At 36.0% G+C, this 144179-nt stretch overlaps 5 protein-coding genes across 6 annotated transcripts in view; 4 read left to right on the top strand and 1 right to left on the bottom strand.

Annotated features, from left to right (window-relative positions):
• The window catches only part of LOC131162159 (L-ascorbate oxidase homolog), an 8580-nt gene extending 5234 nt beyond the window's left edge, over positions 1-3346 (top strand). Inside the window, exons 5-8 of the mRNA XM_058118348.1 lie at positions 1430-1775; positions 2026-2391; positions 2528-2606; positions 2869-3346. Of these exons, the coding sequence (XP_057974331.1) occupies positions 1430-1775; positions 2026-2391; positions 2528-2606; positions 2869-3081 (1004 nt within the window). The 3' untranslated portion in view covers positions 3082-3346. The remainder of the gene's footprint in view (positions 1-1429; positions 1776-2025; positions 2392-2527; positions 2607-2868) is intronic.
• Positions 3347-31306: 27960 nt separating this feature from the next.
• LOC131162158 (T-complex protein 1 subunit beta) lies at positions 31307-70296 on the top strand. The gene is made up of 12 exons (XM_058118347.1): positions 31307-31685; positions 35698-35754; positions 35842-35898; positions 52247-52312; positions 52429-52540; positions 53901-54029; positions 60661-60732; positions 61052-61167; positions 65873-65949; positions 66415-66900; positions 67794-68109; positions 69784-70296. Exons 2-12 carry the CDS (start codon positions 35749-35751, stop codon positions 69928-69930), a joined length of 1584 nt encoding a protein of 527 aa, XP_057974330.1. The 5' UTR covers positions 31307-31685; positions 35698-35748; the 3' UTR covers positions 69931-70296.
• A 1838-nt stretch (positions 70297-72134) lies between these two features.
• LOC131162157 (enoyl-CoA hydratase 2, peroxisomal) lies at positions 72135-85894 on the top strand. 2 transcript variants are annotated; one of them, XM_058118345.1, is made up of 12 exons: positions 72135-72225; positions 72319-72443; positions 72906-72928; positions 73093-73198; positions 73580-73650; positions 74013-74079; positions 75228-75267; positions 84044-84116; positions 84188-84338; positions 85126-85196; positions 85328-85501; positions 85589-85894. In XM_058118345.1, the coding sequence occupies exons 2-12, from the start codon at positions 72387-72389 to the stop codon at positions 85674-85676; spliced, it is 921 nt and encodes a 306-aa protein (XP_057974328.1). In that variant the 5' UTR covers positions 72135-72225; positions 72319-72386; the 3' UTR covers positions 85677-85894. The 2 variants fall into 2 exon arrangements, with proteins under 2 accessions (XP_057974328.1, XP_057974329.1); XM_058118346.1 differs by having other exon boundaries at positions 72158-72225; positions 72351-72443.
• Positions 85895-88960: 3066 nt separating this feature from the next.
• LOC131162156 (uncharacterized) lies at positions 88961-123824 on the top strand. Its single transcript, XM_058118344.1, has 15 exons — positions 88961-89309; positions 93013-93404; positions 93913-94033; positions 94264-94381; positions 94826-94911; positions 95170-95241; positions 113089-113157; positions 113256-113336; positions 113426-113545; positions 113691-113765; positions 113887-113967; positions 122268-122341; positions 122441-122501; positions 122708-122763; positions 123205-123824. Exons 1-15 carry the CDS (start codon positions 89157-89159, stop codon positions 123287-123289), a joined length of 1644 nt encoding a protein of 547 aa, XP_057974327.1. The 5' UTR covers positions 88961-89156; the 3' UTR covers positions 123290-123824.
• Positions 123825-124129: 305 nt separating this feature from the next.
• LOC131162155 (uncharacterized) lies at positions 124130-132735 on the bottom strand. The gene is made up of 12 exons (XM_058118343.1): positions 132284-132735; positions 131939-132158; positions 131638-131838; positions 131202-131272; positions 129850-130012; positions 128412-129005; positions 127790-128170; positions 127617-127692; positions 127477-127540; positions 125839-125986; positions 124601-124714; positions 124130-124423 (listed from the first exon to the last, which is right to left on the bottom strand). Exons 1-12 carry the CDS (start codon positions 132559-132561, stop codon positions 124358-124360), a joined length of 2376 nt encoding a protein of 791 aa, XP_057974326.1. The 5' UTR covers positions 132562-132735; the 3' UTR covers positions 124130-124357.
• Between the last annotated feature and the right edge of the window lie 11444 nt (positions 132736-144179).

The raw sequence follows: 144179 nt of genomic DNA, 5'->3' as shown, positions 1-144179 counted from the left end.
TCTTTTCAATGTTCTGTATAAGCCTTAACAGCTAGGCATTGATGTAATATTAGGCTCCAGGAATTGAATTGGTGAGGATGAAATAAAAGAAAAAATTTAAATAACTAACAAATTCAATTCCATTTCATTCCTTTTCTTTGCAGCAAACATGCGTCGAATGTGTTTAATTAAAACCATCTTTAGCTGCATGCCTGTGGGAAGTGTAAAATTACTTCCAAGATAAATTATGACACTTATGGAAATGATATCGTCCTTTCAACTTTAAATTGGCTTCCCATCTAATTGGAAAGTCGAAAACCACCCCATATTGGATTTACTTTTCCATAATTTGGGGGGAATGCCTTCTTGAAAAATTGGACTTTTTTCTTTTGGACAAAAACAAAAACTAGAGGCCCACCTGGCCTGGACTACCAACTAGGGTAGCCCATTCTGCATTTCAAACCCCTTCCACCCACTTTCAAGGTTTGGATGCAAAACTTCCAGTATGGATGCCCTATGCTCACGTGAGCTGTCCTTGAAAGAGTTATCTGTCTTCTGGTTAAAAATAAAAAATAAATTGGTCAATGAAAAGAGTTGATCAACTCTCCCATTATACTTGGAAAAATGGGCTTTTAGTTTTCCTTTCTTTTTAAATAGTGGATAATTAATTTTTCTTTCTTATTATTGATTAATAGCTTGCATTTTGCGTCTCCTCTCTAATATGATTTAGCAAAAAATAGCACAGTTAAGATTGGTCAAAAGGAGAGTTCATCAATTTTCCCATCTTACTTTCTGTAAAAAAGAAGAGCCCCTTATATTGAGTGGAGAGTTAGTTTTCCTTTATCTTTATTAAAAAGCTAGCTCAAATAGAAAGGGAATTTTGTTGGGCTTTTGTGGAGCCTAACTGTGTTTTAATTTGGATGACGATCCGATCTCTATTTAATTAGAGATTTCTATCCTATGGCTTAGTCCATGAGCGCTGCGGCTTGGGCTGTAAGCTGTACTTGTGGCGTTGCCCCCGGGAAAATTTTGGAGCCCATTCGGAACGGAACCCTAGACACAACATATAAAAAGGATTGCTTTCAGGTGATTAGGGTTGGCGTGGTTGTACCTGCGAGAGAGGGAGAGCATTGTATCACCGCACTCTTTGTGTTTTCTTCCTGATAATATTGAAATCCTTTCAACTCTGTGGACGTAGGCAAAATTGTCGAACCACGTAAATATTATCTTGTGCGTGTGAATGATTTTTCTTTGGCGTTATTTTTCTCTATTTTGTTTCTCACAGGTTTCGGGAATTTGTTCTTTATTCCCAACAAATTTCTCACTTTACACTTAATTTAAGTTCGATTTTTTTCTTTTTAAAATGTGCTCGTAGTGCTTGGAGGGTAAATTAATTGCTTTTAGATAGCCATTCAAGTTCTAAATCTATTGTGTACTATCTCTATTGCAGGAAAAACTTACAGGCTTAGGATATCAAATGTTGGACTGCAACATTCCCTCAATTTCCGCATCCAAAACCACAAGATGGTATTAGCAGAAGTAGAGGGAACACATACTCTCCAGACCACCTACTCTTCCCTGGATGTGCATGTTGGCCAGTCCTACTCCGTTCTAGTAACAGCTGATCAACCTGCTGAGGACTACTTCATTGTGGTCTCTAGCCGCTTCACCTCTAAAGTCCTAACCACCACAGCATTTCTTCGCTACAGCAACTCTGCAGGCATAGCTTCAGGCCCTCTTCCAGGAGGACCTACCATCCAAGTCGACTGGTCCTTGAACCAGGCCCGCTCTATCAGGTACCTTTGTATACAAAAACACACATTTTTTGGGTGGGTTAAATTGCATCATAAGTACCTGAAATTTCATTGAATTGCACAGTTTTCATTATGAGAATGAGATCCGTTCGAAGTTCCATATTCAGACTTTTTCAAGTCCATGTTCAGGGATGTCATAAAAGCTGAAGTTTATAAGCCAGCTTACTTTTTTGTATGCTTAGGCAGCATTATAATGATTAGATGAAGGATATGTTTGTGTTGCATATTTCAGGACTAACCTTACAGCAAGTGGACCAAGGCCTAACCCCCAGGGTTCATACCACTATGGTCTTATAAACACCACCAGAACCATCAGGCTTGCTAGTTCAGCTGGTCAAATTAATGGCAAGCAGAGATATGCAATTAACAGTGTATCCTTTGTCCCAGCAGACACCCCACTAAAGCTTGCCGACTACTTCAAGATTGGAGGAGTTTTCCGTGTAGGAAGCATATCTGACAAACCCACTGGTGGTGGAATGTTTCTCGACACATCAGTTATGGGTGCTGACTACAGAGCATTCATTGAAATTGTGTTTGAAAACCCTGAGGATATCATACATAGCTATCATCTTGATGGCTACTCTTTCTTCGTCGTTGGGTAAGAAACATAATTTGTACGCATACTTCCCATTGCCTACATGCTCTTGCTGATTGTTAATAGTGGCATCGTTTTGTTCTTGCTATTGTGGTTTTTAATTATTTTCCAATACTTGGTTTCTGACATTAAAATGCAGCATGGATGGTGGGACATGGTCGGCAGCCAGTAGGAACCAGTACAATCTCCGAGATGCAATTTCAAGATGCACCACTCAGGTTAGATGAAAAAAATTAGCCCAATCCAGTGTGGTTTAATTTAGCAGCCTAGCTGCCTGCATTAGAGAACTGAGCTGTGTATTTTGCAGTATGGAAGATATGAACTTGTTTGAAATTCGTTCAATTGATCATTTCACACTCCATAAATGAACCAGAACTTAATATTTTTCAGAATGGAGATATAAGCTAAAACCTAAAAGAAAATATATATTTGAATTTGTTGGAGATCATTTAAATGATCATACATGGTCTGTGAATGTAGGTATATCCGAAGTCATGGACTGCTATCTATGTAGCCCTTGATAATGTGGGAATGTGGAACTTGAGGTCCGAGTTTTGGGCAAGGCAATATCTTGGACAACAGTTTTATCTGCGAGTTTATACACCAGGGCAGTCGATTAGGGACGAATTCCCCATTCCGAAGAATGCTCTTCTTTGTGGTAGGGCAAGTGGCAAACGAACACGGCCACTTTGAGGATCTCCAAATTGAGCATTCAAGATCTGCAGGAAGCCTGCTCGGCTTTGGTAGATTAAATTAAAAAGTAGAATCCATCTTATGAATTGATTTGTTCTTGGGTGTTTTGTTTGCAAAATTGCACAATGGGGTGCCTCTATGACTAGAGTTTCAAATGACCTCAGCTCGAGGTCACATTCTTTCTAAACTTAAGATTGTATTTCTTTTGTTCAGTTGCTATTTAAGAAGGAACCATACCTATATATGAGATAGCATAGTTTGAAGATGAGGAGAAGTTTTCTTAAATAGAGCATTTCTATATACTCGACTAGTCTGCGCAGCTCACTTGCACAACTACTCGAATGTCTGCCACCCATGTTGGTGAATGATTATGCAAATGGGTTGTGCAATGGAGCCTTGTCATGTTTATTTGCATTTCAAATATCATAATCGGTGTGGTTGAAGATGATAGTTGCTATTTGGTGAAATGAGCAATGAACATGGACTTCAATATTCATGTGTATGGTCGAATTATGTGTTTCCTTTTTAGCGTCAAGTAACCAAAAAAAAAAAGGTTAATTGTTCAATTTACCACCACACCTAAGATGGTGCCTTTTATTTGTACCTTAATAAGCAACCTCTTGTTGTCACCAAGAGAGTGCTCATGGGTGGCTTAAACGCATGGATGAAGACATTCAGGTTTTGAACCCAACCATAGCTACAAGCAGTTTATACATGGATGAATACTTATTTAACCTAAAAGCTTAAGTCATTAAGTGATGGGCAATCATATCCTCCACTTTATTCTCTTAATGTGGGACAAATTGAAAAGTAGATTTCTCAACAATAAGCCTAAGCTATGTAATGGGGAGGCTCTACATCTCCACTCCCATAACTCTTTTCACTATTTTCCAGGAGTTGAACCATACTTGTACTATGAAAATTCAAAACCAAAGATGTCCAAGAATCACACTTTGTAGCAGTGGTTATTATCAAAGAAAATTTATTATATAATGATGTCATTAATTTGGACCTTTGTTTGCAAAAAGGATACAACACAATGACTAATGATAGATAAGTAAACATGGTCTACGGTATTAAATGTTATTGATTATGATACCGTAAAACTCATCTTACCCACACATTGATATAATCTCTTTTATTTACTGAGTTTCGTCTCACCTCAATTATTATCATACATTACAGATACTTTAAGAAGCATCTCGAAAATCAGAGTAGCATAGCGGAAGCATGGGTGGGATTAGAAAGAGCTATTTAGGATAAATATTAAATTAGTTATGTTTTTAATGTTTTGGAATTTTTAAGGACGAGTTTTAATATTTGAGGTACATTTGTAATGAGATTTTTAGTACTCTAGTATAAATATATTTGAGGTTTTATTTACTTCCGCTGTATAATAATTATAGAAAATAACACCCTAGATCCCATCGGGTTCGGGGCATTATATTTAGTATCAAAGCCCATGATATAGATTCTGTAAATTTTAAGAATAATTTTTATCGGAATATAGGTATGAATCATGATGAAGGTAAGAATGGGTAGGTTATGATATTTTTAAACTTATTATTTTGTTATGCTTTAAAAAATATATTTTAATTAGAATTATATTTAACAAATTTCGATGACAAAATTTTCATAAGTAGGGAAGAATGTAATGAACAAAAAAATAAAAATTATTAAATAAATAATAATAATAATAGTAAAATAATAATATAAATAAATAATAAATGTAATAGATAATAATATTATAATAATATATAAATATATAATATATATTATAATTTAATAATATTATTTATATAAATATAAGGATAGGCATGAATGGATTGAATTGAAAGATTCAATTCAATAGACACGCCCCCCATTCTTTCCTTGCATATCCCTCTCTCCCCCCCTCCTTTTCTTTTCTTAATTTTTAAAAAATTCCTAAAATTATGAGAATGCCCCTCCCTCAATTCCCTACAAATAGGAGAATTTTCAATTCATTTATCATAAAAAATTTTAAAGAATGAATTGAAGGAAAAGTGAGAAAAAAGATTTAGTGGTGGGCAGAGAATTTTTATACATCTCTCTCCTCTTTTCTTAATCCTTAAGAAATTCCTGAAATTACAAAAATGCCACTCACTCAATTCCCTATAAATAGGAGGGTTCTCAGTCATTTTTCATAGAAAATTTCAAATAAGGAATTGAAGGAAAAGTGAGAAAAAATATTTTGTGGTGGACGGATAATTTTTATATACTTAAAATTCTCACTCCTCCACTCTTTTGAAACTTACTTTAGGAATTCATCTTAAACCGTATTAAGTATATCAATGTAAGTAAGTTTGATTATGTCAATTTTTTATTAAAATGTTCTCAAGTTTATTTTTAAATAAATATTTATCTTGGGATAATTTACAACATTATTATATTTTGTTAAAAATAAATAAATATTTTTAGCATGAAAATCGTATGACATGAGCTTATTTTTATTCAATATCGTTGCATGTTTTATGGAATAATTAAATCTGGTTAAATTTTATGATGTTGTTTTAATTGCATATTAAGGATATTTTTAAATTAAATTTTGTGGTATCAAGGTAAAGGGAGACGGCGATACGTAATGTCTCAATCTCAGTGAATACTTTGATATGTACCAGATGTTGTCACAAAAAAGATAGGTTTTTATATAAGTAAACATGGCATACAAAATTAAAAATTATTGATTATGATATTGTAAAACTCATCTTAGTCACACATTGATATAATCTCTCTTACTTACCGAGCATCGTCTCACCCCAATTATTATCATACATTACAGATACCTTAAGGAGTATACCAGAAAAATCAGAGTAGGGAAGTAGAAGTGGGTGAGATTAGAAATAGCTATTTAGGATAAATATTAAATTAGTTATGTTTTTAATGTTTTGGAATTTTTAAGGATGAATTTTAATATTTGACATACATTTGTAACAAGGTTTTTAGTACTCTTGTATAAATATATTTGAGGTTTTATTTACTTCCATTGTATAACAATTATAGAAAATAACACCTTAGACCCTGTCAAATTCGGGGCATTACTGATATGATGAAAAAAATCAAGATTTTGCACTTGATCTTTCAAGAGATGGTGGAAAAGAAAAGCCAATGGAAGATGATTGGGATAATGTGAGGAAGATGATGCAATTTGTAGGATGTTTCTATGGCTTCACTTTGCGTGTTTGTGGTTTTAATTATGTGACTTCTATTTTTTTTTTTTTTTCCATGAAATTTGCATGGTTAGTGTTTTTTTGTAAAATTGGTGCAATTGTGATGATTTTGAATTAAGTGAAATGACATTCAAAATGAAACATAAATATGATGATTATTGGGGGAATCCAAGAAAATTGAACATGATGATGTTTGTCGCCACCATTTTTTATCCTTATACAAGTTAGAGTATGTGGATTGGGACCATTCTCAACTGTTTTCTCCTCCTACATCTTCAATTTTGAGTAAAAAAGTGAAGGATGTTATTTTTTTAGTATTTGATGAGTACAAAAATGGGGGAAGACAAATCCAATGCAGTGGACCTAGTGGTAAAATTGCCGAAATTGGCTCTAGTTCTTTTAGAGGTATGGACTATATATGGTGGATGTTGACCAACCAGCAATGAAGATAAGGATGCTTATGGTAAATAAATTCAAAAGGCATAGGTCAAAAAATAAGGTGGGGAAGGCAAGAGTGATCTTGATGAGTATCTTTTCGAGGCACTTGAAGAGGGTAGTCATGAATTTGATATTTTAGGATGGTTGAAGATAAATAATCTCAGGTTTCCTATCCTTCCATAGTTAGCACGTGATGTATTGCCTATCCTCATAGCTACTATTGCCTCTAATCTACATTTAGTATGAGAGGTCTTGTTCTTGATTCTTTCAAGACATCATTGACTCCTAAGATTGTGGAGGCTCTTATATGTTCTCAAGATTGGTTACAAAATTCATCATTACCAGTTAACTGTAAACAAAACCTTAAAGAACTTAATAAACTTGAGAAAGGTACAACATAATGTCTTACGACATTTTTTCACATTTCCTAGTTGTTTTATTCTAATTATTGTTTTGTATTTATTTTCTCTCATCCATTGACATTTTTTTTTTCATTCAATTCAAAATTTGATCCGATTGGCATAAATTCTTTTACAATTGACACTGTCAATGATATATTGGTAAGATTATGTTTTCATCTCTTTTTATGAACAATTGAACATCGATCGTCAATTTAATTTTATCTTGTTATAACTTTCATATTGTTTCATTTTATTACGAACCATAAATGATGTGATTACGGGTCAAAACTGCGTAATTGGGCGTGTTAACCCGGGCTTTACGGCTTATATTTTTAATTAAAATGTCCAATTAAGTCTAATATTTTAATAAAGTGTCGAATTTAGTATTCTTGAGTTTCATTGCACAATTTATGAATTTTTGATAATTTTTTGTCGCAGGAAAAATCCCGGGAAACAAAACCGACACCTGTTCGTATTTCATGCATAACTTTTTCGTCCGAGCTCCGATTGAGACGATTCAAATTTTTGGAAAAAGAGGAAAGGATCATCTACAACTTTCGTGTTTTGAGTTTTATGAGATACGGGCCCCAGAAGAGCAGAATTTGCGATGAACAGATAGCAAATAAAATGAAAAAAATGAAATATATATATATGAAAGGGAATTTGATGTGACCCGGCCATGCATGGCCGGGTCGGGTTGGCAAAATTTGGGTAGGGTTTTTTTTATTTTTAAACTTCCCCAGCGCTGCTTCTAAGGAGGCTGGACGGCTCCCCTGTTCTCCTCTCCTCTCCTCTCTTCATTCCTCATCTTCTTCTTCTTCTTCTATTATTTTAGTTTTTTTTTCTTGTCTTGCTCTCCCCCTCTTCTCCCCAACCTTTCTTCATGTTTTTTTTTCCAGCCAACCAGCCGTGAGCCAGCAGCCACGACCCCCCCCTGCGGCACCATTCTTCTCTTTCCCCTGTTTTATCCTTTCCCGTCCCTTTGGCCTCCTCTCCAGCAGGTACACAGCAGAGCACAGTAGCGCTGAAACTCCTCAGGCTCCCTCTGCTGCAACTCCTACCCGCAGCCCCCTCTGCAACTTCATCACTGCCAGCCGAGCACACCCCCTGCCCAGCTCCTCTGCAAGCCCAAAGTCCCTCCTGCACGGCTGTTCACTTCATACCAGCATCTCCAGCGGCAGCAGACTCCACGGCTGTCCACAGAGTTACAAACGGCCAGCTGTGACTCCTCCCTCTGTTTTTCTTTTTTCTCTTTTCCTTCTCTATCTCTCTCTCCCTTTGTTTTTTTTCTTTTATGTCTTCTTTTATTATTAAAGTGGTTATGATCAATGTTTTTATTTAGTGAAGTTAATTGAAAAAAAAAATTGATTTTGAATGTTATTGTATTTCAATTATTTATTTGAATTCTCAAGTAATATTAGCAGTGAATTTTATTCGTTTTAAATTAATTATTTTTGTTCGTAATTTTTGCTAAAGGTTCGGTTTTTATTGTCTACGTATGTGTTTCATTGAGTTTTTATTGGTGCGTGGTTTAATTTCGTGTTCAAAGTTAGTGTCTTTAGTTAGCGTGAATTCTGATACTTACTTGATTAGACGTAGGATTTCCATTTTTTTTATTGCAAGCATGAGTGGCTAAGTTCGGTAACTCGGGGTGTGGGTCGATGTCGTTTGTGTTCCATGGTTTATTAGTTATCCTATGATATCATTGTTAAACTTTTATTTAGTTAAAACCGAAAATTGAAGGGATCGTTGATAAATCGCTAGCTCTTGCTTCTTGTTTTGTTGTTGACGTTAGGCACATCAAAACCTTGATTTAATCTAGGATTTTCATCAACTAATTTATACGACATTCGGTTGATGTGTAATAAGAGTTTTTATTTTCTTCCGTTTGGATGTGGCCAATTTACTCGATCTTTAGTGACAAAATTTCATCTTATTAATGCCTTGATTGGATTAACAAGAAGAGGAGTAAGGCCTAGGAAATTAATAAACGATGGAAGCAAGTAGACATTGACCCGTAACCCGAGTATTTGGTAAATTGTTTCAGTTAATCCGTTTAATTTGGTTGCGTTATTAGATTTACAGTTTTGGAAAATTGATAAAATTTTAGTTTCATTTTGATAGTTTACTCAACATTTTCTCACTTTGTTTACTGTTTTCAAAATCATAAAAGACCAAAAAGATTTTCAAACCCCATTTTTCAGCAACAGGATTTCACTAAACTTGCGTAAATACTTTGATACTCAATGGTTCCTGTGGAATACGATCCTGGACTCATCCTTGATACAACTTGACACTTCTGCACTTGGAAGCATAACTCAGAACGAGTCATGATGAATGATGCTTGCTTGGGGATTGGAGAATTGAAACTACAATCTTGAAGATTGAAGAATGTGAATGGCTTCAATTCCTTTAAATTTTAAACCATTGATTTTCTCTTTTGATGAACAATTTGAATGTGTGTTTTTATTTGTAATTTGGGATATTTTATATTTTTTTTTTGTTTATTGTGAATGTTTGCTTACTTGTTTTGTGAAATTAGGGATAGAGAGATTTAATTATTAAAGTGCCCAAGGATTAGGGCATTGTGGTTAATTGATAATTCGCATTTTGATGGTTTGTAGGAGCTAATAAGCTACTAAACTAGTAGGAGTTAGGAACAAAGAGAAAAATGTCCTACAAGACTAACACGTTTTAACTGTCTAAATAATTTAATAAGTTTAATCTTGTTAAAATTATGAAACATTATAAAAAATAAAAATGCCCAATAGACTTTCAACAATCCTTATGAAAAATAAATGTTAAATATTTTTAAAATCAATTAAAAACCAAAAAACTGTAACGAAATTGCCGAATGTTCAATTTTCCATGGAAGAACACATTCGGTTTGGTTACAGTTTCAGTTATGAAATTTAAAAAATCGATATATTCGATTTGATTTTTGGTTTTGGCCATAACCGAATAGCACTAAATGGAGTACACCCCTAGTCCTTATTCAAAAAGAAAGCAGACAACACAAACCTATATACTACACTAGCAAGATGTTACGAGGGGCAGAGATCAATTACTCATCAGCAAAGAATGCTGCCTTTGCAGTCATTTGTGCAGCTAGGAAACTGAGGCATTACTTCCAGGCGCACAAAGTCACTGTATTAACCAACATGCCTTTAAGACAAACCCTCCAGCGACTAAAGATATCAAGAAGGATGATGAAGTGGTCAGTTGAATTGGGAGAATTTTATATCCATTATAAAAATAAAAATAAAGACCCATAATCAAGGCCCAAGTTGTGACAACCCGAATAATAATGGGATTTAAATAATAAAGAGGAAGGGAAATGAAAATAGTAACCAAAGGACTCGTCGACGAGATGACGTGGCTCGTCAACGAGATGACGTGGCTCGTCAACGAATTCAGTCCTATAAATATCAAAAACCCGGATTTAAACGTTAAAAATTAGCAAAATTTCACTCTCTCTCTCCCCCTTTGGCTCCCTCCTCTTCTCCCTTCGATTTCGGGCTAGATTTTCGTCGTTTTGACAATCTAAAGCCACCACGACGCTCCTGGGGAAGTTCTCTCCAAATCTGCCGGAGCGGATCGTTGGTAAAAGCAAGTTGGAATTCATCCCTGAGTTGAAGTAAGACTTTTATGCCGAATTTGATCTTACTGTAGTTATAGGAAATGATATACACATAAAAATATTGAAATTTAGTACTGGAAGTTTTCATTTTCAGGGTATTAATCAGGAAGTCCTACGGCTGTGAGTCCAGGAATACATAGGGGCTTTTAGTTGTCAGATAAAGGAATAAACTAAAATAGTTATTTTCCATGCAAATTATTATTATGTATAAGTAAATTTACTTTCAGAAAAGCATGTATTATATCTGTATATTACAAAGGAAACTGTACATTTGGGAAAAATACTGCTAATATGTTGAAATGAATCTGTATGTATGAGATATCAAAAACTATGATTTTAGAATACAATGTATGGTTTTATACAGCAAATGTGTGGCATGAATATTATTTTACGTGGAAAAATATCATGATATGATAATAATATGAATGAAATATGTTTTGAGAAATTATAAAAGAATACAATACATCATGATGTTGAAAATACATGATAAATTGATTATTTTCAAAATGAAATACATATATGCAATGATTTCGGCGCGAGGCCATATATGTATTTATGAAATGTTCGGCGCGAGGCCGTAATTATGAAATGTTCGGCATGAGGCCGTATTTATGAAATGTTCGGCGCGAGGCCGTATTTATAAAATGATTAAAAATGCTATAATATCATGTATCATATATGTTATAGAAAATGAATTGAAGCTTATCAATACGCCTGTGGTGAAAGAATTTACGAATGTGTTCCCAAATGAATTACCAGGTCTACCACCTGATCGTGAAGTAGATTTCCCTATTGATCTACTTCTAGGTACAACACCGATCTCTAAAGCACCATACCGAATGGCACCAACAAAGTTGGTAGAATTGAAAGATCAGTTACAGGATTTGTTTGATAAGAGCTTCATACGACCTAGTGTATCTCCGTGGGGAGCTCTAGTGCTGTTTGTGAAGAAGAATGACGGGTCTATGAGGATGTGTATAGATTACAGAGAGATTAATAAAGTGACAATCAAGAACAAGTATCCTCTACCCTGTATCGATTATTTATTCGATCAGTTCCAAGGTACATGGGTATATTCTAAAATTGACCTCAGATCAGGCTACCATTAGGTAAAGGTGAGAGCAGAGGATATATCAAAGACAGCTTTTAGGACCAGATATGGGCATTATGAGTTTCTTGTTATGTCATTTGGTATGACGAATGCTCCTGCGATATTTATGGATTTGATGAATAGGATCTTTCATCCATATTTAGATCAGTTTGCGGTTGTTTTTATTGATGATGTATTGGTCTATTTGAGGAGCTATGAGCAGCACGAGATACATTTGAGCCAGGTTTTGCAGATGCTCAGGGAAAAGAAGTTGTATGTCAAGTTCAGCAAATGTAACTTCTGACTCGAGAAAGTTGTGTTTTTGGGGCATGTAATCTTAGGAGACGGAATTTTTGTAGATCCTAGTAAGATTGAGGTAATAGTGAATTGGGTTAGACCGAGGAACGTCCAGGAGATTAGGAGTTTCTTGGGGTTAGCTAGTTATTATCGTCGTTTCGTTGAGTGGTTCTCAGCTTTATCAGGGCCTTTGACACAACTGACTAGGAAGAATGTCAGATTTGAATGGGACGACAACTATGAGCAGAGTTTTCAAGAACTAAAGCAGAGGTTAGTCATAGTGCCAGTATTGATCATCCCATTTGGGGGTGAGGGTTATACTATTTACAGTGATGCATCCTTGAAGGGACTTGGATGTGTGTTGATGCAAGATGGTAGGGTGGTGGCATATGCATCTAGACAGTTGAAAGAATACGAAAAGAACTACCCTACCCATGATCTTGAATTAGCTGCAGTGGTACACGCATTGAAAATTTGGAGGCATTATCTATACGGTGAGCAATGCGAGATTTTCTCTGACCACAAAAGTTGATGCACTGAGTAGGAAATCTAGGGAATTAGCGTTGGCAACTATGAAGATCCAGTGTCCGATCATGATGGATCTAGAGAGACTCGGTATTGAATGGATAGAGAGTAATACTCTAGTATGTATCGCCAGCCTGGTGGTACAGCCTACTATGCAGGAAAGAATTAAAGTCGCCCAGAAAGAAAATCCAGAATTAGTAGAGGTAATGGACATAGTGCAGAGTGGTCAGGGAGAGGAATTCAGCATTTCAGACGATGGAGTTTTACAGTTCTATTCCAGACTGTGTGTTCTTGTTGATGCTGACATTAGGAAGACTATTTTGGAGGCAACTCATCCCGGCAGTACGAAAATGTACAAAGATATGCGAGAGTTTTACTAGTGGAGTGGTATGAAGAGAGATATTGCCGAGTATGTAGCCCAGTGCTTGACGTGCCAGCAGGTAAAAGCTGAGTACCAGAGGCCAATGGGTCAGTTGCAGCCGTTATTTATCCCAGAGTGGAAGTGAGATCATATATCCATGGATTTCGTTTCAGGGATGCCGTCGACATCACATGGCCAGAATGCGATTTGGGTGATAGTAGACCGGTTGACTAAGTCCGCCCATTTTCTCCCTATCAAGATCAGCTATCCCCTTAGTCAATTAACAGAGATTTATATCCAATAGATAGTTAGTTCTCATGGAGTGTCAGTATTCATAGTGTCAGATCAAGACCCACGTTTCACGTCACAGTTTTGGAGAAGCTTGCAGGAAGCTTTAGGGTCTTAGCTATCGTTTAGCACGACATTCCATCCTCAGTCAAATACTAGAAGATATGCTCCGAGCATGTGTGTTTGATTTTGGGGGTAGTTGGACTCAGTTCATGTCGCTGGTAGAGTTCGCATATAATAATAGTTACCAGTCCAATATTGGCATGGCACCGTTTGAGACACTATATGGTAGGAGATGTCGATCTCCTTTGTATTAGGACAAGATGGGTAAGCGGAGAGTTGTGGGGCCAGAGCTGGTACAGCAGTTGTATGATAAAGTTTGACTTATTAGAGATAAAATCAGTGCAGCTCAGAGCCGACAGAAGAGTTATGCCGACAATTGCAGCAGGAATTTGGAGTTTGATGTGGGTGATCACGTATTTTTGAAGATAACTCAGTTAAAAGGAGTTATAAGGTTTGGTAGGAAGGGTAAACTTAGCCCTAGGTTTATCGGTCCGTTTAAGATTTTAGAGAAAGTGGGGCCGATGGTGTAATAATTGGAAAAAATAATTTTTTAAAAAATAATAATAATAATAATAAAATAATAATATAAAATAAATTATTTAAATTAACAAGTAAAATGAATAGTATGATAAGGAAAATATATATATATATATATATATATAAATTTGTACAAGCTTCTCCAAGAAGTTTTGCTTTAATTAGTAGTTATAATGATATTAATATATATATAATTGTACAAGCTTCTCCAGGAAGCTTGCTTTAATTTTGGACAATCCAATTGGAATTGGATTTCATGCGCCAGTGCTCTCTCTCTCTCCTCTCTCTCTCTCTCTCTCTTTGATTCTGGGCCAGTTTTATTCCGGATCGACAAACCGAAGCCACCACGTCGCTCCTGGCGAAGTTCTCTGCAAATCTGCCGAAGTGGATCGTTGGAAAAAGCAATTTAGAAATCATCCCTAAGTTGAGGTAAGGCTTTTTAAGCCAAATTTGAAGTTGTGATAGTTGAGAAAAGTGTTATACGCATTGAAATATTAAAGTTTAATACTGGGAGTTTGCGTTTCCAGGGGTGTTGATTGGGAATATTGGGAATCATCCCTAAGTTGAGGTAAAGCTTTTTAAGCCAAATTTGACTTTGTGGCTGTTATAGAAAATGTTGTATGTACAAAAATACTGAAATTTAATGCTGAAAATTTTCGATTTCAAGGTATTGGTCAGGAAAATCTTACGGAGGTTAGACTAGATTGTTTTGGGGGCTTTCTCAGTAGTCAGGTAAGGGGATAAACTAAGCTAGTTTGTTTTGAGAAAATACTTGTATATATATATATATATATATATATATTTAGCATATGATTTATGGAAAATAAATATATTTATATATATATAGATGTTATATTTGCAAAATACTGTGAAAATGATCGTATGATTGAATATGTGAAAATCCGTTTGTATGGCATGAGTAAAAATGTTGTGAAATATTGTTTTTTAGGAATGTGGATGATATGAATTTTTATGATGGAAAACCGGCATATAGGCCAAGATTTTTATATGATTTGCTGGCGTACGGGCTGTGCTATGTGACTGTGATTTGCCGACGTACGGGCCGTGCTATGTGGATGTGATTTGCCAGCGTACGGGCTGTGCTATGATTTACCAGCGTACGGGCCGAGTTATGATAAAATGTGTAATTCCGGCGTACGAGCCGATGATTTTCATGAAATGTGTATATGTGAAAAATGATATGATTGATTTGATAATTATTGATATGAGATATCCATATATCATGATTTTAGTATATGTATATGACATCAGAACTTGGTTGGCTTGATCTAGGCTAGCACTTGCACGGTACCGTTGCTATGTATCCATGGTCTTCGTGATCATGATATTTGTGTTAACGCCACTATACGGAGTGGTGTGAGATTGGATAATCGATGTGGTTTATAAGAAGTGTGCTGATCACCACTGGTGTACAGACCAGGTCTGGCAGACCCATCGGACCTACAGACTACTGTTTGACTTGACAGTGGTCGGCCAACCATTGTCAGGTCCTGCCTTCGGGCCACATAACCCAGTCATGTGGGGTAATACATGACAACAGTCAGCTAGCCTACCAGGAATGTTTTATTATGAGATGAAATATGATTATGAAAAATGCAGTATGTTCTACCATGTTTTGATGGTATATGTATGTTTTCCAAGATTGGATAAACAGTACTGAACATGTTATGTATGATATATGTTGAACACAAAATACTCATGTTGCCACACACTAGTATTAGTTTATTTCCCTTACTGAGAGGTGTCTCACTCCTAAATCTTATTAACTTTTCAGGAACCCCAGATAAGAGAGTGAGAAAAGCCCCGCTGAACTAGTGCTGTGTGTCTGCCCTTTTAAAGGGTAAGTTTTGGAGGGAAGGTTAGTTTTCTTGGGAAATGTCCCTAGGTTTTATTTTTGAGATGTATATATGGAAATACGGTAGTTGTAGTGGTTCTGGTATTTGTCGTAAAATGATGGATGTTTTGTATTTACAATATTGTGAATATATATATTTCCTGCTGCTTGGGCTTCCAATTGTGTTATGATGTATCCCTGGTACCCACGGGTCTAGGTGGATTATGATTGGTTGAGTTAGGTTTTGAGATATATGATATTGATTTTATTTAAAAAAGAAAAAAAGAAAAATAAGCAGGTCGTGACAGGTGGCCTACAGGCTAGCTTTGCCACCTACACTATCCAAGATGCACGACGTATTCCACGTATCTATGTTGAGGAAATACGTCCCAAATCCTTCTCATATTATCAGCTATGGTGAGTTAGAGCTTAGTGATTCGCTAGTCTATGAGGAGGTACTGGTGCAGATTTTGGACATAAAGGAACAGGAACTACGTAATAAGAAGATTCCTCTGGTAAAAGTTCTATAGAGGGAGGAATCACGCAGTAGAAGAGACTTCTTGGGAACTCGAGGAACAGATCAGACAGAAATACCCACAATTATTCCAAGAAGTCCATATGTGATTAAGGAATGTGTGTAATTAAGTAATGTTTCTTTTGCAGGTACATGTAATATACTAGTAGTAAGTGGTATTTTAGTTTTAGGGAAAATTTCCTTTTGGTTTATGTAATCTTCTAAGACTTACAATGTAACCACGGTATTCCTCTGCCATAAGTGAGGATAAGTAATAAAATAAGTAGACCATTTTGCCTACTAAGGAATGATGAATTATGTGAATAGTAAATTTCGAGAACGAAATTTTATAAGGAGGGAAAATGTGATAACCCAAATAATAATGAGATTTAAATAATGATTAAGAGGGTGAAAAATGGAAACAGTAACAAAAGAAGGAAGTTGACTTCGTCGACGAACGCGAACAACATTGCACTTTGGAAGTAATAACCGAGGAAAATTATTAGAGCCTTATCGACGAACACAGGGGATTCGTCAACGAGGGTATAATAGGACCTTGTCAACGAAGACAGGATTCGTCAACGAGAAAATACCGAGAGAGGTTTTGAGCAGTCTAAATTTCTTCTACGAGGAGTGGGCTTGTCAACGAAATTATTAAAGGACTCGTCGACGAGGTGACGTGTCTCATCGACGAATCCAGTCATAAAAATATCAAAAATCCAGATTTTAACTTCAAAATTAAGAAATTTCTCACCCTCTCTCTCTCCCTTCGGCTCCCTCCTCTTCTCCCTTCTATTTTAGGCCGAATTTCCGCCGGTTCGAGGATCTGAAGCCACCACGACGCTCCTAGGGAAGTTCTCTCCAAATTTGCCGGAGCGGATCGTTAGTGGGACTCCTTTGAAAATCATTCATAAGTTGAGGTAAGGCTTTTTATATCGAATTTGGTCTTAGCATAGTTGTAGGAAATGATATTTATGAAGAAATATTGATGTTTAATTCTGGGGGTTGTCATTTTTAGGGCATTGATCAGGAAACCCTACGGGTGTTAGACTAAGATTTTTAGGGGTTTTCTCAGTAGCCAGGTAAAGGAATAAACTAAACCAGTTATTTTTCACGCAAATTACTATTATTTATGAGCAAATTGATTTTCTGAAAAATATGTACGATATTTGAATATTATGGAATAAATGCATATTTGAGAAAATACTGCTGTTGTACGGGAATTAAAATTTTCGAATGAAATGTATGATTTACCCAGCTTTGTGTGGCAAGAATGTTATTTTTCATAAAAAGTATTATGTCATGGAAGATTTTACGAGTAAAACATGTTTTCAGGAATTATGAAATAATGCAGTACAATATAGTTTTGAAAACACATGATAATTGATTTATTTTCAAAATGTTATATATGAGATATTCAGCGCGAGGCCGTATTTATGAAATGTTCGGCGCGATGCCATATTTATGAAATGATTTCGGCACGAGGCCGTATTTATGAAAAGATGAAAAATGCTATAATATCATGTATTATATGTTATCAGAACCCAGATGTTAGTTTAGTTCAGTTCAGGAGCACAGTATCGTAGCTTATAGATCAGATATCTATTATTAGATTGGTGCTAACCACCCCACGAGGGGGTGGGAGATGGATAGTCGATGTGACTTTCAGTAGAGTGTGGACGTCCACCTGGAAGTCCGGACCAGGGTGTGGCGGACTCATCGTACTTACAGACATTTTTGACTCGGTAGTGGTCGGCCAACCACTGTCGGGTCCCGCCTTTGGGGTGCACAACCCGTTATAGGGGGTAATACATGACATCAGCTAGCTATTCATCCTGGGTATGTTTTCAGTATTATCAAATATAACAAATAATTTATGAATGATATGAGTTACTGGAAAAATATTAAAGTATATGATGATTCAATATGTTATGACGAATGTTTACAGATATATGAAATGTATTGTATATATATAACTGCATTATATATTCATGTTACCATACAGCTGCATTTAGTTTATTTTCCTTTACTGAGATGTGTCTCACCCCCCGAACTTAATTAATTTTTCAGGAGACCCTAAGAGACCGGCGGGTCGTGGCCGCCATTGAGCTTATTGAGTTACCCCATTATGAGGGTAAGATTTTGATCTAGGATTAGGAGATTTTTGTTGTATGATCCTAGGGTTATTTTGATATTATGGAGGTTGTATAATAATACAGTATTTTGATGATGTAGTAAACTCTGATATTATGTTTTATGATTGGATGATTGAGATTTTATACTTACCGTTGCTTAGGTTTTCGCTGTGATTGACAAGCTATCCTCGCCACCCACGGGTTCGGGTTGATGTTATTATTATTTATGTTTATTATGTGACAAGTGAAGCAGGACGTTACAGATAACTAATCGTGCAATTGTAGTCCTTAATCAACTCAAGCCACCGTCTCTGCCTTATATCCAACTCCTTCTTCGTAAAAAAATACCTAAGGCTTTTATGGTCCGTATAAATCTCGCACTGCACACCATACAAATAGCGTCTCCAGATCTTTAGTACATATACAATAGCAGCCAACTCCAGATCATGAGTAGGGTAATTCTTCTCATACTCTTTCAATTGCCGAGAAGCATACGTTACTACCTTACCCTACTGCATAAGTACACATCTCAGACCTTTTAGAGATGCATCGTTATAAATGACAAACTCACCATCCCCCGAAAGAATTGTCAAAACCGGAGCAGTAACTAGCCGGTACTTCAACTCCTAAAAGCACTGCTCGCAATTACTGGTCCATTCAAACTGTACTCCTTTCATGGTCAATCGAGTTAGAGGCTTAGACAGTTTAGAGAACCCCTCCACGAATCGACGATAATAACCCGCCAGTCCTAGAAAACTCCAAACCTCCTGCACATTCTTCGGCCTCACCCAGTCAACCACAGCTTCAATCTTGCTATGATCAACTGATATACCATCACTAGTCACCACATGGCCTAAAAAGGTAATCTGACTCAACTAGAATTCACACTTCTTCAGTTTAGCACACAACTTCTTCTCCCGCAGAGTCTGTAATACTAACCTCAAATGTACCACGTGCTCTTCCATACTCCTCGAGTATACCAGAATGTCGTCAATGAACACCACCATGAACCGGTCCAGGTACTTATGGAAAACTTTGTTCATTAAATCCATAAACACCTCTAGAGCATTCGTCAACCCAAAAGGCATGACCAAAAACTCGTAGTGGTCATATCTAGTTCGGAAAGCAGTCTTCGCTACATTCTCAAATCTGACTCTCACCTGATGATATCCTAACCGCAAGTCGATCTTTGAAAAGACTCGCGTCCCCTGCAACTGGTCAAAGAGATCATCTATACAAGGTAAATGATAGCAATTCTTCACAGTTACCTTGTTAATCTCACGGTAATCAATGCACAGCCGCATTGATCTATCCTTTTTCTTCACAAACAATATTGGAGCTCCCTAGGGCAAAACACTAGGTCGAATGAATCCCCTGTCCAGTAATTCCTGCAACTGCTCCTTCAACTCTCGAAGTTTTGCTGGAGCCATTCGATATGGAGCTTTAGAGATCGGTGTCTTACTAGGCAGCAACTCTATCGCAAACTCCACCTAACGATCCGGAGGTAAACCGTGTAAATCATCTGGAAACATATTCGGGAACTTGCTAACTACTCGAATGTCCTTGAGCCTCAACTCATCCCACGGGGGTTCCTCCACACAAGCTAGGTACCCCTGACATCCGTCCAAGAGCAACCTCCTCGCCTGTAATGCCGACAGAATCTGTGGCGCTGGACGTACACACGATCCCACAAATTCATACTCTTGCTCCCCAGGAGGTCTGAAAACTACCACCTTCCTATGACAGTCGATCATAGCATAACTGGAGAACAACCATTCCATCCCCAAAATGACATCGAACCCCGACATGTCGTATACCACAAGATTCGTCGGTAGAAGCTTCCCCTGAATTACCACTAGGCAATTTACTAACATCTTCCTATAGAAAGATACACTCCCAGATGGTGTAGTCACCGATAACACCTCGTCCATGACTTGGGTCTCAACCCTACACCGTTCAACAAAATTCATAGATATGAAAGAATGGATTGCACCCGAATCAAACAAAACAGAAGCCTTATTTGAAAGCAATAATAAGGTACCTGTTACTATGTTCCCTGCATGCTTAATGTCCGCTGGAGTAAGAGAATATACTCTGGCCGAAGCTGTATTCGTCTGAACGGTTCCCTAAGGTATCTGATCGCTCCCTCGGTTCACACTAGTTGAAGGCACATCTCGTTTCGGTGCACAACAATCACGAAATATGTGACCTAGCTGGCCACAATTGTAGTAGTTACCCCCAAATGACCGGCACTCACCCTCGTGCCATCTGTGGCATCCGATACAACGATCCCTAGTCTGGCTCCCCTAAGAACCCTGGCGCTCGGTATTTAGATGGTAACCCGAGCCCTTGCTCCTCTTCTTCCACGATCTCTGACGAGATCCTAACTAAGAACCAGAAGGTACTGTCCTTGTCCTCAATTCCTGATCCACCTCGTCCTCTTGGATATCGGTCTCAATCACTGTAGCCTTATTCACCAACACCGAGAACTCATGGATCTGAAGCATACCCACTAGTCTGCGGATATCTTTCCTCAAACCCTTCTCGAACCTCTGAGTCTTCTCATACTCACTCGAGATCAAACACGACACAAACCAGGACAGCTTTATGTATCGAGCCGCATATCCCTGCACTATTAAACTCCCCTAAGTCAGAGCAGAAAACTCATCCGCCTTCGCATCACGTACAGAAGCTAGGAAGTATCTGACGAAGAAAACCTCTTTGAAACGGCTCCATGTCATCTCCTCTGGACCGGCTCTTTACTTCTCCAGCAGACTCACCGTCGTCCACCATCAACCCGCCTCCCTAGATAGCTGGAAGGTAGCATAGAGGACTCGCTGCCTATCTGTGCAGTGTAGGACCTCCAAGATCTTCTCAGTCTTCTCCACCCAATCCTCTACTATTGTCGGGTCAGGTTCTCCATATAGAACGTCGGAGGATGCATGTGTGTGAACCTCTCAATGGTGCACCCTGCAACAATAAGAGAGTGCTCGCCTCTCCTCACACTCCGCCCGATCTCCCGTAACACCTGCCTCATCAAACCTTGAGGCACAGAAGGGGACTCATCACTTGTAGCCTCCTCGGAGCCACTTTCTAGGGCATTATCCTTGGGCTCCATTCTGCATCACAATAGAAATCTATCAGTATCCCTACAACACGTATAGTTAACACATTGATTTACACTAATCGTGTTAACTACTCCCTACCAGGTCTAGGTCTGTCCTATCACACCAATGCAAAAGTCATCAATGATCTACCCTACTTTTACTGGAATTGTCATCCTTGGAAAAACACAAAATACCACCGACAAATCCCGGTCTAGCAACTGAACAACCCTCAACCAACTCTACCCATATCCAACATCCTATACTCTGGTATGTACTTATAGCTAAGCCTAACCAAGTCTACAAGACCTAACAACCTAGTCAGCCCTGATACCAAGCTGTCATGCCCGAACTCGGAAATGGGGCCCAGGGGTGAAAATGTAATCTACCAGTACTTATATCATACAAGACATCCAGAGATACAGTACAAAGGATGAGGGTCCGACCCCCATGGGGTTCTCAGGCACCCTATACACATCCAAACACAACAGAATATACGCAGCGAAAAATGGTTATACTATATACATATGTAGTACCATACCAGAGTCTATACAAGAGTAGAAATGAGCTCTAACATATAATGTACAAATGGGTGCCCAAATACATCCCAACATGGCAACCCACCAAAATACAGTCCTAGCACTTACCCAAGCGCTAATCGCAGTACACCGGCCACTACGCTCCCTACACCAGGACGCTAGTTCCTGTTACTTGAAGGACCTGTAAAAATGTACATACAGTAGGGGTGAGACACCTCTCAGTAAGGAATAACATAGGTTATATCGGTGTGTGGCATTCGAGTTTTATCATGATGCAACATATACGTAGTTAAATGCAGTTCTAGTACTAATTCTACGCAATGCATACATGCACATATACATATGATCAACAATCCTGGTGTCATCACACCCATCGGCCTGAAGCCAGCCCACGACATACAACGTTGGCTCGTAGTCAACCCGCGTAACACGGCACCACCGGCATATGGCTAGTCCCCAAATCCCATGGCATCGTACCGACGCTAACTGGTGGATCCATACCATTCGGTCTGATATGGCAGAATATGCTCATGCCCTTAGATATAGAGTCGGACACTCTCAGTACCTGGGACAATTTCGGAACGGCGTTCCTATTAGCATTTTAACATATCACACATACACACACATGCATGCTCATATAACCAAACAAACCATACCCATTTGGTAATCTAAAATCATGGTTTTCCAAACAATATAGTTTAAAACAAGTCAAGGCACGACCATCCCAATAACATAGTATAAATCAACATATATGCTCGGTTTTCAACAAAACCAGGGATGTAGCCTGTTGCCCCTTTTTTTCCAAAACTGTAATCATGAAAAACCCATAGTTTTCCCTAATAGATTCCTCCAAATGAGTAGCCAAAGCACACACAAGACTGTGGATCAACGTTTCACCGAGTCTGATTTAAAAAATAACTAATATAAACACAATTCCCCTTACCTTTTCCCTGAATAGCAAATCCCGAACTCTAAGGTCCCTAAACAATGACCCGAGTTCCAAAACCTACAATCAATAGTATAGAATATACTCATAACACTATTCTTTACTAAACTACCGGATTAGAATTGAAAACTGAGTCTTACCTCGATTTTTCATCGAAACCCGAAAATCTCCGAAACGGGATTTCGATCCGTAGAACTTGTAGAGAATCCTTCCATGATCCTCGTGGTAACTTTAGATTCACGATTATAACGACTAACGGTGAAGAAATCTAGAGAGATAGAGAGTAGGGAGAGTTATAGAGAGAGAGAGAGAAAAAGAGAGAGAGAGAGAGAGAGAGAGAGAGAGAGAGAGAGAGAGATTTGAGTTTTCTTAGTTGATAAGTAAAGAGAATTCTATTTATAGCCCCTTTGACTCTGGGGTCTTCGTCGACGAGATGGTGTACTCGTCAATGAGGTCATATAGATAACTCATCGACGAGATGGTGGATTTGTCGATGAATTCTGATATCCCCGATTTCCTGAAACTCCTTGGCTTCTCCTCGTTGACGAGCCTCTGAACTTTGTCGACGAGACTTACATGGACTTTGTCGACGAACTCTGGCTTCTTCAACAAATCCTGCTAAATCCCCAATTTGCCCCTCTCTTTATCTATTTAAACCCATATATCACGATTCGGGTTCTTACAAAGGTATTATGACAAAATCACGAGATTGAGGAAGCTTCTTGGGAATTGGAAGCGGAGATACGCCGAAAGTATCCACAGTTGTTCTGAGTATGTGTGTGCATTACTCTACTTTGTATTGGAATATGTGGTTAGTCTTGGGGAGTGTGTGTATTGGGAGCTCCTGAGATGGTTTATGTATGCAACTACGGTGTTCCTCCACCATAAGTAAGGGTATGTATATATTGGGATGGGGCTGCGTTGTAGTGGTCGCCGGTTCTTTCTAGAGTCGTGTGTGTGTTTGATTGTGTGAATGAGTTCGTGAATGAAAGATTACAAATTTCGAGGACGAAATTTTTGTAAGGAGTGGAGGTTGTGAGAACCCAAACCATGATATATGAAATAAATTAATAAGAGAAGGGTAAAATGGTAAACTGAGTAGGCTTTGTCGACGAAGTCATAATTCATCAACAAAGTCCTTATAATGTTCGGCGACGAAATGCAGGAGCTCGTTGACAAGGGGAGGTCAAGAGGTTTCGAGAAATCGGGAATCCCAAGCTCGTTGACGAGGCCACCGTCTCGTTGATGAACTGTCTTCATAGACTCGTCGACGAAAACGCCATCTCGTCGATGAGGTTGGCCGAGTCAAAGGGCTATAAATATCTGTTTCATTACTTCTCAACTAAGAAATCAAAATATCCTCTCTCTCTCTCTCTCTCTCTCTCTCTCTATGAACTCGAAAATCACACTCTCTCTCTAAATTTCTTCGTCGTACATTGCTGGAGTTGTAGATACGACGTTACCACGAGGATCAAGGAAGGATTCTCTACAAGATTTACAGATCGGATCTTTGTTTCGGGCATTTTTGGGTTTTGGCTTGAAATCGAGGTAAGGCTCGGTCTTCAATTTTGTTCCTATAGTTATGTAGGGAATAGAATTGTGAGTATATTTTGTATTGTGGTTTATAAGTTTTGGGAACTCGGTTCACTGTTTAGGGGTCGTAGAGTTTGGGATTGGATTTTCGAGGAAAGGTAAGGGAATTTTGTTTATGTCGATTATTTTCGAAATCGGACTCGGTAGAACTGTGGTTCACGGTCCTGTATGTGTTTTGATTACTCATTTGGAGAAATCTAACGGGTAAAATTATGGGTGTTTCATGTTACAGTTTTGGGAAAAAGGGGGCATTGGGTTGCATCTCTGATTTTGTTGGAAAATCGTGAATATATTGTGATATATATATATTGTGTTATGAGGATGACCGTGCCTTGACTTGTTTAAATTGTATTTATTTGGAAAATCATGATTTTAGATTACCAAATGGGTGTGGAATTGTTTGGTTATATGAATATGCATGACTTGTGTTTTGATGAAATGAAATAGGAACGGGGTTCCAAATTGTTCCATGTTTTGAATTTCGGCTTTTACCGAAGAGTGCGCAATACCACTAGATCAGCCGGCTTTTGCCGAAGGGTGTGAAAACACCAGACCTGCGCCGGTTCAACACTGTGGGCTGATGCTATGCTAGGTTACCGGGGGCACCAACGTTTGCCAAATGGTGTGAAATATCACCAGATTGCCTGCTTCTGCTGAAGGGTGTAAAACATCACCGGATCGTTGGTTTTTACCGAAGGGTGTGAAATATCACCAGACAGTCCGACTTCGGCCGAAGGGTATGACGACACCAGATTGTATTGTTTGTTTTGTTAAAATACTATAACTGTTTTAACTGTGTATGTTTTATATCATAATAACACTCATATGCCACACACCGATATAATTTGGATCTTCCTTACTAAGAGGTGTCTCACCCTTATTGTATGTACATGTTTTTCAAGTCCTTCGAGTAACCGGAACTAGCGTCCTTGTGTTGGGAGCATAGTGGTCGGCGTACTGCGGGAAGTACTTGTGCAAGTACTAGGGCCTTATCGGGTTGTCTTTTTGGGTTTGCTAGACACCCGGGTTATGTATTATATTATGGAGCCTAGATTCCTTTTGTATAGCCTAGATTCCTTTTGTACTGCGGGAACCCCACGGGGTCGGACCCTCATTCATTGTGCTGTGTCATTGATGATTTGTATGATACAGGGATAGGTTAGATTACTTATTCACCCCTGGGTCCCATTATCGGGTTCGGGGTGTGACATTATGAGATTTGGGAAGAAAGGTAAGTTAAGCCCCAGACACATCGGACCCTTTAAGATATTTGAGAGAATTGGTTCAGTCGCTTACAGAATATCACTACCGCTAGCATTATCCAAAATTTATGATGTATTCCACATTTCAATGCTAAAAAAAGTACATTTCAGATCCTTCTCATGTGATAAGTTACGATTTGTTGAAAATCAATGATACTCTGACATATGAGGAAGTACCAAACCAGATTCTAAATAAAAATGATCGGGAATTACGTACCAAAAAGATTCCACTGGTAAAGGTACTCTGGCATAACTATGCTATTGAGGAAACATTATAGGAACTAGAGGATGAAATACGCCAGAAATACCCACACATTTTCAACAATGAGAGGCTAGATTAAAAACCTGACACTAAATCAAGTACACATTTAAATAATTTAATAGATTTCCATTAAGTTTATAGTTAGCAAATTTCGAAAACGAAATTGTTATAAGGATGGGAGGGTATAAGAATCCAAATAAAATATATATATATATATATATATATAGTAGTATATATAATATAATAATAATATTTTATATATATAAATATATGTATGATGATGGATGCATTTGTTGCATGCATCCCATGTACCCCCATCTCTCCTTACAATATTACAATTTTACCCCTCTCCAATTGTCTATAAATAGGAGAGTTCTTAGTTCATTTTTCATATAATAAATTTTAAAGAAGAAGTGAATGAAAAAGTGAGAAAAATATTTAGTGGTGGACGAAAAATTTTTATACACTTAAAATTCTTACTTTATCACTATTTCCAAACTCATTTTAAAAAATTTATCTTTAATCATTCTAGATGAATATATCAGGGTAAGTGAGTTGAATTATATCAGTTTTATTTAATATAATTGATTTAAATTAAAGTACGAGGATTGAATTATATCAACTTTTATTTAATATACCTGATTTAAATTAAAGTATGAGGATTGAATTATATTGGCTTTTATTTAATATACCTTATTTAAATTAAAGTACAAGGATTCAATTATATCAGCTTTAACTTAATATACATGATTTAAATTAAAGCACGGGAATTGAATTATATCAGTTTTTATTAAATACACCCAAGTTAAATTAAAATACGTGGATTTAACTATATCAGTTTTTTAATTAAATATAACTGAGTTTATTGTTTTAAAGGAAGTATTTTATTCCATTCGAGTAATTTGCAACGTTTTAATATTCTATTAAAAATAAGTAATTATTAACACGCAAATCGTATGACATGAGCTTATTTTAGTACATATTAAATAAATGAGCAAAGACGAGATTTCTATGATGTTATATTTATTATATGTTTTATAATGATGAGATTTTTATAATGCTATTTTATTACACGTTTTATAACGAAAAATGATGGTATTTTTATGATGTTATTTTATTGCATAAATTATAATGACATGTTTTAAGAGCCCTAATGGCTCAGAAATTACGAATGTTCGGTACTGTATCTTACATGTTACAGTTTATAAAGTGCACTCACATTGTTTACAAAGTGGTTCCACATAGCAGTGAATTTCTCCTAAATGCACACCTGATTTTGGACGAAAACTTAATAGGAAAAATCTCACTTACAGATGATGTTACAGTTTGATTTAGTTTGTTTGATCAGCCAGTTAAGTCCAGTTTTTGGACTGCACAATTCAGTTATGGAGGTAAACATGACTTACAGTTAATATATCAAAATGAGTTTTTTTTTTATACACATTAATATATTTATGTGAACAGGACCGTTTAGTAGACTTAAATGATGATTTACAGAAAAAAAAAAAAAAAAAAAAGCATAAAGGGAAGTATATATGTAAAGACCCAAAAATTTAAAAGGATTAAAATAATTTTTAAAAAAATAAATAAATAAAAGGAATGGCGTGGGAAAAAATAAAAAAAATAATTAAGAAAAAAATTAAATTAAATTAAGATAAATTAAATAATTAAATAGTTAGTAATTAAATTAAACATTATTATATTGGATTTAAAAAAAAAACTAAAAACTAATTGAAATAAGATATGTATATAGGTAAGTTGTTATATATAATATATATATGTTAGAAATTTTCTGAATCTTTAGGAGATCCAGAGGAGCACCAACCCCCTCCCGAACTTTATTTCCTGCGGCCAGTCACCATCCATCTCCGTCTGTCTCTCTCTCTCTCTCTCTCAACTTATCGGCGAATTTGCAACGGATCGGGAAACGGAAGGTGCCGTTGGATTCCTGACTCCGCCATCGACATTTCTACTAAAGCAGATTTGTTGTGAAAACGGCTTAGACACTGCTATTGGGGAAAGGTAACTTTTCTCTATTTTCTCTATTTTTCTGTAAATATGTGGTTAAATTGACGATCGGGTACCACCACGTGGTCTTAATCATGGTTGTCATCATTTTGGCGTAGGTAAACTTCCAATTGGGGTTTTCTAGACCCTACTCCAAAACGAGAGTGAGATTTGGGAAATTTGGCAAATTAGTTAAATTTGCGGGTATAACTGTTAATTTAAAAATTATAGCCCTATAAAATATTTAAATAATATTTTATTTAGGAATAATTTACATGGAACTAATATTTTTAATTAGGGTCCAGGTGAGCGCCGCGGACATCTGTGTGGGATTCCTGTCGGTGTAGTTCGAGAATTCAAGTAAGAGGGAAATTTATATATTAAATCAAGTTTTTATGAATTAAAAATGATTATGTGTTATTTATGTATATATGTTTTTATGTGGGTTTAAAATGTCAGCCATGAAATTTATGTTTTCTGAGTCTAGGATTGTTAATATAGTTATATATATGTGAAAGTAAACGAATGAAAGTGAAAAGAATTTTCTGATGAATTAAATAAGAAATGAAATGTATTTATAATGTATAAATAATAATTGTGGGTTGGCTTATTTTGTAAGGAATGTATATGAATTTTATTGTTAAATTGTGAAATGCAGGTTAAATAAGTAAAATAGTATGAATAAAATATGATATGGATTACGTTGCCTGTGTATGTTAAATGCAACCATGTAAATGTAAGACAGTTGAAAGATAGTCATGTTAGCAGATTCTAGCGCATTCTATGTGGACTAACAAATGATGGCTAAAAAGCAGTTGTAGTACGAATGAAATAAATGAAAATGTTATGCAATGAAATAACAATGGAATGACAATGTAATGAAATGAAATGTGAAACGTGAATGATATAAATGGGAAAGAGTCACTTAAAGTGAAATGTAATGTAATGTTAAACTATGAATGTGAGCATATGTGTATGATTTAATAATGATAGAAATAATGATGTATTATGATATTAGAAGTATGTATGTACAGAGAACATGCTACGATTGGGCGAGGCGTACCTTTCGCCTGAGAGCTTGTTGAGTAAGGCGAGTGCACTAGTAGCTACAGATGTGGTAGTAGCCGCATAACGTACTAGGGCAGAGGGAACCTACTTGTATGGGTGGGTAGATTTCCCTATCCTTAGAACTTTTGCCGGTAAACTATTGTTGAACTGTGTGAGTACGAGATTAATCTATCACTTGAGAGCTTACTGAGTAAGGTGAGTGCTCTGGTATATTTTAATTGTGACCTTAGCGTTACCTAAGTAACATGGCAGAGGGGTGTTACTTATATGAGCGGGTAATCACCCTTATCATTGGGTAATCTCATGGGTTAAATATTTGCATGTGATTGTTTAGGTTCAGAAAACGATTTCAATGTTATATGATGATTTGCAAATGAAATAAAAATGATATTTATTCACCTCATGTTGGTCACACGCTGTTTTAATATGTATGTTTCTTCTTTTACTGAGATGTGTCTCATCCGAATATGAATTTATCTTTTTAAGGATTTTTTCGAGATCGAACTTTGAGAGCTCGAGAGTTTTTAACCTTTTGAGGATTGTATAAAAAAATAGTATATTCCTATGTTAGTTTTGAAGAATGTAAATGTTTATGTTTTACGTCCTTATGTTTTAAGTATGTGGAGAAAAGAATGTTTGTGAATATACTGAAATGTTTTAGAGATATATGTAATTATGGAAATACAGGTGTTGAAAGATATTATGGTCTATGGATAGAATTAGGAAACTTTGGTATTATTTGAATGATTGAGGTTCATAGTTGTGTTTTCCGCTGCATATGTATGGTTTAATTATGGAATATTAGAGATTTTATCAGGTATAACACACCGGACTTGGGTTTAAGGGTTGGGGGCGTTACAATATACATATTATTCATATGGTTATTTAGATGAAAATAATTTATAAATGTTTATAGTTGTTCAAATGCGGTTTTTAACCGTTACAATATTAAATATTAATTATTAAATGAATTTTGATATTGTAAAACTCATATTAAGCTACACACTGATAACAATCATTCCTACTTACTGAGCATCGTCTCATCCCAATTATTATTTTAAATTATAGATAGCTTTGCAGAATGTGCTGGGAATCAGGTATATAAAACACTTGGATGGGATTAGAGAATACAATTTGGAATAAATATTTGTATAGCATTAGTTGAATATATTTTTATATTTCACACAATGTAAATGTTGTTATTGGAGATACGCCAGTATATGTAGTTGTTTAGTACTTTGGTATAAAAATATTCAAGGTTTTAATTACTTCCGTTGCTTTTTATATATTGTGTCATTTATATTTATTAGTTATGGGAAATCGCACCTCAGACCCTATTGGTTTCGGGGCGCGACACAAGTACTTTCGTAATGCAGAATTATTGGGATGTCATCTGATTACTTCAACTTATTCTATTTACTCAAGTGTTCCATTTGTTAAGTTTACTTAGTCTGTCTTGATAAGACAAATGATCTTTTGGTACGTAAGAATGGAATGGAATGGAATTGACCTTTTGTAATTTTACATTTTTGCCATATAATTAATTATTCCATTCCATTTTCCCTGTCATTCCCTTTCATTATTGCATACCAAAAACTTGTTACAATAAATGATAGAAGTCTTCAAAATAGGTGTTATAATGAGAGATGATTAAGATGAAAAGTGAAAGACCATCAAACAACTAAATAGTTTTATTTATTGTCATAACTTAATTAGTCTCTCATTTATTGACATTGTACTTAACATGAGCTAGGACAACGGTTTGGACTTACATGTTGCACTCATCCCACTAACTCTTCCATTAAGAATAAGACTTTTGCATAAGGCATTGATAGAATGTTGTAAAAGTTGAGGTGTGTCTTGATCCATTTTTGAGGCTATGACACCTAGTGGTATACAAAATTACCAAAACAGAGAAAATAGATCGAAATCGTACTAAAATCACAAGCGGTCCAATTTTTTTGTATTAAGTTTCGATTTCGGTATAAAGGATATGGTCTAACAAAAAAACTGAATATAAATTATATATATTAATAAATAAATATGTGTCAAAATATCATTGGTCCACGGTCCTAGCTTTAGTAGGATGCGACACATTGGAATATGAACCACACAGGTTTGAGTTTTTCTTTTTCAAATCTGAATTGCGATTTAGGGTTTCTCACTTTCTTGAGTGCGATTGTGTGACTGTGCGAGTGGTCGAGTGTGATCTGCGATCGACCTTCTGCCTCTGCCTCCAGACCGGCCGCAGCGCTGCAATCTGATCGCCTCCTCTGAGTCCTCTTCAATTCCCCGAGTCCAGACCCGCCATAGCACTGTCGTGAACCCTTGCGAGTTGTGTGCATAGCAGTTCCGCAACCCTCGATCGCTTCCTCTGAGTCCTCTCCCATTTTCCGAGTCCAGACCGGCCGCAGCACCTTCGTGAACTCTTGCGAGTTGCGAGCGTAGCCGCCTTACTGCGTGGGCTGCACCGTAGTCGCCTCGCCTCAAGGTCATTGTCTTCTTCTTCTTCCTCGTTTTTATGAATAAGTGTGCTGCTCATTGCTGAAGGTCTAGTTTGCTCATTCACTTTGATGCACTGCTGTATATTAAAAAAATTGGTTAACAGCTGAAAAAATTGTAACCTAACCGCCCATTATTCAGTTCTCCATGGAATGGCTAGTTCGGTTCGGTTTCAGTTTGGGTTCGACTGAGTTTAAAACCGCATTTTTCGGTTTTCACCCCTAAGACATCCAAACGCAATGAAGACATAATCTGAAATGATCAAATCCTAGCCCAAAAAGGCAGTTGGAGGGTTCATTTATGAAAAATTGAACTCTGAGTTTCTGTTTGCTGTTTCCCAACAAGCTGCTGTTTCTTTGTTTTTTTTTTCCCTCCTTTCCATAATGAAGGGATGAACTTTGAACTGCTGTTTTCTTCATTGATCTCAGCTGTTCCTTTGTTTCCCCACCTTGGATTTTCCATAATGAAAGGCTGAACTTTGAGCTGCTGTTTCCCTGCAATTTGCTCCACTGTTTCTTGTCCTTCTTCTAATTTTTTCCAAAGTGAAAGGAGGGTTTCAAAAAATTAGCTCGTTTTTATGCTTGGGAAATCAACTTTAGAATATTTCTATCTATTATGAAGATCAATGAAAAAGTTTAGGCAAAAGAAGACTCACTTGCACATGAGAACGCCCAAGATAGGTACCTAAGGAAGTTCTATGATGAGTTTTAGATAAAAAGGAGTATGTAGTAGGTACTAATGTCATTAGAGATATATGCGATGATAGTAATGATTAGTCTTAGGATTACAATTTATGCATAATAGGTGTGCTTCTAGGGTCTGATTCAAGTTCATGTCTTTTTGTATGAGTAATGAATGAAATCCCATGATATATATTGTTTGTAAATGATATTGTCTTAATTGATGAATCTAAAGGTGGAATAGTGGAACTATGGAGAGAAGTTTAAGAATATAGAGGTTTTAAGATATGGTTGTATTCGAGTCAAGTCGAGTTGATATAGTGGGATACTTGAACTTAATGCAAAACTCCACTTGAACTCAGTTGGTCCCTAAATTGTTGAGTCGAACTTGACTTGGTTGCAAGTCCTTGAAACTTGAGCTTGACTTGATTAAGCTCTTTAATAAAAAAATAATTTTAAATACATCTATAAATATATATAATATTAAATGTATGTATAAAATGTATACCACAATAATTATGCAATATAAAAATAATAAAAGCACAAAAGCTTGATTAAGCTTGTGATTAGTATTACAAAACTTGAACTCGATTTGTTAAGCTACTTGAGTAGCTCTAACTTGATATGAACTTGAGTAGAATTAGGTCAAGCTACTCAAATTTGAGTCAAGTTATTGTGGGAGTCCAGCATGAAGTAGTTTGCAAGCCGGCTTAACTTTACCTACGCCCTATTTATTTTAACATAAGCAGAAAGAAGACATGACATGTGGTTGGGGGAATATTTGATAAATGATTAGACTTGATGGTCAAAAAACTAACACTAGTGGATTTCAATTACATGGATCCATCATGCAAACTGTAGGCAAGGTCTTAAATTTCCACGAAATTATCAAAATTTTTGTCGAAATTTCCAGTTTCCATCACCTTCGAAATCGAAATGACAGTCGATTTCCATGTTGGATAATTTCCATCGAAATCTTAGCGAATCATTTGAAATTTATCGAAGTCTTGAAATTTTAGCAAAGCTATTTGAAATTTTAACTATGCAATGAAATTTACTTGAAATTCAAATGAGAGATTTAGGAGTGAAGTGAAATTTCTCTCTTAATTTATTTTGCTTATTTTTCTTGAACAAAATATTATTATGAGTGTTTTTGAAATTATATGAAAAAAAACTTGAAACAACATTTTTTTTAACCAATCATGTCTAAATTATCATTATTTGTATAATAAATAATATTTAAATGATTTATGAATTTCATTTGTATTAACTAAATATGTTTAATACACATTATCTTACACATACGCTTGAGACACATACTACATTACAACTTTTCCACCTCATACAAACATATATGTGTTTAAACTTACATTATTATGTTTGTTAACCATTTCTAAAGTTTCACCAAGAATTCCATGCTTTTGTGCTCATTTCCATTATTTTTTCAAATTGAATTCGAAATTGACATTGAAGTCGAAATTTCTGTACTTTTGGAGCCTCAAAATTTGAATCAAAGCTGAAATTTAAGGCCTTGGCTGTAGGAGAGATTGAAGAAGATATGAACATAGAGTTGAAGCAGGTTGAGTAAAATGGTGAAATGCTTCGATGTGTTGTGTGATCATAGAATACCCTTAATATTAAAAAAGAGTTTGGATAACTATAGGACTGGCTATGGTATATGGATTAGAATGCTAGGCAGAATGTTGGGAAACTAAGAAACAACAAATCTAAAAAGTAAAAGTTTTGGAAATGAGATTGCTAAGGTGGATGAGTGGTATAACTGTAAAAGCTAAGTTAAAGAATGGACATTCTTGTTGCAAGTTAGACATAGCACATATAGAACATAAGATTAGGGAGGTGTAGATAAGATGATTTGTGCGGGTGCAGCATAGGCCAAATGATGCATAGGAGTGAGTTAGCAAATGTTAGTTGTAGTAGAAGGAGTCGCGATGGACTTAGAATAACTCGGAATGAGATAGTGCGTTAGGATTTAGCAGCCCTTCATTTGTCAGAGAATATTGCCCAAAATCGTGCATATTGACGAAAAAGGATTCATGTAGCTGACCTTACCTAGTGAGACTTAAGGCTTGCTTGTTGTTTCCATAAAGAAAATCTGAACTTTGAGCTACTGTTTTTGTGCAATGAGCTCTGCTTATTATCTTATGACATGCTTTATTTGAGTATGTGAGCTAAACATGACCTACATGTGATTTAAGAATTGTTTATTATTTTTTCTTTATTATTTTAAATTTTTTTACGCTGAATTTAAATTTTTATGTTTTTTTTTTTAATTTAATAAAATACAGTCCCTGAAGCCTATGCTTGGCTACAGTCGCATTCAGAAGAAGCCCTTTTAAATAAGTGCTGAAATTATGTGGTAAAGGATATGGGTCCAAAGGCTAAGGCTATATGTAGCCTAGAGGCCGCAAGGCTGGTAGCTTGAAGGTTATAAAGAACCTAAAGGGAACAACTAGTGGGTTTGGAAACTGTAGCTCAAGGCCATAGGTAGCCTAGAGGCTCTGAGTAGCTTGAAGGGGAGTCTATAGATTGCCAAAAAAAAAGGAGGGATCACAAGTAGCACGGTGATCATAGGGGCTAGGAAGTTTGAATGCTGCAAAAAAGATTGGAGGCCACAGGTAGGCCTGGAGGGGGTTGTAATTTAGGCCTTGTAGCTCTAGCATGTTTCAAATGATTATACCTGACAAGCTTGGACATTATTTGGACTTAGTTCATTTTGAATGGGTGGGCCAACGTGAGGCCTATATGACTCTATTGGCTTGCAAATATTTCGTTAGGCATCTACATGTTGTCATCATTTCCAGACATCAACAAACTCCTCTCCTTCCTTTTCCACAAAAAAAGCATGTTCTCTACCTTTTTGTGCATCTGTGTGTTATCAAACCTTGACATTTGCTACTCATGTTTCTAAGCTTATATATGCTGAATCAATTGCAAAACCCTAGTAAACATGAGGATTGTTTTAGCGTCTGATAGATCTTAGATGATTTAAGGGCTTATTGGACATTTTCCTGTGAAGTACTTCAACAATGTTGAAATTAATCAACAAAATTGTGATGTTTCTTACCACATGAAAAGAGATTAGTACAGGTTATGACAATAAAATAATTAATTTTATCTGCTCAGTTGTTGATAAAGTGTTGAAAATAGTAGTGGGTAGAAATTCTTGTAGAAACTGATAACCACTCAACAAAATTACTCACTGTAACATCTCCTTTTGATGCTGATGTTGCGAATATAGTTGGCTCTTCTATTGGCATAAAATATTTTGTTATTACTTACTGTTTGAATATTTTATTGCAGACACTTTATTTGGTTCCAACGCTTACGCTAGCTGTTTTCTAGCTCTCCTTCATGGCGGTATGTTGGACACTAATAGTCCTAGAGTCCCAGTATATTGAGATACTTCTGTTCATTTTTAGTGGGATGACTGGGTACATGTTGTAGGTTGAGAAACTTCTAAAAGATGAAGCAACTGAAGAAAAGGGGGAGCGTGCTAGAATGGTAAGTCTTCTTTCACTTCTTCGATGCCCCTCTTGGTGATAGAAATCTTATATGTGAAATGTTTGAGGCATATTTTTATGGTTTTCTTTTGAGCATGCATGGATTGAAAATGTGATTTTGGTAAAATATTTTAATAAAATCTGGAAAGGCTTGCATAAGATGCTGCTACTTCGGGTTCTGTATGGTCCTGCAGTTTGAAGTATTTTTTTTGAGAGTAAAGAACCAGAAAGCCAGTAAAAATGAAACTGCTTCCATGTTTTTGTTTGATTAGACTTTTACATTATTATTATTTTTTTGTTTTTTTCTATTCTGTTTTGTTTTGTTTTGTTTTTGTTTTTTCTTTTTGGGTATTTTGTGTCTGTTTGTTTTTGTTGTTTTTGTGTTTTTGGTGGGTTGGGTGGATGTTTGAAAATAATGTCCCAAGGAAACAAGCTTTTAAAGACTAAACAAGTAGGCATGAAATGGTACCAAATTAATCATTGATTATGATCAACGTTTTAATAGGCGAAGGCATAATTCCAGGGCATTTTAACCCTCATAAGGTGAAATGTAAGGCCCATGGCATTAAGGTGTAAGTCTTTTGGAAAATTTTAAATGAATGAATAAATAGATATTCTACGTATATCTTGAAAAAATGGAAAAATAAAAATGGAAAAATCAAATATGATTTGTAAATTCAAAAAAAAAAAAACTAAGTAAACTACTTTCTCTTCATTCTAAGCATATAGACTTAAAATCATTTAAATATACCATGCTAAGAGATATGATAACATTGCAAAGTTCAAATTGTGTTCATGATTCAAGCTGCAACTTTCAATTGTTTTGAAAAGATTTAGGTTCAAGAGTTTTAGGGATTAATCCGAATAAGAGCATTCCTTATTCCTTTTGTGCATGCCTATGGTTATATTTTGTTACATAATTTAAAGCCAAATTTGATTTAAATGCACAAGATCAACATGCGTAAGCCTCAATAAAAAAAGTGTGGAAGGTGCACTTTCTATGCAAATGCATAAGCCTCGCTGTACTTTGCCTTTGCCTCTAGAGAGTTTGGTACTTCGGATTATGTCTTAGTGGTCATTTGGTTTGTGGCATAAAAAATATTCCCATGGAATGACATTCCTGGAATGGGATGCCCATCTAATGGGAATATTTTTGTTTGTTTCACGTTGTAACATTCTGAGGAATGAACAAAAGATCCCTATATCAACGTTTGGTTCAACATGGTAATTCTGGCTAGCATTTCAAGAGGACGACCATTATACCCTTGACATGTGCATAACTAACATATAAATAATAATTATACTTTCAACATAAAAACCTACTACATTTACATAATTAAATTCATGTTGTAAAATTTTTAAAAATCATAAATTTTTGAAAAATAAACAATTAAATAATTAGATAATCGAAATAATTGAGGGCAATATACAATAATATTATTTTTTAATACTTTATTATTTTAATAATAATAATAGAGTGAGATAATATTATACTATAGGGTCATTGTTGTCCAACCTGCTTAAATAGTGAGGGCAATTTGATCCAAAAAGTAAGATTCCCATAGGGATGGGATTCCCATGAAACTTACCCATGGGGGGAGTATTCTCATGTTCTGTGGGAATCTTTGCATTCCCAAGAAAGTGAACTTTGCAGCCTCATGAAATTCCCATGCTTAAACAAATGTGGGAAGGAGATGCTATGGACATTACATTTTTAGGAATCTTAAAAATGCCATGAACCAAACATCCTCCTGGGGTGTTTTATTTGTTTGTTTTGAGGCAAGCTTCAGTTGTTACCAGTGTTTTGAAAGGCGTAATTGAGGCGTTTTAGGCCAAAAACGCACCAAGGCATAATTTAAAAAGCGTAACTCCATAAAAGCGCCTCAGGCGAGAAGGCGTACGCATTAGGCAAAAAAACTCCCCTTTTTACGCCTTAGGTTCAAGGCATACGCCTTTTGGTATTCCTGGTTTAAAACACATTTTTAAAAGGCCAGAACCTAGAACACATGGAAACCCTATCCTCCCTCCCTCTCCTGCAAAGCTTCTTCTCCTCTGCTTTGTCGACGAAGCTTTGCTTTCTCTTCGAAGCCTCGTCGAAGCTCGACGAAGCTCGACGAAGCCTGTGCTCTCTCTCAAAGCCTCGATGAGGCCTCTGTTCTCTCTTTCGAAGCCTCAACGAAGCTCAATGAAGCCTTTGCTCTCTCTTGAAGCCTCGACGAAGGCTCTGCTCTCTCTTTGAAGCCTCGAAAAAGCTTTTGCTCTCTTGACTCTTCCTCTCTAGACGAAGCTTCTTCTCCCTCTCCGACGACTCGACGACTTCCTCCTATGATTCGGCCAAGCTTCTTGCCCATCTCCGAAGATTCCTTCATGCTTCTCGTCTCTGTCCGACGGGTTTGAGGTTCTCATCTCTTGTCTCTGAGGTTTTTGTTTCTGATTTTAATTGCTTAAATCTTGCTGCACCTGCTGAAACATGCCTATATGATACTTAAGAATTATGTTTTTATTTGTTTCTCCACTATTCTAACATATTTCTCATTTTTATACTATATATAAATTTTTTTATTAATTATTTTAAAAAATACAGTCCCAAAATGCTTATGCCTCGCCTCACCGAACGGTTCACCTTTTAAAACACTGGTTGTTACTTTTAAAACATTCTTTGTCATCAAATGCTATTTGTGAGAAGAGAACCATAGGTTTGGGCATGGGGCTTTACTTTGATTCTAAAAAATAGTGAAGTGTTTGTTCAAAAAAATAGTCACCATGTCATTTGTTTTAGGAGGGGGGGGGGGGGTGGGAATATTGTATTTGAAAATGATTTGAAAAAATAAGGTGGAGTTCAATTTTAATGTAAGAAAGGGACTCAAAAATTCTTCGTTAGAGGACTAGGTTATGACATGGGAAGGTGTGAGGCATCCATCTCATGCTACAAGGGTCTCACATTATTTGGTTCAACTTTGTAAGTTAGCTAAATGCAATTCAGTTATTGTAAAAAGAAAGGCATTGGGATTTGGATGGGTTGGGTTTGGACTTGGGTTTTGGATCTCAGGCCAATTGCTTGCCTTTGTTGAATAAGGCATCCAAGTCCATGTAGTTTGCTTGCTGGGAAGTAATTGTAGGGTTTAAAGAACATTTCTTTTTGTGATCCTTATAAAAAAAAAAAATAAGCCCAATTTTTTTAGCAATATAACAGCATTGTTGAGTGAAGATTTTCTTTGAATGCCTTGAAGAGATGGATAAGGACTTAGAAAAATGATTTTGATGATAAAGAGGGTTTTTCAAAAAAAAAGAGGTCATACTGAACTCTGTTAATTAAACCTAAGTGAAACGGAAGAAGATGCTCACCATGATGCAACCATATGTAAGTTCCAAGATTGAGAAGTCCTTTGCTGAGGGTTTACTTGCAAAGGGAGATGTCCATTAAGGGGGTGAGTGGTAGTTTTATAAGTTAGGTGACCAGATACTCCTTTAGCAAGGTCCCTGTTGAGGAGAGGTTCTACAAAGGAGGATATTATTTTTTAAAATAAACCTTCTTAATTGTATGCCATGTAGAGGTGGTGGTAATCCAAAAAAAAAAAAAATGGAAAAAGAAAAAGAGCTGAATGGACCCTTAAGGGAAGGGTTTCATCCAGAATGTGGACAAAGAACTTTAGGGAGCTTGCTTTGCAAGCCTCATTCTTTATATGCTTGATACCGTCAACTAGTAGTTGTTGATGATGGTTTTAAAAATTCATCGCTACTGTTACTTAACGATGCCTTCTGAAATAGACGATATCTCTCTAGTGTCCAAATGCACATGCGTATCATCTGCGACAGTCCACTATGGTGCTGTAACAGCATTTATGATCTGTTACACTTGTTATGTTCCCAGACTGGTTGAAAATTGTTTTGGCAAAATTTTGCCTCTAAGTTATATTTTTTTAAAATATTTCAAGCTTTTAAAACTTGAAATGGAATTATAAACTATATTCATCATAGATACTATCAAATATTGAATAATTAAACTCAAATTAATTGAAGAAAACAAGTCATCTGTTACATGGGTGGGCAAAAACAATATTTAAAGTTTTTTCTTCTATTGGTTGGAAATTATATTTGTACATACATCTACATCCTTTTATTGCTTAAAAAAAATTGGACTAAAACTTCAATTGAAGCCAGCTTGTCTCCACTCTTCGCACCGTACTGCTTATCCTTTGATTAGATGTGTATGTTTTTATATGATTATGCTATGAAATATGAAATATGGTTTCTTAGTTTATATTGGATTTATGCTCAATATAATAGTCAATAGTAAAAGTCAGGATTTTCTCCATTTAGCAACAAAAGTTCCAATATAAAATTCAAAATGTTTAGCATGTTATGTGTGACTTGATTTAAAAATTTGGTAAAAATCATTTAAGACATTATAATGTAAAATTTTGGAGTCACAACATGTGAATCTGTAAGTTTATACTAGTTAGATAATGTGATAAAATGAATTCTTGGATGCGGCATTCATTATGCATTAACATCTGAAATGATGGCAACTGCTAAACCGCGACCATTATTGTTACCTGCATTGCCATCGTTGTCTAAAACTATGCTTGGGAAGTTCTCTAAAACTATGTAGTATGAATGAAAAACTACTTTTTGAAAGTGAAAAATTGCGTCACGTGCTACTCAACAGAAAATCGAGGTGCAACTGCATGGCAAATCTCATTGATCATCCTAGCTCTGGGGTAGGCAACTAGGTTCACCACCTCAGTCAGGGGTGGAGGTTTTGATTTTTATTTTTTTAATAGAAAAGAAAAAATTTCAGAAAATGAGAGAAAAAGTACAATAAGGAGCATAATAGATAGATCCTCCTTTAAAGAAAAAAGGAAAAGAATAAAGCATTATAATAAAAATAGTAAGCCAGCCAATCTTGCTGTAAGTCCAAAAATATGCCCCTTTAAAGCAACCAGCTGCAACAGCCCAAAGCGAAGCCAAATAAGGAATCTGATCCAATAGCATAGAATGCGTAATCTTCTTTCCTGTAAAGATATGGGCATTCTGTACCTACCGAATAACCTGCAAGACAGTGAAAATCCCACACTTTCATAAGGCTAAGGCATCTGTACTGCTTCGAGAACCAGTAAAGGAAATTGCTAGCAAGCCCTCCACCAAATATTCTTTATCCAATTTTTTATTTGATTCCTTTTGTGTTTTGTTTCTGAAATTTCACTCAAACACCATCTTAAGGGGGACTATTAGAAATATATTTGCATTCGCATTTGTCTTCAGCAGTGCATATAAGTACCTGCTGCTCATGCATTTTGAAACACACAGATAATATAAGAAAATTTTCTCTCGCTCTCACACAATCTCTCTCTCTGCCTCTGTCTCGGAGATAACAGATCTTCTTAGTAGAATTTACTTTTTCACATAATAGGTGTATAATCAGGGGATGGATTGGAAATGATTTAGAATTTATTTTTTCACATAACATGCTGCTGAAAGGGTTCTCTTCTCAAGAAAAGAAAAATAGGGGAGCAAAGACAGCTGGGAAAGGAATTAGAGACTAGGAAATAGCAGTACCGAAAGAAGTTAGAAAAGAGAGAGAAGTTCAAGGCTGATGCTGGGGAAGCAGTTGGACTTGGAAAGTTGGTAGCTGCTTGTTGGGAAACCTGTGCCATGGGGGAGTGGGGGTGTGCAAAGACTCATGGTGTTGAGTGGATCTAAAGACTAGGAAACACCATTACTGAATGAAGTTAGGAAAGCTGGGAGTTGCTTGTTTGGGAATTTGGTGTTTGGGGGAAGGAAACTGCACGGAAGGTGGAGGGGCAAAAGTCTTAAAATGCTATAGGCAAAATCTTAGGCATTTACTAGCTCCAGTAGAAAGCTACTTGGGCATAAATACTACTAATGAGGTCATCTTCTCTTTCAACCTACACTACCACATTAATTAAAAAAAAGTTCATATCATGGGGTGCTTTCAAAATTTTTCTTGCTTTTGGTGCAACCATTTACACTTTCTGATATTGCATTCTCAAGTGCTTACTTGCTCATCATTCTCTTTCTCGAACTCCTCACTCAATGAATTCTTCTTCCACCGGTGCACGTCTATTATGTCATCATGAAGAGGGTGTCGGTTTGCTACAATTCAGCTAGTTGTTTGAGATTGATAGTGAGGTGTATGTTTTTTCAATGCGGTGTGATGGGCTTTACAGATCAAATACTGTGTCTTTGAAGGAAGGGGTTAATTGCTGCACATGGGACGGTGTCACCTACGGGTCCTATCATCGCCCTAGACCTTAGTTGTGGCATGCTCTCTTTGAATGGCGCCATCTCCCTCACTTGGTTGGATCTGTCTGGGACAGGCTTTCCTAGAAATGTGCCTAGTTCCATAGGCAATCTCAAGTGCTTAAAGCATTCGGATCTCTCCAAGTGCAATTTTCATGGGGTGATTCCTACACCACTAATTGCAAACCTCACGTAGCTCATCCATTTAATGCTTCAATATAATAGTTTCATAGGTCAAATTCCTAACTAAAAAGTCACAACTCCAACTACTTGACTTCTCTTCTAATCATTTGGCTGGTCCTCTCCCATATCAAGCAGGTGGCCTTTCAAATATCATAACCCTCAACTTGTACAATAACAATATCATCAGAACAGTGCCGTTTTGGGTATTTGGCTTGCCATCCATGGAATCTTTATATCTGTCTTGAAATCAACTCTCTAGTCCCATCCATCAGTTTCGGTATTTTTCATTTTTGGGCATAAACTTTTCACTTAACCAGCTCTATGGTTGCATCCCAAATTCAATCTTCAAGCTGCATATGCTAAGCTTATCTTGATCTTTCATCAAGTAATTTAAGTGTCATCTTACAACTTCATTTTTTTTTTTTCAAACATTGAAAAGATCGAAGCTCTTTACTTTTCAAACAATCACCAGCTGTCATTATACCACGTAGAAAACACCAGTCTTTCCTCCAATTTGCTTGTGTTATCTTTGTCCTCTTGCAACATACGTGACTTTGCAAATCTAAGTGGCTCAAAGAACCTAACACATTTAGATCTATCTGCCAACAAAATCTCTGAGATTCTAAAATGGGCATTCAACAAGTGGAATTATTCCCTCTCATATTTAGATCTTTCTTTAAATTCCTTGACACGTGTGGATCAACAATTGATTCCATGGAAGTGTCTAGAAATTTTTGCACTTCAAAACAACTTGATTCATGGGCTATTGCCTATTCCACCACCACTTGTGTTAGTCTTTTCAATGCCAAAAAATAAAATGACAGGAGTGATCCCTTTAACGGTTTGCAATGTAACTTTCATATGGATTCTTGATTTGTCTAATAATAGCTCGAGTGACGTGATTTTTCATGTTTGTTAAACTTCAGTTATGACCTTGAAGTGCTGGATCTTTGAAGTACTCAATTTCATAACACCATTCTGGATAATTTTGTAGAGGGATCTAAGTCCTCACTGTGTTTAAGAAATATTGGCCTAAACAACAATCAAGTAGTTGGACTAATCAATTGCAAGATTTTGGAAGTTCTAGATCTTGGGAATAATAAGATAGTTGTTGCATTTCCCCATTGGTTGGAAGGTCTTCCACATTTGTAAGTCATTGTTTTGCCATTGAATAGATTTCATGGTCCGATGGTGAGTATTTACAAAGCGAATGCTTCTTTCCCCTAGTTGTGAGTCATCGACCTCTCTTCAAATAATTTTAATGGTCACTTGCCATCAAAATATCTTGAAAGTTGGATAAGTATGATGGACGTGGATGCATCAACATACAAACTGGAATATATTGGGACCACTTCATATTATCAATAGTTGCTAAGGATTTCGTTGAAAGGGACTGAAATTCGTATGCATCTAATCCAGACCATCTTCACAGCAATTGATTTGTTGAATGATAGTTTTGAAGGAAGGATTTCGAAGCCAATTGGGCATCTTAAGTCACTTTGAGGACTTAACCTTTCACATAATAGGCTTACAGATGGTATATTTCAGTGGAAATTTGACAATGATTGAATGCTGGATCTATCTTCAAACCAGCTTAGGGGTGTGATTCCTAAACAACTAGTAGTTTTGTCATATTTAGCAGTCTTAAACCTCTCCTAGAATCAATTTGTGGGGCGTATAAGTCGAGGAAGCCAACTTGGTACATTTTTAAACTCATCGTATTTTGGAAACTTGGGATTGTTACCCAATCCATTGTTTTCAAAAATAGAAACACCCTCCAATCCTTCTAGTGGGGCTGGATGAACATAGGTTCCAGAGTAAATTGTAGGAATTAAAAACATAACCATATTGTTCTCCTCATTGAACACAATCCCGAGTTTGTCATCACTTATGATTGAGATGACATAAGTGATCATTAATATTATTTGAAGAGAGGTCGATGACTCGCAACTTGGGGAAAGAAGCATTTGTCTTAAAAGTACTCACAATCGGACCATGAAATCAATTTGATCGCCAAATAATGACTTGCAAATGTGGAAGACCTTCCAACCAATGGGGAAATGCATCAACTATCTTATTATTCCCAAGATCTAGAACTTCCAGAATCTTGCAATTGATCAAAGATCGTAATACTGGTCCATTTACTTGATTGTTGTTTAGGTCAATATTTCTCAAACACAGCGAGGACTTGGATCCCTCTAGAAAATTATCTGGAATGGTGCCATGAAATTGACTACTTCGAAGATCCAGCACTTCAAGGTCATAATTGAAGCTTGACAAACATGAGGAATCATGCCACACGAGCTATTATTAGACAAATAAGAATCCATAGGGAAGTTGCATTGCGAACCACTAAAGGGATCTCTTCTGTCATTTTATTTTTTGACATGGAAAAGACTTGACACAAGCGGTGGTGGAATAGGCAGTGGCCCGTGAATCAAGTTGTTTTGAAGTACAAAAATTTCTAGACTCTTCCTTGGAATCAGTTGTTGATCCACATGTGTCAAGGAGTTTAAAGAAAGATCTAAATATGAGAGGGAATAATTCCACATGTTGAATGCCCATTTTGGAATCTCAGAGACTTTGTTGGCAGATAGGTTCAAATGTGTTCGGTTCTTTGAGCCTCTTAGATTTGCAAAGTCACGTATGTTGCAAGAGGACAAAGATAACACAAGCAAATTGGAGGAAGACTGGTGTTTTCTGTGTGGTATAATGACAGCTAGTGGTTATTTGAAAAGTAAAGAGCTTCGATCTTTTCAATGTTTGAAAAAAAATGAAGTTGTAAGATGACACTTAAATTACTTGATGAAAGATCAAGATAAGCTTAGCCTGTGCAGCTTGATGATTGAATTTGGGATGCAAGGTTAAGTGAAAAGTTTATGCCCAAAAATTAAAAATACTGAAACTAATGGATAGGACTAGAGAGTTGAGGTGGCAAGACAAATACCCAAGACGGTATTGTTCCGGTGATATTGTTATTGTACAAGTTGAGGGTTATGATATTTGAAAGGTCACCTGCTTGATAAGGGAGAGGACCGGCCAAATGATTAGAAGAGAAGTCAAGTAGTTGGAGTTGTTGACTCAAAATAGTTGGGAATTTGACCTGTGAAACAATTATATTGAAACATTAAACGGATGAGCTGCGTGAGGTTTGCAATTAGTGGTGTAGGAATCGCCCCATCAAAATTGCACTTGGAGAGATCCGAATGCTTCAAGCACTTGAGATTGCCTATGGAACTAGGCACATTTATAGAAAAGCCTTTCCTAGACAAATCCAACCAAGTGAGGGAGATGGCACCATTCAAAGAGAGCATGCCACAACTAAGGTCTAGGGCGATGACAGGACCTGTAGGTGACACCGTCGCATGTGCAGTAATTAACCCCTTCCTTCAAAGACACATTATTTGGTCTGTAAAGCCCATCACACTGCATTGAAAAAACATACACCTCACTATCAATTTCAAACAACTAGCTGAATTGTAGCAAACCGACACCCTCTTCATGATGACATAATAGACGTGCACCAGTGGAAGAAGAAGTCATTGAGTGAGGAGTTCGAGAAAGAGAATGATGAGCAAGTAAGCACTTGAGAATGCAATATCAGAAAGTGTAGAAATTTTTCCAACAACCCATCCATCACCGCCGAATGTCTAGAAATTTTTGCACTTCGAAACAACTTGATTCACAGCCCACTGCCAATTCCACCACCCTATGTCTCAGTCTTTTCAATGTCAAAAAATAAAGTGATAGTAGAGATCCCTTTAGTTGTTTGCAATGCAACTTCCCTAAGGATTCTTGATTTGTCTAATAACAGCTTAAGTGGCATGATCCTTCATGTTTGTTTCGGTGATATTGTTATTGTACAAATTGAGGGTTAGAAGATTTGAAAGGCCACTTGCTTGATAAGGAAGAGGACCTGCCAAATGATTAGAAGAGAAGTCAAATATTTGGAGTTGTGACTCAAAATCGTTAAAAATTTGACCTATGAAACGATTATATTGAAGCATTAGACAGATGAGCTGCGTGAGTTGGACTTGGAAAGCTGGGAGCTGCTTGTTTTGGAAACCTGTGCCTTGGGGGAGGGAGGTGTGCAAAGACTCATGGTGCTGAGAGGAATTAAAGACTAGGAAACACGAGTACTGAATGAACTTAGAAAAGTTGAAAGTTGCTTGTTTGGGAAACTAGTGCTTGGGGGAAGGAAATTGCAGGGAAGGTGGAAGGGCAAAAGACTTAAAATGCTATTGGCAAATACTTGGGCATTTACCAGCACCAGCAGGAAGCTGCTTGGGCATAAATATTACCGATGAGGTCATCTTCTCCTTCAACTTACACTACCACATTAATTAAAAAAAATTCATATTATGGGCTGCTTTTAATATTTTTCTTGCTTTTGGTGCATCCATTTATACTCTCTGATATTGCATTCTCAAGTGCTTACTTACTCATCATTCTCCTTCTCCAACTCCTCACTCAATCATTCTCCTTCTTCCACTGGTGCACATTTATTATGTCATCATGAAAAGTGTGTCTTTTTGCTCCAATTTAGCCAGTTGTTTTTGATTGATAGTGAGGTGTCTGTTTTTCCAATGCGGTGTGATGGGCATTACAGACCAAATACTATGTGTTGAAAGGAAGGGAGTAATTGTTGCACATGGGATGGTATCACTTGCGGATCATGTCATCACCCTAGATATTAATTGTGGCATTCTTTCTCTGAATGGTATCATCTTCCCAAATACTATTAGCAACGGCCTCTTCTCCCTACGCCATCTTTGCAAGCTCCATCTTACTAACGATGACTTCAACGGATCCCCCATCACACCTGAGTTTGGGCGTCAGTTACCTAGTTTGACCCATCCTAACCTCTCAACCTCGTTTTTTCAGGTCCTATTCCCTTTGAATTATCTCACTTTTCCAAACTAATTTCCTTTGATCTATCTTACAATAACCTAACTTTTGAACCTCACAGCTTCAGAAGGCTCCTTCAGAACCTAACAAAAATAAGAGATCTAAATCTTGTTGGTGTCAAAATTTTCGAACTTACACCTGGTAATTTTTGGATGAATCTATCTTCTTCTCACACATCTCTCAATTTGGATAATTGTAAGCTGCAAGGGAAATTCCCAAGTAGCAATGATATTCTCAGCCTACCAAACTTAGAGAAGTTTTACCTTTCCAAAAACCCATCCCTCACCGCCAAATGTCTAGAAATTTTTGCACTTCAAAACAACTTGATTTGCGGGCCAATGCCAATTCCACCATCCCTTGTGTTAGCCTTTTCAATGTCAAAAAATAAAATGACAGTAGAGATCCCTTTAGCGGTTTGCAATGCTACTTCCCTAAGGATTCTTGATTTTTCTAATAATAGCTTGAGTGACATGATTCCTCCATGTTTGTTCCGATGGTATTGTTATTGTACAAGTTGAGGGTTATGAAATTTGAAAGACCACTTTCTTGATAAGGAAGGGGACCTGCTAAATGATTAGAAGAGAAGTCAAGTAGTTGGAGTTGTGACTTAAAATAGCTAGGAATTTGACATGTGAAAGTATTGAAGCATTAAACGGACAAGCTGCGTGAGGTTTGCAATTAATGGTGTAGGAATTGCCCCATCAAAATTGCAACTGGAGAGATCTGGATGCTTCAAGGACTTTAGATTGCCTATTGAATTTGGCACATTTTCCAAATAACTTGTTCCAGACAAATCTAACAGAGTGAGGGTGCTGGTGTTAATGACATTAGGCGGTGAGGGATGTGTTGTTTGAAAGGTGAAACTCCTCTACGTTTGGTAGGATGAGAATATTACTGCTACTTGAGAATTTCCCTTGCAGCTTACAACTATCCAAATTGAGAGATGTGAGACAAGAAGATAGATTCATCTAGAAATTACCCGGTGTAACTTTAGAAATTTTGATACCGGCAAGATTTAATTCTCCTATTCTTGTCTGGTTTTGAAGGATCTTTTAAAGCTGTAAGGTTCAAAAGTTAGGTTATTGTAAGATAGATCAAGGGAAATCAGTTTGGAAATGTGGGATAATTCAGAGGGAATGGGACCTGAAAAAGATGAGTTTGAGAGGTCGAGATGGGTCAAAATAGGTAATTGGCGCTCAAACTCAGGTGTGATGGGGGATTCGTTGAAGTCATTGTTAGTAAGATAGAGCTTGCGAAGATGGCGGAGGGAGAAGAGGCTGTTTCTATTAGTATTGGGGAAGATGGTACCATTCAGAGAAAGAATGCCACAATTAAGGTCTAGGGCGATGACATGACACGTAGGCGACGTTGTCCCATGTGCAGCAATTACTCCCTTCCTTCCAAGACACAGTGTTTGGTCTGTAGTTCCCATCACACTGCATTGAATAAAAAAGACACCTCACTATCAATCTCAAACAATTGGCTGAATTGGAGCAAAACGACACTCTCTTCATGATGACATAATAGACGCGCACTAGTGGAAGAAGGAGAGTGATTGAGTGAGGAGTTGGAGAGGGAGAATGATGAGCAAGTAAGCACGTGAGAATGCAATATCAGAAAGTATAAATGCATGCACTAGAAGCAAGAAAAATATTGAAAGCACCCCATGATATGAACTTTTTTTTTAATTAATGTGGTAGTGCAGGTTAAAGGAGAAGATGACCTCATCAGCAGTATTTATGCCCAAGCAGCTTCCTTCTAGTGCTGGTAAATGCCTAAGTATTTGCCAGTAGCATTTTAAGTCTTTTGCCCCTCCACCTTCCCCGCAGTTTCCTTGCCCAAGCACTAGCTTCCCAAACAAGCAACTCCTAGCTTTTCTAAGTTCATTCAGTATTGCTGTTTTCGAGTTTTAATTCCTTTCAGCACCATGAGTGTTCGCACACTTCCCTCCCCCAAGGCATAGGTTTCCAAAACAAGTAGCTCGCTCATCCGTTTAATGCTTCAATATAATAGTTTTACTAGTCAAATTCCTAACTATTTTGGGTCACAACTCCAACTACATGACTTCTCTTCTAATAATTTGGTAGGTCCTCTTCCTTATCAAGCAAGTGGCCTTCCAAATCTCATAACCGTCAACTTGTACAATGACAATATCAGCAGAACAAACATGGAGGAACCATTTCACTCAAGCTATTATTAGACAAATCAAGAATACTGTAGGAAGTTGCATTGCAAACCGCTAAAGGGATCTCTAATGTTATTTTACTTTTTGACATTGAAAAGACTGAGACATGGGGTGGTGGAATTGGCAGTAGCCCTTGAATCAAGTTGTTTTGAAGTGCAAAAATTTCTAGACATTCGGCAGTGAGGGATGGGTTGTTGGAAAGGTGAAGCTTCTCTAGGTTTGGTAGGCTGAGAATATTACTGCTACTTGGGAATTTCCCTTGCAGGCTACAACTATCGAAATTAAGAGATGCGAGAGAAGAAGATAGATTCATCCAGAAATTACCATGTGTAAGTTCATAAATTTTGAGAACGGCAAGATTTAGATCTCTTATTTTTGTATGGTTGTGAAGGAGCTTTCTGAAGTTGTGAGGTTCAAAAGTTAGGTTATTGTAAGATAGATTCAGGGAAATCAATTTGGAAAGGTGGGATAATTCAGAGGGAATGGAACCTGAAAAAACGAGGTTGAGAGGTCGGGATGGGTCAAACTAGGTAATTCACGCCCAAACTCAGGTGTGATGGGGGATTCGCTAAAGTCATTGTTAGTAAGATAGAGCTTGGAAAGATGGCGAAGGGAGAAGAGGTCGTTGCTATTAGTATTGGGGAAGATGGTACCATTCGGAAGAAGCATGCCACAATTAATGTCTAGGGCGATGACATGACCCGTAGGTGACACCGTCCCATGTGCTACAATTACTCCCTTCTTTCCAAGACACATTATTTGGTTTATAATGCCCATCACACCGCATTGAAAAAACAGACACCTCACTATCAATCTCAAATAACTGGATGAATTGGAGCAAAACGACATTCTCTTCATGATGACATAATAGACGTGCACTAGTGGAATAAGAAGAAGAGTGATTGAGTGAGGAGTTGCAGAAGGAGAATGATAAGCAAGTTGCATTTGAGAATGCAATATCAGAAAGTATAAATGGATGCACTTGAAGGAAGAAAAATTTTGAAAGCACCCCATGATATGAACTTTTTTTTTAATTAATGTGGTTGTGTAGGTTGAAGGAGAAGATGACCTCATCAACAGTATTTATGCCCAAGCAACTTCCTGCTGGTGCTGGTAAATGCCTAAGTATTTGCCAGTAGCATTTTTAGTCTTTTGCCCCTCCACCTTCCTCGCAGTTTCCTTCCCCCAAGCACCAGTTTTCCAAACAAGCAACTCTTTGCTTTTCTAAGTTCATTCAGTACTGCTGTTTCCTAGTCTTTAATTCCTCTCAGCATATCATGAGTCTTCACACACCTCCCTCCCCCAAGGAACTGGTTTCCAAAACAAGCGGCTCCCAGGTTTCCAAGTCCAACTCCTTCCCCAGCACGTTCACACAAGCAGCTTCCAGCTGGAGCTGGTAAACGTGCAAGTCTTTGCTAGTTGTAAGTTCAGTATTTGCCCATCCACATTTCCTTCAGTTTCCTCCTTGGGGCAAATTTCCCAAACAAGCAGCTCCTAAATTTTCAAATTCTTAAATTACATTTCCCCGTTGAGCTCCTCTCTCTCTTTCCTTTGTCCTAACTTGTCAAATCAGAAAATGGTTCTTTTATTGTATTGCTAGTTTATGTCGATGATATAATTCTGGCTAGCACTGATTTGAATTCAGTTTCTGAACTGAAAATATTTCTGGATAATAAATTCAGAATTAAAGATTTGGAAACTTTCAAAGTATTTCCTTGGATTGGAAGTTGCTCGATCTTCCAAAGGCATTACATTGTGCCAAAGAAAATATGCTTTGGATATCTTACAAGATTCAGGTTTCTTGGCTGCCAAATCCGTGGCATTTCCTATGGAACAAATGTCAAGTTTTCTAAATCAGATGGTGATCTTCTAGAAGATCCTTTTTCCTATAGAAGATTGATTGGAAGACTTATTTACCTCACTATATCACGCCCAGATATTTCTTATTCTGTGTAAGTTTTGAGTCAATATATTTGGCAAACCAATGCAATCACATTTAGATGCAGTATATTGAGTACTTAGGTACTTGAAGGGTGCACCTGGATAGGACCTTTTCTTTCCTGCTACTTCTGATTTTCATCTCAAGGCCTTTTGTGATTCAGATTGGGCAGGGTGTGTGGATACCAGAAGATCAATTACTGGTTTTGGTGTCTTCCTTGGTGATTATTTATTTTCTTGGAAGTCAAAGAAGCAACAAACTGTCTCAAAATCCTCAGCTGAAGCAGAATATAGGGCTATGGCCCCTACTCCCGTATTCCATGAACGAATAAAGCATATTGAAATAGACTGCCATATTGTGCGGGAAAAGCTGCAATCCAATTTGATCAAAACTTTTCACATTGCTTGTCATTCTAAACTCAGTGACATCTTCACCAAAACACTTGGATCCCATCAATTTCGTTCTTTACTTAGCAAGCTGGGTGTACTAAATATATATGCTCCATCACAATGCCACATGGAGCATGCAAGATAAATGATCCTCCACTGCGGAAACACTGAGCTCGCAAGTACAGCTAATAAGGCAATTTTGAATGCAAAATTTATGCACTCGAAAAGTATTTCATCAAGATTGTCAGCTTCTTTTTTTATAATTAAAGAACTCAAAACCATAAGGCGCAGAATGGGTGTCTACGGTCACGTAGGAAAACAAGCATTCAAAATCAATGATTTTTTATGTGATAATCTAGTTTGCTTCTTGTCTTCCATACTTCTAAAAGTGATTGTGTTAGCTTGTTATGTTTCTTGTTGACATTGCCTGCTATGTTGCTTTTCCTTGATTATTTAATAGTTTTTTGTTCTTTTGCTTTAGGCATTATTTGTTGGTGCTATGGCAATTGCTGATTTGGTCAAGACTACATTAGGACCAAAGGGAATGGTAAAGTTTCTTATGACATGGGAATTTGCTAAAATCAGAAATTGCTGCTCTTTAAGCGCCCAGCCTTTGCTCTGTACTCTTGCTTAATGACTTGCTACTTTGTGCATCCTGTGCAGGATAAAATTTTACAATCAACAGGTAGAGGGCGCAGTGTAACTGTCACAAATGATGGTGCTACCATCTTAAAGTCCCTCCATATTGACAGCCCAGCTGCGAAGGTCCTTGTTGGTATCCTTCTTCTTATTATTATTATTTTTATATGCTATAGTGGTTCGCGGAGATTTTTGGAAGATGTTTTTTTCATTAAATGCTGGTTGCCGTTATGTCTGTGAGATGAATATACACATGCATCATACATGCATATGTGTGTGTATTCTTTAGATAGAGAAATAAATATTATTAGAAAGAAAGAAATAATAAAAAAATAGAATGAGACTTCCTCCAGAGCAAGAGAAAAAAAAAATAATAGAGGGGAAGCAAACTAAGACACCTATTGTGGAAGCCCCTTGCTGATAAAAAAAATCCTATTGTGGAAGCCCCTTTTTCCCTCTGTCATAAATATTGAGCTCTTAAAGCTGCTCAGCTCCATGCCAATGACTTTTTCCAGCATATCTTCGCACTGTTATCAATTCTAATATTTTGATGATCGAGATCAACAAATTCTGAACTCATCTTGTCCAACAAATCATTGATCCCATACTGTGAGTTCCATTCCCCAACTTAATCTGATATTGAACTGGGGGCTCCACTTCCAGAGAATAAAGAATGGGAAGCACATCACCTTTTCTACTCCGGCACTTGAGCTTCTCTTGAACCTGTGTGCCTCCGAACTCCTCCCTCGAGTGGCCTTGACACTGTGATTGCTTGTCCAAATTGAAGCCATCTCTTTAGCTTGGTTCAGAATTAGAACTTTGGTAGTTTTGAGTATTTGTAAATGTGCAGGAACTTGATGAGCCCTTAGAACTAATCCTTGCTCCAAGATAGCTCTAATCGTTCGTCCCTTGAGTAACTTGTCCATTTAGGTCCCACCATTATCCAAGATTGCAGCTGGTGCAAGTTAAAAATAATATTGACTGGTGGACCCACTCCGCTCTACATGCACAGTTGTGTTGGTGAGCTCATTGACACCACCCCTTACCTTCAACCCCTTTTAAACCTCGCCTGCTGAACAGGATTTGAACTTCAGTTTTCTGCTTCCCCTCTGACATTCACCTTTGAAGCAGTTACATCATCTTTGCTAGTATTTGAGCTCCGTTTCAATGAGTTCCGATATCTTACCTTTCTGACTTATCTTGTAAAATTTTTTAAGCTTCAAAACACCCACCATGACTGAACAATCTGCGACACCCCTCCCATGATCCCTTTTCATACCCTCCAGGAATGAAAAATGAATATCTTTCAACCCTTGGGCTGATTTCCACCACATAAAGAATTATTATATGATTCTAACCCTTAACTGCTATGCTAGCAGAGCACCTATAATATCAAACTACAATTAATGCTGCAGTTGTCCATCTCATAAACTACAATTATGTGAATGAAGGTGGTTATATATTTTACTTCATTGTCATCCTTAGTTTGTCGTTAGATATTTCAAAAGTGCAAGATGATGAAGTTGGTGACGGGACAACATCAGTTGTTGTTCTTGCTGGGGAGCTGTTAAGGGAGGCAGAAAAATTGGTGGCCACAAAGATTCATCCAATGACCATAATTTCAGGTTTGTTGTATGCTTCTTCTTGTATCTTATTTTATACGGCTTTTCTTGTTTTTTAGGAAGTATCATGTTTAGTACCAACTATAGATGATAGTGTTGTAATTTATTTTAGTTAAAAATTTTAATATTTTCAGTTTTCAACTTCAAACTCTCCTTATATTTGCATTCATTTTTATAAGAGGTTATAAGTCTTCAGTTGCACCAACCCCAAATAAAATGGCAGGAATTAAAAAAAAAAAGGGGGGGGGGGTGGGGGAATTGACACGATAATAATAGGAAAATAGAGGAAAAGAGAAATTAGGTGAAACATAATTAGGGTAAACAATTTTAAATAATGCAAGCTATGTCTCACATTAAACAATGGAACATTTATATTTTATTTTGTCCTAATAAAAGATTTGCTAAGAAGCAACCCATGGTTGACGCAAAGCGAATGGTGATGGTTGAGAGGAACACCTTTGACCTGGTTATTGAAAGTGAGAACATCAACATCCTCAGAATCATGGAATATCGTAGAGGATGAAGAATCTCTATTTTCTTGGAGCTTGAATAGTTCCTCAACTTCCTTGCGGCTTTGTAAGATTTTCGGGCTCACAGCGACATCATGGCTTCATTGAACAAGGAACAAGGACAAAAGTCTTGTTGCTGCAACTGAGCACGAACAAACATGACAAGTACCTTGTCCTTGTGGAGACCAATAGTGGCCGCCTGAGAATCTTAGCCTTTCTAGAGGGCTACAACTTGAAGGCAAGGTTGTTAGAATCGGGATCTTACATAGGAACACTGTGGGGGTGGGGGGTTGGTTTCCATAGGATTGGATTGTGGATTGTAAGGTTCTACTTACAATGTAAAATAAATTAAAAAATTTTATATTTGGCATTTTATGACAACTCTCAATAAAATAAGCCTAAAAACTTGGTAGTAAGTTTAATAAATTTTTTTAAAAAATCGAGGAATGTAGTTAGGTTGCTAGCTAGCACCTAGCAGGTTTTTTCTTCAACAATTTTGACCCTGAGAAATCTGAATAGCCTGAACTGAAAAATGCTCGGCAAAGGGCTGACTGTTGCTGGCTTGTTTATTCAATAATTGTAATTAAAAAGAAAAGAAAAAAACAATGAAGAGGAAAAGGAAGATGAAGTTGCTAATCTTAATTCAATGAACTGATGTAAACTTCTTTAGTTTTGTTATTTTGTCACCAAATCGTAAGAAGGAAAAAGAGAAGGAAGAGGAAGAAAAGAACAAGAGAAGCTTTTTGTTGAAGGAATAAGATTTTTTGTTAGTGAAAAAAAAGAGGAAAAAGAAAGTTATATGCTCTCTCCTTTTAGAAAAAAAAAATATGTCCTTGGCTTGTTGATAATAAGAGAAAAAAAAAAGGAGAAAAAAGGGCAGCTTGTTGCACAAAACTCTCACATATGTGGGGTTTGGGAAAGGGGCGGAACACGGTGGTTCTGTATACGAAGAAAGCAAAAAAAAAGAAACTACAAAGATAATGATAACTTCTACAAGCCTGCAACTTTATGCTCTTGACCTCACTGTGCAGCTCCCTATTTGTTGAAGCTCTTAACTAATCTCAAAACTCTCAGCTGGGGTCTACTATTGCTGGAAGGAGGAACAATTAGAGCCTTTTGATAGAAACTCAAGATCCGTCCATCAAGAACTCTAAGCTCTCAGAGAGCTTCAGATTTGAAGGAGAGAGTTTTCAAGAGATACGCAGTTGCTCTCTTGATTTGGATTGAAGAAATCCTAGAGCATTGTAATTATTTTGCCTTAATTTTGTTGCATTTGGGTCAACCAGACCAAATTTTGTGTCTATTGCAAAAGCAAGATTGCGATCCCAAGATCCTAATAACTTAGATAGGATCCTACTTGATTAAGATTCTTCTTAAGATTTGGATCCATTAGGCAAGTCTAGATAGCAGGATCATAGGATCAAATGGCCTAAATCAGGGTTTTGATAATCATGCTTGAAGGTTGGCAAAGAATCTCCTCTGCAGCAGTCAAACTGGGCTGTCGAGTGCTTCCCTCCTCGAAAGGGCAGTCCAGGGCCATTGCACACGGAAGACTGATATTGCACATCTTGTATCTTGAGAAGAAGAAGGCACCATTATCCTTGAAGCTCCACCAGCTTTGAATAGGATAGTTTTGGTGTTTTATGATCCCCAATATGGTAAATCCTCGAAGATAACCTTGAATTGATGACTAGAAGCAAGGCTTGTAGGGGTTGGGGAAGTTGATTGCAGCCACTCATTCATTCACAACTGCTGCTGTGAATAGAAGCAGCATTCTGAGTTTGAATTTCTTGGGCCAGAGCAAGACAATCCCAAACTCTTTTCTTCTTTTGTGGGTTTTGGGGTAGGCCTCGAGTTGGGCCCTTGCAACATGAGCGTGGGGGCTTATCACTTCAGCCTCTCAATCTCATAAATTAATATTCTGATCCATGGCTCTTCACTTCCTTCAAGCTTTAGGAAGGTCCAGGCAAGGTGCTGAAGAAGATGGTTAGTTTTGGGAGGCTGCTCCTCTACAGGACGCCCCCTCTTAGGCTGCAGCAGCTCGCAAATAAGATCACTGGAGCTTGAATCCTCCAACTCTTAGGCTGCTAATAAATATGTGGCTTTGGTTCCAAGCCCCAATAACTGCTTAGAGGCATTGCATGTTAGCCCCAGCCTAGAGGATTTGCCGGATAGCCCCAATTTTGAAATGGAATGGTCTAGGCCTAGAGAGCATCTAGTTTGAGGAGTAGGTCTTTGATTGGGCTCTCCGGAAGGTGAATACGGTCAACAAAGTCTTCGGTGCGTGTATTTTGATGGTTTTGAAGACATGGCTGTAAGATTGTTTGACGTGATTGAAAAGAAGAGAATATAGGAGGCACGGACTAATAATTAAAAAACCCTTGGGCAGTAATGGAAAGCTAAAGACCGACAAGGAGTTGAAACTATTGGAATATTTGAATGACGAAAAAATGGGAGAATGCCCATACATGGTGGAGGTAGGCAGCAGTAGGGTCTTATTGTTAAATCATGGTAAAGAAACTCATATCAACGCATGAGGGGGCTAAATGATAGAGATAAAAGGAGTTTAATCAAGTCATTTCTTTAAAAATGTTGGCTTGTCCCCATAAAAAAAGTGAGGGTAGTTCAGAGAATAGCTGCATGAGAAAGTTTTTGGACTTCATCAATGTGAATGCCCTCATTGGTCTTTTGCTCACGAGTGGCGCTTTCACATGGTCCGATTCCAGAGAGCTGGCTTCTTTCTCAAGGATTAACAAGTTCTTAGTTTCGACGAATTAGGAAATTCGCTTCCCCAAAGTTACTTAAAGCCTCCTTCCTAGGCCCATCTCAGATCACTTACTCATTTTTATAGGCAAAGAGGAGTTAATTAGGGGCCAACTCCTTTTCGCTTTGAAAACATGTTGCTTAGGCACGTTGGTTTCATGTACCTAGTTAAACTCTAGTGGTCAACACTTCATATCAAGGGGAACGCTAGCTTCGTGCTATCCTCAAAATTGAAGAAGCTAAGAGAAGAGTTGAAAATGTAGAATAAAAGTACCTTTGAAATGTTCATGTGAAGAAGACCATTATTCTTAATGGCACTAAAGAACTCGATGAGCAGGAGCTAGGTCAAGGGCTTGATGCTAAAGAGAGGGGGGGAAAGAGTGTTATTGACTCATTCAAGAAGGATTTGAATGAGGATATCAACCTTGAAGAAATTTCTAGAGATAGAAATCTGGAGTCTTATGGCTCAAGGAGGGTCATTGGGATACTAGATTCTTTCACCGAACCACAACTACCGCATACTTAATACATTATCCAATATTGAATTTTTTGGTTTAGGGTGGGAACATTTTGACTAGGGAAGAGTAAATTAAAAAAAGAGTATCTATGATTTTTTTAAGTCCTCCATTTTGAATCTGAAGCATAGAGACCATGGTGGATGGAATCAATTTTAGATCTCATAGCTCTTTTTCTGCGGAGTGGCCAAAGAGATCCTTGAAAGAAGTAGAAAATCCTTCAAGCCATTAGAGATTGCCATTGGGACAAAGTGCTTGGCTCGAATGGTTTTTCATTAGCATTCTTTCAGACAAACAAGGGCTTCCTCAAGTGTGACATTCTCAACACCTTTAAGGAGTTTGATAGATCAGGCATATTTGTGATTGGTATTAGTGCCACCTTGGTAATCCCTAGTTCTAAAGAAACTTGGGCTGCAAAAATCAAGGATTTTCGTCCAATTAGCTTGGTGGGACAAACTAGGGCTTTTTCAAGCATGATATTCTCAACACCTTTGATAAATTAGGTAGATTTTTGTTCGTAGTAATGCCACCTTTGTCAAAATTGGAAGAAAGTTGGGTCTACAAATACCTAGGATTTTGGCCCAATTAGCTTAGTGGGAAGCATCTATAACTATACGATCCTTGCTGAAGTCCTAGCCGCGAGGGTCGGTCATTTAGGAAGTCATTGGGCAACACTAGCACGCCTTTGTGGCTGGTAGACAGATCATAGATGCTGCCCTTATCGCAAGCGAAGTTGTGGATTCCTATTGAAAGGATGGAAAAAGGGCACGGTGTGCAAGCTTGACATGGAGAAAGCCTTTGATCACGTCACCTAGAGCTTTCTTTTGCATCTTCTTAAGAGAACGGGCTTTGGGGAGCTTTGGTATTGTTGGATTACATGATGCATCAAAACTCCAAGCTTCCTGAAGCTCTTAAATGGCTTTCCTTGTCATCCTTATTTTTTTTCTTGTTGATGAAGGTGTTGATCATGTGTTGAAGAAAGCTGTCGGAGAAGGGCTTTTTAAAGGTGTTAGAGTGGGCAAGAACGAGAGGTTCACAGAAGTTTCACACCTTCTCTTCGCAGATGATACGATCATTTTTTGTGAAGGTGACCCTCTCCATATCCTCAACCTTTGATGCATTTTAGTAGGGTTTGAGGCTACTGGGTTTGAAAGTGAATTTAGAAAAAGTGAGCTTATTTTGATTGGTGATAGCACCTTTGGGGGGGTGGGGGTGTTCTTTCCTTGCTCATCTTTTGGGTTGTAAGCTGGGAACATTCCCCATTAATTACCTCGGTCTACCTCTTGGATCCAAATCCAAAGAAAGCATAGTGCGGAACCCCATTATTGAGAAGTTTGAAAAAAAGTTGGCATGATGGAAAAGAAACTTCTTGTCAATAGGTGGTGCATTAACTCTCTTCAAGATTACCTTGACAAACCTTCTCGTCTATTTTGACCATCTCTTTTGCCGTCTTCTGGTGTGCTTGGAAGGAAAGGAGCAAGAGAGCCTTTAAATATTCAACCACGCTGCTTTAGATTAGTTGAGAGTGGTGGGTTGCTACTGTATCCAGCTGGCACAGTGGGCAACTAATCAATGATCAAATTCTTGACTTCTTTGTGACATCCTGCGGGTTGGTTGACCCATTATACAATTTGGTATGCCTAGTTAATAAAAAAAAAAAAACTAAATAAAGAAATAAATTAGAAAATGTTATAAAATATGAAGGCCCAATGGGCTTGCTTTATTTCCTACAAATAAATATAAAATTCCTAAAAACTGAAAATGACAAAATAAAATCCAACAAAGTCCTAAATTATGCCTAAACTTCCTGTAAAGACAAAAATTTCACCAAACTCGACTACCATCCCCATTAATTTCCTTGGTCTACCTATTGGAGCCAAATTTAAATAGAGCGGGACCCCATTATTGAGAAGTTTGAGAAAAAAATGGCATGATGGAACTCTTGTCAAAATGTGATAACTAACTCTAATCAAGAGTACCTTGACAAACCTTGAAGTTTTTTTTGACTTTAATCTCTTTTGCCATTTTCTGCTGTGCTTGGAAGGAAAGGAACATGAGAGCCTTTAAAGATTCAACTAAGCCAGTTTAGATTAATTGAGAGTGGTGGGTTGCTACTGTATCCAGCTGGTGCAGTAGGCAACTAAATGATCAAATTCTTGACTTTTTTGTGACTCCACTCCCTGCAGGGTGGTTGACTCATTATACACTTTGGTATGCCTAGTTAATAAAGTTATTTTTTGCTGATAAAAAAAAACTAAATAAAGAAATAAATTAGAAAACTTTATAAAATATAAAGGCCCAATGGGCTTGCTTTATTTCCTCCAAAATATAAAATCCCCAAAAACTGAAAATAAAAAAAATAGAATCCAACAAAGTCCTAAATTATGGCTAAGCTTCCAATGAACACAAAAATCTCACCAAGCTCGATTACCATCTCCCCCCCCCCCCCCCCCCCCCGGGGGGCGCGTGCGCAAAAAAAAACCTTAACAGAAAACCAAACATTCCTATTCATGCTTTCTTTCTTCTATCTTATGATGCCATTGAGTCTGAAGAGGTTTTAACCTTCTAGTCTGGCTCGTTTTCTGGCTTATTATTTGGAAGATAGTTAAACGTTATGTTTGAGGAGCATTCTAGGTTTTTAAATGTAATGTTATTTGACTAATCAACCAGTTTTTTAGTTGGTTGATTAAGCTTTTCAGTCATTTCCTCTCACACTTTTCTTAAGCTGCCTCTCTCTCTACAGTCTACCCACACTGACACATACATATTTATCTCTTGCTGTGTGAAATATGCTCCATGTTGAATGTGCAGACTGAGAGTCAATTGTGATGTGTGTTTGATGTTTAGGTTATCGGATGGCAGCTGAATGTTCTCGGAATGCTTTGTTGCAGAAGGTCATGGATAATAAAGAGGATGCAGGTGGTTTGGTTGCAACTTATAATGTTTCAGCAGTTGTTTTTCCTTGATTAGTCTTTTGTATCATTTCCTCACTGTTATCATTTAAATTATATAAAATTATTTATACCTGATTGTTTTGTTCTTGAGAAATAATTGGCATAGGCTGTTTTAGTCGTGCTGTTATTTTTAAACTAGGCTATTGTTTTACATTGCACCGTTGCACTTCAAAGTTTAAACTGAAAAGAAAATCTAGCAACTAGCAAGCTTGATCTTGCCTCTGTATCTGCTGTTTTCCCTTGCTTTATTGAGGACTGATGCATGACATTATTGGGTAATGCAGATAAGTTCAAGTCAGATTTGATGAAGATTGCAATGACCACTTTGAGCTCAAAAATTCTTTCCCAAGATAAGGAACATTTTGCAAAACTGGCTGTGGATGCTGTTATGAGGCTAAAAGTGAGTAGTGACTTTGCATTTAGTAGATTATTTGACATTGGTCTGAATTGGGCAATTTGGATTTCTGATTAGACATTGTCAATGCCATGGCATGTGTTGGGGACTCTGGAAGTTGTATTTATCATTTTCCAAACTCAGTTGAAGCAAGTAACATAGAAATGTGCCATAAAGTGCAAAGATATGAAAACAAGGGTCACACCAAATGGTATGGAATATTAATTGTTAGAAAAGAGAAAAATCAAAGAAAGATTTTAACAAGAAACACCAATGATAACTGTAATAGATGAACATTATTATTTATGAATTTTCTTTTATGATTTTGAAGGGTATGACACATTGTTTTGTACTTATGAAAGCCTTTTGTAATTTGGTTTTGTTCTATATGTGGTACTTGATGGGGTCGCTAGTGATGGATGTCTTCATAAATATATTTATATATTTTCTTTTCCAGTGGATAGAGGAATGAAACATAAACCTGATCTAAGGCCAATTAATGTGATTATGGACAATTTTCTCCCACAAATTTAGGGTTATTAAATTCTTACTTGCTATCTCATTCCAAGTTATTTTAAATCTACCCCTACCCCTTCTACTGCCCCTTGCATTGACTAGCTCACTCCTTTTCATTGGTGCACTGCTTGTTGCACATGCCCAAACCATCTGAGCACCCCTCCCTTATTTTATCTTCTAAAGGAGTTGCACCTAACTTTCCGCGAACATGTTCATTCGTTAATTTATCTTTTGGCGTTATACCGCTCATCCACCTTAGCATTCTCATCTTGACAACTTTTACAATTTGGATACGTCATTTCGTAGTTGTCCAACATTCTCATCCATACAACATATCTGGTCTTATAGCCGTCTTGTTGAAATGGTATTCTATGATCACACAACATGCTCGAAACACTTCTCCATTTTGTCCAACTTACTTTCAACTCTATGCATTTCATGTTTTTCAATTTCTCTTTCAACTTGCATAAATATAATAGATCCAATGTATCAATATCTACTAGTGCATTGATTTCTTGGCCATCAAGTTTAATATTTTTTTTTCTAGTATTCCTCCTAATATGATTGAAATTACATTTTATATATTCTCTTATTTCTACTTATCCTAAAATCTCTAGATTTTCGAGCTTCTCTCCATAATTCTAATTTAGATTCTACTCCATCCCTAGTTTCATCAATCAAGATAATATTATCTGCAAACGACATACGCCATGAAACCTCATTTTGGATACTCCCAAGTTCAACCATTATTAGGGCAAAAAGATGAAGGCTTAAAGTGAATCCTTGATATACACCTATTGTGATTGGAAATTCTTTACCCTCTCCATCTGTAGTCCTAACACTAGTCATTACTTCATCATACATATTGCTAATGACTTTAGTATACCCTACTACATACACCTTTTTGTTTTTTTTTTGTTTTCCTAAAACTTGCCATATAACTTCTTTAAGTATGCTGTCATTCGCTTTATTTAAGTCAATAAAAAACATATGCAAGTCCTCCTTTTTTTCCCTAAACTTTCGCATTAATCTTCTTAAAAGATATATAGCTTCTATAGTAAATCTTCCAGACATAAAACTAAATTGATTTTATGAGACTTTCGTTCTAACTTTAATTTTTGTTTAAGTACCCTTTCTCAAAATTTATTTTATTACTTATAAGTCTAATACTTTAATTCCATGATAGTTATTACAATTTTGAATGTCTCTATTTTTTTATATAGGCATTAAAGTGTTTTTCTTCCATTTTTTTGGCATTTTCTTAGTTTTTTTAAACTGTTTTAAACAAATTAATTAACCATATAATTCCATTATCTCCTAGGCATTTCCAAACTTCAATTGGGATGTTCTTTGGTCCTTTAGCTTTTCCATTTTTTCATCTTTTTTTTTAACATGTAAATTGACTTCATTAACTCTAATTTTGCAAATAAATTTCATACTTTTAGCTTTTCCCTTATTTGTCAATTCTAAGTTTAAGCTTTTTTATTAAAGTAACTTCGCTATCCTTTTTTTATGTCTTCTTCCTTAACGAAGACAATATCATCCTCATTTTTTATACATTTTACATTACCTACGTCCTGCTCTTTCTTGTTCTAGCTTTACCAAGTTTAAATATGTCTCTTTCCCCTTCTATTGTACCTAATCTATCATTTAAATAATTATAAAATCTGTTTAACTTTGCTGAAGGCCATTTTGCATATTTTCTTACCTCTTTATCCTTTTCCCTGCTCTTTCTTGTTCTAGCTTTACCAAGTTTAAATATGTCTCTTTCCCCTTCTATTGTACCTAATCTATCATTTAAATAATTATAAAATCTGTTTAACTTTGCTGAAGGCCATTTTGCATATTTTCTTTCCTCTTTATCCTTTTCAAAATTTTCTATGTTCCTACATTTTTGCCATGTTTTATTCCAAATTCTCTTTCTTACAGATTTTTGAACATCTTGATCTCACCACCAATTTTCTTTACTAACTGAGAATCTTTCTCTTGATTCACCAATGTTTTCAAGACCAGATCAGATAGCGAACTGGCAGCCCAACCGGACAGACCGGTCCAAGTCAACCAGATGTCAATAACATGACATCATAAATATATTATTATTAAAGAAAATAAAAAATGAAAAATTACATATATATATATATATATATATATTTTGTTTGCTTGTTGCTTAAGATTATATCTTTGTTTTTGTTGTTTGGTGTATATGTTGTTGGAAATGGCAAGCTATTGAAGGGGCTAAGGTTTTTATCCAAATTTTAAAAAATTCTGAATGACATTACTTCAAGTGGTTGCTTATACATATATATATATATATATATATATATATATATGTATTATTGATTATTGAGCAACACGGGATGGTTAATAGTTAAGAATCAAGACTAGAAAAATTAAAAGAAATGAAGGAAGAAGCCCCTGCAGATCTGATGTTTAAGTACTCATCGTGATGCCGTTACAATAAAATCAAGGTACTTATTCTCCTCCTGCTTCTTCTTCTTCCAATCATAATAAAATCAAAGTGGAATTTCTCAATGCTGCTGCCTGTTGCTGCTGCTGTAAGTTGCGATGACGGATTGAGTTGGCGTTGGAAGAAGAAGGAGAAGAAATCCATATTTGGAAGTTGCGATGGTGGTCGGAATTGATGTACTAAGACGACAGCTGGCATCGAAGATGCAGCTCAGCAAGGGTCCTCCTTGAATCGAAGAGCAAAATCCCTAACACTCCTAAATTCTCAAGAAAAATTTGAGACAATAGGATCGCTCACAGTTGGAAGTCAATGACATACAAATGACTCTGGTTCGGTCCGGTTCACCTGGGTTGCTCAGGCCACCAATTATGTCCGGTTTTCACCGAGTTATTGTTTAAATAAATATTACCATTAACCCGGGCCAGGAAGGGAGCCAGTGCCTGGTCTTACCGGTTGAAAAATCGGCCGGTCTAGTCTTGTATGGTTTTTAAAACATTGCCTAAAATCTCTTTTGCTATCTTTTGAATAGAGCTAGCTATCTTACTCCAAAGATGTTTGTGTCTACTCCATCCCCCACTGCCTGATCTCCTTCTTTGATTGATTTATCGTTGAATTTTATTATATTTCTTTCTTTAGGTTCAACGTCCTAGTTCTCTTGCATTGCTTTACATTGCCCTTCTCTTCCATGTTTTGTTACATATATCTAATGCTAAAACTCTATGTTGGTAGTTAAGCTTTCACATATGATAACCTTGCATTCTTTACATGATAAATGATCTACCCTCCTAGTTAAGAAAAAAATTATTTGACTTTTATTTTATCCACTTTTGAAGGTTGTTAAGTATTCTTCTCTCTTAAAACAAGTATTCATTGTAATAAGGCCATATGACATGGCAAAGTCTAAGCTCATATCCCTAGACATTTTTATCTCCATATCTGCGCCCTACATGTATCCTCTCACAACTTTTATTATCCTTTCCAATTTGTCCATTCAAATAAACTCCTAGGAATATTTTCTTAGTCCTTGATATCCATTGCATAATACTATCCATATCTTCCCAAGATTGTCTCTTAAGGTTTTCTTCTAAGCCTATTTGAGGAGCATAAGCACTAATGAAATTTATTATCTCTTGGCCTAAGACCATCTTGATTTTTATGTTTTTGTCCGTACTCTCTGGATATCTACAACACTATTTTTTAAGTCTTTGTCTACAATTACTCCTACTCCGTTATTATGTTTTTTCTTTTCTAGTGTATCAAAGTTTGAATCCTAATTGTTCAATTCCAGTCTGGTCCAATTTGGCTGTCTGTTTTTCAGAAGGTTCGTGTTTTGGACTCTGGTAGCCACAGTTGTTTGTTCAGTGTTTGACAAGGTCATGTGCAAGTTTCCACTTGACAATTGATCTGCATCTAGCACTGCTGTTGACAACTCCATCCTCCTTTGTTTACCACCAGAACCAAAAAGAGAACAAAAAAAAAACTTTCAAGCCAAGGCCTAAGCAGTTTGGCATCACCACTCTTTTTGTGGCCTGTGTGTGTGTGTTTGATTGCTTGTGGGGTGTGTGTGCTTGTATGTGTGCACACCTACTTCCTGATAAAAATAAAATTTTATTTTTCATATGTTATTTTGTTCCATTTGTTATGTGAATCCTCTATGCTTCTAGTTGCTTGTGCAGGTCAACATTTCTTCTTATTATCTTTTCCTCGTCTTGCTCTTGGAAATGGCAGGGCAGCACAAACCTAGAGTCCATCCAAATCATTAAGAAGCCTGGAGGATCATTGAAGGATTCATTTCTGGATGAAGGGTGGGTTTAACAATTCATAAACTGCTTGTGATGTGATTTAAAACTTGTTCTATGTGTGATTTGCACTTCTTATTACAAAATTGCAATTGCTTTTTATTCATGTATCACAGAAACAAGAATGCATTGTTATGCTCTGAAGCATCAACAGCCAACTGCCTTGCTTCAGGGCTAACACAGGCATTCTATTCACTAGAAAACCCTTGTATACCATTGGATATTCTGCTTTTTGGGGGTTTGGGATTTTTTTTGGGTGTGCTTTTGTTTGGTTTGTTTTTTAGTTGCCTTTTTATTTTGGTTGAGGGTGTAGGTAAGGTGAGGGTACTGTTGCATGAATATTGAATTGTAAATCTGATTCTAGGGATTTGACAACTTCAGGTCAAAACTCAGGGTTTTATTTTCCCATGCATTTTTTGGTCTTCATGACTTATATTTGTTTAGTTATTCACTATAGTAAACTCTTTGCAGATTTATTCTTGACAAAAAAATAGGTGTTGGCCAGCCCAAACGCATTGAGAATGCAAAGATTTTGGTGGCAAATACTGCAATGGACACAGATAAAGTCAAGATCTATGGGGCACGTGTTCGTGTTGATTCAATGTCCAGGGTTGCTGAGATTGAAGCGGCTGAGAAGGAAAAAATGAGAGAAAAAGTGCAAAAGATTATAGGCCATGGGATTAATTGTTTTGTTAACAGACAACTGATTTACAATTTCCCAGAGGAACTCTTTGCAGATGCTGGAGTACTTGCAATTGAGCATGCTGATTTTGATGGTATTGAGCGGTTGGCTCTGGTTACTGGGGGTGAAATTGCATCAACATTTGATAACCCAGAGTCTGTAAAGCTTGGACATTGCAAGGTCATCGAGGAAATCATGATTGGCGAGGACAAGTTGATTCACTTTTCCGGTGTTGAAATGGGTCAGGCTTGTACTATAGTATTGAGAGGTGCAAGGTAAATTTACATATTTCAGTTCTCTATGCTCTTTGCCTTCCAAGTTTTCTAAATAATTATTATATTATTTATTTCAATTAATGGCCACATGACCAGTGTGTGTTTTGTTTTATTTTAATTACCTGTTTGATTTTAATGCCATGAATGACAAGACATCACATTTGTTTTAAAATCTTGATTGGCCATATACATGTTTTTATTCCCTTGATTTAAACATGGAATTTAATAAACAAAGACAAGAAATAAAAATTTCAGGAAATTTCTTCCTGCAGTCAGCTTCGTTGGGTGGCCTTTTGGTTTTATAGATAAAATATTTTTCCCTTTGTATTTGAAAAGTATGAATTATGTATTCATAGGATGATCAATCAGGGAGTATTAAGTACACTGAGCATATGCCAGATGAATGGAATCCTACACGGAATTGAGTGTAAAGTTAGATTTCAATCAATTATGGATTCATGGTTGAAATTTTCAATGATTTGATTCTTATAATCAATTTTATCTGCTATTATTTAGCTAAGAGGCCTTTTGATATCATATGCTCCTATTTTTTATGGTTTTTTGGGTGGGTTTGTGTTGGGCGTTTCCTAAGTATGAACCTTCCCCCAAATCAAGGATTAGGTTTGGTGGACAGAATAGTAAATTTAATGTGAGATATTATTTGTTTGAATTTCTGAATCCTGCCCCTAATTCTAAGGACCTGCATCTATTTAGCTGGAAATGCTGCAGGTGCACATGTTTCATGCATTCCAGCAGAATTTGAGATTTGAATTGATTTTTTGATTTGATATGATCTCTCTCTCTCTCTCTCTCTCTCTCTCTCTCTCTCTTTCTCTCTCTCTCTCTCTCTCTCTACTTTTATTCATACATTTCCATTTTTTTTCTTTTGGCAGTCATCATGTTCTTGATGAGGCTGAAAGGTCTCTGCATGATGCCTTGTGTGTGCTGTCTCAGACCGTAAATGACAGTAGGGTGTTACTTGGAGGTGGGTGGCCTGAAATGGTGATGGCAAAGGAAGTAGATGAGCTGGCACGGAGGACTCCAGGAAAGAAGTCCCATGCTATTGATTCTTTCTCACGGGCTCTCATGGCCATCCCAACAGCAATTGCTGATAATGCAGGGTTGGACAGTGCTGAGTTGATTGCAAAGCTGCGTGCAGAGCACCACAAGGAAGGAAGCAATGCAGGAATTGATGTCATCTCTGGATCTGTAAGTAAATAAATCACAAGAAATTAGTATGGGTTTTCATTTCTATTTCACACTTTCCATTGCATGCTAGTGGGATTTATGGGGGTAGTTGGATAGGTGGGCAACTGATAATAATAGTTATGCTAGCTCGTCTCATCATGTGCTTCCATAACTGTTTTTACTAAGGCATTTCGAAAGTTGCTTTGCTAGATTTAGACATTCAATCTTATTTTCTCAAGAAATATTTTCATAAAAATAAGAGGAAGTCCTGATCTGTGAAAGAACATTATGCTGGCCCAGAGTCTGAAACAGAAAACAGAGCAATGAAGAGAGTTAAATGCCATTTTGGTCACTGAACTTTTGAATATTTTCTATTTTGCTCACTACAATGTATTTTTCTTTAATGTGGTCATTTTATGTTCTAAATCACTGTATTTTACATGCAAATCAAGTGTGATTATTGGTTTCAAATTCTATAATTCGGAAAGTGTAGTGACTGAATTTTTTTTTTTAATAGGCAAAGAATAGATTTCATTTATAGATGAAGAAGTTGCATAAAGAAGAATAAGACACCTCCCAATAAAATCTGGAAGAAACCAGATGGAAAATCTAAAAACAACAAATGAAAAAAAGAAAAAGAAAAAAGAATGAAAACAAACAAAACCACAGCTCCCAAATCAAAGCATCAGCTTGCTCCAATCTTGCTGAACTTCCAGAGAGCTTACTCCATTGAAATACCCAAACTCAACAACCCTACAACAATGCCATATAGTGAATCTTTTCCCAAACCAGGGACCAATTCAACTTCTTCTCCGAAAAGATCTGTGCACTGTGCTCCAACCATAAACGCCACATCATTGCAAAGAAATCACTGTTCCATAATGCAGCTTTATCCTCCCTCCCTCCAAAATGCGCAAATTAAATAGCCAAAAGTTCAACCACCGATTCTGGACAAACCCAACTTTTTCCCAAAACACCAAATATTATCCACTCTCTCCAGGCAAAATCATAATGCAGAAGAAGTTGGAATGCTGTCTCTGAATTATTATAGCAAAGCGCACAAACATTTGGAGAAAGGGCTTCAATAGTCTCCTAGTCTGCAACAAGTTATTGGGACTGAGTTGGGGTACTTTGGCCTTCCAAATAATAGAATAAAGAGGAGGAGAGGAATTGGAATGGGTTAAGAACTCATAAAACAGTTTACTAGAATATACCCCGAATGATCTAAGGACCAAAGAGCTTCCCTCCCAGAAGAAGGGTGACAATTATTCAATAAAATCAAAGAGGGCAGCTCAACCAACTCTATCATTAAGAGGTCTCCTAAAATGAAAATCCTGAGAAGCCGAAGGACTATCCGAATCAACAGCAAAGAAAGAAATGACAATTTAAGAAATGTATAGTGACTGAAATTGCAACGATTTAAAATGTATATTTATTCCATTAGGAAATTATTTTTTTGCAATGACCAAGATAGAAGATTTTAAGAACTTCTGTAAACAACATTTAACTCCCCAGAAAGGTGATGGAACAATGGGCTTTCCTAATCATTAGAGGGTTGAGTATCATATGAATACCTCATTTCTCACCAAATTTTGATGTCTATAGTTTCTTTTCAGAAATTGTCATAACCAAGCTGACTGGTTTGCTAGAGTTGCTTGTTGTCTGATTTTTAGTTCATTTGGGAGTTCTTAACAGGTGGGAGACATGGCAGAGCTGGGGATTTCTGAATCATTCAAAGTTAAGCAGGCTGTATTGCTCTCTGCAACTGAGGCTGCCGAGATGATTCTTAGAGTTGATGAAGTGATCACCTGTGCTCCCCGGAAGAGAGAAGATAGGATGTGAGGTGAAAATGAGCCAGGGGAGATTTGCTTGAACGAGTTTTCAGGCTTTCTGACGAGTGTTTGGACCTTGAAACTTGAAAAGGATAAAAGCCAAAATTGAGGAAATATTTGTAGACTCTGCGTTTTTGGTTTTTGGTTTTCCTGAAGTTGTAGTTTATATTGTAGTCTCAACAAATTTTGTGTATTCTAGTGGTTAGGAGTATTGGGTAAAAAAATGGTGTCACAAGTTGAGATTTCTTTTATTTTCTTTTGCCAGGGTTTTAAGCAAGTTCATGAATCTAGCCTCTACTTGACATACGACCAAGTTTGAGATTTGTTTTATGCAAGCAAATCTAAATTAAGTTACCAATTGAGACTTGTTTGACAACCAAGTTGTGTTGGATTGGCTTAAATCTGTCTCACGAGCTTGTAACTTAATTCTTATCAATTCAAGCATAAACTTGAAATTGATTTGTGACACCAAGCTTGGGCATTAATTCAGAAACTTAAAAAACAATTTCAAATCGGACCTTGAACGTAATAGACATGGTTAAGAAGTCAAGGCAAACCTTATGAACTTTAACTATTTATTCTAAGCTTGATTTTACTTCTCTTGGTTCTTATTAGCATGTAGCATTATGCCTTTAATACCCAGAAACAAGACATCTACCGAAGGAATTTTGTAGTGACATTGCATGATGTGTCCTATGGTTACGTGTGAGCCACCTCAAGTCATTATGTGATATGATCTTAGCAATTGTTGTAGTGAATTAGTAATAGGGGGGCGTTGAAATTGGAAGTGTCAAGGTATAGCATTCAACTTGAACACGTTTTAAAAATAAAACGAGGCATATGACTCATCTAGTAAAAACTTGTAGATGCTTTGAAGTCCGGTTGGATCAAGATTTTATGTGGAAAAAGGAAAGGCAGAGGAAATTTATTTTCTCTTATATTTTTGTTCTCTATTAATGACACATATATTTCATTATATTTTTTCTCTGTATTAAATATTATTTAAAATAAAAAAATTACTTAATATGATTAATTTTTTTTAAAAAAATAAATGATAAGGGTGTGTAAAATTAAAATTTTGTTTATTGATTCGGTATATATTTTATTTTTTTTTTATTTTTCTTGATAATCAAACATGAAAAAATGAATCTTTTTTATTTTCCTCTCCTCAATGTTTCCAAGTTCCGACGGGGGCTGAAAATATTATTAAAAATAAAAGTTTATTTTAATATAACAAAAAATTAGAAAAAAGTAAATATTAATGATATGAAAGATCAAAATTTTGTTTATAAATTTAGTATATATTTTTATTTTTTTTCTTACTTTTCTTGATAATTAAATATGAAAATGTCGATTTCAAGATATTTTTCTCTTCTTTTTATAATATTTTTTGAATTCTGAACGGGATCTTAAGCATGATTGTATTTGTTTGTACTCCTCATTTATATTCTTAGTAAATATTGACATTCATTAAAAGTGTAATGTCTTGTGTGTTGTTAGTATGTTTAATCATCGTATTTGGGTGGATGACATTGAAAATGCATCAAAATTATTTTCAAAATATGGTTGAAGAATGACAATATTTACATGGTATGCTTTTACGCTAATGTTTTATTTATAATTTATTAAATAATTAAAATAACTAACCTAAGCATGCAGTTCAAATTCTTCTACATTTATCTTGCTTCATGTTTGCCTTTAATTTTTTTATTTATTTTAAACTCTTGTATGTTTTATATAATAGATAGTGAAAAATGAAAAAAATGGTATTTGTTCATAACGTGGCACACTATATTAAGGATTTGAGGTAAAAGAATGCATTTTTTCACTGGCATTTTTCTTGTCTTTATTACTAAAATATATGTTGATTTATAAATCATCATTAAGTTACAACATTTACACATTACGGATGCATTAAAGAAATTTTTTTAAAATAATTTTAATTTTAATTTTTAAAACTTAAAATATCTCTACAACTCATAGATAGTTATATATATATAGGTATAAAACTACTTGCTTTGTTGAGTTAGTAGTTCGCAATTATTTAAAATTTTTGTCACATAGAGGGGGCTTTGGAAAGAAAAAAAAAATTGAATTAATGAAATCTTAAAATTTTTAAAAATTAATTAACATTTTAAAAAATTTATAGTGTGGGTCCACCTGGTAGGACCCGTTGCTGTCTGTTTGTCGTCATCGCGCCGGTCTTTGATAAGCACCACCGTGCTCGTTCCCTCAATAAGTATTAAATTGTCCACTCTAATGGCCTTCTTCTCCGGAGTGCATACTCATCAGACAAAACTCAGCGGTATCATCATCTCTGTGCTATTCTCTGTACTCCTATAACTTCGAAACTAGGGCTTTTAATCCCATTTCTAAAATCTTTGTGCTTTTGTGATAGCGGAACATTCTTTTCTTGGGAAAAAAATTCAGGTCTGCAGGCGAGTCATTCAATCTTGAGGAGCTTTCATGGCGGACAGTTCGGAGTTCGATCCCGAGTTGCTTCTTACTCATAAATTCCCAGAGGTATATGACAATTTTTTTTTATCGGCGAATTTTTTATTGTATGAGATTGTATTAGGTCGTTAGGTGCAGCCTATTTCCAGGAATTTGATATCCAGTAAAGGTATTGATAAATGGCATACTGTTCCCCAGAACAGAAGTCTGGGATATTTTGTCAGTCCGCTACATAGTTTATATGATTTTATTTTTCCCAAATTCCAAATGAAGCCTTAGCTAAAGTTGGTAGCAAGATGATTTATCAGGACCTTAGATGTCCATAATTCCGCCTATTAATTCTGTACACTTTTGGAAACATCTTGGTTTTTGCACTCTGTTGATCCTGTTACAGTTCATCTTATCCTTTCTGGAACTAATTTTCTAGGTAATAGAACGGATACTCGGTTATAAAATTAATTTTTAAATTAATTTTGTGAGTTTTTCTCTAATTTATTTCTCATTTTGTTGCTTATGCTGGATTGGATGCAGAGCACATACAACTATGATGAAAGGTAGACTCTCTACAAGCTCAATCTCCATTATATGTCCTGAAGTTCTGTTTCTTGTTCTAATCATTTGCATCGTTTGATACCCTTGTAGAGTCTTTTGATTAATTGCTTTATTTCTTTAATTTTCAAGTTTGAAGAGTTAGCAATATTATCTCAATTGTGAATAGAGATGCAGCACTTTATGCTCTGGGTATTGGAGTGTGTGCGAGGGATGCTTTGGATGACAATGAGCTCAAATATGTTTACCATGAGAATGGACAGCAATTCATTCAGGTATTGCAAATTGAACCAAGTTGTTTTAACATAAACTAATTTCAAGCTTATTTTAGAATAAGAAATTATATATTTTTTTGCCAAAGTCAACCAACTAAATACTCTTGTCAGTTGAAGCCATTGTCGTCTTTTCCTTCTTCTTATTCTTCTTTCATTTCTTCCTTTATTGTATTTTATTATACACATTTTATAAATTGCAAATGCATAATTTTAATTTTGGAGAGTGCTGCATTTAGTCTAAATTAGGTGTGTTCACTGACATGGGCAGTATTTTCTATCCAAAAAAATTCATATAGACAGAATTGGCTGATAAAAGTTAAATGGTCTCTTGCATGAAAGCAAAAGATGCTATAATTTACTGTCACATTTCCTGCTTTGTAGGTTTTGCCAACTTTTGCCACTCTATTTCCTTCTGGATTTATAGCAGACATTTCGCAGCTGCCAGGCCTATCGTAAGTAGTTGTCTCTGAGCAGTGACTAGGTTTTCCATTTATTATTCCTTGAAGGGGAGCCTAGGCGCAATGGTAAAGTACTACTCTTGTAAAAATGTAAGGTAAGGTTGTGTACTATAGACCCATTGTAGTCCACCCCTTCTCCAAACCTCGCGTATGTAGGAGCTTTGTGCATCGGGCTGCCCTTTTTTTGTTACGCATCTCAAAGTAATTTATTATATTGGTGTAACATACTGTTTCACTATATTTTAAAGCCACTTTTTAGTTCTGTGAGGACTGAGGACTTCTTTTTCTTATTTTCTTTTTCTGTGACAATAGGAAAATTAAAAGACTAAAACACTTATTTGGCTTCCATTGAGCAGATATGATCGTCTATTGCATGGGCAACAATATGTAGAACTCTACAAGCCGTTTCCTTCAAGTGGTTGCGTAAGGCTTCTAATCAAATTCCCTGGATGGTAGTTACTTGGGGCCTGTGTAGTTGTGCAAAACTATTCATTTTTTATTTCCTATTTTTTAAAGAATTATAAAAATGTCATCTTGTTTTTAGTTTTTTGAACATTTATGTGGAGAACTTGGATAAAATAAAAAGATGTTTCCGAGATCCTTGTGCAAATGTTGAAAAACTAGAAAAAATTAAGGTGCGCCTGAATGATCATTCATATTTGATTCTTCTGTAGCTTACTGTAGAATGCCTACTCCTACCAACAATTTAGCAGGGTTGAGAGCTCTGATTTTTCAATGATAAACTAATTCAGTAAAACTTTAAGAGACTTGAGTGAGACTATGAATGGTGGGTGCTGCATGTCCATCTTGTACCGATGTAATGAGAAATTAGCTACTTTGGTTTCTGACATTTAGCTTCATACTGTGAAAAGATTTATTGGCATAAATTGTAGTTTATTAGGTAATGATGCTGCCTAAAGCATTTAGGTTGGTAAAAGATACATGTGTGATACATATTACAGACCGAATAGCAAAAGAAAAGATCCCTTTGATTGCTTGATGTTTCTTTTTCAATTGTCTTTATTGTGTGCAGTGCAACTGACACACTATCCTGCAGAGTAGCTTACTCTGAATAATATACCACTGGAGCATTGAAATAACTTTAATTGAGAGTTGAGGCAGAAAAACATTAGTGATCCTGATGGAAATGTCAAAATATCCAGATTTATCTTGCTGTTGTTTTTTGAGTGAGAAAACTGACTAGTAGTAATGTAATAAATTAGACTCCCAACTGCTTGTCTCTCTCATAAAGGACGCTTTATAGTTAAATGTTAAGTTCGATTAGGAGGTATGAATACTTTATTCCTATGTATGAAGTAGAAGATTTTACAGTGTTGCATAAAAAGGATGGGGATGAAAATGAGCATTGGACCTTAAACCACAGGCTAAGATTTTATTTATCTGTTAATAATATTGTAACTGCTAATAGAAAAATAGATTAACTTAATTCTTTATCATAGCATTCTAGGTTGAGTAATTGTATATGAAATGTCTTTGTTTTGTCACTCATAGTTATTATTCTCAATTGTTTCTTTAAGCTGCAATAAGTCATGTGTATGTTGCTGATGCAGTTGCAAAATAAAGCAAGTATCGTGGGATTGCATGATAAAGGTTTGTGATTTTTAGATGAAACATTGTCTGTTAATACTTAACATGCAATGCCTTTATCTTCTTATGGGAAGTGTGTGTTGAGTGTGTCCAAGGTAGAATAAATGGTTGTTCTTTTTTTGAAGTCTATTTATGCATGCAATTTAGTGTGAAGGAGTTGTCAGTCTTAGAACTGCCATCTCATTCCATCAACTAGAAATATTTAAGAAGTTGCAATTTCAGCTTTGATGAAAATCATAGTAAATTTCACATCTTTTCTAAGTATTGATTATAAGTGTAGTCTATAACTTTGTAGTTAGCTTTTTGTTTATTTATTTAATTTTTTTTTGGGTAGGAATTTATTAAGGAGGAAAGAGAGGATGCAAAGATTATAGAACAATATGTCCAAGATATGAAAGAAACGTAATAATTACAAGAGCACTTCTCCAGTGTCTTTGCAAATCAATCAAAGAACACCCCCAAACCACTGTAGAAGCTAGAGCCTGAAGGGAAACAAGAAAAACTACTCTATCAAGGATAGCACAACTTGATCTTTGAAGATCTAGCATTTTCTCTATTCACAGGGTCCAATAAATAGCATTCCAAGCACAATTACACAACAGTTTGTCTTTCTTACTTTACTAAATACCTGAAACTTTTCAACCTAATTTCCTCCAGTGCATGCAAAGTCACCCACATCCAGTGGCAGATCTAGGAATTATGGCTAGGAGGGGCCAAAGTATATGCACAAAATTTATTAAGAATGCTTTGCTAAGTTATAATTATTATATTTTTTGTTGATTTTTAGCTAAATTATCCATCATATCAATGTTCATGAACTACAATATATATATTTGGTAGGGCAATTTCTTTCTCAATGTTTATAACCAATATATATATAAAAACCAGACTGCTTCTAATTAGGCAGTTATAAAGTTTGTTTGGATTAAGAATTTTATTTGAAAAACTAAAGGAAAGGGAAGAATCTTGTTTCCTCCTATATTTTCTTTCTTTATCAAATACTATTAAAAATAAATTTATTCTAAAAAAATTCAAATGCTAACTGTGTGCAAAATTAAAATTACATTCATTGATTTGGTTTTTTTTTTTTTTTTTCTCTTCTCATTTTCCTTGATAATCAAACATAAAAAATAGTGGATTCCTTCAATTTTTCTTTCCTTTTCCTAATATTTTCCTAGTTCCAAATGGGGTCATAAAAATTAGCAATAAGGAAAAAATAAAAAATAATTTAGAGATGAACTTTCAAATTAAGAATCAAATCTTAATAATAACTTTTGTTTTTTTGTTTTTGTTTTTTTTAAAGTTTATCATATTTAAACAAATTTTTATTCTTAATTATTTTTTTGAAAGGTAAAAGAGAATTTATTAAAAAAAAAAAGAATAAATGTGAAGAGGGGAATGTGCAAGGAAACCTAGGAGAGGTAGCAAAATAAAATATTTTTGTTCAGTTGTTTGTGTACTTGGGTTGAAGGAGGAGCAGAAAAAAAGGGAGATTTAACTTTTTAAAACTAAAATATAATTAAAATTATCATATAGCTCCTGGTTCTAAGTCAGAGGGAAAAAAATTAGGACTTCGGAGGAGGGAGGGAGGGAGGGAGGGAGGGGGGGGGGGGGGGGCGGAGGGGTGGAGGGGAATGACATGGGTGGGTGTGGGGCTGGGTAGGTTATTAGTGGTGAAAGAACAAAAATAAGAAGCCATACTAATAAATCTAAGGAGCTTTGGGGGGTCCAAACTTGGGTAGGGTGGGTGTTCTAGGTAGGGTGGATATGATAAAAAAAAATTAAAAAAAATTAGAAGTTTTGGGGGAGACGGCAGCCCCCTCCAGCCACCCCTTGCATCTGCCACTGCCCAAACCTCACCAGCAAAAGAAAAAAAATTGTACCAAACCTGCCTATGCACCTGACAATGAAGAAATAAGCAATCATTTCTCTCATTAGATTTTAAGCGCTTCACACTAATATTTCAACTGATTGCATTAGTCTTAATTGAGAACCAAAGCCTAGGTAAATGCCTTAATCATTAGAGGGAACCTTAGCCTTCCAAATTACAAATAGAGGGATGAAGATTTCAATGAATGCATTAGAAAAGATTTAGAAGAGAATTATTCCATATATAACACCCCAGATAAATATAAGGGGCAAAAGAAACGAAAATTGCCATCAAGTTGATGAGCTCATCAATTTCTCTTTCATTAGTATTTTGGAAGAAATGGAATTCTGATGAAAAAGAGCCACCTTGGCATAAAAAAAATCCAATAAGACCAGTTTGCAGAGAGAAAAGTCTTAAAAGACAGGAATTCTTGGCTAACATAGAAGTTTTTTTTTTAAAAAATAGCAGTGCAAGCATTTATTAAAACTTCACAACGTCATCCTCTAAGTAAAATGGTGTATTTAGCAAACTCAAGATGGCAAGCTTCCAAACTATCCTGACTAATCCTAAAAAGGCTCCCCTACCATGAGACATGACAGGCACTAAACATATCCTTAGGTTGTCCATTCACAGTCACCAACATATTCGCAAAAGATAGACAATTTAATTCTGATGAAAAAGAGCCACCTTGGCATAAAAAAAATCCAATAAGACCAGTTTGTAGAGAGAAAAGTCTTAAAAAGACGGGAATCTTAGCTAACATAGAAGTTTATTAAAAAAAAGAAGCAGTGCAAGCATTTATGAAATTTCACAACGTCATCCTCTAACTAGAATGGTGTATTTAGCAAACTCAAGATGGCAAGCTTCCAAACCATCCTGACTAATCCTTAAAAGGCTCCCCTACCATGAGACATGACAGGCACTAAACTTATCCTTAGGTTGTCCATTCACAATCACCAACATATTCGCAAAAGATAGACAATTTTAATCCATTTCCATCCAAACCAACCCAAGACCCTTCTTCTCAAGGATCCTATTCGAAAAAAATCCTGAACAAACCCTATCATAAGCTTTCTCAAAATGCAGTTTAAAAGATAAGATGCCTATTGTCTCTCTTCTTTGCATTACTATTTTATAAAATATAAAATAACAAACTCAATGCCACTAATCAATCGATCATCAATGGAAATACTTGCAACATCATGACTGGGTCACCCAAAACCTCCCCTAACCTCATAGATAGCAGAGAGTAGTAACCTAACTAATTGGCCTATGGTGTCCTTCCAGATTTTCTATTTACTTCTCTCTTAATCTTTTTTCACAAATTGAAGCCTTTCTGAGCTAAACCTGATACTCATTTCGTCAAATCTTAAAATTAACCCCAAAAAAGTGATGGGTAAGTCTCCTATTCTTAAATATAAAAGGTGCAAGGCCCCACTTAACTGGATTAAGGTGTAAGCACACCAGGAAACGGTCAGTAATAGGCCTAGGCCGAACCTCCTAAACAATATATGGAAACAAACATTTTTTGGTAAAAGAAAACCTGCAAATGCAAATGAACTTTCGCATTACACTGTCCAAGTAAATTAACTATTAGATAAAGCAATGCCCCTAAGATGACAATGCTGGATGAAAATATAAAACTAATATTCTCTCATACTTGTCGTAACTCAACACCCCCTCCCCCCACGAAAAAAAAAAAAAAATAATAATAATAATAAAAAGTTCTTCATTGGAAGTTCAAATAACAACATTGAAATCTCATGTTGACACCATCTCAAACTACAAGGACCAAAAAACAGATGGAATCCTCAAAACATCTCACCTTAAAAAGAACAGACAACTGGACAAGGAGTAGGAACCATGCACAAAATCCTGAATACTGGCAAACCTCGTGCCCCACAAATTCACAATATCTCCAATCTCCCCATAAAATGGTAGAAAATACATTCTTTAACCCTATTCTTCCAAATTCTTTTAACTTAAACGTGTTCACATAGTCCAACTTTGTTTCTTGAAGAAGCAAACATCTGGAGCAATCGTGCCGCAGCTCCTTAATCATTCTCTCCTTGTCTTGTCTGTACCCCCTAACCCATGCACACTCCAAGGAGGAATCCCTCATTTTAACACACTATTGTGGCCCATACTTCTTCCACACCCTTGTAATTTACTGACAAAGCTGGCCTAGTCAATGCCCTCCAAAACTTCTTAGCCCTCTTTTTTAAGTTCCTCATAAAGTCCTTGGAGGTTCATTTCACAGGTTAACCCTTTCTTTCTTCCTCATACAAAGTTTCATTTGGGTGAAGGCATCCGTACTCAGTTATGGGAACATGTTTGGGTGGGGAGGTTGCTTTGTATCGCTTATTTCCTTCTTTGTGTTGTCTTTCTTCTCTCCATAATAATGTGATTTTCCTCCTTATTTTTGAGAAGGATTTTTTTTCTTGGGATTTTCATTTTAGGGAGGGGTATGAATGATAGAGGGTTGGAAAAGTTTCCTTTGTTCACTTTCTTCCAGGGCTGCATTATCTCCAATATAAGTGATTCTAGAATTTGGATCTTGGATTCATCAGGGGATCATTTGTGCAAAACTTATTTTTCTTAACTAGTTAAGGTTGATGTGTCTTTTCCTCCTTTTTAGGGCATATGGGATACTAAAGTTCCTTCTAAAATAAAGACATTTGTTTAGTTGGTGGCCCTTAGAAGAGTTACCACCAACAATCTGCTATCCAATAGGAGGCTTTTTAAATCTTTGTCTTCAGATATGTATCTCATGTGTGGGAGTAGCTCTGAGAATGTCTCACATTTGCTTTTACACTTTTCATTTGCATGGGCTCTGTGGAACAAGCTATTTGAAGTTCTCGGCAAAGTATGGGTTTGCTCAAAATTGGTGGAAGAGTGTTTGAGTAACTCTTTTGTTGGTTTTGGGAAGGGTAAGGATGTGGAGTGTTTTCGGAGGTATGGTCTTGCTGTTTTATGGGGAATTTGGCTGGAGAGGATTGCTGCAGTTTTTTTGTGGAAAGAGTGTTGGAATTGGTGTGATTTCAAGAGGGGAGGGGGGGTGAATTGGATTTTAAAAACATTTTGACCAATTTAAGCATTTCACCGATTCACCACAAATTATACCCCAATCAATATAATAGCGTGTATGAAAAATGATAAAACTATACTTTCAAACATACACGTGAAACATATCTCATTTAAATAAAAGTGTGCATGCAAATAATTAGAACTATGAAAGTATAGTAATTAAATGAGATAGAGAGAGAGAGCAACACATGATATTTGTTATCGATGTTTGACCAAACCAGCCTAAGTCCCCGCCTTGGGCATGTCCCCCAAGGATTCCACTAACCCTACTCACTTAAACGGGCGGGGCAGAAGCCGTTACAACCTCACCTTACGGGGCGAGGTAAACCCCAGTTCAATTACAAGGCTTAGCCCAACTTGTTTCCTTTACGGGACGGAGACTCCCCTGTTCAATTTCCGAGCTGAACCCAACCAGTCTCACTTGCGGGGCTGAGACTCCCTAGTTCAATTTACGGGATGAACCCAACCGATACATGAAAAATCTTTTTTGTACATATAAAAATGTTTCTAAATATAAGCATGGATGTATGCACTAAAAGCTTAAATACATGCACTCTCACATGATATGAGTTATGCTCAGTAGAATAAGGGTGCTATCAAATAATTTTGTACAAATAAGATATATGAATATATAAGATGATTATTATGTTCTCCAACAAAGATTTTTACTAATAAAAATATTTGAAGAATTTGAAGTTTAAGCTCAAGAAAAATATTTGTGCAGTAAAGGATTTCTTCCAAAAATGTTTATCATGAAAAAATAATCGGAAGAAATCTTAAGGCTGCTCTCAAAAAATGATTTTCAAGATAAAACCTAAGTGAGACTAGGTGCATGTGAATATAAAAATAAATGCCCAAAATAAATATTCTCTCTTTAAGAATAATTTTGAAATGAAAGAGTAAAAAAGAGTTGGAGAGTTTTGCTTAAAAAAAATTTGCCCCAAAGGAATGATTTTAGCAATAAAACTTGATTTGGGGAAACTTTGATTAACAAAGGATTAGAGAGAAATTTGGAGTTAATCAAAGTTACCAATCTCAGCTTATGAAAGGTATATATAGAGTTTCAAAAACTTTTGACCGTTGGGGACACACTCGGTATTATTAGAAAAGTTTAATTAATTTTAAACGTGTTTTTAACATTTAAAAATGCTAGACACCGAGAGGTTTGGTTGACCAAGGCGAGGTTTAGTCAACCGTACTAGGCAAGCCGATTAACCGAGCACAGAGCCGGTTGGCTGAGCTTTCACAATGAATTTGAATTTGAAAATGGATTCGGTTGACCAAGGAAGCTAGACGGTCTACCGAACGAGAGGCGACTGGAACCCTTCGTAGGTTCGGTCGACCATGGACCATCTTTGAGGTTCGGTCGACTAAGGCCATTTTGAACTATGAGTTCGGTCGATCAAGTTGGTTAAAAGTGAAATTCTTAGGGGACGGTCGACCGAGGAAGGTTAGTTCAAAAGTGGTCGGTCGAGCAAGTCAAACGTTTGACTCAAGGCTGGTTCGGTCAACCGAACTGATTTGTACTAAAAGGGTTCGGTCAATCGAGGCTTTTGAACTAAGCCTAAAAACCCAATGTCGGTCGACCGAAGTCTTTGTAAGCCCTAATTTGACCCTAAAGCAATTTCAAAAACCTTTGTTTGATTTTAGTTTTTTTAGAAAAATGTTTTTAGTAAAATGTTAGGTGTCCTATGGTCAACCTACGGTCATCTGAGCATTTTAAACATATCATGCAGATGCATGCATTATTACAGACCAGAGACATGAAAATTAAATGCATTATAACTAAAGTAAAAAATGTTTTTTTCTTTTGCTCTTCATTTTCCATGGAGTTCGCCAGGAGTGTGTGAGCTTTATGTTCCTACTGGCTTCCATTTTTCGGTATCTTATGTTCGTGCTAAAATGAAAACTTGTTCACACACTAAATGCACATATAAGATACTTGTGGTTTGTCAGCATCAAAATGGGGATCGGACTCAAAAAGCTAACAAAAAGAATGTCAAAGGATCTCCTTTGGGATGGAGAGTGGTATTTGGCTTCTCTTTCGGCTTACAATGCAGGCTATATTAAAGGCTGCTGTTTTCAGGATGTTAATTGAGACTGAGTGGCTTTGTTAAGGTGATGCTGCTTTTTGTCTCTTCTTTTGATTGAGTCCTTCTTCTTCTCTTTTTTGTATTTTTCTCTCTTTGCTATTTTTTTTAAATAAAGCTTATTTTTCTATCAAAAAAATAAAAATAAAAAAATTCTTAGCTCTCTTTTTCTTCAATTTAGACTGCTCTTATAACCAAGCAATCTTAAGGACTAATCAGCCTAATACCTAACTCATCCATAAAGCATTGAGCATCCTGGTTGTCCCACTCATCATCTAGTGAACCAAATGTTGGGATATTTCTCTTCGCTTCAAACTCTTCATGGCATAACGGTAACTTGTTCTTCATATTAGGTAACACCAGAACAGGAAGAATACCTATCCATCCTTTTCATTGAACTCCAGATTCAACATCTCCCAACTTCTAAATAGGTATGAGAGGTATAGAACTGGTTACCAAATAAAAATCAGAGAACTTGGATGAAGCAGGTTGTTGAAGGTAACCTCTTTCCCTTTCAGTATTGCACTTTTTGCACCAGATGGCCTTGTTGAATTTGAGCTATCAGTGTGCTGTAACCTGCAAGTCTTTGGAGTTCCCTATCAATCAAGCCATCTCTAGGATGGGGGCAAAGATAGATTCTCGTTGGGCTGGGGGTGCTGAGCTTGCTGTGAACCCGTGTGATGCGAACCTGTAAAGAGATGGACTCATTTTGATGTGCAGAGTTATAACCTTTTATTAGTTATTCTGCTATCGAATGACTTATTTTATGCTCTTGGGCCTTGAAGCCAAGCCCTTGCCTGTTGATTCATGCGGAGATATGGGCCCAAAAAAATTGTTATTTCCCTATCCTATCTACCTTTGACCACCAGAAAAATTGCCATTGCCGACTGCCTGGAAATTGCAATTTTGAGGATAATGTGATGCAGCAGGAGAGGAAGAAGAAGAAGAAGAAATGCAAGGGGGAAATCAACGTTCGCTTCTTAATTCAAGTTCCGTAATAACCACCTCCTACCTAGCTTTCACCGCACTATTTATAAGAAAGCCTCTTAACAAATGAAAGTTATGCATATATCCCTAAAACTACATGAAATTACACACCCACCCCTAAATTCCACAAATTTTACAAACAAACCCCCACACATAATCGTACTACACGTAAACTAAAAACACATAAGAAACAATGAATTAACTAAGCACAATTGGGTTTAGGACCCATTAATCCTTTAACCCTCTCCTTTGACATGGGCCTTCAAATTGGGTTGAAATGATCCATCCAAATTCCGGTTTCTTGTCCTACATCATAATGTGCACCTCCCCAGGACCTAGATTGGTCAATCCACAATCCTGGCAACTGAGCATGAAACCCCCCCACCCCCCCCCCCCCCCCCCGCCCCCCCAACAAAAACCAGGGGAGGGAAAATAAACTCCCTTCACCCAAGTCTGAATTCAACTTCCCCAGAGACAACCACCAACCTGAATCCTTTTTGCCATACAGAACAAAATCGACTGCGTAGGTGCCTTTCTCACCCTGTGGTTAGCAGTGTTGTATAGGAAAATACGCAACGGCAATGCCACCCATTGCATCACTAATGCCATCCTCACCCGGACCACAAAAAAAAGCACACAACCCAGTTGTTAGTTTTTGTGTCTTTTTTGCCTTCTAAACACAAAGAAGTTTTCATTAGCAATGATATAGGCACTTGTTTTTGTTTCATTATAATCTTGTTTCCAGGCAAAGCATCTATTGTTGAAGTTGAAGTTGCCAGTTATGAGAAAGATTCTGGTGAACTGTTATGCAAAAATCGGTCAGTTCTCTACTTCTGTTTTGTTCCAATCTAATGCTATCATACAATGGACTTACAAAGATACTCGGCAGGATGACACTCTATTTTGGAGGTATCGGTGGCTTCTCAAAATCATCTAGGCCCTTTTCCTACTCGAAGTATCCAATCGACCACATTTCAACAGATAAAATTCCACAGGATCAACCTTTTGCAGTATATGAGGATCAGGTCCAACCATCACAGGCACGTATATTGGTCAATTATTCATATGAATGGTGCTGCCTTGTTGTAGATAAAAAAAAAATATGTAATTTTCCAGGGCAATAATTATGTGAAATTGCCTTGTCATTGCCATACCATAGTTTAAAAACCAGGACCTGCCTTTTTATATATATACATATAATATAATATAATATAATATACACACACAAAATGTATGTATGTATATATGTGCCTATGTGGTGTGCAATCTGAAACTAAATAGTTTTACGTTTCATAAAGTCCACTGGGGACGGCAAAATTAGATTGCTGTTCAAGTGGAAGTTTAATAGCGCAGGTCAATCAAATTTGGATCCAATGCAATCTTAAATTAATCTGTATCAAAGCAAAGTCACAGATTCTTTGGTCCAACTAATATGTTTTTGTGGTCTGATGGCATGGACCAGACAAAAATTGATGTAAAACTACTTAATTTTACAGCATTTAATTTAAAACCTCCTCACTCTCTCTCTCTCTAGACCCTTGACCATACACACATTGGTTGGATAGACTGTTTCATAGTAGGTCAACGACTGGTCTGGGCTTTAAAAAATTGTTCATTATCATGTACCTCTCATATTTCATGCTGATCAGTTATAAGGATTTAGCTTTTTGTATTTACGTTTTAGTTGTCAACTTCTCATATTTGATCAATTTAATAGATTTTTCTGGAATCAGATTTAAAAAAAAATAAAACTAAAAAATATTTGATCATGTACATTACACAATCTCCCTCATAAATACTGAGCACCCCTTGCATGCTGTTTTGCAGGCACTGTTGTATAGGCTATCTGGTGACTACAATCCTTTGCATGTAGATCCCAATTTTGCAAAAAATGCTGGGTTGGTGCATCAGCTTGTTACAAATTATGTTTTTTGGTTTGATATCTTACTTGATCAAAGTTGTTTTTTGATAGTGTAGACAAGTAGTAAAGATTATGACATGCTATTATATTTACGTGCGCTTTGTCAAGATTCCCTCGCCCTATAGTGCATGGACTTTGCACCTTTGGGTTTGCAGTTAGGGCAATCATCAGATGTATCTGCAGAGGGGACCCAAACATGGTCAGAAGCATATCAGGCAGATTCCTTTTGCATGTCTTTCTTGGAGAAACTCTTATCACTGAAATGTGGCTAGAGGGTTCAAGGTAGAATTATTCTATCTTGCTAGTGGTGTGAGCATAATGTGGATGCTAAGCTTTTGGCTGTTCTAATTATTTGTTTGTAACTTGCAGAGTGATATATCAGTCAAAGGTGAAAGAAAGAAACAAGGCAGTTCTTTGCGGCTATGTAGATCTCAATCATTTAGCTTCGTCGCTGTGAGTTAGATTGATGCAGATGTCAGAAAAGATGTTTTTGTGAACTGTGATTGTTTTTTTATTTCTGATTTAAAGAATTATCTTGACCAACTTATATCTTTTTCCCCTGCTGGATCTTGGACTAGGTTGGGTGATGAGTGCTGTAGTTAATGAACCTTGCTTTATAACATGAAACTTAGTAGGAAGAGAAGGAAAGAGAGGAAGGGCAGTGTTTAAAAATAATTTTATCCTCGTTTGGTGCAGTAGAAAACTAATCAAAGCAAAATGACTTTTCTTCCCCCTGTAAAGCAATCTCAAGGTTCATTTGGAACTTACGAAGCAGGACAGAAATGAACAGAAATATGGACTTTTCTTTGATCATATTTTCATAAATCTAATTGTTATAGTATTTAGATAGAAAGTGAGGTGAAATCTCGACTTCTTTTGTAGTTTCTTTTTAATTTTCATTTTTCTCTTCGAAGGTTTAATCCAAGCAGACTAAAAAGATGAAAGGAAAGAAACCTATATTGACTTGGTTGATTAAAATTTCCGCTTATTAAAAAATGTTTCCTTTTTCCGAGCACTTATTTCTCTTCCTTTTTCCTTTCCTTGTTTTTCCTTCCTACCAAACACAATGTTATCCTTCTGTTTTAGTGCCTCTGCCTCTCCTTACATCCCTTTGTCAACGCAACAATCTTGTAGCAGTTGAGGGCTTGCCCCAAGCTCACTCCCTGTACCCAAGATGTGCAGATGGGAGTTGATATAGGATTACCCTTGAGCTACATGTAATGATCCTATTCTAATGTGGTCAGGAAGAGTGACCCAAAAGGTTGAGCAATTCCAAACAGTGCTCTAGATTAAAAAGTTAGTAGTCAGGGACCAGTTGATCATCTGGAAGCTACAAGTTTTAAGAAAATGCACTAATCTTATCTTATGTTTGAAGTATTTTTAGATTTAGATTTATATTAAATTTGAATAAGATGTAATATTAAATTATAGTAAAATTTATTTAAATTCTTTTAAATTCAAATCTAAAGTTTAAATTTATACTCATATTTGTTGAACTCTTGAGGCAACTCTCAAGCTTCTGTCAATATGGACAAACTTGGTGGTGGCTTTCTCTCATTTGGGCGTGCACAAGTATATTGGGTGGGACACTTGTGCATAAGGTAGTACCAAAAAAGAATAGGGCCTCTAACTTGAGAAAAAAATTAGGTCTTTTTGAAAAACCGACACGATTTTGATGTGAGTCATTTTTGTTCGATAAAGTCATGCCAAGTAGTGGCATGTGAGTTTTACATCTGGGTTCTAGTTTTTTTTAACTTTTTACAAATTTTATGAAATATTCAATTTATTTTTTTTAGTTTTTCAGGATTAGTGTAAAAAGGTTAAGAAATAAAGAATTTGTTTTGTTGTACATTTTAATTTTTTTCCTAGAAAAAATTAAAATAATTACAAAAATTATAGCTTTATTTTTTAAAAATAAAATTTTTTAAAGTTAGTATTAAATATATATGAATCTTGGGGATTGAATTTGAAATTGTGTGGGTTTATAAAATATTCAATGAAATTTTATGCTATATTGAGTTATAATCTAGACAAATCAAAGTGTATGATTCGAGGTCCACACTCCAAATGCATGGTAAGAAATCAAATATCAATATAATAATAAAAAATAATTTCCAACTCTTGTATTCAAAACTTTAGAAAATTAAAAAGCATTATGTGCTATTTTTGCATCATTTTAAAAATTAAAAATAGAAAATAAATTTTTTTTCACAAGCAAATAATGACTAAACTTTTTATTATTATTTGTTTTTATATGAATATTGTAAAATAGAAAAATTAGCTAATTTCTTCATAAACCTTTGAAAATTATAATGAAAGTAAAAAAATAAGTTGCACAACTAAATTGATCTTCATATTGTAATTTTTTTTTTTATTTGGGAAAAAAATTGCTATGATGTGAGTACTATACAATTTGTGTGTTAAAAATGAATCCTAGTGGTGAAACAACATGAATATAATATGGTAAATCTTAAAATGTAAAATGTGACAACATGGATGCACGAAACGCATTAAGAGTGTGCAAAACATGTGTTCAAAAGCTTTTGATGTAAAAATATATAGTATGTTTTATAAAATATCAAATACATCTATAATAGGTATGACATATTATACATGTAAAAAGATTGGAACTATATGAATACAACATAATGATTCAACATATCGAATTTAATAGACTTTTGTCATATTTAAACTTATTTATTAAATTTTAAATTAAATTCAAATTTAATTAAGTTTCAACTGATCTTTAATATTCTTATTTAAACTTGTTTTATACAAATGAATGAATTGACGAGCTCTTAGGAACCAAAATAATTAGATTTTTGCGAACTGTTTGATTTTTCTAATACCTTTTACTATGAGAGGCAAGAGGGTGTTAGGATTTTGTCTCGTTATATCAGCCTATTAGTCTCGCGCATTGACCCACTCATTGTATTTATGTTGCGAAGTTTAAGTTAATCAAGCCTACGCCCAAATAATGTTTACTTTTAGACCTATTACAATCTAACAAGTTTATTAAACGAGTTCTAAACGAGTCTAATCTAATCCTATTGAATGAACTTAAATCAAGTATATAATTAAACTATTTACAGGTCAAGATAAGTTTAAACTTATTTACATTTAAATTTAAATAATTTATTAAATAAAAATTCATAACTGGAGTTGAAAGTTATTTATTATTTAAATGAATGAGTTTGAACCATTAATTATCGAAATGAGTTCTCAACCCTCTCACGACCAAAACTAGGGTTGTGCAACCGATTGGTGCAGTGAATTAACCAAATTCATCGAAAAATTTTAATAAATCATATCAATTAATAGAACCAAATCAAATTAAAATAGTATACTCAAATATTTACCCAACCAAATTTTAATTCAGCTAAATCTGTAAACTGAAATTATCCGAAGGTATGATTCATTTCAAATTTACGTATATATATATATATAATATAAATAAATATATTATATTTATACATAGTACAAGTAAATATATTATATTTATATATAATATAAATATATAAACATTTATAATATATACTTAGTTATTTATAAATATATATTTATAATTTATATGTTAATGTTTATACCGGTTAATTTGGTAAATCGAAAAAAAATTCTTAAATCAAACCGAACACCAAACACCAAATTTTTTTTAAAATTAAACTAAATCTATTGAAATTAAAATTTTAATCAAGCCGATTTAACAGAGTTTCTTCATTGGTGAATTCGGTTTTAACGTGTGATGAGCTCGTGAAAATGGATCAAGCGGTTCTGATCATGGAATAGTGCATGCGAGGACGCGAATTCCCATGTTCTACGGAAACACCATGTATTTTCTTACACCAGCACTCGTCTGTACTCTGAAACATAGAAACACACTAGTGCTGCAAAGTGTCCGAACTGCCGCCGTCGGGGGTCGCCACAGCTGGGGTTCCAGATGCCGAGCGAGGCCGTAGCTGCGCAATTTAGCGGCAGTGCCGAGAAGAAGGCGCATGCTTTCTCCGCCGCCCGCAACGAGGAGGCGCAGGTTCTCCGTGACGTCGTCCGCTCGTTGCCGTCGCACGCAGTGACAGACTTGTTGTCTGTTGGGGTTCGTTCTTTTATCCAATCCTCACGCTTTGTCATGATTCTTAGGTTCTTACGTTGCGTTGGTTACGAAACATCTATTTGGAAATAGAATGACGGTAATATAGGAATTTAATCGTCTTGTCATTTAAATCGATATAAAGAATGATTGTTTTCCATTTTTGTTGTACAATTACTCATTTTCACCTTATTTTATTTTGCAAAGCAATCCTAATTTTAGGGTTTGGTTTTAATGTATCTCGTCGCCACTGTTTGGATGTTCAGCTGCGCATTTCGTATTGAAAAAAAAAAAACTGGAATGATGGGACTCTGTTACGAGCTGAGGACAACGACATTTAGTCAGCTGATATCGTTTAATTGGTTGTGTATTGTGATTGATTCAGTTATTTGTCATTGTTATTTGAATTGGTTAGTTTTGTTGCTAATTCTGTTAATTTAGTTTTTTCTTTTGGTTCACTTGGGGAATTATAAGCAAGATGAAGGGGAAAACAATGAATTCAGGAAGTTGTGAATTGACTTTAACATTCTTCATCTCTCATATCTCCTTCCTCTCATTTTTTCTTCTCCTACATCCTCCCCTCTTTTTTATTTTCTCTATTCTTCGTCCTGTTGATTTTTCTTAAAGTATCAAATTCTTTTCGGGTTGTAATCTGATCCTCCTGATTGGATTATGACTACCATTTGCTTTCTCTCTCTCTCTCTCTCTCTCTCTCTCTCTCTCTCTCAAGACTTCCCAATAATCAGTCAAGAGTTAGGGTTCCAATGATTGTAAACACGTCTTCCGGTTTAATTTTATTATTTTACAGTTCTTTTATGTGTGACGAATGCTAGGAGTAGTTGCTTCTCAGAGACTCCCCCTATGATTGGGTCATTTGGCATTATGTTCAAAAAAAGAAAAAAAAAAATCAGTTCCATGCTTAACTCTTAACCTTAATTTATGAAATAAATGTGAAAATAGGTCACATTGATAATCTAAATCCATCTAAAATGGTTATCCCTTATCATGGTTGAAGAAAATGGCTAAATGGTCCAACCATAAGGAGTGTGTCTAAGGAGACTTCGTGGAACAACTATGTTAGTATTCCTCTTTATGTATTGGGATTCCACAAGACAATTTTAGAAGCAAATGCAAGCATGGAGTCTCTTGTAGGAAAAAATATGCAGTACACTGGGACCAATCATATTCTGCCCTGTGTTTGCATTTTAGTTAAATTAGAATAGCTGTTTTTAGTCTGACATAACATACACATCATGAAATCATATTGCTCTCCGTGCACCAATCAGTGTGTTGACTAGTACACTGAGTCAGTGTATAATGATTTATCCTCTTGTGGAACAAATCTTTGGAGGGAGGCCTTCGTAAATGTCTTAGCATTGGAACAACGAAAGGGAAATGGAAGTCTCCAATATCCTCTTTCCATATGACTATCATTTTTTTAATTATATATATATATATATATATATATATATATATAATGAAGAGGATCCTGCTTTATTTTTGCGGTTTGAAGTAGTCTTAGGCCTAAGTGAATTTGGGAAAAATGATCTTGTTTTTTATTGGAGCTAGTATTGAGAGGACTTCCATTGCAGGCCTTTTGCGCTGCAAGCTGGGAGCTTTCCCAATCTCCTACCTTGATCTCCCGCTCAAAGCTAATTTTTTTTTTTTTTAAAAAAAAGGAGCTTGGAACCCCATCATTGAAAGATTTGAAAGAAAGTTGGCTGGTTGTAATTTGGAAGAGGAATTATCTGTCTAAAGAAGGGAGACCTATACTTATTAAGAGCACTTTAACAGTTCTCCTAGTTTATTGTATGTCCCTCTTCCCTATCCCTTGCTTTGTTGCTAGAAGGTTAGAGGGAATTCTTAACCAACCTGTCAGACATGGAGGCTTGGGAATTACTTTCAACAAAGCCCTTCTTGGGAAATGGCTTTGGAGATTCATGAAAGAGAATGATCATCTTTGGAGGGGAATCATCGATTCAAAAACAATGGTTGGATCACTAAAGCTAGTAGAGGAGTACATGGTGTTGGGGTTTGGAAATCCATGGGGAAAGGTTGGTGTGATTCTTTCTCCCTCATCTTCTTTCAAGTGGGGAATGAGGACAACATTCTTTTTTTGGCATGAGGTGCATTCTCTCTCCTCTTTGCGTTAAATTCCCGTTCATTTTCAGCTTGGCTTGTAACAAGGATACCCTCATATCAGTAATCATCTTCAAATTTCTGACCAAGTGATTTTATGGAACTTTCCCCTAATAAAAAAATGCTTCCAAGTGAGAAATTGACCATCTTACTGATTTTGATGGCAACTTATGCAAAATCCGAGTGTGGAACCTTACTAGTGATCCCAAGTGGATCATGGACAAGAACAGAAAAATTACAATTAGATTTTATTGTAAGAAACTCACCCCGCAGGCAGAAATTGGCAGCAATTTTCCCTTGATGCCCATTTGGAAAACTTCAAACCCACAAAAGTCGCTTTCTTTGCATGGGAGGCAACTCAGAAAATTCTCCCTCTGGAAAACGTGCAGGAAAGGGAACTGCCTTTTGTTAACAGTTGTTTTTTGTGTTTGGAAATTGCAGAATCTACTGATCACATCCTCTTACACTGTTCTTGAACCAGATCCTTTGGGGCTTGGCCGCTTCTCTGACCAGACAGCTGTTAGTTACTGCCAAAACAGTGAAATAAGAGCTGTGGGCTTGGAAAGGTGTTTGTTCCAGCAAGGAGAGGAAGAAAGCTCTGTGTCCTTATTCCCCTTGCCATCTGTTAGTATGTTTGGAGGGAAAGAATTAAGAGAATTTTTTGAAGGATTGGCCATGCTCGTGCATATTACTAAATACTAATGTAATGACTAGATGGCATAGTGGTTTATTTACGGTTGACTCCTTTGCAATTCTTTCTTTATTTTTTATTTTATTTTTACTGACAACCTGTAATGCATGTAATTTTCTTTGTTTGATTGTACTTGGGTGGCATCCCCTTGATGCCCTTGAATGAAATTCTTTTCTTTTGCTGATAATGAAATGTTTGGAAATGTAATCTTGAAATCTCAAAATCTTAAGAGTTTGAGTTCTCTTTTCTTTCCTTTTTTCAAGATATAAGACAGGGAATTAGGGTTTTTCCATCATTGTTGTTATTTACTCTGGGTTTATTTTTGTGTGGCTTTTATGTTTTGGCGATTCTTTAAAAGGAGTGTTCAGGATCTTGGGTTGAACACTTTCTTGTACAAGTGTGTTGTTTTGTATTCTTTAAACAGAATATTTTTAGGAGCCGATTCTGTTAAAAATGTTAGTTCTGCATCAGAAGTCAGAATTTTGTTAGTTGAATGAATTAAATGAATAACTCACCCAAGTTATGCTCCTTCAACTATTGATCTACATTATTCATATGTTAACTTTGTTCGCAACTTCATGAATTTAGAAGTTTACTCCTAAAACTGATTACTCTATACAATCATCCATTGTAAACAACAAACGTCATATCTAATACATTCTTTTTAGTGAATGATTTTTTTTCTAGAGGAAGGTCTAGCTTGTAATGCTTGCATCTATCTTGCTGCTTAATGTTCATTGTTAATTGATTTTTATCATTTAATATGATTGGAGTTGGGTTATCTTTACATAGGCTAACCTGGTGGTATTCAATTGCCTTTTTACTGAAAATTAGTTGAAATATTTTTAGATTTAACTAGAATGTGTAGTTTTATTATAGGTATGCATCCGGTGTATCCTCCGACTATTTGGGTTTCGAGGACATATTTTTTCTTGTTCCTTTCTTTCAACATCAGTCTTGTGTTCAGTTATTGGAGAATTAACAAGTTTGGACAGAAATGTGGTGGATGGTTGTCTCAAAGCAAGTGGAGATTCAACCAGTCCACACACTTCTCATGATTCAGAGAGCAACCCAGTGTACTGCATCATTTGTTTTGGTATCCTACAGTTCACCTATCGTGATGACAGTGAAATGTTGATGTACAAGGATTGTGCTAATGGATTAGCTGCATCAATTGCTGACCTGGTAAAGCAAGAGGGTCATCAGATTGACAACTTTTCTCTTGAAGTCTCAGTACCGCCAATTGTGGTGGAAAATGAAAATGCAGTTTGGTAAGTTATTTTTCATAGATGAGCACTTTAGTTTCTTGAAGTTATTGTTGTTTGCCTTATGCACTGTGCATCATTTTGCATATAAAATAAAGCAGTATACTCATGCTGGGAAATTTCTGCCTTCATCAAACTTTATATAATTGTATCTCACAATATATGCATTAGATGTGCTCTAGTTTAATTTCTTGATTGCCATTTATATGCTCATGATATAGTGTCTGTTTAGTTGTTTTGATTCACTTTTGGGCTTTCTGGGTCATTAATTTTGAAACTGTACCAGTGTATATGAGGAGGGGAGGGAGAGAAGGAAAAAAAAATTGTTATTTTAGTAGCTTTTTTTTTTTCTTCTTCCCTTTGTTTTTGTTTCTGTAGGAGGAGTTCCTTTTCTCCACTGCTTGTACTCTTCCCTTTATCTTCATAATATCCTTCTTTTATATAATAAAAAAAGGAGAAAAAACGTCTTGACAAATTTCTGGTAAGAAATTAATTTCATTTTTAATTTGTGTAGGTTTTATATGGAAAAGAAGTATGGGTCTGAACTTTGGTTCCAAGAGAAGTTTCTTTCTGAACGGATTTCTGCAAAAGATGCCTTGAAATTATCTATAACAAATGCCCTTGAAAAGCTGTTGGTAATTTGAAAGTCTCTTCTCCTTATTGCTTTATGTTTTGCAGTGTCTGGTGTTGAAATTTCCTCCTCTTACCTTGAATCATGATGAGGAGTTCTTGTAGGAAATTATGGGCATGAAATGGAGAAATATTGTGAATTCCGACCTGATTCTTTTGAATCTTTTTGACAAAAAATAGATGTAATGATTGTAAATCTCTTTCAATTATCCTATATGAACTAGAAGTTTTGCAGGATGTTAAATCTGGCTTGGGCTCTTTGCGCATCCGTTTGACATACACCCACACTAAAGCATCAATGAAGGTCCAGAATTTTTCAGAGGCTGTACTGGGTTGCAAGAAAAAGAAAACAGGCATGTTAATTGGTTAGATCTATTTTCTATATATATATATGGTATTCACTGTTCATTGTACAGAGTCCCATACTGTAAATGTTTATTCAAACCGCCTGTGCGAGGTCAGTTTTTTGTGTATAGACCAAAGGAACACAAGGTGACCATATTGCAGTATGAGATGTCACACTTTGTTGGATTCAATATTAGAAACTCCAAGTCATGTTATATGGTTTATATAATCTGTTATGTGGATAATCTTTTTCAAGTTTAAGAGAGCACTTTTATAAGAATTTTGTTTGGCAGTTGGTAATTCTATTCCTTAGTGATAAGAACTATTTTGTGCCACTGCAAGTAATATAATATGGATATTTTCATTGCTAATTATGCGCATATTTAGCTTAGGAGATGTTACAGCTTCCTGGAGTTGACTGTAACTATTTGCTCAAATGACTGTTGGTGCAGAGTGTTCTGATTTTTCAGGCAGTGAAATAGATTCAAGATCACGGGATCATGAATTGACTAAACACCCCCATTTCCTGCCAGAGAAGGTAACTCTTTCTCCTTTCAACATACGCCTCCATTTAATTTAGTATGGTAATCCACAAGTTTTCCTGTCTATTAATCTTTCAACTTATAGTGCCATAATTTTGCTATAAATGCTGTTGATATCCACTTATCTGAACTATAATGGATTAATTTTTTATATTGAGCATCAGCATTGTTCTGATATGTTGCACCAGCCAATAGAAGCTTTTTGGCTATGATATTCTTTCTTATTCTTAAAATTTACCACCTTTTATTTTTAGGTCTGCCAAGCTTGCTGTTTGACATATCTTTGCTACCGGACTCCTACCTACATAGGGGGGAGATACGTGAAGGTGTGATAATTGTGTTATTATCTGTTATTCAGAAGTATTTAGTTGATCACAAATGCTTTTATGATTTCTATGTTTTATTTATCATCCCTTATATGCCAAGCATGCATTCATTGTCTTTATGAATCCATTGATATCCTAACGTGATTCTCAAAAGCGTTGTGAGTTGAGGTGTAATCCCAAGGGGGGGGGGGAATTGGATATTTAAAAATTTATGCAGGTGCTTAAACAATTTTTGTTACGATTTCAAACTAAGTGATCTAACTACGCAAGTGATAACAATATTATCAACAGGTATATATATATATGAATGTAAATATGATCAAATATAAAAAAGTTAAAGGAAGGAAGAATGAAACCATATTTTACAAGGTTCGGGGATTCGTGCCTATGTCCTTGCTTCAATCAACCCACTTGAAGATTCCACTATACCCTCCTTCAGTAGGTGGAGAAACCTCTCTCCTTCAGTAGGCGGAGGTGCCTCTCTTCTTCAATAGGTGGAGATGCCTTTAAAAATTCCCAAACAAAATTCCCCTTTCTCTTGACAATGATTCACTCCAGAATCGTCGAAATACAATGAACAATCAAAATGGAGGTTGTACAATAAACACACTCTGATTAGAGCAGATGAGTATACATACAAATCACTTGCTAATACATGCCCAATTGAATATTGAACAAAGCTCAATGGAGTATCAAGGGTTTTCTGGGTTTTTTTGAAAGAAATACGCTTGAATAATATTCTCAAAATAATCTCAACAATTATCTCGTTAATCTCTGTTAATCTTCGTGTTAAACACGTTTAGAGGCTAGATATTTATATGAAAATTTGAATTCTAGCCATTAGGTGTATTTAATAGGTTAATAAATGAGAATCTTAGCTGTTTTATGGCCATTGCGATACTTATTGCTCAGGCTTCAGTCGCTCGAACCAACTGGATCTGGAATTTCAAAAAAGTCAGTAGCCACTTGGTCGATTGAACTCTTAAGGTTCGATTGGCCGAACTAATTGGGTCTGGAAATTTCAAAAGTCAGTAGCCACTCAGTCGACCGAACACTTAGGTTCGGTCGTCCGAACTAACTGAATCTAGAAATTTCAAAAGTCAGTAGCCACTCGGCTGACTGAACGTTGGGGTTCAGTCGCCCAAACTACTTGGAGTCAGAGCAGTGTTCAAACAACATCAATTTGGTCAACTGAGCTCTTTGCCTCAGGCGCCCGAACATTCTGGAATTAGAGAATCATTTATTTTTCATTCCAAAAATGATTTTAGCATTTTGAAATAAGTTTTGTACTTGTATAAAAGATTTTCCAAGAATTTTGGAGTACCTAGAGTCCAACTAAGTCACCTATGAGCTTTGTCTCAATGTTCAAATGTAGTGTACTTACATAAGTTCTAATTGCAATATGCATAACAAAATTTTCCAAGTCTTCATGCTTGGTCTTTATAGTCTTCATGAACATTGCCCGATAGATTTAGATTGTACGGTTCATGGCTTCCAATTTGCATCTCTTGTTTTTTTGATAAGTAATAAGTTTATTGATAACAAAAATGAACACCAAGTACACAAGGAGTGTACATGGGGTAAAAAATCAAAAACAGAAGAAAATGATTGGTTTTGCAAAGCAGCCAACCAATCCATCAAAATTGTAAAGAAAAATAGCTTCAGGTCTGAAGTGGATCTTTCCTTATCTTCAAAACACCTACTATTTCTCTCCCTCCAAAGACACCACAATAAACAACGAGGAACTATCAACCAAATAAACCCATTTCAATAATGACCAAATCTGCCTTGCCAACATGCTAGAAGTCCCACTACAGATTGTAGCATAACCCAGCTCACTCCAAACAAACCAAACACCATAACCCACAAGTCCATTGCAACCAGACAATGAATAAGAAGATGATCAACCATCTCATTATTACACTTGCACATGTAGCACCAATCCAATATCCAAACCTTTCTTTTTCGTAAATTGTCAATTGTTAAGCATTTCCCTAAAGCAGCGGTCCAAACGAAAAAAGCTACTCTAGATGGAATTTTCTGTTTCCAAATACTTTTCCAAGGAAAGCCACAATCTTTGGAACGCACTAAAATACCATAATAACCTTTAACCAGGAAACCCTTCTCTCTATCAGATTTCCAGCACATCTTATCCTCACTGGACCCCTTCCCCAATGCACCATATATGGTATCCATAAAACCAGCCAAGGCCTCTAATTCCCAAAGATGCATACCCCTAAAGAAACTTACATCCCAAAACAAGACTCCATTATCAAATTTCATAAGCTCAGCCACACTAGCTTCTTTATCTCGGCAAAATCTATACAAATCAGGATATCTGACTGCAAGAGATGTTTCACCACACCAATGGTCTTGCCAAAATTTCACCTTAGACCCATTTCCAATATCATATAGAACGTGGCAAGAAAAAGAAGACCATCCCTGACTAATATTTTTCCACAAGCCAACACATGTGGACCATTAACAGGCCTAGTACACCAACCACCCCATTCACAGCCGTATTTCACCTCTATCACTTGCCTCCAAAGAGCAGCCTTCTCCATCCCAAATCTCCATAGCTACTTCCCAAGCAAAGCTTCATTAAACTGATTTACCTTCCTTATCCCCAAACCACCCGAAGAAATAGGAGGGCAAACAGTATCCCATTTAACCAAATGGATTTTGGTTCATCACCAATGCCACTCCATTAAAAATTCCTGTGAAGTTTCTCAATACGGTTAGCCACAGCAGCAGGAATATAGTGTGTAAAAACTTTAATTCCTGTAAACATACTTAAGAGCACAATTAGATGTCTTGGTTTGTCATTATCAAAACGGGATTAAACTTTGTTAGGCCAACAATCTTCCCATTTTTGATGATGACAAAGAAGGAGCAAAATAAGGTTGCCTTTACAAGGCCCGCCCTCACAATATGCATAAGATGAAAATAAGCAATGTGAAACAATTTTGGCATATTAGGATCAAGAATTTGACTTTTTCTAGTTGTTGTCTTTTAAGTTTTAAAAAACAAGTTATACATGCATTTTGCCGAAATGCTCCATTCAATGCTAAATTTTTCATGCATTTTCATAAAATTTCCATTTTGCTCTTTAATTCTCCCCCTTTTGAAATCATCAAAAGGCTGCATAAAAAATCTGCATAAGATCTCAATTATGGATTCTGCCCTATATGTTCCCTATTTAAAAAACCTTATATGATCATTCATGCAATTTTTTTCATCAAACATGAAGTGCATATTGCCAACAAGCGTAATGACGTCAATATAGAAATTTCAGAAACATATATCAACCAGCATAATTTCGCCAATATAGAGATATCCATCAACCAGCATGATTTTGCCAATATATAAAAATACATCAACCATCATGATTTCACCAATAGAAACATACAATAACCAGCATAACAATGATTATAATTTTATAGAAACCTAAAGTCATACATGATTAATCAGAATGTTTTCAAAACACACCATATACATAAGAAGCCTACAATAAGCTCTCCCCCTAAAATTAAGCTCTTCCTCAATCTAATTTGTATTGGTTGCATCTTCATCGGATGAGCTATCATCCTCCTCGTCATCTTCTTCGTCTTCGTCTCCTTGGCTTTCTTCCATAGGCGCTTTCCCTTTAGAAGAGGAAGCACCATCCAGTTTAGTTTCAAGTCTGTCAACCCTTTGGTTGAGTAATCGGAAGGTGGAATGAATATCCTTGCGAAGCGTGTTGAATTTGGAATCTATGTCCTGATGAAGTGTGCTGAATTTGGAATCCATGTCGTGATGAAGCTCGCTGAAAACCCCTTGGATAAGAGTTGTCATGGAAGAAAGGAGATCAGGAGGAGCATTGGTGGTACCCTCGAGAATATTAGGCTCCACATGGTGGGGATCAGCCATGCGAGCATATTCTTGCTCTTCCTCCACACGTGCATCAACATTAATGCGTTGAGGTGGACGATACTTAGGAATCCAACCATTAGGGCCTTCCAGTTGGTAGCCCATTTGCTTTAGAGTGGTGGATGTGAATATATCGGAGGATTTGCATGCAACAAACAGGATAGAGGGGCGAGTAACGCCCAGATGCGTAAAAATGAGAGTGAGAGCCCCTCCATAAGGAAGAATGACCCTTTTAGTTTCCTCTTTGGCTAACATCCACCTAATAATAAGGGAGGGAAGGTCAAGGCACCTTTCGATATAGAGGCACCACATTACGAAATAGTCCAAATAGGATAGGTGATCTCTAGACCCACCTCTAGGAAGAATATTATAGGTGACACTGTGATAGGGAGATGAATTATTTTGGCTTCTAGCGCCAATTGTTTATATAATGGAGGATTATCAAAATAGTTGCCAGCCTCCAACACAAGTGGAAGGAATTCTTGGGGAGTAAAGTCCTGATTCATGATCCAGGTATTTCCTACTTTTGGACATTCAAAGTCCCCACGGTCAATATTAAACCGTTCAGCTATAGTGTTGGCAGTGAACAGAAAGGGTTTGTCAAGTATTCAAGTGGTGTAGTGTTCACCATCCTTAACTAGATTTGCGTAAAATAGATGCACAAGGTTTGTAAAAACACCTTGGGGTTGATGGAATAGGAATCTAATGTTCGGAAAGTTTTGTTAGTAGTGAGCTAGCAAACGATGCTTTCGGTGTCATCTTGGCCCATGGATGGTGTTTTTCTTCCAATACTCTTTTGCCTTGGCATGGTGATGGAGATTTAATGAAGAAAAAATGGATTTTGATGAAAGATTTGAGGTTTGAGAGGAGGAAGAAGAAGTTTCACAGGTTCGGGTGAGGGAAGACAATCGTTTGGGTGAGTGAAAGGCCAGAAAATTAGGTTTTTACTTGAGGTTAGGGTTTTAAATCCATGCGATTCAGTTGACCGAGTTGAGGGTTCGGTCACCCGAGTCACTTGACGCTCCCCGTTAACAAAAGCAGTGATGATTAGGTTGACCGACCTTGATATTTCGGCCGCCCGAGTTACTTGGAACTCGAAGGCACCTAAGGCAGTATGTATTTGGTCGACCGGGCTAGAATATTCAGTCGCCCGAGTTTCTTGAAGTTGCCAAACTCTTAAATTTAACTTGGAATACTTATGTTAATGCCCAAATTGGCTTCAAACAACTTCCTTAGCATGTAATAAGCCTTTATTAAAATGATTTGGTCTTCTTGAAGTGGTTTCGTGAATATATTGGCCCATTGTTCATCAGTGCTCGCAAATTCAAGACTTATATCCCTTTTTTGCACATGATCACGAAGAAAATGATGTCTTATTTCTATATGCTTTGTTCTTAGAAGTGCTTATAGCGCTAGTGTTATCACATTTGATTGGTACTCAATCATAAGTCAATTTGAAATCCTTGAGTTGTTATTTCATATACAAGACTTGTGCACAACAACTACCCGCGACAACATATTCGACTTCGGCAGTATACAAGGCTACAGGGTTCTATTTCATGGAAAACCAAGAAACAAGCTATCATCCTAAGAAATGATAAGTTCCGCTTGTACTCTTGTGATCAATTTTGCACCAGGCAAAATCCGCATTGGAATAACTGATTATTTCGAAGGATGTATACTTTGGATACCATAAGCCTAAGTATATAGTGTCAATCAGATATCGTAGAATTTGTTTAACGATTATTAGATGTGACTCCTTAGGTGAAACTTGAAACCGAGCACACATATAAACGCTTAAACATAATATCCGGTCTATCCAGTCTACTAGCAGTTAAATAGAGTAGACTTCCAATCATACCTCGGTAGAGCTTAATATCTACTGGTTTCCCTTGCTCATCTTTGTCAAGCTTTGTGGAAGGGCTCATTGGTGTTCCCAACGCCTTGTCATCTTCCATGTCAAATTTTTTAAGTAAGTCCTTTACATACTTTGATTGGTTTACGAAGGTTTCATTCTTGGCTTGCTTGACTTGAAGTCCAAGAAAGAATGTGAGTTTGCCCATCATACTCATTTCAAACTCATTTTGCATACTTTTGGCAAACTCCTTGCACAAATTCTCATTTGTAGCACTGAATATGATATCATCAACATAGATTTGAACTATAAGCATATCATCTAACTTGTTTTTGATAAAGAGTGTGTTATCAATTTTTCCTCTCGAAAATTCATTTTCCAGTAGAAAGCAACTTAGTCTTTCATTCCAAGCTCGTGGAGCTTGCTTTAAACCATATAAAGCCTTAGATAGTTTAAACACATGGTTGGGAAAATGGTAACTTTCAAATCCTAGGGGTTGTTCTACATATACTTCCTCACTTATGAAGCCGTTTAGAAATGCACTCTTAACATCCATTTGATAAAGCTTTCTTATGGGATGCATAGGCAAGTAGCATGCGAATGGCTTTCATCCTAGCTATGGGTGCATAGGTTTCCTCGAAATCAATGCCTTCTTCTTGATTGAGACCTTGTGCAACTAACCTAGCTTTGTTACGGACAACCCCGTTCGCATCCCTTTTTGTTCCTATATACCCATTTAGTTTCTATAACAGTGTGATCATTTGGTCTACGAACTAAATTCCAAACTTTATTTCTTTCAAATTGATTTAACTCTTCTTGCATAGAACCCATGATTCATCATTAATTGCATCACTAATATTTTTAGGTTCCTCTTGTGATACGAAAGCAAAATGATTACACAAGTTTTTAAACGAAGAGCGAGTTGATTCCCCATGAGAAGGTTCACCAATGATTTGCTCCTTAGGGTGGTTCTTCACGAACATCCATTCCTTTGGCAATTCGTTGACTTCAACTTTATTTTGAGCATCATCATTAGATGGTTATTTAATTTCACTACTTTCCTCTTTGCTATCATGGATTGGCAAGTCTTCTAAACCTTTTCTCATTTCTAAATCATCATGGACAGTATTTTTGGAAGAAAAGGCATTTGCTTCATCAAATACTACGTGGATTGATTCAACAACAGACATTGTTCTTTTATTGTATACTCTAAACGCTTTACTATTTAGAGCGTACCCTAGAAAAATTCCCTCATTTGATTTAGCATCGAATTTTCCTAAGTTACCTTTATCATTTAAAACGAAACATTTGCATCCAAAAACATGAAATATGCAATGTTAGGTTTCTTTCATTTCCAAAGCTCATACGAGGTTTTATCAATGTTGGGCCTAATTGAAACTCTATTCATGACATAACATGTGGTATTTACCGCTTTGGCCCAAAAGTATTTAGGTAGATTATGCTCATTAAGCATAGTCCTAGCCATTTCTTGCAACGATTGGTTCATTCTCTCAACAACTCCATTTTGTTGAGGTGTTCGAGGTGCCAAATAGTTGTGTGAAATTTCATTTTCATCACAAAAATTTTCAACATCCTTGTTTTTAAACTCTCACCCCCTATCGCTCCGGATGTGTAAAATTGTATAACCTTTTTCATTTTGGATTTTTCTACATAAATTTGCAAGCATTTTACACACTTCATCCTTAGAGGCTAAATACAAAACCCAAGTGAATCTAGTGCAGTCATCTACAATGACAGACATATAGTTTTCCTCCTAGACTTTGAGTTTTTGTTGGACCAAACAAGTCTAGGTAAAGTAGTTCCAATGGCGTACTAGTGGATATAAATTGCTTCCTTTTGAAGCTAGTCTTAGCTTGCTTACCAAGTTGGCAAGCATCACAAGTTTTGTTTTTAATGAATTTAGTTTTGGGTAGACCCTTAACTAAATCCTCCTTGACTAATTTGGATAGGAGATCCCTGCTAGCATGATCTAGTCTCCTATGCCACAACCAACTAGTTTCATTCAAGGCCGTAAAGCATTTTACGTCTTGAGATACCAATTTTTCAAAGTCAATAGAATAAACATTCTCTCAACGTTTTTGCAACAAATAATACTTCATGCACTCCCAATTGAATATTGAACGAAGCTCAATGGAGTATCTAGGGTTTTCTGGGTTTTTTTTTTTTTTTTTTTTAAAGAAATATGCTCTGAATAATATTATCAAAATAATCTCAGCAATAATCTTGTTAATCTCCATGCTAAACACGTTTAGAGGCTAGGTTATATGAAAATTTGAATTCTAGCCATTGGGCATATCTAATAGCTTAATAAATGAGAATCTTAGCTGTTTTATGGTCGTTGTGATAATTTTCGCGCAAGCTTCAATTGCCCGAACCAACTGGATCTGGAAATTTTTAAAGTCAGTAGCCACTTGGTCGACTGAATGTTGAGGTTCAGTTGCCCAAACTAATTGAGTCTGGAAATTTCAAAAGTCAGTAGCCACTCGGTCGACTAAACGCTGGGGTTCGGTCGCCCAAACTACTTGGAGCCAGACCAGTGTTCAAACAACATCAATTCGGTCAACTGAGCTCTTTGTCTCCGGCGCCCGAACATCCTGGAATTACAAAATCATTTGTTTTTCATTCCAAAAATGATTTTAGCATTTTGAAATAAGCTTTGTGCTTGTATAAAAGATTTTCCAAGAATTTTGGAGTATGTAGAGTCCAACTAAGTCCTAATTGCAATATACATAACAAAATTTTCCACGTCTTCACGCTTGGTCTTTATAGTCTTCATGAACATAGCCCGATAGATTTAGCTTGTAGGGTTCATGGCTTCCAATTTGCATCTCTTTATTGTGCGTAAAAACTTTTATTCTTGTAAACATATTTAATAGCACAATTAGATGCCTCGGTTTGTCATTATCAAAACGGGATTAAACCTTATTAGGCCAACAAGCATTTGCAGCCAGGTAAAAACTCTGTTTAGGCTTTACCGCTTTAGGTTTTGGTGGCTTATTTCCTCTCATCCGTCAAGATATTTTTGAATCTGGGGTTCTATACATGATATATTTTATCATTAGTTTAAGTAAATGAGATGTAGAATGATTGAGGCAGTTAAAATCTGAGTCTTGTGGTGAGAAATTTTGCCAGAGTATTATACAAAGATATGATTTCACAATGTTCTTAGCTGGTAGCGGAGCTTAGGCTTGAGTAAGCTGTGTAAGGACCATTGAATAACTGAACTCTTATATTTTAATGGCTAGATATTCCATTAAATAATCATCACAAATGGGTGATTTGTGTTTTTTTGACATACGTGAAGCCGAAGCTCATAGAAATAATGAGTTAGACCTAAATCCCAGTTGGTCTTCTCATGAAATATGGTGTAAACATGAAAAAAAAAAAAAAAACGAGATTCTGGGTGCTTTATTACCATTGAGGTAGAAAACGGACTCAAAGAGACAAAGTAGTCCAAACCTCACTCATTGGTGTTTGAGTGCATCAACCTCTCGAATTTTTTATTTCAACTCAAATAAAGAAATTCTCCATGTGATGGCAAAAGTTTCCAGTTATTATAAATTCTTCTCATACTCCATTTTTTATATTTATCCAAGTGAAGCAAAATCCAATTAAATCATAGGTTGCAAGGTGATGCAGGACCCATAGAAAGCCTTCTCCAAGAAAACTAATTTTAGAAACCTAAATAAACTAAAATAGTAATTTCTTGAATAAAAATGTCCTAGAATTTTTAAAATTATATTACCTAAATAAACTACTCTAAATAAAGAAAATGAAAATAAAATAAAAATTGAAAAAATATAATCATCTTGCTTGCTTGCATATTGCATCATTCTCTCCAACCTTTGGCTTTCATTTTAGTAGGTATATTATTATACATTTTCCCAAGAGTTAGACAGAATTTGATGTCAAATTTCAAATGGCCAAACGATGAAGGAGAAAGGCTGCGAGTAGGCTTTAGAGACCAATGCAAGTCAGCAACAAATGAAATAAGATTATATGATGGAACACCAATGGAGTTACGAATTGACAAATTTATCTAGAATGATGAAGTCAACTTGTTGGGGCTTGGGTATCAATTTCGATTTTCAGTGCACACAAATTTTTTTGATTCTTTAATTTCTATACTGCATTCTTCCACCCTTTGTTTGGACTACCTATTTTTTTGTGGGCAAGAGGAGGGCCTTTATTCCAGTTTCCACTTCCCAGAGTATTGACTCATTCCAATTAGGACAAAGAATGGATACATGAATGCAAAGCATACAGTAAAATTTATTCATCCTATCATCGAACTTCCATTGCATAGGTGAAGGAAATTGCCATTTTCTTGCCTTGTGCTTTTATTTTATTTTATTTTATTTTTATTTTTATTTTAACTAGTCAGGATATTGGTTGGATTGAAGAAAATTGGGTTTGGTTGGGGAAGATGGTTCCCAGTGGCTCGAGTAAAGAAATTTGGTTTGGGTAAAGAAAGGCCTTGGCATGCATAAAACAAGAATAATTGGTTGGGGATGTGGGCCTGGGTCAATTTGTATGGTCGATGGGCTGCATTTATATGGGCTGAATATGGGTCTCTGACTTGATAAGAAGTAGATGGCTATTCAGGGGGCAAACTGAAATTCAGGAGAGGGCTGGTTAAGGTTTTGATCTTTGATGATGGGAGCTTACTAGCTTGGCAATGATCGTGTCAAGATGACACATAGAAAGGACTCTAGTGATAGGCTCCCCCAAAGGTTGAATTTCCAGCAACAAATGGATTCCAATTATTGCTGCTGAAATTTGGTTGGGTTTACCGGATCGATCATGACCCTGATCACCTATAAGAGAGAAGAAAGAAAAAGAGGCTTGGAGGACCCAAGGTGTACTTTGGGGGATCACTCCAATGCCTAAGTTAGGGAATCCGGATGGATTTGAAGGTTGCAATAGTATGAAAGTGGGTAAAAGTGTGATGCCTTACCCCTCCCGAGAATGCCCCTTTTATAGGTGTATAAATTCTTTCCAATTCATACCTCATTAATGTGGAATCAATGAGATATGGGGGTTATCATTGACCTAAAGGGTCTTTATTAGAGAGAATTGAATGTCACATTATCACCATGTCTCCAATTGATTGGTATCATTAATTGCCTTTGACCCTTGATATTGGTGATTTACTTTTTTGTCCATTATAAGTTAATTTTAGAATTTTTGGGCCATATTAGTTGCCCCCCTCTCTCGAGCTATAAAATAGCTTTCTTTGGCTTGGGAGTAGCATATGTTTACACTAAATTCTCATTTCATGTTTTAACATTGATCCATTGAGTTGTTTAGACAAGCTGTCGAGTCTTTTGGTAACGTAACTGAGCCTTTGAGTGGTTTATGTTCTGGATGAGCCATGGGATCATCCATCATGGCTGCTAAGCCATTTGGGAGACAACTAATGCCAATGAGCCCCTTTCCAAAGTCGATTGCCCCACAATTGGCCATTTGAGCCGCTTAAAGTAAGGGTTAAGCTAATTGTTGGCTCTACCGAGCCAAAGCCTCTTGCCAAGCCAATTTTCTTCTTCGAAGAATCAATCCGAGCCAATTTGCTAGTAAATAACTCAGAGCCGGATACCATGTTCAATGGCTCAACCAAGCTGATTTTCTTCTTCAGTGGCTCAATCAAGTTAGTTTGCTAGTAACTTGCTCAATTCGAGCTGGATACTGCATTCAATGGTTCAACTAAGCTGATTTTCTTTCAGCAGCTCAACCAAGATGGTTTGCTAGAACATGGCTCTTTTCCCGAGCCAGATAGCGCGTTCAAATGGCTCTTATCAAGCTAATTTTTTTTCTGTAGTAGCTTAACCGAGCCAGTTTGCTAGAACATGACTTTGTCTGAGCTGGATAGTGCTTTTAATGGCTCTTGTCGACTCACTTCTTCAGCGACTCAATTGAGTTGGTTTGCTACAAAATGGTTCTGTCTGAGTTGATTGGCTTCTCTTTTGGCTCAATCTGAGCCGCCTTTCTATTCCTTGAGTTTCCTACGAAGTTAAGTGCATCCATCAATGTATATTTCAGCCGAGTAACTCTTGGCTGAGCAAATGTTTGGTCACTAGTTGAGCAGATGTGATTATTGCCTTTAGCTGAGTAGGTCGTGGCCGAGCAAATTTCTGTCAAGTTATCTCTTTGACCTTTTGGCTTTGTAAATGGAGCTTATCGGAGCGGTGCTCATTAGATGGGCATTTTAGGCCTCATGAGTGGTGCTTATTAGTTGGGCCATATTTTGGTGAGCAACGCTTGCCTCTTTAGTGCCTCATGAGCGATGCTTATCATGGGCGCTTTGGGCCTCTCTTTAGTGCCTCATGAGCAATGCTTATCATGGGCGCTTTGGGCCTCATGAGCATTGCTTATCAGTTGGGCCATATTTTGTTAAGTAGGACTTACCTCTTTGGGGTCTCATGAGTAGGTTTCATTAGATGTGCTCCTTTGGCCTCATGAGTAGTGCTCATTAGTTGGGCCATGTGCTCACCTCTTTGGTGTCTCATAAGCAATGCTCATCAGATAGACACTTTTGACCTCTTTGGTGCCTCATGAGCAATGCTCATCAAATGGACACTTTTGGCCTCATGAGCAGTGCTTATCAGTTGGGTCATATTTTAGTATGAACATGTTATCCTTTTTGGGGGAATTTTCGAAGTAAATTGTGCATCCTTAAATGCCTCGCAATTTGTGCCTTTTTTAATTTCCTTCTCCACACCCTCACTCCTCTTATGAGCAACTCTTCCTTACCGCCCACCCTCTCATTCTTCACACTTGGAAGAAGGTCTCTTGTTCTTCCCTTTACTTCTCTAGTTCTTTTGAGTTTTGCTTTGAAGCATGCCTTGAATGTTTTAATTTTAATTTCTGCCCTTTACATGCTTGAATATCCATGGAGAATTTCTTGAATGTTCCCTTGAATGTTGTTTGAATATCTATGTGTTTGAATATTCTTTGAAAGTTCTTTGAGTGCTCTTTGAATGTTCCTCGAATGTTCTTTGCATCTTTGAATGTATTCTTTGAGTGATCTTTATTTTTTATTCTATTTATCGGCTCAGGATATTGATTTTGTTCTTGCTGCTCCCTCCTCCCCCCACCTTTATTTATTTGTAGATAAGCAACACATCTCTTCTCCTACAATGGAGCCTTCTGAGGCCCAGTCTTCTACTGTAATTGGTATGGTGAATGCCGAGTCCCATTTGACTCAGGAAGAGTTAAATTATCTGTACACCTAGTACTTCATCCCAGATTCCATATGGTTTTGGCTGCCCTCTAGTGCTGAATCTGCTCTCCAGCCAGGTCCGGGCGAGATATGTCTGTCTATACACCTATTATTTTGAGGCTGGACTTAGGCTGCCTTTCCATCCTTCATATCTGAGGTTCTGCAATTTTATTATCCCCTGGTCAATTAGCCCCCAATTCATATTTGACCCTATTTGCTTTGCCACTTATTCATAGAGGTTACCAGCCATCTGTTAGGTTATTAAGGGTCTGCTATCAAATGAGAAGGCATTCCACCAAAAAGGAAGTCTTCTATTTTTAACTGCCATATTGGATGTGAACTCTTCTTTTTCAGTTCCTCTACTATCAATTACTAGAAGAACATATTTTTTCTTTCGTTTCTGGAGAGCTGAAGTTTCACGGAGGTCAACTTGGTCAACACCTCTTGATGGTGATTGTCCTTTTCCCTTTCATTCTGTTTTTTTTTCTTAGTGTTGTACCTTCGTCTAACAATCTATCTTTACTATCTTTGCTCAACTCCCCAGTGCCATTTACTCCTCAACATTACGTGTGAAGAACAAACCATTATTAAGGAAATCCAACAGGGTGCTTGTTAGGGAATTATTCCCTATGCTGAGCTGTTGAAAGAACAAAACCTTGTTTCCTGTAGATTGAGTCCCGTACCCCTTGGTCCTCATCCTTTTTGTTTTGTATGGATTGGATTAAACTTATTTCCCTCTTTTTATTCTTGGTAGTGATCAGCTCTTCAAGTTCAGTCGAACCCATATTTATGTCAGAAGAGCAAAAATTAGTTGAAAGTAAGAGCCATTGAGCGCGTATCCGGATTAAGCAGAGCCATGTTTTAGCAAACCGGCTTGGTTGAGCAGTTGAAGAAGAAAATCAGACCAGTTGAGCCATTGAATGCGGTATTCGGCTTGGATTGAGCCATTTTCTAGCAAACCGGCTTGGTTGAGCTACTGATGAAGAAAATAGGCTTGGTTAGCCATTGAACACAGTATCTGGCTTGGATTGAACTGTCGCAGAAGAAAATCAACTCAGCAAGAGGCTTCGGCTCAGTAGAGCCAACAATTGGCTCAACTATTACCGTAAGTAGCTCGGATGGAACCAAGTATGGGGGAATCAGCTTGAGCAAGGGCTTTTTGGCTCGTTGCCTTTGATTGTCTCCCAAACGGCTTGGCAGCCATGACTAATGATCCCGTGGGTTGTCTAGAACATATACCACTCAAAAGCTCAGTTACGTGACCAAATGACTCGACAGCTTGTCTAAACAGCTCTCTGAATCGAATGTTAAAACATGATAAGAGAATTTAGTTTGAACATATGCTACTCCCAAGCCAAAGAAAGGTAATTCTAAGGCTCGAGAGTGGGGGTTGACAAATATGACACAAAAATTCTAGCCTTGACTTACAATGGACTGAAAATAGAATCACAAATATCAAGGTTCAAAGGCAATTAATGATATCAATTAATTGGAGAAAGGGGAATAATGCCACATTCAATTCCCCTTAATAAAGACCCTTCAGATCAATGGTAACCCCCATATCTCATTGATTCCACATTGATGAGTAAAGAGCTCACACGCCTATAAAAGGGGCATTCCTAGGAGAAGTATGACATCACACTTTTACCCACTTTCATACTGTTGCAACCTTCAAAATCCTTTTGGATTTCCTAACTTAGGCATCGGAGTACACTCCGGGTCTTCCAAGTCTCTTTTTCTTTCTTCTCTCTCACATGTGATCAAGGTCATGATTGATCCGGTTAACTCTTTGGATGCTGGAGATGACTCCAACTACAATTCTTTGGATGCTGGAGATGACACCAGTAATGGCATGATACAAATTCGAAAATCAAGAAGTGATTTTCTAGGGACTAGGGTAGGCTTGATTCAAATGCTTCTACTAATCTGGAAATCGAGATGATTCACATGTGATTTGAGTTGTTGTTGGTGCATTCAGATCTGATAAGGACTGCACAAGGTTTTTTTTTGGTGATTCTTGCCAATATGAAATATGGGGTTTTTTTTTGGTGATTCTTGCCAATATGAAATATGGTATAATTGGAGAGATGGTGGAGGCAGCAGTGGTGGTGCAAGGTGATTTAAGTGAAACCAGTGAATGCTTTAAGAGGAAACTTGCGGAGAACCCTGGCAAGTGACAACTGCAGGAATCTGAGTTAAAATTGCAAACCCTGCAATCTGGTCATTCCTTACACATATAGTTTATAAAATACATTTTATATGCATATGTATGCTCACAGTATGCTTCTCTTTACATAAACCTTGGCTTTCAACCCTCCCTCTGGTCTATCTAGGCATGACACTTTTTTTTATATTAAAAAAAAAAAATCTAATCTTCATTCCCCTCTCTATTTTCACTTCCATCTTCATCTAATTCCATCGATGTATAATTTTCTCTTCCTTTAGTTATTGTATTCTTTTGTTTGTCAGCTTTTGACCCATTAAAGTATTTGCTCATTGTACAGGACATTTAAATTGACACATGGATGTGCATACTTCCTTCTTGGCCGAACTTATTACTAGAGATGACTGACAGTTTTAGTAGTTTCTCTTCTCGAGCTACTAATCCAGATACAAGTCTTTTGAGCTGCAGTCTTCAATCCTAACTGCACAAATTATGCCCACTTTATTATTACTTGATGATTGTGTCTTTTTATTTTTTTGTTGTCAATGCATAATTACAGCCAATTATATATGCTATTGCCATCATTTTCGATATTACAGAGGTGGTTAAGAGCTAGTTGTCACTATGGGGACTTTAAGGTAGTGTTTGGGAGCATGGATTTTGAGACTTGGATTTGAATTTTTGTGGATTTGGGAGAAACTCAATACTATTTTTTATGTTTTTTCAAATTTACATGAATCAAAAACCAAGGTCCCAATGCCCTGCTCCCGAACAAAGGGTAAAGGATATGCTAGCTCACCATTTACCTCTGCAGCTGTGCATCTTGGCATGATCATTTGTAGGTAAAATCTTATCTATTCGCACGACGACCTGATCTCTTGGAGTAAAGGCTAACCATCTTAGGCCTCATACATGGATTGACCACGCTAAGCTCACACCACATCATAGTCTCTTACAGTAAGGCCTATCCAAAAGTGGGTTCACCCTAGGCTTCCACTACAATTGGATTTCATGTTGCTTATTTGACTTGGGAAATCTTGGTCTCAATGTTTTGGTTGGATCCTTCTTTGTTGTTAGGAATTGACCATGACATATGTCTTAATTATGGAAAATTGAACATTCACATACAATTAATGCTTGTTTATCATATCGCGCCCCCCCCCCCCCCCCCACAAAAACAAAAGGCACAGTAAACATGTGAATTCTTCTTGTTGCATTTTGTAAAGCATAGCACCCTCAAATACACTAAGGTGAGTGAGTTATGATTTTTCCTTCTAAAGAATACCTATACTTCATGAAGTGTGTGGTTCACCAAAAAGGTTGGTGCTAACCACTTGCTTTGTGTATGTTTGTAACGGTCGTGGCCCAATGGTGAGGTAGTATCCGCTTTGGCCCACTAGCCTCTTGGATTTATTATATAAAAGGTGCCTCTCATAGTTGGGGTTGAACCATTCTTATAAGCCCAAAATCTCCCTTGTACACATTCGATATGGGACCGCCACATGCTCACCATCTGATCTTTAATCCTTGTTAGAGTGACCCACACCTCTATGTAAGATCCACCCAGATGATAGTACCCTCAGGGTAGCTTTGATACCAAATGTAACAGTCTTGGCCCAACTTCAGTATTATATTGTCCACTTTGTCCTACTGGCCTCCAAATTTGTCCTATAGAAGGTGCCTCTTATTATTGGGGCCAAACCATCCTTATAAGCCCAAGATCTCCCTAGTTTTCATACAATGTGGAACCGTGATAGTTGACCATGATAATTTACATCCGTGTGTGATAGTGCATCCAAAGCTTAGAAATCCTTACCATACACTAGTGATCAATGGCTGTGCTAAGGACTCTCTTTACACCTCGAATAAGTAACATAGAAGAATGGAATGTTGGTTTATTTCAGTCCAAAGGCACCAATAGGGACACTGGTAGTTTTGTAATTAACGTCAAGCCATTGTGAGCAAAGGGCTATTGTACACTTGTTGGCTACTTTAGGTCCTCACTTCTTTTCAAAAGACATGCTAGGACAGGTTTGGGTTCTCCGGAGACTTTGTCCTTTGCATTGGCAGTTCTACTGATGCCACATTTTGTTCATTCAAGATCTAGATGTTTTGGCTTTTGATCAAAGTTCAAGGTGATCTAATAATAGGATTTGTTGTTCTAAATTTGAATTTTCGATGTAGCAATTTAGTTTGTTTGATTTTGGATTAGAAATTTGTGTATACAAGAAGTGCGTTCTAGGGAATTGATGCAGTATGGGCACATGAAATTTCTTTTCAATTTCTTATCTTTTTGGTGTTGAGGTATATTACCATCCAATTTATGGTTTTCCACTCATGTGCCCACAAATTATTGTTGTAGATTTACTATAATGGATACACTAAATGAAAGATATGCAATGCGATTTTTTGCAATCAAAATTCGTAGGTACTTGAAATAATATTATTTAATTCACTATTGAATTTTTCATGTGTATGTTCTCTGGTTTTTAGGCGGCGTATAATGTTTTTCCAGCAAGTAGATCTAGCATGATGTATTCACAATACATATGTTGTGGAACTGTGTATGGTATAGTGAAGCTAATTTTGTTAGCTCTAACTGATAGTTAAAGAGGAAGTATGCAAGTGTAACTTTGTGCAGGTGCAACTTTTAATTCATTGCTGCAACTCTTACTGCAGTACTCAAGAAATGTGAGTCAGACACGTTGGGTCATTGAAGATGAAAGAATGGGTGAAGCATCTGTTGAAGTACGGTCTAATCTTTTTAGTCTGTTGATGTTTTTATTCTAATTGTGGGTCAAGAATGATGGGTGAAAATTTAATGGTTTAACATGCTTACTTTGCAGGAGATAATTGGGAGCAATATTCTTCCTATGTGTCGTGGTGATAATTACAAGTTTCATGCTGCTGGTAGAGAAGATATTGATGTACTATCAACATGGTTTCTGACTGCAAGTCTGGATTTTAGCCTGGATTTAATAAATGCTATTTTGATTGATGGAACTACTGATTTTAGGTTAGAATGCTGGGCCCTGGTCGACCATTCCTACTAGAGATACAAAACGCACGAGACATCCCATCTGAGGTGTTCATAAAAGATATGGAAAGGAAAATAAACAATTTGGAGAATAAATTAGTAAGTCTAAATGGAGAAGTTAATTGTTTTGTTGATTTTTCATCATGATAAAAAATTAGTAAGTCTAAATGGAGAAGTTAATTGTTTTGTTGCTTTTTCATTGTGACTTTGAATGATCATGATTTGCTGCACGAACACTCTGCAGGTTAAGGTAAAACATCTGAGGGTCATGGGCAGCGAAGGTTGGAGCCTGATGCATGAAGGAGAAGCAGAGAAGCAGGTGAATTTTGTTATCTGTTTAAATTGCCATCTGAATTTTGCAGTTGCTATATTTTTCTGGTTTTCTTTGAGAGAACTTATTGAATGTTAGTCCTCTATATCATCTTATATTTTTCACGCAGAAGCAATATGCTGCAGTAGTGTGGATTTCTCGCCCGCTTAAGGATGAAGATTTGCGGACTATATCCTCATTGAAGGACATGGTGATTATTTCCTCTTTCTTATTACCCTTGGTTGAGTTTTGTGCTCAATCCTATGCTTTAGGAAAGTTCTATTATTGAATTAAGAAAGAATACATCCATCACTCACAGGGTCCTAAATTTCGATTTCAACTACTTGGAGCTCCAAAAGTATGGAACTTTCAACAGAAATTTTAATTTCGATATCAATTTTCATTTTGATCATAAAAATCAATGATAATTGGTAGTAAAGCATGAAATATATATATATATATATATATATATATATATATATATATATATATATATAGACATAACAATGTAAGTTCTAGGGCTAATATTTTACAAATTAAATATTTATATATATATACACACACACACACACATGTTGTGTATGAGGTGTAATAGTTGTAATATAATATTTGCATTTAACATATTCTTTTATGAAACTTGTTAGATAACAATGTAAATTCTAGAGCTGATATATTATAAATTAAATATGTCCATGTTGTGTATGTGGTGCAATAGTTGTAATATTATGTGTGTATTGAACATCTTCCTAATAAAATACATGCATTAAAAATACATGTAATAAACATATTTGGTTAATATACCAGTCTTTTCAGGCCCCTTCTACCCTTATCAGCTTCAATTGTTATTTGCTAGGAGATTGGAGGGAATATAGAGAAGATTTCTTTGGGAAATCTTAGGGAAGAGTTTAAATATCACCTTGTTAAATAGGGAGTGGTTAAATAACTCATATGTTCAGAAGGTCTAGGTCTGAAACCCCTCCTTGGGAAATGGTTGTGGAGGTTCATGAAAGAGAGAGACAACTTTTGGTGGGAAACCATAGCTTCTAAATATGGGCTCGTGCATAGTGGATGGATAACACATACTAGTAGAGGACCCTATGGAGAGGGAATTTTGGAAAATATCAGGAAAGGAAAGGATGGGATAATTTTTTCCAATATGTTAGATTTCAAGTGGGAATGGGGCCAATGTTTATTTTTGGCGTGACGATAGGAACCTTAGACTTGCCTTTCCTTCCATCTGCAGTTTGACTTGTTACAAAGATGCCCTCATCAATCATCATCTCCAAATCTCTTATCAAGGAATTTTTTGGAATACCCCTTCTACTATTGTTGACGCCAAATTCTACTCAAGATGCTGATGAAGGGAGGGATGGAAGGCAATCACCGAACATGAAAACTAGGGGTAAAAAAAACAAATCACAAAACACAGAGTCACCACCTTTTTTTTCAAGAAAAGGAAAATAAATAAAAACCTTAAATGTAAAAAACAATCAGAGATTGAGTTTAGGAGTACAATTGTGCCTAGGGAAGGTGATTGATTGACCATCTCAATGATGGTTAGCCAACTAGCACCCTTATCGGCACATGTCTATGGAATAGTTACTGCAATTATGTGTATGTGTCTTTTGAAAAAAAGTGAAGTACAGCAACAACAATAACAACAAACCAAGCCTTAAGTCCCACTAGGTGGGGTGGGCTACATGAATCCTTTACTGTCAATTTATGTGATCATGGGCAATTTCTTTCAACAGATTTAGGACTATTAAATCCTTACTCACTATCTCATTCCAAGTTATTTTAAGTCTACCCCTACCCCTTCCATTGCCCTTCAAAGTAACTAATTCACTCTTCCTCACTAGCGCACTATTTGGCCTACGTTGCGGGTGCCCAAACCACCTAAGCGGCCCTCCCTTATCTTAGCTTGTGCCGGAGTTATGTTTGACTTACTGCGAATATAATCATTCCTTAATTTATCTTTTGATGTTATACCACTCTTCCATCTTAGCATTTACTTTTTGAATATGTTGTTTCTTAGTTGCATAACATTCAGATCCATATAGCATAACTAGACTTACAACTGTCCTATAGAACTTCTCTTTTAATTTTAACGGTATTCTACAATCACATAGCACACTCGAAGTACTTCTCCATTTTATTCAACTTGCTTTAACTCTATGCATTACATCTTCAATTTCTATTTTAGCTTGCATAATAAATCCAAGGTATTGAAATCTACGAGTGCTATTGATTTCTTCATCATCAAGTTTAACTTTGTTTCCAATACTTTGCCTACTATGACTGAAATTACATTTCATATATTTTTTCTTATTTGTACTTATCCTAAAGCTTCCAAATTCTAAAGTTTCTCTCTATAATTCTAACTTAGATTTTACTCCACTCATAGTTTCATCAATCAAGATAATATCATCTGCAAACAACATACACCATGAAACTTCATTTTGGATATCCCTAATAAATTCATCCATAACTAAAGCAAAAAGATAAGAGCCCAAAGACATCCTTGATGTACACCTATTGTGATTGGAAATTCCCTAGTCTCTCCACTTGTAGTCCTTGTTAATGGTTATTTAGTCTTTTAGCATTATTATTATTATTATTATTATTATTATGTTAGAGTTTTTTTAGTAATAAGTGTGAGTTAGTAAGAGTATTATGGTCATTCCTATTATACTTAAATATATTATAAATAGAGGGAGAAACCTATCATTGAGCTAGTCTTCCATTTTACCCAATTACTCAACATGGTCTCCTCAGCTGTCGCAGGAGAACACCATTCCTGAGGCTGTCCTTCCTAGATTCACCTCCATCCCATATTATTTTCACAAAACTAACCACACACCCACAAATAGAACCCCCCCCCCCCCCCCCCTGCGGGATGGCTCACCCCAAAAAAGCCCATCTCTGGAGGAGCCCCCATGTGCCGGCCAAATGCCCGAAGGGCCGGCCCCACGTGCCAGCACGTGAGTGAATTTCCAGCCATCTTTTTTTTTCCCCTCCCTCTGCCATGCTCTAATTCCTTCTCTAGACTATATAATCAAGCTGTTAGATCAGTTTTTTTGCTAAAAAATTCAACCTTTTCCAACTATGCACTCGCAACATTCCGTTAATGTTTGTTCAAGGCTTGTGAAAGCTTCTTTGTGAATTTTCGGAGGCATGGCAGCATTCATATGTTCAGTTGTGAGGCTATGGCAGTGCTATATCCATCAGTGAGTTGGTCACCTCGTCCGTGGCAGTTCGTGAAGCTGTTTATCAATTGTTAATGAGTTTATTGGGTCTGAAACAGTTGGATTTGCTGTGTTTTTTTATTCACTATTCTAATTCCTTCCATATACCAAAATATCAAGCTGTTGGGCATGTGTTTTTGCTCCAAGATCCAATCTTTGTTGTGACAATGCACTCATAGTAATTCGTTAGTTGTTTTTCGGTGTTAGCAACGGTCATTGGTGACCTTCTTGGGGCAGTGGGAGTGCTCATAAGATGTTTTTCTTTTTTCTTTTTTCTTTTTGTGAGGCTGTGGAAGTGTTGCTTTCTTGGGGCTCCATCTGAGGTTGTTGGTGATTTGTTCATGGTAGTTTTAGTGGTTGTTCCAATTGTTCCAACAATTAATCTTATGATCATTGGTCTAAGTTTGTGAATGTTGGGTTGGCATTTGCAAATCCCAAAGTATGATTCCTTCATTAGTCACTTGTTTGAGTGAATTGCATACTGTGACTATATCAGAGGAGTATTCGAGGTTTCTATAGTATCAATTGTCTCAACAAGCATCTTATCACATTGCTTCCTTTACCCAGAAAGATAATTCTACAGTCTGCATGTCATCTGGTATCATTCCTACTAGTCCTTGGATTATCAATTTTGCTGCCACTGATCATATAACAGGAGCAACCAACTTCTTTTCTTATCTCCAATATCCTAAAAATCTCCCTCAAGTTACCCTTGCTAATGGATCCACTATTTTGTTAAGGAGATAGGAACAGTAAATCCTACTCCTTCTATCTCTCTTTTCTTCTGCTTTATACGTTCCTAAATCTCCTTTCAATCTTATGTCAGTAAGCTTACAAAGTCACTAAATTGTTCTATCACATTCCTTCCTGATTCTATGGTTATTCAGGATCTGAAGACGGGAAAGACAATTGGCACAGGACTTGAGGCTCGTGGACTCTACTAATTTGAGTCGCCTTCTCCGCCCATTGCCTGCACAGTCACAGCTATACCACATCAAATCGATTGTCATCTTGGTCACCCGTCCTCGGACAAGTTGAAATAGCTAATTCCTACATTGAGAATCTGTGTCTAATCTTGTGTGTGTGTCTTGTTAATTGGGCAAGCATCATCGTGTTCCTTTTGCTCCCTAGGTCGACAAACGGGTGGTTAGTCCTTTCATGCTTGTTCATTCTAATATTTGGGGTACTAGTCGTGTGACATCGAAGTTGGGGTTTTGGTACTTTGTTACATTTGTTGATGACTGCTCTAGGATGACTTGGTTATATTTAATGAAAGATTGTTCTGAGTTGTTTGATATCTTTTGTGCTTTTGTTTTCAAATAAAGACTCAATTTGACATGTGGTAATGCTAGTACTTCAATACCCAATTTAGTACTTTATACGACAAACTTTGGTATGATCCATCAATCCTCTTGCAGAGCAAAAAAATAGACATATTCTTGAAGTCATTCGTACCCTATTGTATCAAATGAATGTCCCCAAAGTCTTTTGGAGTGATGTTGTACTCATAGTTTGCTCCCTCATCAATAAAATGCCATCCTCTGTTCTTGGTGGTAAAATTCCATATTTAGTCATCTTTCATAAGGCTCCTTTGTTCTCGCTTCCTCCTTGTATATTTGGTTGCGTGTCCTTTGTCCATCAGTTATCTCCAAGAATGGATAAGTTGGATCCTTGTGCTATCAAATGTATTTTTTGGGGCTATTCCTATACTCAAAAGGGATAGAGATGTTGTAGTCCTACTTTACATCGATTCTTTGTGTCTGTCGCTGCTGATGTCACCTTTTTTTAGTCTACACCATACTACTCTGATTCCTTGAGTTTTGTTGATCTTGATGAGTCCCTTCCTCTGCCTTGCCTTCCACATCCAAACCTAGTATCTATGCCCAATCCTCCTACATCTTCATCCAATTTGAGTCCTTCTCATCACTTGGATCATCCCAATTTGTAGGTATACACATGGTGACTCAAGGGGGAAGTTCCTCCTCCAGCTTCTATTATTGTGCCTCTAGTTCCCTCGTCGGATGATCTTATTTCTCGTGATGTTGGTCTTCCAATAGTTGTTCGAAAAGGTAAATGCACTTGTAGCCAACATCCTATCTCTAATTTTGTTTTTTATGATTTCTTGTCACCCTTTTATTACTGTTTTGTTAGTACTCTATTTTCTATTGCTCTTACAAGATTTATTTCTGAAGCCCTATCCCATTCTAGGTGGAGGACGACAATGGTTGAAGAGATGAGTGCACTACATGATAATGATACTTGGAATTTGGTACCTCTTTCTCTTGATAAATCTGTGGTTGGTTGTCACTGGGTTTACAATGCGAAAGTCAATCCTAATGGTACTGTGGCTCGTCTGAAGGCCCGCTTTGTTGCTAAGGGTTATACTCAGGTGTATGGTTTGGATTATTCAGCTACATTCTCCCTAGTTGCTAAACTTGCCTCAGTATATTTGTTCATTTCTTTAGCCACCACTTGTCATTGGCCTCTACATTAGCTAGATGTGAAGAATGTTTTCCTACATGGTGATCTTCATAAGGAGGTATGTATGGAGCAACCCCTTGGGTTTGTTGCTCAGGGGGAGTCAGGCTTAGTTTGTTGGCTCAAGAGGTCATTGTATGGATTAAAACAATCTCCAAGAGCATGTTTTGGTCGTTTTAGTGTTGTAGTACTTGAGTTTGGCCTTCATCGGTGTGCAATAGATCACTTTGTATTTTATCATCATACTCCATCGAGCAGTATTTTGCTTATAGTATATGTGGATGACATTGTGATTACTGGTGATGATGATCATGGCATCTAGAACCTAAAGCTTTTTCTACGAAGTAAGTTTTAGACCAAAGACTTAGGACAATTGAAGTACTTCTTGGGTATAATAGAAGTATCGAGATCTTGTATGGAAATTGTCTTGTCACAGAGCAAGTATGTTCTTGATCTTTTAGATGTGACAGGGCTGTTGGGATCCAAATCATTTGATACACCTATGGTTCCCAATAGCAAGTTAATGTTATATATGGGTGATTTTTTGCCTAACCCAGGTTGGAACCGGAGACTTTTTGGAAAGTTGAATTATCTCAGTCACTCAATTAGATATATCCTTCGCAACAATTGTTGTGAGTTAGTTTTTCGATTCCCCGAAAACAAATCATTGGGATGCAGTAATTCACATTTTGAGATATCTCAAAGGTGCACTAGGGAGAGGTCTCTTATATCAGGATAGGGTGACACTCATATTCAAGGATATATAGATGCAAATTGGGTTGGATCACCATCCGATTGAAGATCCACAACCGAGTATTGTATCTTTGTTGATGGTAATTTGGTGTCTTGGAAAAGTAAGAAACAAACTATGGTTGCTAGGTCGAGTGCTGAGTCAGGGTCTAGGGCTATGGTGCACACTACATGTGAACTTGTTTGGCTGAAGAACATGTTGAAAGAACTAGGTTTTCCACATTCTCAGCCTATGGAGTTGATGTCTGATAATCGAGTTGCTATTCATAGCCTCCAACCCTGTCTTCCATGAACGGACAAAACACATTGAAGTTAATTGTGACTTTATTTGAGAGAAACTTGTACAAAAGTTCATTACGACCACTCATATGGAGTCTTGAGTTTCAACTTGCTGATTTGTTCACTAAATCCTTGGGAGGTGTTGGTGTGAAATTCTTTTGCAACAAGCTAGAATCATATGATATATATATATGCTTTAGCTTGAGGGGGTGTTAATGGTTTTAGAAAGTTAGTAAGGGTATTATGGTCATTCCCATTATACTTACATATATTATAAATAGAGGGAGAGACCTATCTTTGAGTTTAGGTCATCCATTTTACCTAATTACTCAACAGCCTGAATGCTAGTCATTACTCCACCATACATATATCCTTAATGAAATCAATATACCTACTACATATACCTTTTTTTTTTCTCTCTAAAACCTATGATAAAACTTCTTTAGGTACCCTACCATACATTTTTTCAAAGTCAATAAATATTGTATACAAGTTCCTCTTCTTTTCCTTAAACATTCTTATTAATCTTCTTAAAAGATATATAACTTCAATAGTAGATCTTTTAGGCATAAAACGAAATTTATTTTTTGAGGTCTGCAATTCTAACCTTAATCTTTGTTCAACCATCCTTGCCCAGTTGCCAATAGTTTCATTGTATGATTTAAAAGTTTAATTCTACGATAGTTATTATAATTTTGAATATCTCTTTTATTTTTGTATTTAGTTATTAAAGTGCTTTTACTCCATTTGTTTGGTAATTTTTCTTAGTTTTTATAATTGTATTAAATAAATTTGTTAACCTTATAATTCCATTATTAGGCATTTCCAAACTTAAATTGGGATTTTATCTGGTCCTATAGTTTTCCCATTTTTCATCTTTTATAATGCAAGCTGAACTTTATTAACTTTAATTTTGCGGATAGATCTCATATTTTTAGCTCTTTCCTTATTTGTCATTTATCAATTCTAAGTTTAAGTCTTTTATTTGGTTTTCATGAAATAGCGTAGTAAAGTTATTCGCCATTTTTCTTTTATGTTTTCTTCCTTAACCAAGATAATATCATCCTCACTTTTTATATATTTTACATGACCTAAGTCCTTACTCTTTCTTTTTCTAGCTCTAGCAAGTTTAAATATGTTTCTTTTCCTGTCTTTTGTATCAAATCTAGTATAAAAATTATTAGATGATCTATGTTTAGCTTCACAAACGGCCTTTTCTGCATATGTTCAGTCTCTTTAAACTTTTCAAAGTTTTTCATATTTCTGCTTGTCTTGTCTTTACAACTTTTTGGACATTTTAATCCCACCACCAACTTTCTTTATCCGAGAATCTTCCTCTTGTGAACCATCTCTCTTGTTTTATAAATCAAGCTTCCTAAGAAATCAAATTTGCAATATAAATCATTAAGAGACTGAGGGCAATAGAATGGTGCGGGAGTTGGAGGCCCTCGGAAAATGTACGTGGATTCAGACTCCTTTACAGGATCATCAATCAAAAGTTCCTTTAGCCTTTTGTGGAGTGAGAACTTCCTCATTTTTTTTTTGCATAAGCATCACATCTGTCCAGCACAATATCTTGAAAGACTTAGTTGTTCTGTTGAGTTTTTACAGGAGAAGTTTCTGAGCAGTTTTTATTTCTAGTATTAGTGTTCACACTAAATTTGTTTATAACAGAAATAGATGTTTATAACAGAAATAAATTTGGCCATTTCTCATTTCCTGGATGAAATTCTACATGACTCTTTTCTGTTTTGCACAGGGAATTTTGCAGAGAACCCCCATAAGGGTGCTACACCGTCGAAGTCCGTTAGAACGTCAAAAGATCATACATTGGTTGGTGTGCTTGCCTTCGTGTAGCATGACATTATTTTAGCTCCATTCTTATTTTTATGCTTTTGAATGTCTGATCAGATTTGTGTTCAAATTTTTTAGGATGAAAATTGAGAGGATTGCTGGAAGTTCTCAATATTTTCTCTTGCATCTATGCACTCAGGTAAAACACTAACAATAAAAAACAATTGAAAGTGGCATAGCATATGTATGCAATTGTATTAGTGCTACCTTCCTGTTATGTGCAAGTGGTATGCAATGAAGGAATGGTTGCTTGATCTGTTCACGAATCTTATCGAAGTGTAAGTTTTTTTATTTTGCTTAATGATGTGAATGATAAAAATTTTAATGATGATCTTTGAAACGCAGGCTGGAACTTATATCAAGGAATTTGTTCATGGGGATCTTGGGCGCACTCATCCCAAGTATGGAACAGTTCTTTCATTCAGTAGATTCTGGGGCATTTCTGTTCCAACTTCTCTACCTTCTTTTGGTTACATATTCCTTTTTCAACGAGATATAGGAAGAGACTACATTCAAAATTTGAGAGAGAGATGGGAAGAGAACAGTTTTATGAGTCATTGGTTAGGTCTCAATAGCCTGTTTTCTTCTAGGGGTTTAATTTCCTATATTGAAACATCCATGTTCTGGGTGTTTGGTATTTAGGTAGCTCTGTTCAATTTCAATAGCTCGGCTAGGAAGTTGTCATATTGATGTAGCCATCAACAGGCCTACTATCTAAATATGCAACATATTAGTTGAGGAAAGATAGAGAGATTCAGTTCATCTCCCTGTTATCCTTTCTCCCTCTCTCTTCATGTTCTTCTTTCATTGACTGAACAGCATAATTTTTCTATTATTTGCAGCATTGGTTCAATTCTAGGATGCAGAGCAGAGATACTACAACTTGACGTTACGGATGTGAAAATGGATAGTTTTCCAGCTAAATGATGCTACCATGTGCTAAATGTGATCTTGAGTTCTGTTTGGTATGAGGTTCTACAACTTCATGCATTGCTTGTAATGCTAGCTTCTGAACAGATGCATTGGTATTTGCTTAGCTTCCTGCACTTGATCAACAGAGGACACCCCCCACCTTCCAGGTTCCAACCCTTTCTCCTTCCCATGGGGTTTTGTGGAGGTTGCAGAGGGGGAGGGTGACCTTCATGTTTCATTTTGTTTGGAGAAAAGAGAATGTTTGGAGAAAAGAGTAGGGTGGTCCCAAAAGCATATGGCAAGAATATCTTCATGATAAGTGACAATAGTGATTTTTGACTGGCTTTTGTTAGGCTACTTTCTTTTTCTTTTTTTCTTTTTTTTTAATTTAAATCGCATACTCGCCCACCCAGTCTGTATATTTGTGAATCGCAAGAAAAATACTGATATTATTTTTTTGATATAATTGTATTTTTGTAAGATGTTTTTTCAGCGAGCTAGTCACTGCCCAGTGACCTCCAACTGGTAATTATGATTGATCTTTTTCATACCCCAAAGTATTGTCAAAAACTGTTAATAAAAAAATCATATATTCTTGTTAATTAATGAAGTACAATTAACTAGGACCAAGAGAGATGAACAGGATGTATGTGCATAAAGGAAGAAATACGTAAACAAATTTGCAATTCATCAACACCTCAATTCATATAAATGGTGGTATGCTTATCAAAATCGTTTGGCCAAAATGACTAAATAAATAACTGTTTATACCAAGTTCTTTGCAGGTTAAGCTTTGGCATTTCTCTCACCTATAGCAGTACAGTAAACATGGAAGAGGAAAAAAATATCAGATTCTGTGATTGACCTAGAATTTTCACATTATTTGTGGACAAGCATCCCATTACATTGCAATACAAGTACACCAAAAGCTATAATTAATATCAGATTCTGTGATTGACCTAGAATTTTCACATTATTTGTGGACAAGCATCCCATTACATTGCAATACAAATACACCAAAAGCTATAATTCTCATTATGGTTGAGAGCGTTAGTATAATTTCCAGCCTCTCCTCAGCTCCTTTTAGCCAATCCAGGCAGCACCCAACATCTTGGCCATGAAGCTATACCTGTCTGCAGCTTCATCAATCTGTGCACCAGAACAGCCAAATCCAAAATCAAACAAATGCAGGAAAAGATTTGGATTTCAGTTTAGATGAAATCCAGTATGTAATTAATTGCCTTGTTTAAATTCATAAGTTCAAATCCAAATTAAAATTCTAAGCTCCTAAACAAAGGAAAAGATTAAATGATAAAAATAAATTACCATTTTCTGTGTTGGACGTCCAGCTCCATGTCCAGCCTTGCGTTCGATGCGACCAATGATTGGATTGGTTTGAGGGCTATTCTCCAAGCTCGTACACAGCACATATTGCAGGGTCTGTTTGTATGAATATTTAAATAAAAAATGAAAAGTGAGCAAAAATGAGATCTTAAAAACATGCAATTAACTTTAACTTCAAAGCATGTTTAGTAATTAGTATAAAGTATGACAGTTGTAGAAATAAAAAATGTAAAAAAGACAATCAGTGAAATTAACAGAGTCTATCATACTTTATATACTAAACTCGATACAAATGCTAAGATTCAGGGACAAGAACAATAATATCTTAATTAGAAATGAAGAAATAAAAGAGAGGTGGTGAAAATACTTTGATAAGCTATATATTCAAAACTAAAATGAAAGATTGACTTGGAAGTGACAAATGAGAAAAAGAGTAAAAATAGGAGATTTATTCATCAAATTAGAGTTCTTGAAGTTAATATGACATTAAAAAACTGAAAAGTGGAAAATTTATAAGACTAAATAACATACCAATTGAAGTTTCAAAATGTTTAGGAAATAAAGAAGACATTTGATTAATTAATCTTTATAACATTATTATAAAAATCAATAAAATATTGAAAGAATGGAGGAAAAATATGTTAATACCTTTATACAAAAACAAAAGCGATCTTCAAAATTGTATAACTATATATTATGAGCCATATGATGAAATTATAGGAAACGGTAATAAATAGAGAATAAGATTAGAAACGAGAATTTCAGAAAATCAATTTGGTTTTATGCCCTTAGAGATCAACAGAAGCTATTTATCTTTTCAAAAAATTAATGAAAAATTTTAGGGAAAAGAAGAGAGTTGCATATAATTTTTATTGACCTAGAAAAAAACATGTGATAGAATACCTAGGGAGATTTTTTTTTTGTGGATCTTAGAAAAAAAAAAAAGTTTGCAGTAAATATACTGAGGTCATTAAGGATATATATATATAATAGAGTAGTAACAAGCATTAGGTTTGTAGGAGAAAAATCTAAAGATTTCCCAAAACATTCTATCAAAAACATGGGATTCAGATTTTGCCTTTTCCACATAGAAACGGCCAATTTGAACAAAATTTAGGCATCTATAAAAATGCCTACAAATGGATAATAAATGTGTATGCATTCAAGAAAATTTAGAGATAACAAGAATCCAAATGGCAATTAAAAAAATGTAAACTTACAGCCAAAAACTTCAAAGAGTGCAATGGCACAACCCGGTCATCATGATCAGCAGTTAATAACATGGTAGGCGGATATTGGCAGGGTTGATCAGGAGTCTGTTCCCACGGTTGTTCCCACGGTCTTCGAACATTGTGTAGTGGTGAGTACCTAGAGAGAGAGAGAGAGAGATTAAAGATGCCAAAATTTTCAAGAACATCCACTTGCTGAGAAACCAGGAGAAGAAACATACACATGAAACCACCAAAATAAACATAAAACAAAATCTTCGAATTGCCAAAGAAAACACAATCAATTTTAATTTCTGATCCAATAAGGGATGAGAGCATACAGTTGTCAAGGAGTCTGAATAGAGTCAAATTGAGTTGACATAGTGAAATACTTGAATTCAAATTTGACTTAAAAATTTAAAGCTCAAAGCTCAACTCAAACTTTGTCATCTTATAATTGTTAAACCAAGCTTGACTTAATTAAGCTCAATTTAGTTATAAAAATAATATTATGAAACATGTTAAATTAAATATATAATATTAAATATATGTACAGAAAAAATAATACATACCTCATGTATACTAATAAAAGGACAATCAAAGAATACATGTTTCCAGATCGGGGGGTCTCATATGTGAATTTTTAAAATGAAAAGATGTGTTTTTAGAATAAGTCTCTTGCATAGACTTGCAAAGATATGTGTTGTCTGCATGCATACAGGATTACCTTTCTCCAAACATTGCCTTTTATCTTTTCAATATTTTTATTTTTTTTAAATACTCCTCTCTTCGAGGCCCCAAAAAGGGAACAATGGTTCGGTTGTGCACCATTCCTTCTTCATCTACTATAAAAGATCTACAAACATGGACAAACAAATAGTTTAGAGAGAGGGAGAGAGATCTAATGGAAGGATGAAATGTGGGTAGACGTCCAACACAAACTTGAGGTCAATCTTCACTAGCCACATGTTCCCATTGGGATAAAGACAAAGGATCCTACCCTCAAACCCTCCTACCCTGTTCCCAACCCAGGAGGATTTGAACCCCAATCTCCCCTTTTGGCAGTCGGGAGATAAGCAACAAAAGCCAAAGGTAATGTAGTAGTAATCTCAATTCCTAAAAAATGGAGGATTCCACAATATGAGAATCTCATTATCATGTTATGCCACGAGTAAGTTTCATGGGAATTACTATATTCTAGTAGATTATTTTTAGGAACTAAATTGGTCAACTATTGAGCTTTATTATATGTATAGTAAATTATTATAATGAAAATATAAATAAAAATAAATAAACCATAAAATTATTATATTATAATAATACAACATAATGGTTGAAATTTTGTGACCATAACACCCCATTATTTAGGCTTTTTTAATCTAACATTACAAGGGAGATTTAGAGTACACTGCAGCCATAACAACTTAAATGTCTTTTTAATTAAAGCTTTGAAATACTCTGCAGGACAACAAAGGTTTGAGATCCAGAGATTTTTTATCCATGAGTGAAAGGAACTTGCTATTTCTAATGCCATAAGATCCAAGAGAAACAACAAAACTCAGCTTTTAAAAAAGATGACAGCAGAACATTTGATAATAGAAAACTTGAAGCATATGCATGTAGTACTGTTAGTCATGTGAATCCACCTACTTGATTAGCCAATGGAACTCTTCTTCATTGTCCGAACAACCATAATCAGAAGTCCATGCATGACCTACAAAACAAAACTAATTGCATTGGTATAAATAATTCCAAATACAGATGGTAGAACCAATGAAATATAGACCAACCTATGGTGAACTTGTGAAACCTCAACATGTCCATTACACCAACATGAGCCAGAGCACAACCAAAAAGATCAGGACGCTGCCACCATAAGTTTTGCAGTTATTGAGGATTTCCTTGATTCAAAAAAAAAAAAAAAAAAATCAAATCAGAGGTGCAAGCACCTATTGCTGTGTACCTGATTTATGCACACCCCAACAAGAAGTCCACCATTGCTTCCCCCTTCAATGCACAACTTTTTAGACTGGGTATAACCAGTAGATACAAGATATTCTGCAGCTGAAATAAAGTCATCAAAGCAATTCTGCTTTTTTGCAAGTGAACCAGCCTTATGCCATTCTTGTCCATATTCTCCACCACCACGTAGGTTTGCTATGCAGAAGACAGCTCCTAGATGCCTACTAAGTACAATACGACTGACACTAAAGGATGGCGTAAGACTGATGTTAAATCCACCATACCCATATAATAGACACGGGTGTGATCCATTCAAAAGTATATTCTTCTTGGCCACTATGAACATTGGAATTTTTGTACCATCCTTGCTAGGCACAAATACCTGAAAATGAAAATGAAAATGAAAAAAGCATTAAAGAGAAAAACAAATACAAATAGCAGAAGCCCATACTGCAAAGATTCAACTGCTTTTGCTTGAAGTAGGCATATATTTCCCACTTCTGCTTTTGCTCGAAGGATACAAGCAAAAGCACATAATTAATAATGTTAGCTTCCAAACTTTTTAACTACAAAATAATCAAACTATGTTCATAAGTTGAAAAAAAGCAAGAATAATAATTTACCTGATTAACTTGGAACTCTGTGCGATTAAATCTAGGAACAACAATTTCTCTGAATATCTTCATATCAGGAACTTCAGTTTCTAAGTTACAATGATAGATAATCCCAGGAGTTAGGAAGCTAGTAAACCCAAAGAAAAACACAGTGTCTTTGCGCCTTGCTGAAATGGAATAGACTGTGCCAATGTCTATGGGTAAATTATGCAATAAGGAACCTGTTTTCAAGTCCCTTATCTGCAGAACATACTTCACATCACTCAAGTAACTAACAAGAAGTTGGTTATTGCTAACAGCACAAGCTGATTCGAGCACATCTCTCTCAGCTTCTTGGAGAAGATCAGTCCAAGAGTTTGGCTCCTTCAGATCTACACGGACCAACTTATACCTTGGAGCGTCCTTGTTAGTAAGAAACGTAAATGAAGTACCATCATTCGCAATGGCTACATATCGTGCATCAAACTCATCAATAAGTTTATTAAAGGGAAGCAGGCCTTTCCTCTCTCTGAAACTGTCAAGCCCATTAGGAATCAGAGAGATGTCACAGTAGAAAACCTTGTTGACTTCTTCACAGCTTTCACTAATATATAGCAGAACATACTGCAAGATGCTATGAAACAAATAAGCGAACCTCAAAAGAAAAAAAATTCAGAGAATGGCCATTTAAAGTTTAGACAACAAAGAATTAACAAGACAGTGTTAAGAAAATGCATGCACATGCATATGTATAAAATAATTACTTCATACACATAGATATGCATGCATCGAAATTTTCAAAGCACAAAAGGCTGGCTGGAAGAGCAATTTAACAGATTCGCAAGTGCAAAAGTTAGACTTGTGATAGATAATTAATAAGGGATGAATGCCAGATATGCATTGATTTACACACATAGATATGCAGACAGGCATGACAGAATTCTATGCTTGACTAAAAAACATGTCAATTGATTATAAACAAAATTTCTAAGGCTCGATCAAGAGTAAAACAATTTTTTTACTTCTATATTTCAATTAAGGAGGTTGCTAAAGAGCAATATGCATATCAGATGACAAGGTGCCAAAGAGTTTTCTTGCTTGCAAAACCTCACCCACTTTGCTGACGTGAAGATTATACAAAATGGGGTTTGCCACACACTAATTATTTTACAATTCCAATGAATAGTTTATGAATATTGAGAATGCGACACAAATGATAAGAAACTTGCCATAACTTTTTGTAGATTCAAAGACTTGCCATAATTTTAATTTGAAATTCAGCAAGCTATGACAGTGTTAAGGAAGGTCATCCAAGAGTTCAAAATAAAGGGCTTAAGCATGCACAATGAAAACAGTAATTTATTGAATACCATTGCTGATTCCTTGCCTTTGGACTTCATCTCAAAAAATAATATAGCCATACTAGTAACTCTCTATAAATATCCTAAGAAAGTGGACAACTTGTTACCTTCCCATCTTCCATGACTTCTGCACTAAACATGTGCTTAGGGTTGTCAGGATCTTTCCAGCATAAAACATCTTCAGACTGATCAGTGCCCAGAAAATGATAGTACAATTCATTATGAAGACTAGCATGGGTTTCGGTTCCAGCATCCAAATTTTCCCCTTCTCTACAGAACATAACTACAATCATCATGAATCCAATATTACATTTTTATCATTAAGAATGAAAGAATCATATTTACAGGTTTTCAAACCATAACGAATAAATCAAAAGCTTTCAGGATGCATTGGCTATCACTTGAACAAATTCAGCAAAAGCATATGCCACTGAAGACCCAAAGTAAGGAAGACCACTCTCTCCCTAACACTTTGTTTGGCTTGAATGATTTGGAAAGACAAAAAAAAAAAGGTTGGGGGGGGGGGGGGGGGAACATTTCTCTCTAAATCACTTGTTTGGACTGTATTTCATCAAATGAATCAAGAGAGGATGAGAAAAGGAGGGAGAAAAATACTTTTTTTTTCTCTCTCCAAAAGTAGAGAGATTTGGGGGAAAGAAAATAGCTTTGTATTTTTTTGTTTTTTTCAAAAATGCCCCCATTGAACAAAAATAAGGGCAACAATATAAAGAGAGAGTTAATTAGCTTAGTTAACAAATAAAAGGGTAAGTTGGTAAAATAGTATTAATTTTTCTCTTTTCTCTCCTCCTAATATCCAAACAATACAAGAGAGAAATTACTTTCCTCTCTTTTCTTTTATTTGTAGTAGTAATCCAAACAACACAAGAGAGAAATCACTCCCTTATTTTTTCTTCTCTTCACTAAAGAAATCATTATCATTTATTTTTTTTTTTCTCTCCTAGTAATCAAAACAAAGTGTAAGAGATGAATGGAGAGAAAATTTCCTCTAAGATCCTTGCATTCCTTTGGTTCTCCTTTTTTTCTAAGATATATTTTTCTTTTTCCTTTATTGATTAATGTCTTTATTTTCCATTATTCTTTGGACAGACTCCTTGTCCTCCTTTATTTGTGTTATTCTTTCCCTCTCAAAAGGTATTTCTTCTATCACTTACCCCCCCCCCCCCCAACGACCCATCCACAAAAGAAGGTGAAAAAAACCTACAGTTGAACAAACCCATGGCTTGCAATTTTCCCCAATCTCCCGGTGATTGTTTATTTGTCAATTTCCTAGCCCAAATAGAAATACCACATATAATAATCTAAAGATGTGGTCATTCAATTTTGACACACTCAATTCGGCAGACCATTGTTGAGCGCAATAATTTATTGATCAAAATACTAAAAACATAAAAACTGCCAAATTAACTTTTCTTCAACATTATTGTTATTTTGTACTCACTTGGGAGTAGGGTAGCGGCTATAGAAGAATCCTTTGCCATCATGGGTCCAACTAATACCAGAAAATTTAACCTGCAACACGAAAAGCATACGTAAACTTTCAAGCCCATCAACATAAAAAATCCCTTCATTAGCTGAGAATAAAGTGGGCAATAAAGCTCTAACCCTGTAATATTAGATTTGGATTTGTATAGATTTGAATAAAATATAATATCAAATTGTATTAAATTTTGCCCAAATACACTCAAATCCAAATCTAACACTGAAATCCATACTCCCATGCAACATAAATTCTTCGCTAATCTCTTAAAAGTATCCTATATTGGTCATTCAAAAGTTCTCTTTCTGATGTGATCACTGTATATTCTTAATTATAAACATCATATCTACAACAAACTAGGATTAAGTCGAACAGACTTTTAGAGTTGGATACTAACCCATGAGAGCGTATCGGGCTCCACCCTCTTATCCTCCACCCGCATTACTTTAATGGTGACCCAATCGCTGCCACTCGAACTCAGCCCGTACGCCAAGTACTTTGCATCTTCGCTCGCAGCATAAGTATTCAGAGAGACCGTACCATCCTCACTAAGCCCATTCGGATCAAGCAGAACCTCAGCCTCTCCCTCCAAACTATCCTGGAAACAGTTTCAAGAAAGAGAGAATTCATAACCTCATGAGTCCTTCATCGAAACTTTTTTTTTAATCTTTCTCGATCAAAACCCTAATTTCACGAACCTGTACGTAGAGAACACTCTGCGCCTGGAGACCGGTGTTGTGGAAGTAAAAGTACTTATCCCCCTGCTTGAACGGCGGCTGGTACCGAGGGTGATCGAAGAGGGAGGTAATCGTCTCGCGAAGCTTGTCCCTCGTCTCGCACTTCCCGAGCACCGACTCCGCCAAGCTCACCTGCTTCTCCACGAAATCCTTCACCTCGTCGGCGTCTGGATCTTCCAACCTAACCAATTCAAATCAATCAAACTAGCTTCAATCCCGAAGGCAAGAAAAATAGCAGTCCTCATCAAAACAAAGGGAGATAAAGCGACGAGATATCCATCATTCGACGCGAATGTGGTTACATACCATCGGTAAGGGTCGGCGATTCGAACGCCGTGGTAGTCGTCGATGACGGAGGGGTCTCTCCGGGCGGCGGGGTAGTACAGGGGTTCGAGTAGGGCGGAGAGGGAGCCCATGGCGAAGGCTGAGTTAAGAGGGAAGCGAGAAGAACGGGAGAGAGGTTTGGGAAACGGCAACGGTGGGAAGGGGGTTAATGTAAATAGCACAGGGCGCCGGGAAACGAGGGCGGAGGGGAGTATAAATAAGGAGGGGGAGAGGCGAAAGCGAAGGGCGCAGGAGAGCATAGGCGCGGTGCGTGGCGGGGGAGAGGGTCGGTCTGGCCGTGGCCGCCCCGGGATTCCAGGCGAGGCGGGATAGAATGGCGTTACGGTGTCGCCATTCCGTGCTCATTGTGTCGCCATTTTTTGGAATTTCTCTTTCCATACGAAAGGTTGCAAAGTTGAAAATGAGACCTCAATAATTTTTTCTTTTTTTTTTTCGGTTTGTGTTTTAAGTTTTTGATTTTACGGACTGTTTTCCTATTTATCTTTTTTCTTAAAAATATATATATTAAATAATAATTTTTTAAAAATAATAATTTTAAAATGATTTTGACGTAATCTCGCGAGATTTACTTACATATTGATTTTCTTTCTTCCTTTGCCCGCGGACGAACAACATACTTCAACTTTGAGAAGAAAGTTGATGAATTTATCAATAGGGGAAAGTTTGATAAAATCAAGAATTAATTATAAATTTTAAAATAAAATATTAGTAAATTTTGTTATTTAGGGGAATATTGATGGATTTATCAATAAGGAAAAATTTGATAAAATAAAAAAAAATATTAATAAATTTTGTTATTTAAGGGAAGGTTGATGAATTTATCAATAAGGAAATATTTGACAAAATCGAGAATTAATTATAAATTTTAAAATAAAATATAAATAAATTTTGTTATTTAGGAGAATGTTGATGGATTTATCAATAAGGGAAAGTTTGACAAAATCGAGAAAAATTTTAAAATAAAATACTAATAAATTTTGTTATTTAGGGAAAAGTTGATAAATTTATCAATAAGGAAAAGTTTGATAAAATCGATAATTAATTATAAATTTTAAAAGAAAATATTAATAAATTTTGTTATTTAGGGGAATGTTGATGAATTTATCAATAAGAGAAAGTTTGACAAAATCGAGAAATTTTTTTTTAAATATTAATAAATTTTGTTATTTAGGAGAAGATTGATGAATTTATCAATAAGGAAAAATTTGACAAAATCGAGAATTAATTATAAATTTTAAAAGAAGATATTAATTAATTTTGTTATTGATAGGAAGGTTGATGGATTTATCAATAAAGGAAAGTTTAACAAAATCACAAATAAGAAAAAAGACACAAATTGAGAGATTGTGTCCATTGAGATACAATAAAATTAAGAAAGGACCAGAAATTTTGAGGGTGAACTGAGATAGGAAAATTAGGAAATGGGCAAAGAAAGATGATGAGTGAGGAAAAATGCGACTACAGAATGAGAGATTTTGAGAAGCAGTACACCATAACAAGTATGAATTGTGTGTTTTTCTTTCGCTACTATCTCAGCCCCTCCTTGTTCCACTTCTACGAAAAACCTGTGAGCCTTAATTTATACATCAATTAATTTTTCATACTTCATCTAATTATTAAGATTATTTGTTAACAATTTCAATAATAATTATTTTTAATAAATATTTAAATATTTTATACTCAATAAAATAATAGAAGATTTCCCTATTTAATTAAATATAATCTTGCTATTAGTGTATAATTGTAATGTATGACTGTTATATTAATTTATGATAAAAAAATATTTTTAACTAAATTATAAATTGTAATTTATTCTATGTGAAATTTTAAATTAATAAATGATTATTTCCACCAATTATTTAATTAATCATTATTATAATAAATAAAAAAATAAAGAGAACACAAAAAATTTCATCAAATCTCACTACACCAAGTAGCGAGATTTAAATGACAATCCAATTTGATTTAAAAGCGTGTCAAGGCAAATTTCGTTAGATCAATTAGCGAGATTTGTTTATGTTTATCTTGGGCATAACACGTGGCAAATCTCACTACTTGGTCTAACGAGATTTGTTTAAATCTCGCTGGACCAAGTAGCGAGATTACGTCAGAGTCATTCCAAAAATTATTTAAAAAAAAAACATATTATTTAATATATATATATATATATATTTAAAAGAAAAAGATAAATCAAGAAAAAACTCTGATTTTACATGTATGTGTACAAAATATTTTTTTTGTTTATAATTAAATATTTAAAAACATTTTGTGCATCTTATAATTTTGTATTACTTGGTTTTTTTTATTTTGTACTAGAAATAAAAAAAAAAAAACACACACACACACACATGCAAGATAAAAAGCATGTGAGTGTTTTAATTCATTTATAGATATAAACTTGGTAATTATTTAGTGTTTATATAGAGGAGTTCAACTAATTTACTTAATTTTTAATACTAGTTTCAAATTAGTTGTTGAATTTTAATTTGTATGGTATAGTAACTTTAACATATTGTCTAATATTTTTGTGTGTAATGACAAGTCTCTCACTTACGAAATGCTCTTTTAACTTCCAATTCATCATATAAAATTATTAAAATATGAAAATTGATTTAAAACATTACTATTTGTACATTTAATAAATATTGATTCCTGTAGAACAAGTTTGTAAGGATTGCTAAAACCTTATTCTCGTATAATTTGACTCTTGAATATGATTCTGGTAATGTAAACTAAAATTATTAATTTCTTGATCCTAAGATTGGTCTAGAGACCAAATAATAAGTAGTAATTATGTGAACTAATTGGACCTAGATAAATAACCAATTAGTAGTGAACCCAATAAGCCCAAAATAACACAAATCTTTGACATATCACCATCACGGGTCGAGGCGTTGGTGCATGTGAAAAATAAAGAGATTAATGGTAAATTGATACTAATTTAAATTTAAGGATTAAAAAGAAAAATGTAAAGTCACATAAGATATGTGAATGGATACAAACAACAATTAATATGGATATAAATTTTGTAATCTAAGATGAATTCAAAACTAAAAATTATGCATCCAAATATTACTATTTTTAACTGAAAAATATGTGTCAAATATAATTATATATATATATATATATATATAAATTATGCACTCTTCAATTTTATTTTTTTAATTTTTTATGATGCTGTCAATTTTATTTTTGATTTAAAAGTAATTTTACGTACAAAATAATTATTTTCTACAGCAGAAAATTAAAAGTTGGAGATTAATTTTGGCACACGGCATCCAAGGGTGGAGGTGGTCCCACTCCCAGATGGTGACCAATAAGTGGATCCAACTTTTGGGTACGATGAGGCCATGAGCATGTTTGGTTGTTTATAGCAGCGGTTCAAGGTATATTTTCTGGCCACGTGGAGGTGACCCAAATAGACAAATAAAGAGAATACTAAAGCAGGAAGTGGACAACATCTTTTTGATCGAAATAATATATTTCTGAAAAATACTTGAAATATTCAAGGAATATCCCTAAGGACTCGGGTCGACGTGTCAGCTGTACACCATTGAAAATAGGATGGACTCGAATGGTTTTGTGGGCCAATATCATTACGGCTAAGAATGCGCAAATGGTTGGTTCGGTCAAATTCGATTAATTAACTGAATCAATCGAATTTTTTGATTAACATCAATCTCTAATTGAACCGATCGAATTAGTTGTTCTAACTGAACCGTATCTGATCGAATCAACTTTTCGAGTAATTCGATTAACCAAATTTACCGAATAAATTTAAAATTAATTATAAAAATAAAATATAATTACAAATTTTGTTTTCAGTTTACCAATTTCAGCTTAACTAATAAAAGGGTTTATTGATAAAAAAAAATATTCTAAGATTAAATATTTAAGATTTAACATATATTATATATATTAATATTACTAATTTATATTTAATTATTAATTAATTAATTAATAATTCGAGTAATTCGATTAACCGAATTAAAGATTTCTCATACTCAAACCAAAAGTCGAATATTCGAAATTATCCAAATCTAGAACCGAGCCAATTGAATTCGATCGGTTAATTTAGTTAAACCTAAATTATGCTCACCCCTCATCACGGCCCCAGATAGCAAGATTCAACGTATGTCTTTTTTTTTCCGTCAATTACTGCTAAAAAAACCATTAGCTGACTATTTTTTTCACATTTTTAAGAATATAATGCTTACATCATCGTTTTTTAATGTTTATTTTGAATATAAAATTTTATATTGTAAAATCTCATGACTTCTAATTTTATGCAAACAACTCTCATAAAAGTAAGAATTTTATTTTCATGCATAATAAATTCTAGAGAATTTCATTCTCACTCCTTACTATTTTGACTAATTAGATAATCTTCATAATATAGTATTCTTGCACTATGATGACGAAACTAAACGTCAAGTAAAAAATGAAATTAGTACTATTATGACTATAATAATTATATAACAACATGGCATAGTATTAAAAATTTTGAAATGCCGCACTATTTTTTTGATTAATTGAACCATCACGTGTTTAATTGCTTATGGTCAGAAATTTTAGAATATAAATTTAATTTGGTGTCTTCTTTGTGAGTTAGTTAGATTCGGCTCAGTCAAAGATTTTTAGTTCATGTTTACTATAGATAAAGAACGGATAAAAAAAAACTCCTAGTCATTTTATTTGAATAACGTTATTGAAGTATATATAATTTTAGCTATTTTAATATTTAATATATAATTTTTAAATTATTATTTTCAATACATTTCGTTCCAACATTCTAAACATTATATTATTCAATATCATTGTGTGTTGTGAACCAGGCTTTAAGCCCAATTACTTGTTGACGCGCATCCAAACAGTGAAGCCCACTTGGAAAACAGTGGATTCGGCCCATTGCATTTTGGTATTGAGCAACATGGCCCGATTCACCCTCACTTCCAAATCTTTATTCAACTATCCAAAATCCCAAAAGTTGAGTTTAAAAAAAAAATAACCTATTGGCACCTTAAAAAGAGGATTGGAAGGAAGTGGGCAAGCTCCAGAACATAGCGAACCAATTTCAGAACGATTTACAAGAGATGAGTGCTAAGTTAAATACGGTAGCACAGATGTCTCGGAGGTTCGAATTACGGTGGTACCTTAATTCGAGACCCCTCAATGGTATCGGTTATCGGCCTTCCAATCCTCTTTTAGGGTGCCAATGGATTCTTTGACATTTTCTAAAAGCAAATAAAAGTTGTCATTTAACTCCTATAGGGAGGCCTTAAGATTTATTGTCTCTCCCCCTTGGGATCTAAGGTATGGAATCACGCCCTCAATGTGTTTCAGCTTATTCTTAAATACTTCAATATTTATCTGGAATACCTCAAGCTCTATTGGTCTTTTCTCCAAGAATTTTATACGTGCAATGAATTTCTCAAGTTCCACAATTCTATTCTTAAGCTCAGATACACTGAAGAAGTTTCCTCTAGTGTTTTCTCTGGTGGCCTGAAGTTCTATTGGCACGTCTTTCGATTTTTACAATTCCGTTACAAACCCTTGGAATTCAAATTATTTTGTTTCCAAGGTTTCGAGTTTTGTCACTCTTGTCTCAAGCACTTCAACACGTTTTGTCTTTACAGACTTTAAAGCTCTCATTTTACCACTCATGGTACTCACACATACTGTGCTCTGATACCAACTATCATGGACCCTCAAATAAGACTCAATTAAGTGTCGTGCGGCACTCGTCGAAGGCTCTCCCCTAACTAAGTCAGTCGATAATTACCTGTTCAAGTCAACAAATATGAGTACTGAATAAGTCTTGAAAACCACTTGTAACCACAAAAGCATTAATACAAACAACAATAGATCATGAAGGCAAGAAACATTCATACTCAAGATATTCATATAGATTAATATGGTACATTCCGGCCTAAGACGATGAAACTCAATGATAAATAAGACTACTTATTTTATTCAATTAAGAGAACAACCATACAAGTCATAACACAAGTAATTTAATATCGACTATAAATCCATGGAGAATACATGTAACGTCATCTCTCCCCCCATTTAACCCGTTACATTGTCACCCTCTAACATTACACAAATTTTATATCTCAAATTGTATAGAAAAATTAGAAAGTAGTAAAAAATATACACAAATTTTATATCTCAAATTGTATAGAAAAATTAGAAAGTAGTAAAAAATATATATTTTTTAAATTTTTTTATAAAAGTGCTAAAACCCTAAGTGAGGCATCCGACATGGTATTTTTGAATTGTCTTCACATGTTTTACAATAAAATAAAATAATAAATTAATTCCTGTTTAAATGGGAAGTATCATAATTACTAAATGAATCATTTATGACCCACTCTATTTTGACCTGACCCATTTAATATGTTTCACTTGTAGTAATATGTCTTATTTTAAAATATATTTGGCAAAATCTTAAAAAACAAAAAACATTTGCATCATTTTTGTTTCAACCAAAAATAGAATATATTTTTGTAAATTATTTTCGAGCACAACACACTTTTTTAATGTCTGTGAATTTTATGTTTGGATTAAAAATTTGGTTTGGGGAAAGAAAAGAAAAAAAAAAAGAAAAAGGAAAAAACGTATTTTCTCTTATATTTTCCTTCTATATAAGATCTTATAAAAAATGACAGTTTATTTTATTATGATTAAAAGTTAGACAAAACTAAATATCAATGATGTGTAAAATCAATTTTTTGTTCATAGATTTGATATAGTTTTTATTTTTTTTCTCACTTTCCTTGATAGTCAAACATGAAAATGTGAATATTTTAATATTTTATTTTTATTTTCTTAATATTTTCTAAGTTTTGGGATCTTAATATTGGAAATTTTAAACTCAACTATTGGGATTTTGAATAGTTGAATAAAGATTTGGAGGTGAGGGGCAATCGGGCCATGTTGCTCAATACCAAAATGTAATGGGCCGAATCCACTGTTTTCCAAGTGGGCTTCACTGCTTGAACATGGCTCCATTTTCACCCAACTATATGCATGACAGACTCTCAAACTCCTGGGCTCAAGGCCTGGTTCACAACACGCAATGCTATTGAACAATATAATATTTAGAATGTTGGAACAAAATGTATTGAAAATAAAAATAATTTAAAAATTATAAAATAATTATTAAAATAGTTAAAATTAACTCAACTCGATTTTATTTTATTTTATTTTTTATGTAGTCAAATTTAACAACTGAAATTAATAAATTTTAAAATATTCTAACATTAATGGGTAAAGAATGGGAGCCTCAGCAAAGTTGTCGCTATATGACCTATAAGTCACGGGTTCGAGACATGAAAACAACCCCTTACAAATATGTAAGTTAAGGTTGTCTACTAAAGATCCATTGTTATCGATCCCTTCCTCGGACCTTACATTTGCAAAAGTTTTTGTGCATAGAGTTGCCCTTTTTAACATTAACGGATAAAAAATAAGGATAAAAATAAAGTATATAAAAATGATTATTCTCTTTGATATCAATTTCATTTAAAATGAAATACAAAAATATTTTAAGAGATATCAATTTCATTTAAAATGAAATACAAAAATATTTTAACTTTTGACTAATATATAATTATTTTTATTTTTTTTTGTTCAAGTAAATCTTGATTCATGGACTAAGGTTTCTGAATTATACTTGATTGCTATGATTATCATGTCATATATTTAGATGGTAACACTATTAAGATAAGCTAATTATTAAAAAATATATATATATACTTCAATGAACACATTATTGTCTTCCTTAAAAAAGAACTTCCCAAATTATGAACAAATTTTATTCAAGCCTAGTGTTGATAGTGAAAGTCAGCCAATTACTCCCGTGGATATACACACATTGTCGAACCACTTAATTTCTTGTGTTGTGTGTTCTTATTACTTTATTTTATTCTCAATATGATTGATTATTTCCGTATTCATTCATCATTGGTTGCAACATTGCTTGTTCCAGATTCAATTTGTGTTTGTGTTTCTGCTGCGCATATACTACCACTCTTCACAACAAATTGGTATCAGAGCTATTAATTGCAATGACTAGGATTTCTTCTGCAAATTTCGATATTGGTAAGTTTGATGGAACAAGAAATTTCAGACTTTGGCATAGGAGGATTAAGGATGTGTTGGTGCAGTAAGGTATGGTGAAGGCACTATACGGAAGGAAGTCGGAAGATATGGATGAAATGAGTTGGAAGAAGTTGGAAGCAAAGGTTGTGGCTATTATCAGACTTTATCTAGCCGATGACGTGATGTATCACGTCATGGATGAGGAATCGCTAGGAGAAGTTTGGCTGAAACTGGACAGCTAGTATATGTCAAAGTCTTGACAAACAAGTTGTATCTTAAGCAGAAACTTTACCGGCTTAAGATGACAAAAGGTTTGGATATGAATCAACACATCAACGTATTCAATCATATCATCAGCGATTTGAAGCGGGTTGATGTTAAGTTCGAGGATGAAGACAAAGTTCTGATGCTACTGAATTCCCTACCTACATCTCTTACGTACGAGAATCTGGTTACGACTCTAACATAAGGGAAAGAAACCCTGGAGTTGGAAGATATCATGAGTGCATTGCTAAGTTTCCATCAGAGGAAGAAGGCCAACAATGAGAGTTCACAAGATGAAGGACTCGTGGTGAAGGGGAACGAGGATCGCGGGAGGAGCAATTTCTGAGGTGGACTGATTAACAATAGGGCTCAGTCCAATTCCAAGAAGAGGAAGGATGTGCGGTATTTTAAGTGCAGGAAAAAGGAGCACATAAAACCCGATTGTCCAGAGCGAAAGAAGGGGAATGCTGAAAATAAAGAAAGTTCATCAAACATGGCGAACGTAGCGGAAAAAGGAGACTTTGGGAGCGGTGATGGTGACATGCTCTCAGCTTCATCCTGTTCAGATAGTCTCACAGATTTTTGGATCTTAGACTCAGCGTGCTCTTATCTTATGACGCCCAACAAAGACTGGTTCACCACTTACCGATTGGTGAATTCTGGTTCTGTTCTGATGAGGAATGATGCTGAATGCAAAGTTGTCGGAATTAGGACCATCAGAATCAAGATGTATAATGGTGTGGTGAAGATTTTATGTGAGGTAAGGCATTTACCAGAATTAAGAAAGAATTTGATTTCATTAGGCACTTTAGACTGTAACGGGTTCAGTTACAAGTCTAAAAGTAGGGTAATAAAGGTGAGTAATGGTGTTCTGACTGTGATGAGGGAATAAAGAGTACCAGGGAATATATATACACTACTGGGTACTATAGTTGTAGGTGGAGCTATAGCTGCAGAGTCTGAAACGTATGATATGGTCTGATGGCATATTCAATTAGGGCATATGGATGAGCGTGGAATAAAGGAGCTTTAAGGGGGAAATCTGTTGAAGGGGGTGAAATCATGCAAGCTGGATTTCTACAGGTATTGTGTGCTTGGGAAACAAAATTGGGTCCAGTTCATGGTAGCCACACACAATACAAAGGGAATCCTAGATTATGTTCATTCAGATGTTTGGGGACTAGTGAGGGTAGCATTGTAAGGTGAACATATGTACTACGTGAGTTTCATTAATGACTACTCACAGAAGATCTGGGTGTACTTCATGCGGCACAAATTAGAGACGTTTACCAAGTTTAAATTGTGGAAAGCTGAGGTGGAAAACCAGACTAGGAGAAAGATTAAGTGCCCTAAGACAGACAATGGAATTGTGTACACAAATTCGAGTTTCTGAGAGTTTTACGAGCAGCATGGCATAAGGAGACATTTTACAGTACGTCGAACACTATAAAAAAATAGTGTGGCAGAAAGGATGAACCAAACTAAGCTAAAAGGGCTCGGTGTCTTAGATTTAATGTAGGGTTCGCTAAGAATTTCTAGGCCAAGGCAGTGAGTATGGCTTGTTTCTTGGTTAACCGATCACCAAGGGCATCACAAGATGGGAATGTTGCAGAGGAGGTATGGACGGGGTAACAAGGTAGACTACTCCGAGTTAAGAGTATTTGGGTATCCAGCCTATGTGCACATTCCTGGTGAGGAGAGATCAAAGCTTGAGGCGAAGTCTAGACGATGCATCTTTTTGGGATATCTGAAAGGGGTGAAAGGGTTTAAGTTGTGGGATCCGATGGCAAACAAGGTGATGATTAGTAGAGACGTGGTTTTCGATGAGAAAGCCATGTTGCGGCTTACTTAGGAAAAAAAAGAGAAACAGGTGCCAGAAAACTATAGCAACAAAGAGCAAATTGTATAGGTAGGGTTGGAGACTTAGAGTAGAAATGAAGGGAGTTCTAGCTCGAGAGATCAATAGGTGATGTAGGGGGAGTTAGATTGTAGCGCCCCGAACTCGAGAGTAGGCCCAGGGTGTTATTTGTGAATAAAATAAACTCTGATACCATAATTACTGCAACCAGCCCTAAACAGGGATTCCCGAGTGCACCTGTCATTACTGATAATAAGTATACAACGGAAGAAAACATCTCAATCATATTATCAGAGTTCTAACCGTCTCCAAATATACATATAAACCTCCTGTCAATATATTACAACCCAAAAATATAAAAACATAATAGTTGGTATCTCACCAGTTCTGACTACTACTATTAACCGTCTAGTCCCAGCCCCAAGGTAAGTTAGGCACGATTTTCTGTAGGACCTAAAAAATGAAATGGATGATGGAGTGAGACACTTCTTAGTTAGGCAAATTAGACTATCATCAGTTTGTGGCTAACATGAGTTTTCCTGTGAATATAAAACTTTCATTATTTAACTGTATCTGAAATGACGTTTTAAAATTGTACTAATCTATAATACTGAAAATACATAATTTATGAATAATGTATTGTCGACTCAGTATAACCCATTAATAGTAAATTTGCCCATATATGCATAAAAGAAATCACTTTGTACTGCTAAAGTAGCATCGTCATGCTTTCCCATCGACATGCTTCCCTTCATGACGGGTTGTGCGGCCCGAAGGCTGGACTTAGCATATGGCCGACCGACCATAGTTAGGTCAGAAAAAGGTAGTAAGTACGATTGTACCTACCCTATACCCGAAACTGCATCAGGAGGGTCACCTGGAACTACATCGGGAGTAGTACTATACCCTGACCACAAATCGACTATCCCGCATCACACTTTCATCCCCATGTGATAGCACTCACTGCTAACACATAGCTACGGTACCGTGCTCATAACAAAGCATCTGAGATCCTCAGGATTCTTAAATCATATATGGAAATTTACATAATAGAATTGAAATCATAATTCATTTTCATAAACTGTATAAAACATAAGTTGTTCATAATTCTATCAAATAACTGTCATATAATGTATCGGTATAAAACCGGCATTACATAACTCGGTGTATAGCCGTCATATCACATATCGACTTATAGCTGTCACATCACATTTCAGATTATAGCTGTCATATCATACTGAATCATAACTGTATAAATATTCTGTTCATTTATGCCATTTTCAACCGTTCTCATGTCACACAATTTTCATCTGATAAATCATAAATATACATAACTGTTTGGAAAACATATAAGTTACTAAAAATAGAGGTATGAGCATTTCCAAGGTTTAATTTAACTCAAATTATACATTTTACTGAAAATAGGAGATGTTCAACCCATTCACGTTAGTTTTTCCCAAAAACGTATAAAAGTCAAAACAATAATTGTCATATGTCTGATTCATTTAGAAAATCATATATATCGTTTCTATAAACATATATTGTAATTTAATCGGTTCATATTTCAAAAATAATTGACATAATCTAATCCCCTTACCTGTTCTAGAAGAATTTACTTAAAACCTTCAA

The sequence above is a fragment of the Malania oleifera genome, chromosome 8, assembly GCF_029873635.1.
Source record: "Malania oleifera isolate guangnan ecotype guangnan chromosome 8, ASM2987363v1, whole genome shotgun sequence".
In the NCBI taxonomy this organism is placed as follows: Eukaryota; Viridiplantae; Streptophyta; class Magnoliopsida; order Santalales; family Ximeniaceae; genus Malania; species Malania oleifera.
Note: the sequence above shows the minus strand (reverse complement) of the source record. Positions and strands in the feature narration are given on the sequence as shown.

Coding starts and splice junctions, on each gene's coding strand:
- LOC131162158 (XM_058118347.1), top strand. Junction 52,313..52,428: donor CATTAGGACCAAAGGGAATG/GTAAAGTTTCTT, acceptor CATCCTGTGCAG/GATAAAATTTTACAATCAAC. Junction 52,541..53,900: donor AGCTGCGAAGGTCCTTGTTG/GTATCCTTCTTC, acceptor GTTTGTCGTTAG/ATATTTCAAAAGTGCAAGAT.
- LOC131162157 (XM_058118345.1), top strand. CDS start 72,387: ATGGCGGACAGTTCGGAGTTCGATCCCGAGTTGCTTCTTACTCATAAA. Junction 72,444..72,905: donor TTACTCATAAATTCCCAGAG/GTATATGACAAT, acceptor GATTGGATGCAG/AGCACATACAACTATGATGA. Junction 85,197..85,327: donor AATTTTGCAAAAAATGCTGG/GTTGGTGCATCA, acceptor CGCTTTGTCAAG/ATTCCCTCGCCCTATAGTGC.
- LOC131162156 (XM_058118344.1), top strand. CDS start 89,157: ATGCCGAGCGAGGCCGTAGCTGCGCAATTTAGCGGCAGTGCCGAGAAG. Junction 113,337..113,425: donor CTGGTAGAGAAGATATTGAT/GTACTATCAACA, acceptor TACTGATTTTAG/GTTAGAATGCTGGGCCCTGG. Junction 122,502..122,707: donor TCTTGCATCTATGCACTCAG/GTAAAACACTAA, acceptor TTTGAAACGCAG/GCTGGAACTTATATCAAGGA.
- LOC131162155 (XM_058118343.1), bottom strand. CDS start 132,561: ATGCTCTCCTGCGCCCTTCGCTTTCGCCTCTCCCCCTCCTTATTTATA. Junction 130,013..131,201: donor AGCCGCTACCCTACTCCCAA/GTGAGTACAAAA, acceptor TATGTTCTGTAG/AGAAGGGGAAAATTTGGATG. Junction 127,693..127,789: donor TTGGGGTGTGCATAAATCAG/GTACACAGCAAT, acceptor TTATGGTGGCAG/CGTCCTGATCTTTTTGGTTG.